Source organism: Mytilus galloprovincialis, chromosome 8, assembly GCF_965363235.1.
Source record: "Mytilus galloprovincialis chromosome 8, xbMytGall1.hap1.1, whole genome shotgun sequence".
NCBI lineage: Eukaryota > Metazoa > Mollusca > Bivalvia > Mytilida > Mytilidae > Mytilus > Mytilus galloprovincialis.
The window spans coordinates 61,346,296-61,490,474 of NC_134845.1; the positions used below are offsets into that span (position 1 = coordinate 61,346,296).

Here is a 144,179-nt window from a genome sequence, read left to right on the forward strand (position 1 = left end):
GACCTCCACCATTATGGTAAGGAGGAGCAATTTTCTCAATATCAATGCCCTCCCAAGACGATTTGAGGCCACCAGTGCACATACCCATGACACGTGAATCTATCGAAGAAAAGGGATCCGTATCAGCTGTGTAATACCTTCATGTGCAACTCATAAATTAGGGACCCCAAGGGTGACTGGGGTATAGAAATATGGTCACTTGGTCTTCTCCCGACCGGCAGTAAAACGCTTGCTGAAGTGGGGCGTCCGTTTGGCTGTGCGGGATGTATCAAGTTCGCAGTCACGTCCGTCAGAAGGGGACGTTAAATCCGATGCCTCGTGTAAAGAGAGTGCCACGCTCTTTGGACGTTAAGAACCCTTGTAACAACTCTTTGAGGGGTCCGTAGGTAGCCTGTTGCAACGCAAAATTTCTGTCCCTATCCAATATACCCTCATTTTCCAGTGGCAGTCCAAATTTCACCTACCCTCATCCTAGATGGCCTCTATTACAACAACCTACCTATTGTATTTATTGTGAAATTGTTCTCGTCCTGAATATGCATGAAATATTTGCCACTGGACGTTAAGCAACCAACAATCAATCAATCATAAATTAGGGCGTTCACACAAACGCTTAGGGGCGTGCAACAACATTCGATCTATTAGATAAATGACGTAAGTTGCAAGACACCAAACGGAAGATTCAAGCCAGTTATATGCAGAATCGTCTCGACAAGACTGAACTTAGCCGGGACCTTTAAAAGGTGTTGAAGCCTGTGGTTGAGGCTCAGGGAGAGGCAGCTTCACAGATCACCGAAAATATGGCAGACCTTCCTGCAACAGTGCTAGCCAGCCATCCCTTCATCACCGCCAGAGTTTGCCGACCCACTACTCATTGCACCACCTACAGACACCGTCCTCGGACCTCGAGCACAGCAGCATTTGCAGCTCAGTATGACTTTTTCCGCCGACCACGCCTTTGGATTGCGATCTTCAAACGTTGGTATCTTCATCGGAAGCTCACTAGTTACTTTTGACGGCGATAATGTTTTTATGGATAGAGTGAAGTACAAAGGAACCCTTGGCTTCTGGGAAGTCATGGTGAAAAAGAAACCATAATCGTTCGAGCTCGACGACCCTGACGACTATGCAGAGATGCTTAAAAGTTCCGGTACTATGTATAAAGGCAATTCCATCCTTTCAAGAACCCCGAAGGCGAATAAGAATTACAAGTGGAAGGGAATCGTGTCCCACATCTACCAAAAGTATAAGTTTGGCATTGAGCTGCAAACGCTGCTTTTTTTCAACCTCAAGCAGCTTCTCGATCGCTTGGAACTGTGTGCTGCAGCTTACCGAGCAGGAAATAATGGTGTGACCAACGAAATTGTATCGATTTTTCCATGCTATGAAAAAGGGTAGACATATCAGCATCGAAGAATATATGGCGCTTCATCATAGCATCCTATAAGTAAATGTTGCAAATCAAGAAAGGTTACGCCTGAAAGTACGCATACGGTGGTAGAGGACTGTTTGAAACAATCGCCAGTTTGGCTGGATACATGTTTACTTCATCTGCCACCAAAACCACAGAAAGTAAGGCCGTGAGTGCAAACACCAATGCAGCCATGAAAGGTGTTGCAAAAGGGGCACCAAAGCCGTCGACTACGTGGTTGATAAAGTTACCCGCCCCCTAAACCGCAGAATGTTCACTCAACAGTCCAGTGTTCAACGCAGAAAACCGCAGCAAACCAAGTTGAACAACCTGATGTCCGGTTCTGGCATTGGTACCATCCACGACTTCCTGCAGCGCTTTAAATAAATACATAATGTCCAACATCCTTATAACCACCGAAGGGTTGGCCTTCGACGAAAGTCTCCAAGAACATCAGGTTCACGAATACAAACCTCAAGCTGGTGTCAACCTGAATAATCCAGGTGAGATCCGAATCAACATCGAAACCCAAGACTTGCTCCTCCATTCGGCTTAAAATTATCTCTTGGTAGAGGGGTGACTGTACAATAACGACGGTAGTGCATCTGCTTATGCAGATCTAGTGTCTCTCATTCTTAATGGGATCATGTATCTCTTCAAGACCATCAGTTACAATTAATGCAAGCTCTCAAGCTAGCTGATCGAACATCCCAGTCGTTGCCGTCATCGTAATGGGAATGTTGATTTATCCCAACAATTTTTCCAAATTCCAAGGATTCAACTAGCTGTGGTACAAAGAACCAACTACCAAAGCCGAGGCCGAAAACAGAGGGTTTGCAGCAGGTCATGGGTATATTAATTATTATCACCAAGCCCGCCAACAAAGGATCGTTTTCATTCACCATACCTCCGAGACACATTTTCGGCTTTGCAGACGATTACAACAAGATTGTGTATGGATCAAGCACGAATTGTCACTCGTACGCGACTCAGACGACAATGCCATGCTGCTACTGCCGTCAACGACGTGGCAAAAATCAACCTGTGGACGTGGCGAATATCAACCTGAGTAAGATCTCTTGGTTTGTTCCTCACGTCCTTCCTTCCATCCGATGAAAAAAAAACTGCGGTTGCACAAGACCATCCAGAGCAAGAGTAAGATCGAGTGTGGTTTCCGAATACGACAGTGTGATTCTACAAGTGTTACCCCAAACGTACAGTTCCACTGGCGTTTGTCTGCCAAGAGCGGTCGGGAGAAACCGAGATACATCATCGTAGTACGATCAGACTCAAAATGCAATCGTGTTCGACCACTGCCAGTTGCGAACTATCTACGTCACTCTCATCGCAGAACGCTACCCGGCGGAAGACTTCAATGCGAGTTTCACACAAACAAAGATCGCCAGAGTGTACAAGATAGTCGCAGTTCTTAAAAAACTACTTCAACATTAACCTCTCCGATTTCGTCGAACTGTACCCACTTCTTGTCATTGATGTGAGTCACCAGTACGAGCGGTTGAAAGAGTCAAGCGTTGACATTCAGATCCTGATCGAGTTCGAGCGCAAAGTACCTGCAAACACCGAGGTATTTGCACTTGTGATTTCCGACAGAATCCTGCAGTTTGAATCCGATGGTCAGAAGATGAATGTCGTGTACAAAAGTTTAAAAAAATTGGATAAAATTAACCTTCAAATAACCCCTCTTTTCCAGCCGCCCTGTCGAAGTATATGCAATCGTGGTGAAGGTAATTAAACAACTTAGAAGTATGACGGTACCGAAGAGTGGAAGCAAATATATGTGACAATGGTGTACCATAAATAAATCGATAACACATGGTTTAAGCAAATTGATAAAAACACCAACCCCAAGCATGGGTTTTCTTTCATCGTTTCTAGAAACGATAGCCAAATCCTTACCCGATTCAACCCCACAGCAACTCAAGGAATCCAAGACCTACGAGATGGCATTGGTGAACCTGGAAATCAATAACTCCATCCCTAACATTCATATGCATACAGGTAACAATTCCTTCTGCTACTCTCCCGGCGATGGTACCAACTGTGTTTTCCATCGCACTGAGCACATGTTACTATGACATTAAAGACATCAACAATGAAATCCAGCGGAAGCTACGGCTCAACAAACACAAAATGAAGATCATCATCGATGCCAACTGGGCCACCCTAAGAGCAACGCTGACTCTCGCCAGACTCTATCAACGTTGTCAATAGCATCAACACTGTCTTGGGATTCAAGTGGCAGATTTACACGTTCGGTTTGATCACAAACGGCTATACAAGAAGGGGAGCACATCAGAATCAACAGTATTCTTGTGAATAGTGATATTAGTGCGGCGGCTACACGTATATTTCAGACGATTTGTACACATCCTGCTACAAGCATGACATTTGGCATAGACCTTCCACAACTATTACTCTTTCATTTCAGAAACGGAGACATCTGCAAAAAATGTCTCACTTCCGGTAAAATCCAAATGGCGGTTATCACACTTAAATCAGCCCTATATCGAAGGCTAATATGTGAAAAGGTGTTATTATCATGTAGTTATCTACTACCTTTGGCTATATGATAGAGATTAATTGTCTTCAAAAACCCTACTTCCGGTATAGTCCAACATGGCGCACATACTACTAGAATAAGTTTATTTTTAGGGAGGGTAAATGGAATGTGTTTTAATGTATTGCTACTATCATTACATTGTGCAGCAAACCTTTCTTTTGTGCTTCTCGTGGATACAATGTATAAAAAATATCTCTTTAAAAACATTACTTCCGGTAATATCCAATATGGCGGACATAGAAATATCTATTTTCTATTTCAATATTCACTTTTTTCAAAATAAAAAGAAAATGCTTTTGTTGTGGGTTTTGTTGCTTGTCATTAAACTTTGTTTTCTAGTTGTCCTCAAAACCACTTAATTATTCTGATCTAAATTTTTTAATAACACTTGCGGTAAAAAAACATATGGTGTAGATTTAGGAAATGAGTCCTCAATCCACATCTTTGATTTAGAGTTTTAGATAAATTGATTAAAACAAAATAAAATTACTAATAAACACTTAAAAAAATCAAATTACTACTATTTTGGCTAAAAAAAACCATATTCATTCATTGTCACCACCACATGAAAACAAAGCAGTGCAGGGGAGACCCGATTTCCCACATTAACAACGACCGCGACATCCTCTGTATTTGTATCTGTATATAAAATTGAGAATGGAAATGGGGAATGTGTCAAAGAGACCACAACCCGACCGAAAAAACAACAACAGAAGGTCACCAACAAGTCTCCAATGTAGCGAGAAATTCCCGCACCCGGAGGCGTCCTTCAGCTGGCCCCTAAACAAATATATACTAGTACTAGTTCAGTGATAATGAACGCCATACTAATTTCCAAATTGTACACAAGAAACTAAAATTAAAATAATACAAGCCTTACAAAGGCCAGAGGCTCCTGCCTTGGGACAGGCGCAAAAATGTGGCGGGGTTAAACATGTTTGTGAGATCCCAACCCTCCACCTATACCTCGAGCCAATGTAGAAAAGTAAACGCATAACAATACGCACATTTAAATTCAGTTCAAGAGAAATTCGAGTCTGATATCAGAAGATGTAACCAAAGAAAATGTACAAAATGACAATAATACATAAATAACAACAGACTACTAGCAGTTAACTGACATGCCAGCTCCAATCTTCAATTAAACTGACTGAAAGATTATGATTTCATAATATGAACATCAGGCAAAATCCTTCCCGTTAGGGGTTTATTATCATACCATCATAACATATATGAGAAGAACATAACCCGTGTCATGCCAACAACTGTTTTTTGATAAATGTGTTTAGTTCCGATGCAAAGACGTCCCTATAAGTGAATCAATATTAACGACAAAATATGCAATCTTTAATGACCTGACAACAGTATCGTAACTATATCCCTTCTTAATAAGTCTATTCAAGGGTTTTGTTAGTTTCTGAGGTGAAAACTGACACCTTTGTGCTTTATAAAGAATATTTCGAAAAAAATGAATACATTGTCGATACCAATTCTGGATTTAATATAACGGTTTGAGAGAGCGCGCAGATATATTGACGAGCATTAAGAGCAGATCTGACGCTCTCTACGCTTGATGCGCGCACTTAGTCTACAGTGTTGTGTAGCTTATTCGACGCGATCACTGTCTTTTCAAAGAGTGAGTTTGAGTATTGTGGTGTTTTTCTTAGTGGAATGTCAAAACACTTAGAGTGATTCTAACTTGTTTTCCACCATATTTGTTGCGTGGTATTCTTCGAACTTCTTGGCAGTTATGTTTCTCTAAGGACGTGCTTTTTTTTTTTAGAAATTCGTCTGGTTCAATAACGGGAATCAGCCCCTGAACCACTTTGTACATAAACTTCAACTTCTAGCTTGTTCGTCTTGCAATTTTAAAGAGGTCTTGTAGTTCCAGTTTGGCAATCATATTGGAGACACAACCGTCCTCTCTTGACTTCTAATAGATGGTGATGAATCTTGCCGCTTGACGTTGTATTCTTTCTAGCTTATTTGTGTTTGTTATCGTATATGGGTCCCATACTATGGCTCCATATTCCATCGTTGATCTGACGAGCGAAATGTTAGCTGTTTTTTTTTTTTTTTTTGCAATCTTGTTGGCAGTATTACAAGTTTTTTCTTTGAAAGCCTAACGTTGAATTGATTTTCCTTTCTTTGCCACGTTTAATATGTGGGTGGTCCATTTGAGGTCTTCCGAATTATTTAGGCCTAGGTACGGGTCATGCTTGACTTGTTGAAGTATGTGTCCACTTAAACTGTAGATTGTATGGCTTTTTTTTTCTGATGCTTAGGATGTAGAATCTTTTGCATTGAACCGCATTCCCCAGTACATCCACAATGTACAAGTTTCTGCCAAAATGATGAGGCCTTAGAAAGAGTTATTAATAAGTGATCCTCTTTGTCCCTTCGCCATCCATTAGCGCCTGAACTGAGTAGCATAAGAGCCAATTCCAAGCTCGTCCCCCTAAACACCTGCCTTAGTATATTGCACGTTTTACATGCTGGAAAAGTCTAGACTAAGTTGAGGGAATACCCTCCATTAGTCTTCCCTTTTGCGCAAATAGTTAGTTTCTTGAATCGTTAACCATGTTAATCTCATCTGAAATGTTTGTGTGATCTTACAGTTAAACATCGGTGATTTATGCTGATCAATCATCATTCTTTATGTTAAATTCACATCTTCAAATTGCCATCAATGTCGCCCACATTTTGTTCCTTTTCAAGCAATCAGAAAACTATATCACAACCGATAAAGACATGGATCACAATAAGTGTTTGTAATCACTCATTGCCAGGTGCATTTGAAAGGTCATTAATATATATTTATCAAAAACTTTTTGCCCTCCAAACCACAACCCATAGTTCGTCTACCCCTGTCACGGAATAGCGAAACAGTAATGACAGCATCATCAGCAACGACTATCCGAATCATGACTCGTGCAAGTTCGTGTTTCATCACATCAGACACATGCAACATGATTCAATCGCAGCCTCTTAATGTGAACATGGTGATAAACTTGAAATACATCACGAGGTAGATAAAATATAATATCAGGAGCATTTTTTATAAGAAGCAAGAGCTACATTTAGGGGAAGGGGAATACACAAACGAACCAAGAGTCCTAACAAAATCCTCAAAATTGGCAAAGTGTTCTGATAAATGACGACAATAAGAAAGAACTTTTAAGTTTTCATTCGCAACAGATTGCTCAAACGATTTTGAGGAAAAGGTAGTTGTAGCAACACTTACTCAGGATGTTTTGTGTTATCTACCACATGATGATGTTTCAAGCTTAGCACCATGTTCACACGAAGCGGCTGACACTTGAATCAAGATGCATGTGTCTGATGCAGTGAAACACAGACTTTAACTGAGTCATGGCCCAAAAAGTCAATACTGATGTTGCTGTCATTGCTGTTTCGCTATTCAGTGAAATAGGGGCAGACGAACTTTGGCTTGAATTTGAAAGTGAGAAAATCTTCAGATAAATATCTATCCATGACCTTTCAAATACACTAGGCATTGAGAGATTACAGTTTGCTGGAGAAGGAACTGCGTTTGGGACATGGATGATTTTTGAAGATGTGACCCTCTCATTTAAAATGATGATTTATACCCAACGTCTCCAGATATGGATTTAACAATGTCGTTGATAGAACGATCCGTGGTTTTGTTGTAAGATCGAACAAACTTATTAGATGGGGTTAACGAAGCAAGAAAACATGTGTTTTTGGAATAGGAAATACTTATGGAGGCTATGCCCACGACTTGGTCTAGTCTTTTTCACCAAGTATAAAACGTGCATTATACCATGGCGGGTGCGAATGAGTAACAAACTGTGTATTTGTTTCTATGCTAACTAGTCAAGACGCTTATGAATGGCGAAGGGAAAAATATGATCCATGGGAACCCTTTTGGACAACTCTTTGTGAGGTCTCTTCATCTGATCAGGAGCTTGTACATTATAGATGTAAAAAAAATACCACGATCTTTGTAAATTTGGAAAATAAGTTCTCCGATTGTGAATAAACATGTATTTGCGGCCATAAAATAGTCATTTTTAAGATGTTTAAGAACTTTAGTGATTTTATTCTGTTTTAATCAGTCTATCCAAAACTCTTCATCGAAGATATGGATTGAGTACTCATCTTTGTAATTTACGCCATATTGGGGTTTTTTCCCGGAAGTGTTAACTTTGTATTTAAACATATAATGCTGAATAAAATAAGTGGTTTTGAGGATTACTTAAAGCCAAAAATTTAGTGACCAGCTAAAAAAACATTTTCTTTACATTTGGAAAAAAAAGTTAAATATTAAAATGAAATACTATCAATATTTCTATGTCCGCCATATTGGATATATCCGGAAGTAGGGTTTCAAAGAAATATGTCTTATACATTGTATCCATGACAAGCAGCAAAGAAAAGTTCCTGCACAATATATTGATAGTAGCAATAGTTTAAAATACATTTCAATTACCATCCCTAAAAGTAAGCTTATTTTAGTACAATGTCCACCATGTTGGATTTTACGGGAAGTAGGGTTTTGAAGACGTCTAATCTATATCATATATCCAAAGGAGTAAATAACAAAGGTTTGTACCAAATTTCATGATAGTAGCATGTTCATAACGTCTTTTCACATACTAGCCTTCGGTATTGGGCTAATTAAAGTATGATGTCCGCCATTTTGTATTTTACCGGAAGTAAGACATTTTTTTCAAATACCTCACTATCTGAAAGAAAAGAAAAATAATGGAGCTGGTCTGATCTTATATTTGGATGCTAACAGCCTCTTCAAAAACATTCCCCTCCTCGGTATGCTCCTATAAAATAAATGAACGATTTAGATTCTGGGTACCGGCGATTAAGTCGAATGTGTGTAGAATCAACTCGATACAGAAATTTAAGGTATCAAACTACCTTTAACGCCTATGTACGTCTGGACAAAGCTGTATCTGTAACACTGGGCGCTTGTTCTGTGGGTAGTTTGGTGTTAACCAGCAGTACCCTGGGTTCAGCTTTGACCGGCACTGGTGTTATAGTCACCCTTCCTTTGGGATTTCTATCTTGCTTGAATGCTACCACCGTAATGGATCTCACACTAATTTCTAGGCATGTAACCAAAAAGAAAAAGAAGCACCACGATACTTTGCGATTGGCCCAGTCCAAAAAGTCCTTGGTTGAACAATGTGTCAGCTTTGCTTTAGCTGATGATGAACAGATCGATGATGCCGAGTTTGCCTCAAAAACTACTACGACCATAAAGATCCGATGCAGCAACCCATGTCCAGTTTCAGCGAGGATCTGTCAAAATGTTCCATTTAGGTTTTTCCCACCATCCCCAATTCAATGGTTTAAATAAACTCATCATAGATACCAGGACTTAATTTAGTATATACGCCAGACGCGCGTTTCGTCTACCAAAGACTCATCAGTGACGCTCGAATCCAAAACAGTTAAAAAAAGGCCAAATAAGTACGAAGTTGAAGAGCATTGAGGACCAAAATTCCTAAAAGTTTTGCCAAATACCCGATTTTCAGGCCTAAACAACATATTATCACACTTCTAATCATACCATTTTTATCAAAAATATAAAAGTCGTGGTAATCATAGTTTTTACACTGTGCGCCTGGTTTTTTTTTCATCTCATAGCTCACGATTTGCACAGCTCCATCGGTCTCGCTCTTTGTCCAGACGGTGGTCAGCTGCTTGATTAGTCTTTCACATCCCAAGTGCGGATATTTTTTTCTTTACAGCACAAGGTTAAAACTTTTGAGAACTAACACTTCATGTCAACATTTTAAACGTCTTTGACAGTCCAGGGTGAGTCCTGACCTACTTCTCGCCATTTGAGGGTTTCCTCATCAGTATTTTCCGAAATTTCTACCTCTTGCGCCATTATTTCTTTGATCAGACATATTTGTAATCTTACAATTCATTGTGTTTATTCTATCTGTGGATTTGTTTTGGTGTATTTTCTTTTTTTCACAAAGTTACATTTTCCCACGACCCCAACCCCGACTTTTTCCCTTCAAACCCAACCAACAACGTTTTGCCCTCTTAACCTCATCAACGAGCGTGTAAGATTTTCGGATTTTTAGGTGCGGTCCCAGCAGAAATTTTTTTTTTTTTTTTTTGTTTTTTTTGTTTTTGTTTTTAAATGTTATAATATTTTATTTGAATTTTACATTTGTTAGAGATACAAGAAGTACCGGTACCTTATCCCGGCCTCGTTAACATTAGTATATAGCATTTTATTGATAAGTTAGTACTTGTTAGTGCACAATATGTATATATAGTAATAATGACATGTATGTAACTGAATAGAAATATGATAACATGATGCATAATAAATTCTAATTTATGAAATTAATTTAATTTTTGCTGCAACCAGATTATGGAATTTTTCGTATTTGCCTTCTTTATTTATCAATATTTCATGATATTGAAGAAATTCTTTTTTGAAAATTTCAAACATATTAATTTGTTTTGTTTTTTGTTCGGATATATAGTATACTTTGTATACAGTAAAAAGAATAATTGTAATTAAATCATTAATACTGTAGTAACTTGTATCGTTTATTTTGTATCCGTACAAAAGTGATTTAATTGATATGATGTGATGTCCTATTTTAAGTTTATCAAGTAAAAGTTTTATTTGATTCCAAAATGATTTCAGAAATTTGCATGTTAAAAAGTAGTGCTCATAATCTTCGATGACATCACAAATATTACATAGCGGAGTTTTAGTTATTTTCCAAGAGAAAAGTAATTGTTTGGTTGGTAAAATGTAGTGCAGAAATTTCCATCTTAACATTTTGAATTTATTATCTTGTATATAGTAAAAGATATAATTTAGCATTTGTTGTCTTTTGTTTGTGTTGTTTTCCAAGATAAATATGTTGTCCCATTTTTGAAATCCTATTGGTTTTTCATAATATCTATTTAAGAGGGAGATGTAAATGTCTTTGGAGGAAATGTTTTTAAGTGATACCATTTTCCCTTTTTTATCTTTAAATTTATATTCGGAGTCAATGGTGACTTTTGTTTTTAATGATTCTTCTTTAGTTAGCTCTTGTAACCACTGTTTTGGTATTGCTTTCATTAATTTAGAATATTCTGAAAACCAGTTAGCATGACTGGAAAGTTTATCTAAGATCATGTTTTGATTAAATTTTCCTTTATTATCAATAATGTCATTTAAAAAAAGAATTTTGCTGTTTATCCAGTTTTTGAAGATGAGACATTTACCGTTTAATTTGATATTTTTATTGCCCCATATAAGCTGCTGTCTTATTTGTTTATATGATAGATGATCCAATTCCTTTTCAGATTTTGTATTTATCCATGATTTGATTATTCTTAAGTAAAATTGTGGAATTAGTTCTTTCAGTTTATAGACCAAATTAATATTGGTAAAATTCATTTTAAATATAAGGAATTCTTGTCCAAATTTATCAAAATAAAATCTTGGTAATACTTTCCAATTGGGTGATAGATCTTCGTTGTCGATGAGTTTTTTTACCCAACTAATATTTATCGCTTCTAGATATTTATCTATGTTTATCATTTTAAGCCCGCCAGCATGGTAATTTTTACTTATTATATTCCTTTTAACCTTTTCAGATTTATTATTCCATGTAAAACTGTATATTAATTTTTTAAATTTTGCTAGGTATTCGTTATCAATTTCGGTTACAGATGCAACATAAGTAATATTCGGTAAGATTAATGATTTAACAAGAGTTATCTTACCTAACATAGTTAAATTTCTTTTATTCCAATCTTTAATTATTTTTTCAGATTTTTCGTATTGTCGTTGCAAGTTTAATTTTTTACACTCATTTTTATTAAGTCCAAAGTATATTCCCAAAACTTTTATAGGTTTTTGTGTAAAATTAATGTTTTCAACTTTATCTTTGCAGGACTTTAAATTGCCGAGCCATATTCCTTCTGTTTTATTTCGGTTAAGCTTTAGGCCTGAAAGTGATCCAAAAATTTCTATAATATTCAGAGTTAATGACACTTCTTGTTTTGAATTTAAAAATAAAGTGTTGTCGTCTGCAAGCTGGCTTAATTTTAATGTATGGGTTTTATTATCTAGTTTAATTTGAAAACCTTTAAAATTTTTATTTTGTCTTAATCTACTAGCTAAAATTTCAACAGCAATTACGAAAATTATAGAACTCGCGGGACACCCTTGACGGATTCCGCGCTCAATGTTGAAGGGTCTTGAAATCCAACCATTATTTAATATGCAACCCTTTATATCTGTGTATAACGTATTTATCCACCTCAAAAGAGATTCCTGGAAGCCAAATTTCTTTAAAGAACAATACATAAATTCCCATTCTAGCGAGTCAAATGCCTTTGTGAAGTCTAAAAATAGGATAGCTCCATCTACATTGAATTTTTCCGAATAATCTATAATATCTTGGATTTGTCTAATATTAAATCCTATATATCTGTTTTTTACATAACCGTTTTGATCACTATGAATGATTTTATGCAATATTGGTTTCAGTCTTTGTGCAAGAGAGTATGCTATAATTTTGGTATCTACATTTAGTAAGGTAATTGGTCTATAATTATCTAAATTTAATGGGTCGTTTTTCTTGTATATAAGGGTAATCAATCCAAGTTTCTGAGAATTTGTTAATTCTTTTTTTTTCATAGCAATTATTAAAAACATCTACAGCAAAGTTTTGTAAGTTTGACCAGAAAGCTCTATAAAATTCAATTGAGAGACCATCGATACCTGGTGTTTTATTAAGTTTCATTTTAAAAACAGATTGTGTACATTCCTCTATTGTCAGGTTGCCGTCAATTTCATTGCTTTCTTTTGTACTTAATTTGTAATTTATTTTAGTTTTTTCAATATAATTTTCAATTTCTGTTAGATCAGGGTTAGTTGACTTATATAAATTGACATAATAATTTCTCCCCGTATCTAATATTTTGCCTTGATCTTCTGTTATTTCTCCTTTACTGTCCCTTATAGCAGTTATGTTTTTCCTTGTTTGTCTTGATTTTTCTAATCCCAAGAAATATTTTGTATTTTTTTCGCCCTCTTCTATCCATTTAACTCGTGATCTTATTTGTGCCCCTTTTATTTTATCTGAATATAGAGTTTGTAGCGTTTCTTCTGTTTTATTTATTGAATCTATTATATTTGGCAAATTTTTTTTTCCATCCAGGTTGTTATCATGAATTTCATTCAAAAGTTTAAGTTCTTGTTCTAGTTTTGTAATTTCATCTCTTTTATGTTTAGCTTTTAATTTACAATGTTCTATAGTTTTCTCTCTTACTTCTATTTTAAAAAGATCCCACACGATTGCTAGACTTTTTTTATTTCTTAATTTTTTATATTTATCTATCAAAGTATTTATTTTTATTTTGTATGATTCGTCGTTAAGAATATTGTTGTTTAATTTGAAGTATCCCTTTCCTTTGTTCCCTTGACAATGATTAATTTTAAGTGAAATCGCTAAGTGGTCTGTATATTGAATTGTTGCAGGTCGTATATCAGTGCTGAGTACTCTTGGTCTCACATCTTCACTTACTAGAAAATAATCAATTCTACTAGCTACTTCATTATTTTTCCTTTTCCAGGTATATTGCGTTTTATTTGGATTTATAGCTCTCCATATATCTATAACTTTTAGTTTTTTTATCAGAGTTTTTAGCCCATTTGTCTTATTTTTTATTTTTTGTTGATCTTTTTTATTACTTTTTCTATCTTTTATATTAAGCGTTTCATTCATATCACCGCCTATGATAATTATACCAAGACTATATTTTTCAATGACACTTAAAGCTTTTTTAAAGAATATATTTCTATCTTTACATGTGTTTGGGGCATAAAGGTTTACAAAGGTAAATATATTTTTATCGATTTCTATGTTGATTAAAACAATTCTTCCGTCTTGATCTACATATTTATCTATGATTTCATACTTAATTTTTTGGTTGATATAAGGGCCTTTTTCAAAAAATGTGGATTTTCTTGTACAATCAATATTTCTAAAAAAGTGTAAATATTTTTATCCAATTTTTAGATACACCATTTGGTCCAAGGACACAGTTATCGTCCTTTGGAATATAGTCCCTAGTGTAAACAGTGTATAACTTGCATGTCTTATTTGATACACTTTCCCAATTTATTTCTTGATATTAAATGCATGAAATATCAAGTAGGGGGATGTAATTACATGTAAAAAAAAATTGAGTGCTGAATCTTTATGTTAAGAAGTAAATTGGTCCAGTTCTAAAAGGTCAAATTTTAGCACGTCTGAAGCTGTCAAACTGAATTTTACACCCCCTTAACACAGAATTGTCAATATTTTGAGTTAGAGCTGGTAGAAGTTTCTATAATTTTGATATTATTTGTCTCACTGGTAGTACACTACACTGTAAAAATCTTTTTGAGAAAGAGCAGGTGCGATTTTTTTAATTTGTATTTATTGTCTAAAAGAAATGCACTACGAAATAACTGTGTTCTCGGGCCATTTAGTTTTTGGTGTGTGTAACCAGTTCCAGCAAATTCAATATGAAATTTAGCTACAGAAATTGCTTCCAGTGGGTTTCAAAGGGTCCAAAAACCCCAAAATTGCTTGTACGAAATTGAAAAACTAGTCTTTTTTAAATGCTGGTTTTAATACCCAGCGGAAATTATTATTTTTCTTTTGTTATTATAAATATATAGGTATCACTGCAGGTATGTATACACAAATACAGGGAATTATTAGATTTTATTAGCATTTTTTTTTACTTTTCATTTCGTACTTAAAAAAATGTCAACTACATAACACAAATGAAATAATGTTGCCAATAAACAACTGATTATATCCCTTGTAACTAAGGAAGTGTTATCTACTTACTCTTCATCCTCTGATGACGTGCTTAAAGTTACAGGATGACATCATTGATTCATTTCATTATAGATTAGTTTTGGTGAGTACAAATTACTCCGTAATTTTATTCTATGTCAACTTTGTAACGGCAAAAACATTGATAAATTTTGGCATAAATAATTTTTTTTACATAAATCATTCAAAGTCTATAATACTGACCCTAATTCAATAAAAACCATTTATCTGGTAGTATTAGGGTCAAGAAAAACACCCCAAAACCACAAATAGGTCAACTACATAACGGTCAACTACATAACGCAGTGAATCGTTATGTAGTTGACAAAAAGCGTTATGTAGTTGACAATGCTGAATTAAATTCACTTTAAAATATGTTTCTAAAAAGTGTTATTTTAACCATGTTAACTGTTTTGAAAAAAGTGTGATGATTTTTATGGAAATATATATCAAGCAAAATGTAAATATTATAAAAAAAAAAAAATAGGGACCGAAAATAAATTCGTTATGTAGTTGACATATGTCCCATACTTGTTTCTATGTTATTTTTTAAAATATTTTTGTAGTAGCATTTAAGATTGCATATTTTTATTTCAGGTTGTATTGTTGTTAAACTATTCAATTTCATATATTAAAGTTGAAAATTGAATATTTTTTTGTATTGTTATTTCACAACTGAAATATCCACATTTTTTGAAAATGACCCATAAATCGAAACACCTCTTGATTGCGTGCTTCCAAAACTATGATATAAATCGCCCGTAAATTCTTTATCTATTGAATTGTTCGAAAAATGTGTTTCTTGTAAAAATATTATGTTGCATTTTTGTTGTTTTATCCATTCTTTTAGTCTAATTCTTTTTTCATATTTTCCTAACCCCTGACAATTTAAAGAACATATATGCAATGGATTAGTTGACATCTTGATTTTGTTTTTAAAAAAGTATTTGATACATGTATTTCAAATATAAAAAGCAGAATATACATACAAATATATACAGAATTTAGAGATAAAAATACAATCATATGTGCTCCTCTAATGACAGTTTTAGCTTTGACTGTGTGAGTTGCTAGACTAAATATAATTACATGTACACACATACATTTAATTTCATATTGACCGACTTTAATAGGTTTCCACCTATTTCTATATTTAGAATTGTTAGCTGGTAAAATATATTGACCTTCACATGTAAAACGATTAATTCGCACGAGGATTAACTTTAATAGACTAATATACCGTACATAGAAATATATAAATGTGATGGATATAATATATATCTTTCTGAATTGGTGAGTATTGAATTTATTTTTCGTTAATTGTATATTTTTAAAACACTTTTCAGAAAGAAAGACATTAATAAACAAGTAGCAAAAATAACGGGAGATTATTATCAAATACTTTCGTGTGCTTATGATAACCGTACAGATATTACAACTATTTTGTTTACGGGGCTTGACTTTAATTATACAAATATTTAGCAGGACACGGAGATTCTGATGCAAATAATTAAAAAAAAGAAGACTTAATACATGAATGGAAACTTTTGAGGTAACAACTAAAAAAGGATAATTATCTGCATATAAAAACAGGTATAAATAGGTCAAACTGATTTGTTTACATTTTGTATACACAGATACAGGTGTGTGGAAATGGCGATGGAATTAATTTGCATATCTATATTAATATAGTAGAGTGCTATTGCTGTTCTGTTTACATGATTATATGACATAGCGCACATATTGATATTGTGGTACATTGAAACACAAATTATTACATATGTATATATAACTATACTTGTTATTTCATATGGAAAAAAAGGAGTACCCAGTAAACACACGACGTACTCCCGACGTCGGTTAATGGTCGTCTGAACGTCATGTCGTGAGTTTACGTCGTACCAACGTTGTGGGAACGTAAAAATCCAACGTTGGATGCAGACGTACAGACGACGTTATGAAATTACGTCGGATTCACGTAAATTTAGTACCTTGTCAGGACGTAACATTTTATTACGTTGTGACAACGTGCTTATAACTGTCATAATCCGACGTAACATTTTGTTACGTCGTAGTTAGGGAGCTACCATTTGATTTTTATGGGGGGGCTAGGATGAAAAATTTTGTCCTGCATTTTTTTTTAGCTGTAATCTCTGTCCTGCCTTTTTATTTTTCACTCTAATCGGTCCTGCCTTTTTTTTTTTTTAGTTTATCCTGACTTTTTTTTACCTAAATTGTCGTCCTGACTTTTTTTTTTTGCAAGTGTCCCATCCTGCCTTTTTTTTTAACTCAAAACTCCTGTCCTGCCTATTTTTTTCAAATTTCATCCTAGCCCCCCCATAAAAATCAAATGGTAGCTTCCTTACGTCGTATCGACATACACCTTATCGCTATTCCCGGCTGACCCGTCCGCTTGAACTTTTGACGTCAACAACAATCACTTTTCCATTGTGGCGTCAGACATTTTGTTTTATGACGTCAACATTTTACGGGAACCTGTGTGATTTCCAGCAATGGCGGACAAATAGCGATAAGGTGTATTATAAGAACGTAGTGAATACATTGTAAAAATCTGGTTTTATGGGACGAATTTTTGGGGTATGTCATCAATGAGTATTCCTGGATATATCAATCATTCACCTTCACTAGAATATATTTACGATTTTTTCGATTTAAAAAAAAAAATCCCCCTTTTTTCCCGCAGACATAATTTGCATCAAGATGTCAAAGAAAATATTACAAATCCAATTTTAATGTTCTAATATATGTATTTCATATGAATATTTATTGTTTATTATATCATTAATATTTTGTCATCATTTATCACTTGGATTTCATAATCGTTTTTCACGATTTGATTAGTGTAACGTTCAGCAGTACTCGGGTTTTACCGCTGCATCCTATGAAAAGTCTGAGCATGCGCACTTTTGCCGCTTGATTTTTGAAAACAGTGAGGAATTGGCAGTGGAAATTTAGCTTGATCCAGATTCCAGAACAAAGAAAAAGGTAAAATAATGATTGCACATTACACCAAATAGGTTCTACATGATAAAAACAAGTTTGATTGATGAAAATAAAACAGCTGTTACCGTGTTGGGAGCCTCTTTCAAGTCGGTTATACGTGATCGTGTTGAAATATGATACTTTTTCTTATACTGTCAATATATTGCACTGATACAAGATATTTTAGCCATGATGTGTGTTATTTGAATCCATTTATCAAATTTCTTGATTAACTTGTGTTGTTTCTGAAGATATATGCAATTAAAAATAAGTAAAAACTGTAGAAAGTAAAAAAAAGGGGGAGGGGTGCACAGCCACAAGTACTTGTTTTCTATCTGTGACAAGAGCTACTATCCCTATATATTAAGGCTACAAGTGTCTGCTCTGTTATTTTTTGATAATCATTGAAGCATAAAAGTCTTATCCATGTTATCAATATCAGAAAATATGAAGCTAAACATCTCAGCACTTTAGATATTTGGGTCCATTACAAACTCCGCACATTTCAAACTTGGCATATTACCAACCCGGCCTATTAATGATAATGCTGCATATATCACTGGGGGTCGTCGCTAACATGCATGAACTATTTGCCACTGGATGTTGAGCAACAAACGATCAATCATTGTATCACTGGGTCTGACATGGAAATAGACAATTGTGCCAATAAAGATGTTGTAAAATATAGGCGTCACAGAAAAAAATTTAAGATAGCCATCACGGTTGTCGTAATAGGATTAGGTCGTTGTAGGAAGGCGTCCCAGAAAAAAATAAAAAAACAGCCTTCCAAGTCTTGAAAGTGTCATAATGATTTAGACTAGGATCTAGCCTTGAAAGTTGGGTAAAATGTTCTTGTTTTCAGGGTAAAACCCAGTTTACAGGTGTTAAAACAGTACATAGGGACATCTTTTTTGCTGTACAATTTATAATATGAAATCTACATGTTTATCAATGACGAGCTACATTTGTACATGTACAATCACTAAATATGTGATCAGAAACCATGTTGTAATCAATCATAAAACATATGAATTTTGGAATGCATTTAAATTTGTCACTTTGTTCTCCTAAAGATTTGTTGGACTAACATTTTTTTTTAATATAAATAAGGCTGTGAATTTTCTCGTTTGAATTGTTTCACATTGTCATTTCGGGCCTTTCATAGCTGGCTATGCGGTATGGGCTTTGCTCATTGTTGAAGGCAGTACGGTTACCTATAAATGTTAATTTCTGTGTCATTTTGGTCTCTTGTAAAGAGTTATCTCATTGGCAATCATACCACATCTTCTTTTTTAAATGAAACAGACAGAAGAATATAAAAGATAATTGAACTTATTTTTAATTTTTTGTTCCAGAGTCTTGTATATAAATCCACAGATCCAATGTGTCTGAGGTTGAGGAAATCATTGCAGTAACCATGTAACAGTTAAGCATGCACCAGCTCAAGAATTTGGACCAAGATTTTAAAAAGGTAAACATCAGTTGATCAGCTCTTTTTCTGTCCTCCTTAACTGAGTGATATAGTTTAACTCTTGTACTGTACGTACATACATGTACATCGAACTCAAAATTGGATTTTGTTATCTAACGTTTGCCTAAACCACATGTTATGCAACCAATACACAACGCTTATTATCATAAAACGCAGAGTTTGAATTTGGAGAGCATCTGCTTTACTGTTCTCTAGATATGTCCTTTAAATTAAGTTTGATAAGATCATTTGTGGCTCATGGACACACTCTTCTTATATTAATTTTATTTATCAAATTATAATTTGTTGATTTTATAGATTGCGTTCATTGGCATATGCTATGAGGTCTTGTTGTATCGATGTACATGCTAAATTTATTAAGGTAGAATCCTTTGCATATCTTAAATTAATTGAAAAATGACAATATTGTGAAACCAAACTTCCTTTATTAATTATTTGGACTCATTATTATTTGTAGAATAACCACTGGTTGCTCCAGAAAATATTATGTCCCCTCTCCCCCAGGGAAAGCTCTTTTCTTAAATTTTATTTGGGGGTGGTTGTGTATGAAATACCAAAATGCAAAGGAAGTGTTGTTCTTATTAATTTTTAATTCTGTCAGTGCTGGGATTTTTTTTTTTTAAAAGGGCTTAGGGCTGTCCCTTAGGGGCGGACATAGTATTTTCTGGAACAGACATAATTTCATTAACACATGTTCAATTTAACAACAAATTTATTTTTTAAATAAGAACGAATGAATAATTATATACTGTTGAAATTGTGTTAAATTTCTAACATACATCATCAAAATGTGTATAATTGGCAAAGATACAAACATCTCAGTAACAACATAACATAATTATGAATCTGCAGTTTATTATAGGACCAGCAATAGAAAAAATATTGATTATGTGTAAACACAGGATAATTTTTAAGAACTGCTGTAATTCATAAGTTGGGATCAATTTATTTTTTTGTATTTTATAATTTATGATTTTTTTTTTCAGAGATCTGAAACCAACACAAGACCAGCTGGGTCAATATTCCTAATGCACCTCCAAATGAGGAACTAATGCGCCATCAAATGAGGAACACAAAAGTTGTGTGTAAACAAAAATTGTCTCTGTAGTGATATTGAACATGTTTCATTTTTAACAAGTGACTGAGCTTTACCATTTGTGTTGATCTGGAAAGTAGAGGATCATAGTATAAATATGTAAAAACTAAGGAGTTTTTTTAATGTATTCAAAGTTTTAAATTTTCTAAGAAATTGTTGTGTGAAAAAAAATCGCACTTCGTATTCCGAAAATTTAACCACATATATGTGAAAATGTCTTAACTTCGAAACAAGCCATCCTACATATCCAGTGTACTATATTGACTGAGCTAGAGTAGAAAACATTACCAATACCAACTACGTGTATGCAGAAACAATTGTGCAAATTGCCCAGCTGATTAGAGGGCAGAAAACCAACATTTGGAATGACATGTACAATGTATACAACCAACACAAGACTAAAATTTGGAATAAAAATTAAAAATTCAGAAACAAACTATTATTTTTTTTATTGGTTCATGTAGCTACATGTACATTGTAAGAAAAAAGAAGTCTAAACTGTTGGATAGGTTTTGGTCCCTTGTGGACAGTTGTCTCATTGGCAATCATACCACATCTTCTTTTTTATACTCTCTCTAGTTGGTCAAAGGAAAAAGCAATAGTTAGTTGAATTGAATTTCAGGTATTTTCTTCATTTGGGATATTTTTAGAAGTGTGTATGAATTGTGTAGAATATATATATTTATAAATTAGACAGTCAGATTTTGGGCCGATTTTCCTAGCTTGTAATCGTGTAGTGAATCCAGCTGAATGCATTTTCAGTAAATATTAAGGTAAATATGGTAGTTTGTTGTATTTCTGAATAATTCATTAAAAATGGTTTTCCGTCGTCAAAGTGAAACCTTCATTCTAGAATTTCCGCCATCATAGTGAAATCTGAGTTCTAGGCCACTGAAACACTAAACATTCAGAATTTGAAGCACTTAACAAGATGTCATGTTGAAGGCTGTACATGTACCTAAAATTGCTAACATCATCAATATTTGATTTTAGGATAGAGGGTTGTCTTATTGGCCATCATACAAAATTTTTTTTTTTGAAAAGTATTGTGTTAAAAGAAAGAAAAGTTGCAAATTTGTTAAATGGAAATGTGTAATTCTTGTACTTCAGTATTGCAAAAGTTAAAAACTTTTAGACTTTATAAACCTTAAACACCTATTTTTGGGAAAACTAGACATTTATACATTTCACACTGAAACCTGCCAAAGATTAATAAAAACCAACCTTTTTGACAATTTCATATACAGCTGGCAGTTTGGAAATAGAGTACATATAAACAATTGTCCATCTTTCCCACATAGAAATATTTACAACTTAAAACGGGCCAAAAGAAAAAATAAAGACCCTGTTTACATACTTCTTCAAAGGAATTGCATTGATTCTATCAATTAAATGAGGACAAGGGACATTTATAGTTGTGCTGTGACGTTGTTACAACGTTTTATGATGGTAATAAATTACGTCACAAATTACGTTGTGCCAACGTTGTGTGGATGGTTGTCAGCACGTGCCTTGGAGTTCACAAAATTACGTTGTACCAACGTAATTTTACTACGTTGTCACAACGATAGTATTACGTTGTCACAACGTAATGTCGACGTTGGATTGTTTACTGGGTAGTTTCATTGATCTATACATATTATATTGACAACAATCTATTTATAGAGTTTATTGTTCTATTTTGTTTTGTGCAGAGTATATACAATCTAATATTATTGTATCATACACTGCCACATATTTTTTTAATTGTTTTTTATAAATATATATAAAATAGGAGTATATACAGATATTTGTACAAGTACAAATTATTATGTCCATTGACTTAGGCATTGTTGTATGGATAATATATTTTGAAAGGAAATGATATATGGTAACTGTTCTTGTACCTATGTCTTTGATGATTTACTGGAATCAGTTTGTCTGTTGTGATATTCATCTGTAGGGGTTGTTGCTGGTCTTTTCCCCTGTTTTTGTACTGGTGTTGTTGATTCAGGGTTTACAATGAATTTGTCTATTGGTCCTTTTGATTCAACTTTTGGCTTGCTTTTTGTATTGTCTTTGTTTTTCTTTTTTCTTGTTTTTTTCTCCTGTAAATCAGGATCAATTTCTGTAATGACTTTACTGATAGCCGTTGTTGTTGCTGTTATTGCTTCTGTAGGTAGCAATATGGACTGTGAAGGTGGGGTTTCACTGTGATCAACCAGCAGAAATTACCCTCAAAATGTTCACGCGTATTTCGATTTTTAGTCCCTTGTTACTGCGCGGAATAAAATGACTATATACCATTTGTTCCTCTTTTTATAAGCTTCCGAATGAGGTAAAAGGTAGGTCTGTAATTAAGGGCTGAAGGGTCCCAGCAGTCCATTCAATTATTTAAAATATCCATTTCATTATTCAAAATTGACTGTTTCTTATTTTTCACGCGGATTTTGACATTTACGTCCCCTGTAACCCCTCTAATGGTCATTGCGGCACATATTGTTTATACTCAGTCTATTCCTCTATCAATAAGCTTAAATTTGTAATATATAATTTGCCTTTATTAGGGACTGAAGGGTTGTAGTAGTACATTCCATTATTCAAAATAAGCTATTTCTTAATGTTCAAGCGTATTTCGAAATTAAGGTCGTTCGTTACTTCTCTAATATGCGTTGCGCAACTTCTTGACTATATACATTTTGTTCCTTTCGTAATAAGCTTTCGAATGAGGTATAATGTTTATCTATAATTAAGGGCTAAAGGGTCGCAGCAGTCCATTCCATTATTCAAAATATCCATTTCATTATTCAAAATTGGCTATTTCTTAATTTTCACGCGCATTTTGGCATTTAGGTCTTCTAATATTCGTTGCGGAACATATTGACTATAAAAATTTTGTTCCTCTTGTAATCAGCTTTCGAATGAGGTATAAGGTTTATCTATAATTAGGGACTAAAGGGTCGCAGAAGTCCATTCCATTATTCAAAATATCCATTTCATTATTCAAAATTGGCTATTTCTCAATGTTCACGATTAATATTAATTCGATAACACTGGACACTTTTAATTTGCAAAACACTCATTTGCAAATCCGCCGCCGCCTCAAACAATAGCTACAATATCATGTATATAACCAAAATGTGCGGAATTACATGGGATTCAATAATTTCATTGGTTATATATAGTTTCTTTTATATAATTATTTTGCAATTTGAATTATAAAAACATGGGATTTTCAATATCCCATGGGACAAGGCAAAATCCCATGGGATTGACCATTATCCCATGGGATTTTGGTTAAATCCCATGGGATTTTTTTTGGTCCCATGGGATAATTGTAGTCCCATGGGATAATTGTAGTCCCATGGGATTTTTAATATCCCATGGGACAAATTAAAATCCTATGGGATTCTAATTGTAAATATATAGATATAAATATACAGTAATGTGTATGTTACAATGTATTCTATTTGGTAGTAAATTATTATAATATGAATCTTTTTAATTGAATATCTTTTTTTCTTGGGAAATGTTAATTTAGCATATTGTTCTATAACTGTTAATAACTAAACTTTTAAACAACAAAGCAGATAATGTAAGTATCAATGTATGTTTATTCATGAATTACAGAATACTTTTTTGAAACACAATTATTTACCATTTGAAATCAATAAAACCTCTATTGTTAGGCTTAACATACTAGTAGCTATTTAAGTAAATCTATTTTATTCACAATATCCCTCAACACAAAACATTAATAGTTTCTTATCATCCAGCATTGTTTGATGGTATAGTCCACTTTTTGGTCATTCAGCACAGAACTTTGACATTATTGTGGTTTCAATATTTTTTTGTATTTTAAAGAACTTCAAATCATTGACTGAGTGATGAAAATAATAACTGATCCAACTTTTGTCTTTGAATTTATTCTGGTCTTGTTTCTTTGTTTTCTCCATTTATTCTAGGTGGTGAATTTCGATCCTTCTGAAAAAGAACCAATAAAATCTAAAGCAATGTATTATACAAAATTGTTTGCATACATGTAGCAATAAAATGATTTTCAATAAAAATAGCTATGCGGTATGGATTTTACTGATTGTTAAAGGTTGTCCAGTGTCATCAGTTGCTAACAGCCTACATCCTTTGGTCTCTGATGGAGGGTTGTCAAATTAGCAATATACCACATCTTCCTATTCTAATACCATATAACAATCAATTAATTTGTTCTTCTTTATAACATTTGGGTATTTTCCCAAGTTATATACATAATATATATACTGTAAATTCAGAATTAAGGTGGTACCCAACACTTTCACTAAAATTAATTTGGCTCGTTTAATTTTTATAAAATTTTGTCAAAGTATTTACTTTTACCCTTTAACAAAAAAAATAAAAATTTCAAAAATTTTGAACCAACCGTTTTGTCAGAAAAATTACTGTTTATATAGCAGTTTGACAAACACCAATTTTGAGCATTGAGAAGCTTAATATTCCTTTTACAACACAACGTAATTAAAACGTTTAGCTGACTTTACAGAGTTATCTCCCTGTAGTGTTAGGTACCACCTTAATGCGATTTTTTTTTATTGCGAAAAATGCAACAGAGTTGTAAACGCAATAATTTAAACTCGCATTATGAAATATTTTATATATATTAAACAGGATTAATCTCAAAATCGTAAAATTTAAAATCGCATTTAAGTCTAAAATGACAGAATCGCAATAATAAATGCACGCAATAATTTATGAATTTACGGTATAAAGATCAATGTTAAAACTTTAGACAACTATAATAACATATTCCATTATTCACAAGAATTTGCAATATGTTATACAAAATGCAGACAACAGAAACAATATTTCTTTAAGCTTTTGAAGTTTTGACAGATTTCAATTTGTGTTTTATTTCAATGAAAAAATACCTTGAACTCTTTGAACATATTGGAAATTATAGCATTGATACAAAAAAATTATGTATGTTTCATCCTTATTTTTTGTGTCGTTGGCTTGCTGTCTCATTTTAATATACATTTATACATACATCAATAATCTTCTTCTTTATTAAAAGTAAAAATGGGATATTTTTGATTTTGATATCCCAAAACATTATAGTTCTATCAAATAACTTATTACCAAAAACACCAATGTGTTTGATATTAATTTTAAGACATGTACATGTATAAATGTTCCAGACCATATCAGTATTTGGATCTTACATTTACGGTCCAGAACTTACAGTCCCACCATATGTGTACAGTCAGACCATTTAAGTATACTTGTACTGTCTGGTACCAGCTCGACTAAACCTGTGTTTTTATTTTAATTGCAATTAAACTATTTGTATTAATCTATTAAAGATTTCAGTTATGTTGATCTGTACTGTACATTTGTTTCTAATAAACTTGACCAACTTCTTAAAATTGGGCAGACTGTATGCGTACAGTCCACATACTTGTGTATGTTCTGGAACATAAACATGATTAGCAAGCATTTGGCAGGATGTCATGCTAAAATCTCATTAATATTAGTCCTTCGTTTCTCCTGTAATATCCATTGCGGAACATATTGACTGTATACCTATTGTTCCTCTCTTAATAAGCTTTCGATCGAGGTAAAATATATATCTGAAATTAGGGGCTGAAAGGTCCTGCCAGTCTATTCCATTATTCAAAATATCCATTTCATTATTCAAAATTGGCTATTTCTCAATGTTCAGGCGTATTTCGATATTTAAGTCCTTCGCTATTACTCTAATATGCGTTGCGGAACATATTGACTATAAACCTTTTGTTCTTCTTGTAATCAGCTTTCGAATGAGGTATACGGTTTATCTATAAGTAGGGGCTAAAGGGTCGCCGCAGTCCATTCCATTATTCAAAATATCCATTTCATTATTCAAAATTGGCTATTTCTTTATTTTCACGCGTATTTTGGCATTAAGGTCTTCTAATATTCGTTGCGGAACATATTGACTATATACATTTTGTTCCTCTTGTAATCAGCTTTCGAATGAGGTTTAAGGTTTGTCTATAATTAGGGGCTAAAGGGTCGCCGCAGTCCATTTCATTATTCAAAATATCTATTTCATTATTCAAAATTGGCTATTTCTTAATTTTCACGCGTATTTTGGCCTTTAGGTCTTCTAATATTCGTTGCGGAACATATTGACTATATACATTTTGTTCCTCTTGTAAACAGCTTTCGAATGAGGTATAAGGTTTATCTATAATTAAGGGCTAAAGGGTCACTGCAGTCAATTTCATTTTTCAAAATATCCATTTCATTATTCAAAATTGGCTATTTCTTTATTTTCACGCGTATTTTGGCATTTAGGTCTTCTAATATTCGTTGCGGAACATATTGACTATATAAATTTTGTTCCTCTTGTAATCAGATTTCGAATGAGGTATAAGGTTTGTCTATTATTAGGGGCTAAAGGGTCGCCGCAGTCCATTCCATTATTCAAAATATCCATTTCATTATTCAAAATTTGCTATTTCTTAATTTTCACGCGTATTTTGGCAATTAGGTCTTCTAATATTCGTTGCGGAACATATTGACAATATACATTTTGTTCCTCTTGTAATCAGCTTTCCAATGAGGTTAAAGGTGTATCTATAATTAGGGGCTAAAGGGTCGCCGCAGTCCATTCCATTATTCAAAATATCCATTTCATTATTCAAAATTGGCTATTTTTTTATTTTCACGCGTATTTTGGCATTTAGGTCTTCTAATATTCGTTGCGGAACATATTGACTATATACATTTTGTTCCTCTTGTAATCAGCTTTCGAATGAGGTATAAGGTTTATAATTAGGGGCTAAAGGGTCGCAGCAGTCCATTTCATTATTCAAAATATCTATTTCATTATTCAAAATTGGCTATTTCTTAATTTTCACGGGTATTTTTGCATTTAGGTCTTCTAATATTCGTTGCGGAACATATTGACAATATACATTTTGTTCCTCTTGTAATCAGCTTTCGAATGAGGCTAAAGGTTTATCTATAATTAGGGGCTGAAGGGTGGCAACAGTCCATTTCATTATTCAAAATATCCATTTCATTATTCAAAATTGGCTATTTCTTAATTTTCACGCGTATTTTGGCATTAAGGTCTTCTAATATTCGTTGCGGAACATATTGACTATATACATGTTGTTCCTCTTGTAATCAGTTTTCGAATGAGGTATAAGGTTTATCTATAATTAGGGACTAAAGGGTCACAGCAGTCCATTCCATTATTCAAAATATCCATTTCATTATTCAAATTTGGCTATTTCTTAATTTTCACGCGTATTTTGGCATTTAGGTCTTCTAATATTCGTTGCGGAACATATTGACAATATACATTTTGTTCCTCTTGTAATCAGCTTTCGAATGAGGTTGAAGGTTTATCTATAATTAGGGGCTAAAGGGTTGCAGCAGTCCATTCCATTATTCAAAATATCTATTTCATTATTCAAAATTGGCTATTTCTTTATTTTCAAGCGTATTTTGGCATTTAGGTCTTCTAATATTCGTTGCGGAACATATTGACTATATACATTTTGTTCCTCTTGTAATCAGCTATCGAATGAAGTAGAAGGTTTATCTATAATTAGGGGCTAAAGGGTCGCCGCAGTCCATTCCATAATTCAAAATATCCATTTCATTATTTAAAATTGGCTATTTCTTTATTTTCACGCGTATTTTGGCATTTAGGTCTTCTAATATTCGTTGCGGAACATATTGACTGTATACATTTTGTTCCTCTTGTAATCAGCTTTCGAATGAGGTATAAGGTTTATCTATAATTAGGGGCTAAAGGGTTGCAGCAGTCCATTTCATTATTCAAAATATCCATTTCATTATTCAAAATTGGCTATTTCTGAATTTTCACGCGTATTTTGGCATTTAGGTCTTCTTATATTCGTTGCGGAACATATTGACTATAAAAATTTTGTTCCTCTTGTAATCAGCTTTCGAATGAGATATAAGGTTTATCTATAATTAGGGACTAAAGGGTCGCAGCAGTCCATTCCATTATTCAAAATATCCATTTCATTATTCAAAATTGGCTATTTCTCAATGTTCAAGCGTAATATTAATTCGATATTTAAGTCCTTCGTTTCTCCTGTAATATATGTTGCGGAACATATTGAGTGTATACCTATTGTTCCTCTCTTAATAAGCTTTCGATCGAGGTAAAATATATATCTGAAATTAGGGGCTGAAAGGTCCTGCCAGTCTATTCCATTATTCAAAATATCCATTTCATTATTCAAAATTGGCTATTTCTTAATGTTCAGGCGTATTTCGATATTTAAGTCCTTCTTTATTCCTCTAATATGCGTTGCGGAACATATTGACTATATACCTTTTGTTCTTCTCTTAATAAGCTTTCGATCGATGTACAATATATATCTGTAATTAGAGGCTGAAGGGTCCTGCCAGTCCATGCCATTATTCAAAATATCCATTTCATTATTCATAATTGGCTAACATGTTTAACCCCGCCACATTATTTATGTATGTGTCTGTCCCAAGTCAGGAGCCTGTAACTTAGTGGTTGTAGTTTGTTTATGTTGTTTATGTTTTACATATTTGTTTTTCGTTCATTTTTTTTACATAAATAAGGCCGTTAGGTTTCTTGTTTGAATTGTTTTACATTGTCTTATTGGGGCCTTTTATAGCTGACTATGTGGTATGGGCTTTGCTCATTGTTGAAGGCCGTACGGTGACCTATAGTTGGTCTGTGTCATTTAGGTCTTTTGTGGATAGTTGTTTCATTGGCAATCATACCACATCTTCTTTTTTATATTTCCTCATTGTTACGCATGTTGTGGCATTTAGTCCTCCGTAAACCCTCTTATGGTCATTGCGAATCAAAATATAGGTTAAGTGTCAACAGTCAATTTTTTTTATATTTATTTCACTATTCACCGCTTCAATTTGAATAATGAAACATAAACTATTTCATTATTCATCATTCATTTTTTAATATTGAATAGTGAATAGTGAACTATTTCATTATTCATTATTGAATAATGAATAATGAACCATGAATAATGGACGTACTTCAGCGCGTGTTATCGACAAACTTAATTGAGTAGTGACCGAACTATTGGTTCTTTAACGTTAAAAAGATTGACAATGCTTACAAACTTTCATGTGTCGATAATCAAGTTTACTACCGATAATATTGAAAATAATTCTAATAATATGAAACAAAATATGTCCATGCACCATTTCGATTGGGCGATAAGTAGTCATTTCTTCAAAGTCAGAACAGAAAAAAAAGATTTATGGAAGGACGTCTTGATAGTATTATTTCCTTTACAATTTTATCCAAAACTAAAAGAAATATACTGGTCAACAATTAAAAAGGTGTTTGATAGGAATGAAGTCCTTTATTTTTACAATGTGTACCGTATGTGTGATGGATTTGAATTCAATCAATAACTTTAAAATGTTTTTTCATATGTATACACAAAAGGGAGGACTGGTACAATGTATTTGTACTTCTGTTAGAATATGTCTTCGTCCGTTTCACATGCCAAACTTTTTTCTAGTACAGTTTAAACGGGAAAATTTTGTTGAGAAGTTTTTTTAATATGACAAAATAACGAGCAAAACTATTTGTTGCAAGGGCACACACAGAGAATATTTTTTTTAGTAAAAATCAGTAAAAAAAATATACCATGGCCAGGACCTGACAGTTTTTAGCAGTGTACAAATGAAAATCGTCCGGAAAACTGCGCCTGCTGTCATTTTGAGGGATCATGCAACATTTCACCTATTACCCATAAACAACATAGGTTCTCAATTACTAAAAAAAGTTCTAAAAGATAATTTCAAATCAGAGTAAACACATTAATTTCCTTATATCCAGTCTAATTTATCTATAGGTTACACAAAGCTGGTTCTTAAAACGTTTGTATCAGGGAAAACATTTTTCTTTGACTTTTAAAACATTCTTTTCTGAAAATAGACACTATTAGTTTTCTCGTTTGAATTGTTTGAATTGTTTGAATTGTCTGAAAATAGGCACTGTTAGTTTTCTCGTTTGAATTGTTTTACATTGTCTTATCGGGGCCTTTTATAGCTGACTATGCGGTATGGGCTTTGCTCATTGTTGAAGGCCGTACGGTGACCTATAGTTGTTAATGTCTGTGTCATTTTGGTCTTTTGTGGATAGTTGTCTCATTGGCAATCATACCACATCTTCTTTTTTAATACTATCCAAAGCCAAGTATGTTGTCAAAAATTTTTACTTTTGAAATCCAGAATGTACACGTATGTTTTTCTTAAAACCTGAGTTAATTCCGACTTCGTATCATTATTACCAGAGACCCTTTATCAAGAAATAAAGCTGGGATTATCTTTTTGTTGGTAAAGTGGAATTTTAATGTCCCGGATTGTCAGGTCTCGAAATTTAGGACGTGAAAAAGCCCGCAGGAACTTTTGTTTTTAAATCTTTTTTTTTCATGTAGAACGGTGTGAATTATTCAGCTTGAAGCAAGAAAACTCTTCGATCAAACGAAGGAATCTCTGGTGTTAATTTACCAATTTTTGTCGAAATACACATACATTTCTGCTTAACCGCGTTAATTGAACAACTGAGTGCTAACACACATGTGCTAAGGCACGAAACATTTGATTTTCAGGAGGGGAAAAGGGGGTGGGGGGATATATAGTTATATATCTCAGAATATTATAATAACCGCTTCGCTGGTCAGATTTTTATGCCCCCGCCTTTAGGCGACGGGGCATTAAGATTTACCCTTGTCTGTACGTCTGTACGTCCGATCTATAAAATTTTTGTCAAATAAATATCGGCTTGTGTATGTCGGATTGGTTTGATATTTGGTCTAGAGCTTTGTCAAGGTGAATTGTACTGTGTCTATACTTTTCAGATCTGTCATTCGTCTACTTCCTGTTTGGCGGGGGCATCTGTGTCTCATAGACACATTTTCTCTGTTTTCTATTACAGTTTATACAGGAAAATTTTGTTGACAATTTTGTTTTTCATATGACAAAATATTGAGGCAGCAGATTTTTTAAGTCAAAATCAGGGTCAGAATATTGTTTTCTAAAATCTACCAGGCCCCTTCCTCCATGAAAATTAAATGGTCCGTGGCAAAAATAAAAAATTCCCACATGTTCAACTTCAAAATTTGACCAGATTCTATTCTTAACTGTCGGATAATATACTAGGATAACATAGAAAAAGTCCTGTATGGGACGATTCTGTACTCATACTTTACGTGTAGTTGGGTACAAGTGTCCTCGTAGTGAACGCACCCGACTACGCGTGCAGTAAAACGGTGTACTCTTACGTCGGATACCGGGCAGTTTCTTTGTTATATCTGTACTTTATCAAATACATGTACATGTTAATATTTACTTAATATTAAATAGGTAAAAATTATTGCTGAAAGCCTGTTCAGGGTTTCTTTCTTGTGTATGATTATATAATGTTTCACATGCCTGAACTCATTGACGATAATGTAAGGTGCTCTATTAGAAAAAAAATAGATTTCCAGTTCGGGTTTGAAAAAGAAATTTCGCCTTTTCTTGAGCCTGTTTTGTACATTTAGTTTAACATATATGATCCAATGGAAATTTTCACATAGAACCTTCGGTAAATAGGAAAATGAAAAGATATGGGGGTAATTTACAGAGAGACCACACTCCATCCATGAGAAAAACGGAGGGAATTTAAAAATCTCGAGGTCTCCACAAGGCTTTCAACAAGGGTGGAATCTCACTCCTTCTGAAAAGCTCTAAATCGACCCAACGTGTACATTCGTTTGGTCATCAAGAGATTCTGGTTTCTCTTTTTGTGTGTCATAAACATTCAATTCGGATTTGAATTTAATTTACCGAAACATTTCCGTACATTAAATCTTAGGACGGTCAGAACATTTTAAGGACGCAACAGATCGAAGTACAATTTTAAGTAGTACATAGATGTGCAATAATTCAGCTTCCTGTACATGTTCATGAAGTTCTAAATTTTGAATGTTGATTTCTTTAAAAAAACACCATTTTTTTACAATAAAAAATCTCAAAATGTCCGTTAGCAATGTTAAAGTTTGACCATGAAAAATCACATATCTAAGAAAAGCAGTCGTTTAATTGATTATAAGAAAGTTTCAGTATATCATGTCAAATTTCTTTAATTTGAGAGTTTTCCTTTAGTTACAAATGTAGCTCCATCTGTCCATGTCTGATGGTGAAATAAAAATGAATGTCTCAGAAAGTGGTGAATTAGTTTCCATAAATGACAGATGAATCGGGCCAAGCTTAGTAACTTACAGTAAACAGACTACTGTAACATTGACGCACTCGTCGAACTGTTTAAAAGATTTGTGTTTATGACCAAAAATTTATATACAACTTCATTTATAAATTAATCTGAATTTCATAGCGCGTCGTCACAATAATGAAAGTTATAAAAAAAAATCTATAACCAGCAGATCTATACTTCTATAAAGAAAGTATTCTTGTACAAAAGAGTATTTATTATAAAATGGTCCTAACTATAGAATAGATAGTTTACCACAGAAATCTTAAACGGAAGTTTCGACAATTTTAAAGAGAAGAGATTTGAAAATAAATTAAACTTTAAATAAACACTGAAATAATTTTAATACCTCGAAGGTGTAAAGAATAAACCAACAATCTCAATCTTTAAAAGTGTCTTCATTGCACTAACCGACGAGTTCATGTTTACAGTAGAAACAGTGGATGTGACTCCAATAAATTCATTATCATTGTAGTCATGAATATTTATCGCTTATATTAAATTGATAAAGATTTTATCGAGGTCGCACCAACTGTTTCTACAGCTAAGATCAGTTACATGTAACATGATCTCGTCGATTCGCACGACGAAGCCATTGTTTATTACAGAACACATATTCTAGATTATGTATTTTTGTTTCCGTCAGTTCGAAAGTATTTGATTATATTAACTCCTTTGTATTTCATAATATGTGTCATGAACAAAGACATATGTTCGATTGAATAATGATTTCCTCGTAACAAATGATGGAAATTTCGGAGATCCCGTATTTGATACTTTACCGTTAAAATGAAAATGCCAATGACAGAGGTTGATTATAAAACATGTTTTACTGTGTTAAAAAAACTTCGACTTAAACAATGAAAACTTACACGTTGGACATGAAATATTTTGTCGATGAAGAAAATTAAATTATGTCACTTCTGAAATAAGTTTGTCGATAACGTAGCTAATTTTGACGGTAAAGAAACATCAATTCGATCACTTCTCTGTTATTGGTTGTATCTCGAATAAAGTTGCATTAATATCAGTAAATATCAATCTGATGATTGTTTTGAAGCTCGGCCCACTAAATGATGCTACAGAGGCTTCAAATAACATAGCAATTTTCAATGTGAAGTGTTCTGCTTACGTTAGTTTAATAGAATCTACTTGCTTAAGATCATTGCTATTTTTAATATCAAGTTGCATCAGTATTGGTACATATCACTTTAACGACTATTGTGAGGCGTTGTACCTAGGACACATTGCACTGGCTGTAAAATTATTAATAATTTTTGTATTAAGTTTTCTGCTTAAGTTAGATTGGCATGAAACACTTAACATAGATAATAATATTTTCTATCAGTTTACATAACTGTCATCTTGGTTTGTCGACCATTTGTAGGCACTGTCTACTAGATCCTGGTCCAGAGACTGAATTTATGAGCAACGTTCCTGTTCCTCAGAATGCATTTTTCTGTATGTACCGTCGAGCCTGCAACTTCGGTCGAAGAAATCTCAACAAAGCAGTGGCGTTTACTACTTCAAAGTTTTTTAGAAGGTTGAAATAATTTGTATATAAATGCCTTATGTTATGAAGTTTCCGTGTGTCATATTTCAATTGTTCTTGGCCTTCTTTTCATATATCAGAGACTTGAAAATTAAAATATATTGTAATGTTAATTTATCTCTTTTTAGGAGTAACATAATAACTATATTTAGTATGTGCGTACATTGCAAGGTCCTTATGCCGGTCATATAGTTTTCATTTGACGTCGACCTCAATTCATGGATCCGCGCATGGTTAAGTTTTCATGGTCAAGTCCATATCTTAGATAACATTAGCTATAAGTCTACTATGATAAGTATATGGGATGATTGTAAGGTGTCCAACTGGCAGGTATCATATGACCTTGACCTCATTCTCATGGTTCAGTGGTCAAAGTTAAGTTCTTGTGTTTTGGTCTTTTTTCTTCATGCTATATACACTAGCTAGGTCAACATTTTTCATGTATGGAACTATTTTATAATAAAGAAGAAAAAAAACCTGCATGACGAACATGTAAATTGATAATGTATATGTCAGTCTTGCAAGTTTTATTTGACCTTGACTTAATTTAAACGGTTCATTGATCAGAATTAAGTGTTTATGTTTTGGTCTTTTTTTCTTAACCTATTAGAAATAGATCAACTATATGTGATCTATGAAATGATAGTAAGGTGTATATATCAGTCTGACATAGTGACCTTATCTTGACTTCATTTTCATAGTTCATTAGTCAACTTTATGTTTTTCATGGTTAAGTTTGTTTCTACGAAACAATAAGCAATCGATCAATTGTATATGGTTATGAAATGATTGTAAGGTCTACATGACTTTGTATAAATCAGGTTTTGTTTAATTGATCTTGACCTCATTTTCTTGGATCATGCTAAGTTTCTATGATACGTTTAGTAAAGTTTTATATTCAGGACTAACAGTATGAAATCAATTGTATATAGAGCTGGCAGACATTTAAGTCTCCACTCTTGTACAGACAAGCAAGATATGTCTCTGTGTCAACAGTTTATTTAAAAGTGACAGTCCCATATATCCAAAAGGAACACGAAACGTCGATTACTTTTCAGTCTATAATTTTCATACTGCAGTTAAATAATGGCTGTACTTATTAACCGGAAAATAGACAATTTACTTTAAAAAATACAAATTATAGACCTAGCATCACCAAATGCAGGCCAAAGTGTTATCATGTGGGCCCATGTTATCCACCTCTCTAAGTCCATAAACATCTTCATATATCTCCAGAAATATCACTCGGCTTTCAAGCAACTTAGTGCCTCAAACACAGTCATTTGAATAGGCAAAGTCTGTAACATTTAAAAAAAAAAACACCAAAAAAAACCTATATATGTTTTTGGATTGCTCGGCTTACATACTTACTGCTTTGAAATTGTTCAACAAGTAAATAAATTAAAACAAATTTCTTATTTTTCTGAAAGGTTAGTTCTTAAATACATATAGATAGAATGTGGAGTTTCTTAAGGATGTATTCTTCTGACTTTTTAGTCTCGTTCAGTCTCGTTGAAATCTCGTTTTTGAATTATTTCCAAAACATGTGATACAAGTGAAAAATGTCAATGAATTTTAAAAATATTATAATCAAACATAACTTTGTGAAAAAATTGTGTATTTACAATGAATGGTTTTATGAATAATCAAGTTTTCAAATTTTACATTGTTTTACTACCAATCAAGTCAGTATTTTCAGCTAAAATTTTGAGCAAATTGGTCAAGGATACAAAAAATGATTTTACAAGAATCATGTACATCCCATATCATTTTGGTCTTTTCAAATTTCTTAGATATATTTTTTTTCAATCATTTATGACAAAAAAGTGGAAATAAAATACATTTTGTTCTTAAAACTGAGAAAAATCACAAAATGCAAAATTGACAGCATGGTAAATTTTACACAAAAAAGCGTCAAAATATGATATAACTTTCTTATATTAACACCTACCTATAGTTTTTAAAGCAAGATTTATTCAGATTGGTCCACTTCATATTTAAAGAAAGTATAAAAAAAGTTTAATTGTGGAAAAATTTTTGGAACAAAATAGGTAAAAATCGATGAAAAATGGGAAAATCATCAAAATTGGGCATTTTCAAAAGCCGTAGCAAAAAAAGAAGTGCACCACAATATATATTTCTTCACCAATTATTTTGTTACAGTGTTATGAACCCAAAAATCAGGTTAAGAAAAAAGTTTAATTATAGAAATTTTTGGCTCCTCAGAGGTGTACATCCTTAAGTGGTGCTTAATGTCACCAAAGCAAGTACAATAAAAAACACTAATCAATTTCCACGGTTTCTTTTCTGAAAAGGTCAGAATTAACTCCTTATTCTGGTTAATTTAACACACAAAAAATCTTCGACACTTAGATTTTTAATTGGAAATTAATGTCAAGAAAATAACAGTACGTTCAAAAAATGATTATTTCTTAAGAACATATTCACAACTTTATAGACCACAATATGATGTAAATTTCACAACTTTTTACACGTGTGACGATTAAGAGCTTGATACTGTTTATTTGTTGGTATTTTTTGTATCTAGGTTGTTGTGTCACTGACATATACTCCACATCTCCATTTTTGCATATTTAGTTTAAAATTACTAATGGATATGCTAGTCAGATATGATTTTATTTCTTATTTTTCATGTTTAATGCCTCTTTCAGCATCTTTGGTTTCTTCTAGGCGGCCAGCTTTCATTTGGAATGGAAGCTAGAGTGAATGGAGAGAACCAGCCAGATGTTGTTTTTTTTTCAAATCTTTTATTGTATTTCTTGTCTATTTGTTTTCATTATTTACGTATACTGGTGCCAACGATACAAACGTAAATAGTGTAAGACTAACAGACAGGGAATACGAAAAAAAGATTTAAATAACGTTGATGAACAATATTCTAATCTGCTAACCGAGTACATGTGGTGACGTCTACTAGTATCCTCCTTAGTCCTAATGACAAGGATGTAAGCAACTATTGGTCACCAATGAGCAACGTTAACACCCAAACCAAACAGTTAGCTCTAAAAAAAACATTGACATGACTGTAAAACGAATCATTCGAGGAAGCCTTAGACCTGATTTACGACAAAACGAAAAACAAATATGCCCGACAGCAACCAACGTAAAACACCGAACAAAAGGCACCTGACTTTGGACAGACATAAAGAAAGTGGAATAGCTGAACATGTATATGTCCGTTGTCTTACGTCAAACAACTCCTTAGTGGTTTATGTCATTAAATGTTTCTCTATGGAGAAACAAAATGGTATATAAGGATCTTTAGGACATTCAAATTTATATCCTTGGAGATTCATAGCTTGGCATATTGTAATGAGGGATGTCTATTATCAAAGACTGTATGCTAGGTCTCTAGGTGTCGTTTGGGTTTTCTTGCCTTTAAGTTGGCTAAGTTTGACCTTGGTAGCACTTCTATTGCAAGTTAATCAATGGATATAAGAGGAGTTGGATAGAATAGACAGAATGGAGAATAATTGGCAAAAAGTCATCGACAGAAAAAAGGTCGAAAAAAAAATAGAGGAAAAAAAAGGAAATGACAAAATAAAAAGAGAATACCATTAAGAATAAAGAATAATGGGCAAACTTTACAATGAATAGAGAAAATTGAAATTTAAACATTAACAAGTTGAAAAATAAAGAATGAAAGAGTCCAATCCGGGACCGTTCTATAATGTTTTTCTTCCTGGTTGTCCAGCTATCACTTGATTTTTTTTTCTCGATTCTAAGTTTCAGTCTGATATTTTCGTCGTATCAGTTTAAGCATTTTTTTTTTATTAGACACTCTTCGAGTTTGAATCGAGGTTTCTGTTCGTTAATTTTCGAATGAGTTTGATAACCTAAGAAAAATATCAATTTTTTGCTAAAGGGGGAGAAGGGGGGGGGGCTTGTAAAATTATCCTACTAGAATCCGGAATAGCTCATTAATCAATTTTTCAGATACTCTTGAATTTGATTGAAGGTGCCCACTTTGAATCAGCTGGGTGTACAAGTTATCATTTTGTACAAATTATAAATTGTATTTTGACTTTGTACAAATTGTAATTTGTATAAAAAGTGTTTGTAGGACGTTTCGTCCCCGAGGGTATCACAAGCCCAGTAGTCAACACTTCGGTGTTGACATGAATATCAATAATGTGGTCATTTTTATAAATTTCCTGTTTCCCAAACTTTAAATTTTTGAAAAAACTAAGGATTTTCTTATTCCAGGCATAGGTTACCTTAGCCGTATTTGGCACAACTTTTTGGAATTTTGGATCCTCAATGCTCTTCAACTTTGTACTTGTTTGGCTTTATAAATATTTTGATATGAGCGTCACTGATGAGTCTTATGTAGACGAAACGCGCGTCTGGCGTACAAAATTATAATCCTGGTACCTTTGATAACTATATATTTGTACAAATTACAAGTTGTACAATATTAGACGAAAATTCACTAATAACTTGTACAATAATTCTTAATATGGATTTTGGTGAAGAAGCATTGATACACATTATTGCTATTAAATGACAACACAGTTCATCTTATTTACATAATACAAAATTGTTCTTTAGCATTCTTTTGTGCAGATGGTTGAATTATGGCATCGGAAATTGCATCTTTTGACTTTCACATTTATCTCTTCTTAAACACTTTGCAACGGCTCAATAAAACAAAACAGTATTTTGATTTGCTAAACATTTATTATCATAAGACTTTCTATATTCTTCTTATCATCATGATCGATGTTTTGGCAGTATCGTTAGGTAAAGTTTCCCATCTTAGGTTGGAGCTGAACTTTTTGTTGAGTGCACTCCAGTTGCAACTTTTATGCCACCAAGGCCCATAACTGCCGGTACAGTCACTACTAGTCTTGTCATTGTCTTGGTCAGTGGCGGAAAACATCATTCCATTATGATACTTCATCGAATCACCTGGATAATACATTTAAAAAAGAAATAAAAACATCATGTAATCAATTTTATACGTATTTTCTCTATTTCCCTACAGCAAGAACACACATTCAAAGCCGAATATAAAAATATGTGTCCTCTAGTTGTAGAGAAAGACTTGAGTTGTTCTATAAATAACAATTATAGAAGAGGGTCTGTGGATGTCAGCATTTTTGTGTTCTTTATTCGTAAGACCGTGTTCTCAATTGTTTTTTTCTTAGTGTTTTTTTCTCTATTCTTCATATTCATATTTGATCCCCGGATTTGATCACTCCACTATCTCTACACTTTTTTTGTCGTGTTCTATTTTCTGTTTTCTGTATTTTCTGTATTTTTGTCTCGCTTGACGGAGTCAAAAAGCGAGACACAGGTATACTGTTTCCAGCTCGACGTCGGCGTAAACAATGATTTAGTTTATGATAAGGTCTTCTTTATGGTGAACTACTAGTTTTAAGTGAAAGATATTTTGTATGCAGTTGTATTAGTATTGGCACATCTCATTACCATGGAGATTATTTGGCCCCGCCCCCACTTTGAAACTTTTCTTAGTTTACATGTATTAGTTTGTGATTAGGTCAGTTTATGTGGAACCACTAGTGGTAAGTTAATGATGATTAGTATGCAGTTGTATATGCGTTTGCAAATCTCATTTCCATGGAGATGTTTCTGCCCCGCCCCCTCAGTCATGGTCTATTGACTTTGAAATGTTTGTTTAGTTATCATGTATTAGTTTGTGATGAGGAACCACTAGTGGTAAGTTAATGATAATTGGTATGCAGTTGTATAAACATTGACATATCTCATTTATATGGAGATTATTTGGTCACGCCACCTCAGTCATGGTCTTTTGACTTTTGAAACTTTTGCTTAGTTTTCATGTATAAGTTAGTGATAAGGTCGGTTTATGGAGAACCACTAGCGACAGGTCGATATTTAGTATGCAGTTGTATTAGCCACGTTACCATGAAAATTATTTGACCCCCTAAGTTATGGTTTATTAACTTTGACATTTTGCTTTTTCTTAATGTGTTAGCTTGTGTTTGGGTTTGTTTAAAAGGAAATACTTATTTCAAATCAATGGTATTTGATATGCAGTTGTATTAGCATTGGCACATCTCATTTCCATGGAGATTATTTGACCATGTACCTTCATTCATGGTTCATTGACTTTGAGTATTTGCAAAACTTAAATGTTTTAGTGTTGCTATTTTAACTTCAACATTTGCATTATGGATATTACAAGAAAAGCGAGACATATATCTGTGATAACAGTTTATTTGTTTTTATATTATATATCTAGAAACCCGACCAAGACTCTCCTCGAACAATGTGATCTGTAATCTTAAACAATGCTGAACCAAAAGCGACTTTACATTAAACTAAGTATCGAGTGAGATTGTTTGTTCTAAAAAATGTGTTCTATTTTATATGATGGTCTGACTCAAATATTACAGTTTAAAAAAATAAAATACCTGAAATGTTAAAAATATTAAAATAAAAAAAAAAACATTATATTTACCTGCATTTCCACTGTAACTTCCAACACTTAGTTTGTATTTTGACGCTGCATCTCCAATACTGAATTGTTTGTACGCAGCGTATTTCTTCTCATTCTTGTTGTCTGTCAAATCTATCCTCAGTTCATAATTGCCACTAGATGTCATATGATGAATATGCTTGTTTCCTTTGAAATAATAACAAAAAAATATTTTGAAATGTATTTCTATTTCCATAAAACAACAGAACAGAAAACAACCAAATACACATGAATCATTTAGTTTTATCTCCTAGGTTGCCTCGAATTACAAATGTAGTGTGCTCGCAAGGAGAGCGTGAGATCGCGTGTTTCGAACCTTTACAGGTAATACAAAAAAAAATATTTTTCTTCACGTCCGTACATGTAAAAATATTTATTATCCAATCTAATATATAAATAATGTGCAACCTAACGCCCGCCAATATGTTCTTGCTATTGAGACCATTAAGACCAGAACAAGAGTTGGTACCTATAACACCATAAGGTAAAGTGGTTGCAATATGTTCATAATTATAATTATATGAAATGTTTGATTGTTTTGCCACATTTATTTAATTGATATTACTCATAGGCATTGTTTTTCACAGTTTTAGAGTGATTGCCACTTGCAATTTATTTCGCTAAAACCAGTGCTAAGGGCCGCATCTTAAATTTAAGGAGATATGGGACTTTTTTTGCTTTATGTTGAATGCCTCACTGTGACTTTAAGATGAAGAAATACAATTTACAATTTATTTCGCTGTTCACTTGTTTGTTTTGTTTTTTCACTATGTATGTCCTGAATTTGTGTCATAGTTGGATACCATACATCTTTTCCTTACAATTAATTCAAATCAATCAATCCATTGGCAATTTTTAATAAATACATTGATCATTTTGTGTACATACATGTTCAACATATAATCGATGGACAGTTTTGATATCGGACATTTATATTTTGCGGTAGTACTTTCGGTTCTGTGTCTTATTTGTTATAAAAATAATGTCGATTAAATGACTAACCTAACCAATATTCCCCTTCAACATTCCCAAACCCATTTTCGTAATCTTTCCAAATTCGTTGGAAGTCCACAGTTCCATCATAGTGTCTCTGGATTATCTACGAATACGAAAATTAATGATATCTGATGACTCTTAACTTTTGTTTTCTTATATATATGTATTAAAGTATTGAATATCATTGTGATATATCAAAAATTGAAAATCGAGTCATTAAAATGAAGTTGTGATTGATTGATTGCTAATTGATTAACGTCCAGTGTAATATTAGTTATTGTCCACGACCTTGTTTTCATGCAAATTAATTATGTTGTAAGTGGTTCTCAATGTTGAGGTACGGTTGCCTATAACTGCTGACATCAACATCATCTGAACTCTGGTTGATGTTTTCATATTGGCAATCAAATCATATCTACCAATTTTAATATTAAACAAATTTCATTAAATAAGGACATCAATTAGCGTATAACGTTTCATGTATACTATATTCTACCATAAAATAATTTAAAATGAATAACATTTTCCCGTTTATATGTAAATCAATATTAATCTATAGATTCGAATGGAGACGGTAGCAATCGAACAAGACCACAAGTCGACGAAATACGGACAACAACTTGGCGACAAAAATGGAAACAAAAACACAAACAACATAAAGCACAGATACTCAAAATTCTACAATATGAACCCCAACAATCATGATTGCAAACTTTTGGGGGAACCATTTACTTTATTGTAAAAGTTACTATACGCAAAATATTATACTCACCGACCAACCTCCCCCGTCAGTTGTCATATCACAGTAAACCTGCAGGTCCTTCGAATTTCCTGGAGATATTTTGTATACGCCGGATTTTTTGTTGTACCTCTTAAGTTCAGTACAATCTTTTGCAGGTTTTGCACATGTTCCTAATAAATCGGAAAACATACAAAACAAGTTAAATGCATGTTACTTTTTTGTCTATTTGACACAAAAAAAAAAAAAAAAAAAAAAAAAAAAAAAAAAAACACGCATATTCGGTCTGTAGTGGACGAATAGAGAGTCTTAAAATATTGATAACTACATATGAACAAATAAATTACATAAGTTTTAAATGAGGATTCCAAATCTCCTTTTAACGCTTTAAACGTCAGTTTAGCTTCCATAAGAAATATCAAAACCCTATAATTACATGTACATATTTTAGGTGGAATGTTTCCAATTTTGTCATGCAGGATCATTGTATTCTGTCTTTGCTGTTATTGCAAGCCGTGCGTGACTTATATTTGTGAAAACTACGTCAAGTGGATTTTGATGGATAGTTGTTGTCAGAGGCAATCATATCATATCTCCTCATTTTATATCGTCCAGAACATGCCTGAAATATTTGCCCCTTGTATTCAAGCCATCATCAATCAATCTTCTTTTTTCGTCTGTACCAAATAACCAGCTTTGCCCTATACTTTCACATGTCTATGATCATCCGTTTGAAATAGCTAACTATCCGTAATTATTGAATTTGCATGCTGAGTGAGTTTACAGTTAAAACAAATACCTTTGAAATCATTCTTCAATAGACTTACTATCCTGGAAATTTCTTTTTCCCCTCGAGTTTCTGAAAAAAATGATAATTTCAAATTAGTCTATAACTTTGAAAACCTTATATAAATATAATATATACTTCTTTTTTTAGAGTTTAATTTTGATAATTTTGTAAAAAAGTGTTATCGAATTATTCAATTAGATTTTAAATTTTGATACGGAGTGACGTTGGTATAAAAATATGCATACCTTCTAAGATCCATTTGATATCAGTTTTCAATTGTTTATTTATCTTAACAACATCTTTGTATATTGCCATATCTACAACAGAGATAACAATTAGTATAAAAATAAGGAGATGTGGTATGATTGTCAATAAGACAATTCTCCCCAAGAGAACAAATATTAAATAGATTGTAGCAATCATATGTCACCGCACAGACTTAAACAATGAGAAAAATCCATATCGCACACAAAGCTAAAAAAGACCCAAACATGACAAACATTACACAATTCAAACGAGAAAACTAACGAATTGATTTCTGTACAAAACAATTATAAACGAAAAACAAATATGCAGCACCAAACAACAACCATATACTCAACTACAGGCTCTTGACACTTACGTATAACGCGGGGTAAAATATGTTTACGGACATCCAAAACTTTGGTGGATACATGTAGTTGTCTCATTGACGTTCTTATAATTATTTAATTAAATTAATTATAATTTGTACAAAATGATAACTTGTACACAAGTATATATATATATTCTTAAATTATTTTTTTCGGCCATAATAAGAATACTATAAATATAATAAACGAATTTTAATTATCAAATAATCAATCAATGTTGTTATTCTTTTATATTCTAGATATTTTATTGATATGACCTAACTGAAGTAACACAAAAGTCATTTAAACTAAATTGTTCAACGAAATTTAAGTGTAAATCAAAATGATCAATAACACATGTTACTATATAAAAAAATATCTACAATGGTATGTTGCCAAAAAAAGCAAACAAAAAAATATTGAACCTTACGTAAAATATTTTGGTAGTCATAGTAACTCTGAAATTTGTCAATTTCATTTAAATCGGATATACTGGCTATCATGTATCGGTAATGGTGAAATAGAAGTTTTTTCATGATGGAAAATCAATACGGAAGTAAAAATTCTATTATCTTAATTACACTGGAAAAAAGGGTATATAATATTTGTTATAACAAGATCATCTATCATATAAATATGTATAACAATATCCCCAGTACTCGGGAAAGTTCATATACATAAATGACATTGGTACTTATTTTAATTTTATAGTATCCGATTAAATATTATTTGTACAACATACTTTTAAGCAAAACTTGTGTATCCTTTTTCAGCTCTTGTACAGTTCCGCGTTGATTTCCATGCAGACATAATCCTTTTAAAAGAAAATATATAAAATATAAGGCTTCCTCGAATACCCTTTTAAACTGAAACTTAACTACTTGTGTGTATAATGATATTTATGTCATGATATTTATTTTGTATACATACTGACATTACAAGGCATCCCTCTTCTCTGCGATGTTTTGTATAGTCATATCAATCCCCCTTTTCCTTAGAATTGTAAATCTTATATTCAGTTCCCCTTATTGTATATTTAATCTCAATAATACTACCTTTTTATTACATTATTTAGTCATTTATACAAAAATAACTAAATCTTCATAAACTATGCTTAAAAGACCAGAATTATAGTCATTTCGTACCCTAACCATTTCATACCCCCCATTTCGTACCCTGGCAAAAACCATTTCGTACCCGTCCCAGAGTATACCCTTGCTAAATGGGTGCGTTCGTTTTGCCTATTGGTTATATAAATACGCAGATTTGTCCGATCAAAATATAATAGGAATGTATATCAGATGCCTGGTGCAGTGAGAATTCCACGCTATCTTTACCTTAAAAAACATTAGAGGGAAAGACGATCTACGCACGAGTTGAATGATTGAAATGTGTAAACAACAAGAAAGGTCAGCTTAATCTTTTTAAATAAGTCGCATGTCTGATTTTAACAACATTTTTTGTGAATTTTGCTAGAACAACAGTAGATGAAATTTTTTTTTATCACAAAACCGATCAGCAAGACAATATAAAAAAAATGAAACGCTCAAAATAAGTTGAATCTTTTTTATAAATTGTTGTCAACCTTTTTTTATCAATTTTTGTTGTTGCTTTTATAACAACTATTATACCAGTCTGAGATATAAATAAACTTGAAACAGCAAATGTTGTCACCTAGACGAGACAGCCGTCATTGTACGCTTCAATATATGAGTTATTGCCACTCAATGAAGATTGTTTTACTGTTCTAGTCCCTCCCCTATTAGTTTTGCTGGAAATTATACAATGTAACCCCTGATGTGAACTACGACAACGTTTTTTTTTTATATTAAAAAAAAAAGATTAAATGCAAAGAGAAAAATGATGGAAGAAATGCTAAGATTTACGCATAAAAATTCTAATGTAAATAAAAATGAAATATATAAAAATTTGAAAACTGTTTGAGACTATTATCAACTGAGGTCAAATGATTATAAATCACTAAATGAAGCTGATTAATGTATTGCTCCTTTGTGTCCAGTGGCAAATATGTCATGCATATTCACGACTAGATTCAAAGTGGATCAATTTGAAGCAAATATTTACAAATTTAGAGTGGCACATTTTACAATAAGGCAGAGCGTTCGCTAGAGGTAAAACGTATCCCGTAATAGAGGTTTCTCAACATCTTACGAACGGACGAAACTCTACGAACGTATCGTTAAGGAGCAGTGATTTTGTTATAATATAATCCACAATAAATTTCTACCGATATTGCAGTTTGTTTAAAGATAACAGTTAACAATTTCAAAGTCTTTTTGCAACCTTGCATTTCATTTTTGTGGCTAAGCATTTGTGTTCCAACTTATTTTCTGAATTTGAATGTTACAAAAGAATACGTTGAGTTTCGTGTGTTAACATGTTGATTATATGCGTTCGATTTATCTCCCTTATCCAATTAGAAATAACATGGTCAGTTTGTAATGTTGTTAAAAACAATCGGCGCGTCTGGTTTGCATTTCATTTGATTGATTGTTGGATGTTAACGTTCTGTGGCAAGTATTCCATGGTTTACACGTTGAGATCAGCGTTTGCAAAAGGATTGAAAAGTGATTGAGATGACACAAGTTTAGTATTTTTCAGTTATTATATCCACACATTCTATATAAATATGGAACGCATAAAGGAGGGTGATTTTAGGTAAAATATGTCTGCTAGAATAATATTTTGGGAAAAAGTTACAGAAATATAAAGGTGCACTCGATCAATCGTTAAGTTATAGATTTTGTGTATTCTTGTTGAAAGCACCAACGAAAGATAGTTAAAGGGTACATTTTATTTAAAATTCCATTTAAAAAAAAAAAAGAATAATGAGAAAGACAAAAACCGAAGAATAAATATACAGCATGCCATCAAAAATATACGATTTTTTTTAAAAAATTTATTATAATAAATTAAAATTTTCGATTATAAAACATACACAAAAAGAAAAATTAAACGAATTGGCATGAAAAAAAAACAAACAAAAAACAAAAACAAAAACTTTCAGAACATCTTTTTAACGTGTTAACTGTTAAATATTTATTTTAATGTTTCCCTTTAGTTACTTTCTTGAGTTTGTTTAACTGGAATATAAAGTACTTATGCTCATTTAAGGTCAAGAAGTGTTCATTTTGGATTTTAAAGTTGGGGCAACGAATGTACCCCGGATACGAGGATGTTTTTTTTTACAAATGAAAAACCAGAGGCGTTCACGTCTAGATTATTTTGACCTCATGTTTGCGAAAGACCTTCTTCCATTGAGCAGGTGATCCTTGATAAGTTTAAAAAATTCCTATCCCCTACCATTCCAAAGTTCTATATTAACCCTTTTTCGTACATGTACTTAGAAATTCGAAGGAATGGTGTCGTGTTTATTCAACCTCTTGTACGATTGCTGTCCTGGGTCTAAATATTCTATATTCTTCGTCATAATTTATTGATCAATTAGATTTTCAACTGTTTGGAATAAAGCGTAAATAGTATATCATATTATAATACATGTATATCAAAATGGTCTTACAAAATCCAAGATGTAGATATTGCTTATGTAAAAGACATTTCAAAGGGAAGAAGATCACAGCCGATAGTCCAAAATAATTGAATAAATGAATGATCCCTCTTTTCTCGTTACGGCAAGTTACGTCAAGTTAGGTCAATTTTCGTTCGTTCGTAAGATGTTGAGAAACCTCTAGTAGAATAGATTTGAACCATAATGATCGAACTCTTAAGTTAATCCCTCCTTCCCTCTTTTTTCTCCACGATAGACGAATGCCATAAACAAAACATCATGAATTTACAATCAATAACGGCCACTATAAGTAAATGAGATATGGACTTTTTTATAAATTAATTCCTTTTGCAGCCAACATCTCCCGGTTCGGGACAGGTTATTTATTTCCACAAAACACCGCCTGATTATTGATCGAAGATATTTAAGCAACCAAAAGCACTTTGAATCAAACAAATTCTTGAAATTGTAAATTAAGGTATTTTGCTGGGTGTTTTTTCCCAATCCTATTTCGGACCCCTTATTTTAGGAGGGCGTATCTAATTAGTCATGCCCGATTAACTTTAATTGAATTGAACCTCAACTTAAAGACCTACATCAGGTAAATACGTTCGAGGTACAATTAGTAGACAATAGAAATCCTTTGTGAAATAAGATCGTCCCAGGTATCTTAGAAAATAAATTTGCGTTGAATAACAATGAAAAATGCACGAGCAGGTTTGTAATGATATTTATGTCATGATATTTATTTTGTATACATACTGACATTACAAGGCATCCCTCTTGCGATGTTTTGTATAGTCATATCAATCACCCTTTTCCTTAGAATTGTAAATCTTATATTCAGTTCCCCTTATTGTATATTTAATCTCAATAATACTACCTTTTTATTACATTACTTAGTCATTTATACAAAAATAAATAAATCTTCATGCAAACTATGGTTAAAAGACCAGAATTATAGTCATTTCGTACCCTAACCATTTCATACCCCCCATTTCGTACCCTGGCAAAAGCCATTTCATACCCTGACCATTTCGTACCTCGTGGAATATTAACATGTATGCAATTTCGTACCTCATGGAAGATTTATATGTAATACCATTTCGTACCTCATGAAGATTTATATGCATGCCATTTCGTACCTCATGAAAGATTTTTATAGTATAAATAATCGCCGTATTTGAATATCAAAAATAAGACAACGCGTGACCGAACGGCGCATGGATTTAACGAGTGCGCAGCACGAGTTTAATCCATAGCGACGTTCGGTCACAAGTTGTCTTATTTTTGATATTCAAATACGGCGATCAGTTATACTTTTTATTACATTGGCTAATGGCTTTTTTTTATGAAATTAATGTAGAAAATGTTAGGAACTATGTGTTTTTCCTACGCATTCACAATTTGTTTTGATCCGACGTTATCGACGTCTTGACAACGCCTATTGTTGTATGACGTCAGAAAGTGAAAAAAAACACGTTTATTTCACATGTGAAATTATCAGTTTTTATTTAACTGGGAAATCAATGTAATTTATTGCAACCAATGTAATAAATATGTATTTCATTCGTACCTCATGGAAGATTTATTTGTTATACCATTTCGTACCTCATGGAAGATTTATATGTTATACCATTTCGTACCTCATGGAAGATTAATATGTATCCCATTTCACCATGCCAGTGCAGTGCATGCCTGTGTTTATCTTATTATTTTTATGTTTGTGTGACTATTCGATTGGTGCAATCTTATTATTAACTTATGCTATGTTTTAAGTGTACTTTTCTTTTAACTGATGTGTGTCATTTATGACATCATACTTTGCGTTATATGTTTAAAATTGTGTTGTTTTCATGACTTTTGTATGTGTGTATTGTATTCTGTTATTAAGTTGATAGAGCTTGTGTTAATGTAGTTTATTGAAAATCGAATCTAAATAAAACATTTAATCTAGAGTTTAACAATTAATAACGATCAGATCCTGCAAACAAACAAAGTATTGTTATATAACTATTGATGTTCCCTAGTGATGCTTATTCAATCCAATCATCGGTCTTTATAAAATTGTTACGTCTAGATGCATAATTTTATTTAATATGTTATCTTTAAAAAAATAATAAAATCATGAAAAACTTCACAAAAATATGATACGAAATAGTTAACATGTAATAAGTCCATGGGAGTACGAAATGGTTGATGCATTTGCCCCATAGGGTACGAAATGGATATTATTACCGACCACAACACAAATAATTAAATATGGGACACATTGCAAAGAACTGGAATTTTTTTTATATGTTTTAAATGACGAGACTTTTCTTGTCGTGTTTTCAAAGGTTTAAGATTCAAACATCAGGTCTGCATCAATTGAAAGTTAAACGTGTGAAAGTATTTAATATGGTCTACGGACATATCGTGCTGAGTAGACAATAATAGTGCATTGACTTGTCGTATCAACTATATACGGATGAGACTTAGAAACGGGGAAATACAAGGCTCTGTCGAGCCTTTTCCCTGTTTAGGGCCGAATCCTAATATCGTTGCTATATCAAGTCAATACACTATTTTTGTCTTTCTACTGCAATCTAGAAAAAAAAAAACATTTTCAATATTTTTTTATTGTATCATTGTTATTTATTTGATTTGAATAATGGGAAAAATCTCCCTTTAAAAAGATTTCATATCTGGCGGAGATATAAACAACACAATGGAATGATTCCTGTTAAAACCAATCGATGGTGAACTAATTGACTAAAAATATCCACAATACGCATAAAACATTATGATTTATAGGTTTGAAAAAATAACAATGGAAATATATTTTTCCAACAATTGTAAAACAAATAAGTTGTATACATTGGAAACGAGGACAGGTCAAAGAGGTCGCTATGAATAATTAGATATAGTTCAGGTAACTACTATTCATGAGGAAAAGCTATATCGGGTCAGTTACTATCTGACAAAGAAATATACAGTCAACGCATTTTAAATAAGTTAATAGAACGAGTGCAGTATAAATTGCAGTAACGTCTGCGAATCATTGTCTCCGTTTTACTTATCGTCTGTCTCATCATATAGTGTCTTCACATTTCAATTGATACATGCGTACATGTGCTCATTTCATGGACTTAGCGAAAGTTGGTACGGTCCTGAAGCTAAAACTGCTGCGTGTGTAATAAGGAGAATCGAAATAGTTTCCGACACACGACACATTTTACGGTCATCATAAAGAATTGGTTAACTGATAATCATTAAATGGGTTTTGTCTCAACCCACAATATACATGTTTTCGTGATCTTATATCATTAGATACTAAGAAGTTTGTTTAATCTCTTAATCTATCGAAAACACTGGACGCACACTATAATTCCTAATTTAAGACACAATATATAAAAAGTGAAAGTTAGGAAGGAAAGATGTACATACTCAGTTTGGGACAACAGAAGATTTGACTATCAAAAATACATTTAAACATAGCCTGTTAAGATAAGAATTATGAATGCACAACTACTGGATTTTTAATTTGTGTTTGACCGTCGAGTTTAGACAACCAAATCAAATTATATGAATGAAACGACCAAACATATCAATACACATGTGCATCCTATCAGAATTCATTGAATTGGATGTTGTGACTAAAATTTCCCTGATTATATACTTCACTTATAGTAACTTACAAATCGAAAGTTTGCTCAGCATTGATTGTACACAGTTTTTCTAATTCTATGTATGTGTCTCTGACGCATACATTATGTCTGCGTTTGATTAATAAGAGGTAGCGACACTATAAATCATCTGATAAGACACAAGTTTTCATTCTAGTCATATTAATTTCTCTCTGCAAACTAATATATAGACCATATGTATAGTTGACGATATCCTGATAGTAATCTATGAACTGATCAAAGACTAAAAAAATAATAATAAAATAAAAAGAAACTCACCTTGCAACTCGTTCCAGATAGTGTCAACTTTGTCATCTTCCTCTGAAGATTTTCGATACTGTCTTACCTCTGAAATGAATAATGAAAAGGTACAAAAATAGAAAATGATTCAAAACGATGTTCCTATAAAAACATTGATTTCATATTGCCGATACATGTTCGTGTCATGAGCGTAGCGTTGCAAGCGTGAAGAGTTTACTAAATTTGTTTAATTAACAAGCCTTTTATTGAAGATTTAAAAAACAAAAACGACGGTTATAACTATTTGACCTGTAATATCGTACACATGTATAATTTCATTTCATTATGTGGACATTTTGTTACTGTTTTATACAAATTACAAAACCTACGACAAAAAATGAGACAGAAACATACTTTTGAAAGTCATCTTAATTGCTGCAAAGAACCTATTCTGCAAATTTACGTAGTGTTGTTTTCAATATCAAGTTTCTTACATCAAACGAAGTAAACCTAGCTAAAAATGGACAACAAAACGCTGTAAATTATATGCTTCCTAAGCGATTTTCTAAATTTTCCATTATCAGGAGGAAACATTTGAAACTATAAGATGAATGAGAATCGAAAAAAATCTTAATAAATTATAAATTTAAAATGTTTTCAGAGTAATATGCATAAAATTTCTTACATAGAAGGCTGAATTGACAAAAATAAATTGGTGATTTTGTCCTTACCCCTAACATTTTTACTTCCCGCTATTAAGTTCATGGCTGTCAAATACACAATCAGTATTATTATGAACATGATCTTTAGTGTTGTTGTCGACTGAATAGTCTATGCAACACTGATGCTGAAAAATTGTACAAGTAATATTTTAGTATTTAATTTATATATTCTCAAATTTCTTTGTTGCGTGCAGAATAAGGGTAAATGTTTACAGATATCGTTTACAACCATATGGTGCTTTATGAAAATTGCGTAGTACAATTCCCGCAATCAATCATTGTAGAACAACAATAGTCAGTCTTTTTAAAAATAGCGATTAAAATGTGTTTTCATTTATTGTACAGGAAAAAGACGCATCTTTTGATCAATTTGTTTGGAGAATTATATTGCATGTTTCTTAAAGTCTATGTATTTGTATTATGGTCAATCTTTATATATTACAAGTTTGAAGACTGCTGGTTGTTTTAACATATATAGGTTGGTTCCTACTGAGGTATACTTGTTTCGTCTATGTAGCGAATTACGTCTTTCAACCGCATTTCTAAGAATGTTGGATGTGAGGATGAAGTTAAAGGTCAACGTACCATAATGCTGAGTGTCAACCTTTTCCCATCCAAACTAATATTTAGTTTAAACTAGTGCCATGACGTTTTTAAGGAATTGATAGGGTACGCTTTGGTGTTGTTTTTTGCCCATGTACTTTGCATAAAATTAACAAACTAAATGATAAAAGTATTGGCTGCATTCTAACTTTCTAAATATAGGGCTTAATAAAAATGATTATGTTCTAAGTATATACTTGCGTGACATATGAGTACATTAACAAAAGAAGATGGGATAAAATTGTGAATGAGATAACTCTCCACCAGAGATCAAAATGACACAGACATAAAGAACTATAGGTCATCGTACGGCCTTTAACAACGAGTAAAATAGGTATAAGAAAATCAGCAATAAAAGGCCTAAAAATTTAAAACAATTCAAACGAGAAAACTAACGACCAAATTATGTACAAAATAATGAACGAAAAACAAATATGAAATGCATGCAACAATAATCAATAGCCTCTGAATAAAAGGCTTCTTACTCTTGTGGAAAATTTTCTCATTGGCAATCATACCACATATTGTTTTATACATACATATTGTGGCGGGGTTAAACTAGTTGAAAGATCCAACATGGCACAGTGGTGTTGCTGTACAACATAAGAACAAACTATAAAAGTCAGTTAAAACGACAACAACAAAAAGACCCTCAGTACAAATCTGACAGTATTAGTCGTAATTATGCAATTTCATTGTGATGCAAGTGACGTGACGACATAGTGACGATTTACCATACAAATAATGTGATGTGGTATGAATACGATTTACCTTATTTTATCGTGAGTGTAAGCATCATCCTATCTATCAGATAATTCACCCTTTCACTCGTATCTATAAGTAAAAAAATAATAATATAGAAATCAAATGTCTTACAATTAGATAGGTAGGTATTATGCTATACAACCATCGGATTGTTGTTATGATATTTGATTTTAAAACCGAAACTGGTGGCTTTGAACAGCTCTCATATAATGGTACATAACTTATGACTTCCTAATATTTCATTAATCTTGTGACAGGTAATACAGGTCAAGCAAATCGTATTTTTATGAATTTCAAAATGACAAGCTCCTTACGTCTTTCGCGATTTTCCCGCGAATAAAGCCCAACCAATTGCAAAATGAAAGGAAAACTATATGGAAAAAAAACGATGTCCATGCCATAATTTTGTGCAGGAATATAAAGTAGGTTAATAAAAAACAATTTACATTTATTTTTCATACAAAAAAAAATTGATTCATTATAAAAAGATCGATATTCTGACCATTATGACTGTAGGTAAGTATTCATACATAATTTCATTAATGTCGAAAGGGATGGCAAAAGATGATGTTTCCTGTTGATTAATCCGCCAAATTATTGCAAACTATTTTAAAGCAATATCCGACATACAAATAATGAATTGCCGTATACTGAAAAATCACCTAATTGACAATAGAGCAATTTGATTGGGTAGAACGATTTTTCATCACGTGGTTTTGACGCCATTGGAATTGACTGTAAACAAAACGAGGTCAGTAGGTTCAGTATGGAAAAGCATCGAACATTGAGTTACTGAGAAACAATTATGAGTTACAAAGCTTGACTATGCATGGTAATAAAAAATCAAAGCTAAGTCTTCAGAAAAAATAAGAAAAAAATGTCCTTAGGTGAACAACTTATCATGATAGATTGATATCGAACTAACAGTGACAGGACCTTCTGAACACGTACTATATTATTTACATAACAAACACATGAAACACAAGCTGACGTTTGAAAATACATTTGTGTTCTAGAATTTCTCGAATATACAACAAAGGTAGAATCTTTTTGTAAAATATTGATGGCCCTGAAAAGGACCGTTTATAAGAAATATCATCGGCTGCTGGCACTCTTTTCATGTCCAAAGCCTTATTTCTTCGTCTCTCGATGAGCTGCCAGTGTAACGTGAACCCTGCCATTTTGTTTATTTACTTCTGTGACGTCATTTTCATGGGAGATAACTCGAGTGCAAATCTAGACACTTAAAGAGTTATTCGCCGGATAGCGTTTGACATTTTTAGCCGAACAGATTTATCAATTTTACATAACTTGAATTATTGTATGCTGGTTCATATTCTGGGCTCCAGTCTTTGCTCCTTTATTATATTATTCACTAACAAAAAACAATTATGAACCTAAGAAATGGAAAAATATTAAATACTAAACTTGTTCAAAGGGTATCTACACGTCTCAATCTTCAAAATCAGTTATCTAAAAATACTACCATCGCTAACATTTTTAACAATAAAAATCATGGTTAACCTTCCATCGATAAGTGTCATGCCACAAAATGACTTACATGTCCCCGTCTTTCCACCAACAATACGGTAAGGTCCACGTTTAATGGTCGCACATTTTCTTTGAATTTTGAAACTGATATAACTTGAAAAACAAACAGTATTATTTATTTACTCACATGAAACAAACCGGGATGTGGTATTCAGTACGTAGGAGAAACTGGACGATATTTATCTAAACGCACTCAAGAACATCTGTATCGTTTTAAAAGACCCAATAAATTCAAAAGTATCATTTACCAACACCTTAAGAAGCACAACCATCCTTTTAAATATTTAGCAGTTCAACCTTTAGAAGTAGTAAATAAGCAGCCTGGTGAATCTCATTCAAAGTTTGTACGATCACGGAAAATAATTGAATTAAATTGGATTAAAAAATTACAGACAGTCTACCCTCTCGGTCTTAATAATAATATCATAGGAATTGGTAATATATCTAGAACCGATTCCGTTAACATTTTGGATATAGTTTCTAAAACTGTTCGTAAAAACCGTGAGAACAAATCGCAATCAAAGAAAATTTCGGACCAATCATACCAATATTTCGGACCTAATTTCTATTTCAAAAAACAACGGCAGACATTATCTGTTAACAAGTTAAATAAAATTTTGGAGGATTGCAACACAATTTCATATAGCAGTCCTAAGTATGAAATTGTTCAAATTATTATGGCATATTGTTATTCTAAACTATTTCCCAAAATTGATCGCCCTGAAGATCATAAAAAACATTTTATTAAAATAAATTATGTCAATAAAGGTTTTGATTTTGTAAATATTGCCGGTATATTTAACGACCATTCTGTTAAAGAACAAATTCCTGGATATTTTGACAATACTGAGCTACCTCTTATTTGTTACATTTACAAGAAATCTACCCGGAAATTTGTGTTTAATTATAGTCAATTGTGTAAAGATGTTAATATCAGTGAAAATACACCTACTTCATGTAATTGTAGTACCTCCGAATATATTTATGGACCCATTTCCCATGTTATAACAGGAGATCTTAACATCGTTCAAGACCGAGAGTTAAAATCATTCCTCAGTAAAGGACCTAAATATCGTCCCCCGTCAACTATTAATTGGAATGAGTGTCGTAATATCATCCACGCCTCACTGCATATTTACTGTATGAAATGGATAAAACGGGAAAAAGCTAACAAAAAACCTTTGGACTCTTTTTCTAATTCAGTAATGAAGATAGTTGATATACGTATTCAACATTTTAAAGAACATTTTACTATTAACAATAACCACAATAAACCTATTTCTCGTATCAAACATAAACTAAAAGAACTAGCCAAGAAATTTGTTTTTGTCCCGGCCGATAAAGCTGCTAATAATATTATTATTGTTTGACGTAAATTTTACATTGAGGTTCTGAAAAAAGAAATCACCAATTCACCAACATTCCAACTGACACCATTTTCAGAAAACGACATCTGTAACTAACATAAACGTTTAGCTACCGCTTTACAAGCAGAGCCAAATACAATGAAAGTCCCAACTATGTATTGGCTTCCGAAGCTACACAAAACACCTTACAAATATAGATTTATTTCGTCTTCAAGTCATTGTTCCACTACTAAATTGTCTATTCTTCTTACCAGCACACTTGGTACCATTAAAAACCTGATAATAAATTTTTCAAATAAGGCCTTCGAAAATAGTGGAATTAATTACTTTTGACTTTAAATAAAGCTAATACTAACAATGACCACTGCCCTTTCCTCGATCTTGATATCTATATCACTAACGGAAAGCTGAATACTAAAATTTATGATAAAAGAGATGATTTTTCATTTCCTATCGTTAATTATCCATTTTTAGATGGTGACGTTCCATCCAATATACAACTGGTCTATACATCAACCCAACAATGTCAGATCTGTAAATTTGCTTTCGCAAATTTTTTGTTCTTCCCTCGCCAGGATTTGAACCACTGAGATATCGTGACACCAAATCGCCTGCACTGTAGCCGTCCCGCTAGACCACACGACCACCTGGGCTTCATGAAAATGAAGCTTTCGGTGGCCGTGTGTTACCTTTCCACGTCAGTTTTTAATCTAGCGTCGTACTACAGTACATGATATATAAGGCATGGAGATGTTATTTTTACAGATCAGCTAAATTATCTATAGTAAAAGAAGAGGGACGAAAGATACCAAAGGGACAGTCAAACTCATAAATCTAAAACAAACTGACAACGCCATGGCTAAAAATGAAAAAGACAAACAGAAAAACAATAGTACACATGACACAACATAGAAAACTAAAGAATAATCAACACGAACCCCACCAAAAACTAGGGGTGATTAGTAAAGGATCCTACAAATTAATGTAAGATACAGTCACAGAAAATAATTATATTTATAAGTACGTCTGAGCCAGTCACAACTCTCCAAAAGATTTATCCAACGGATCACCAGCAGTGATGGTGATACATGGCTGTGTAATATATGTATATACAACTCGTCTAAACATCAACCCAACAATTTTAGATCTGTAAATTTGCTTTATATATATATATATATATATATATATTTATATACAAGTCTAAATTGAAAACTACGTTCAAACCTATGATTGCGTTGGATAAAAACCGCAATTTTTATACGTGTGCATGTAAAACAAATTTCGTTGTAGAAGGGTCTAAATACAGCACAAACAACATTTTCCAAAAGACCAAAAAAGTGAAAAAGTATATTTAAACAAAACGCATTTGACTGACCAGTTGAACAACTGACTTTCTTTCACCCTGCTGACTGCCATTGGCGATTGCCAAATAAAATTGATCACAAGATGTAACAAAATGGATTTTAATATGACTTTAATACTAAACAGAAACAGTTCACTAGTGGCTAAGATGTTATGCCACAAACATAAGGTGTCAATATTTGTTTTGTACACCAGATCCGGATTTCGACAATATATGTCTCTTCAGTGATGTTAGGGATCGCAACGGTACTTGGAAGGCCATATATAATTTACCCTCATTTTTAGATAGACTCTTGAATTTTAAGAGTCAATAGGATGAACGGATCATATAAACCGGAGGGAAAATATGATACATGCCCAAACGAAAAAATATAAACAAGTCTAAATTGAAAATTACGTTCAAATCTATTATTGCGTTGGATAAAAACCGCAATTTTTATACGTGTGCATGTAAAACAAATTTCGTTGTAGAAGGGTCTAAATACAGCACAAACAACATTTTCCAAAAGACCAAAAAAGTGAAAAAGTATATTTAAACAAAACGCATTTGACTAACAGGTCAAACAACTGATGTTCTTTAACTCTGCTCACTGCCATTGGCGATTGCCAAATAAAATTGATCACTAGATGTAACAAAATGGATCCTAATATGACTTTAATACTAAACAGAAAACAATTAACTAATGGCTAAGATGTTATGCCACAAACATAAGGTGTCAATATTTGTTTTGTACACCAAATCCGGATTTCGACAATAAATGTCTCTTGGAAGGCCATATATAATTTACCCTCATTTTTAGATAGACTCTTGAATTTTAATGCTAACATTGCCTAAATTGCATAGGTAAAAAATAAGAGGCTGAGTTTTCAAGGTTTAAAAAATCAAGGTGTTGCAATACTTTTTTCCATGTGTATATATATATTCTCAAAACGACTTATAGTGGAATGGTGATGACCAACCATACGTGTAATTGTCATACCTGCTTCTCTCATGCTGATCATCTGCCATCTTGCTGTAGTTGTTGAGTTGTTGAGGACCCATTACAAGATGTCAATCACATAACTTTATAAACAGCTGTTTTATTGTTGACGAGTACAGTAGATGCATGTGCAGATTAGAACTTATCGAGTCAATTTTTATTAATTAAACTCTGGTGAGTTTTAAATTATGTTTAAATAGTTCTATTTTAACAAATTATATCACAAAAGAATAAAGAGTGTTTTTTTTCATTTGTATTTCAATTCAGTGTTGCAATACTTATTTACATGTATATATAAATATGAATAAACTGACAATGACATGGCTAAAAAAGAAATAGACAACAGATGATCAATAGTACACAAAACTAAACATAGACATGAAGACAAAGCAACACAAGCACCACCAAAAAACTGTTGGTAATTGCATGTGCTCCTGAAGAATAAGAAGATCCTGCTCCACACGTGGAACCTGTCGTTATTCTCATGTCAGTACAAACTATGTAATAAGTCTTATTCGGCAGTTCACATTCGTGAAAAGGGAACGGAATTGTAGTAACGACTTAAAAACATATCCACTATCATCTGTGAAACGGTTATTACATAACGGTCAACCAACTCGTGACGGCGTCTATGAAATTTTCGAAGTAATGGTTTTAACTACACTATTTGGAACTCTTTGTTCACTAGCTTGTTTGTGAGCAGCAACCCTCTATAAATAAACTCATGATAGAAAATACAAGCCCGGAAAGATTGTCTTAATTGGGAGATATATATGATGATACGATATTCAGAATGAGCATTTAATTCATTTTATGATTTCCTTGATAGAGGGTAGCTGCACATAAGAAAGCAAATAATCTAAAATTCTGATGGTAAAACGGAAATTCTTTGAATTTTTTAGGGACGCCGTCACGAGTTGTTTGACTCCTATGGAATATATGTTTCACAGGTGACGACGGATATGTTACAGTTGGCGTAATGACAAACCTGATCTCTCTTTTGTTACCAAATCAGTTTAGTTTGTAAACCGATTTTTTTTTTGGTGCTATTTTATTTTTTATTTTTATTTTGGACAATGCAATTGTAATATTTTCTACATTCGAAAAACGTATTTAACGTACACAATTTGGTCTTCAACGTTTCTGAAAAAAGTTCATTCAGAAAACAAGTATTGTGCGACAAATGTTGCAATTATACGTGTTTTAGTCTTTTTGACAAATTAAGTCAAGAAAATGAAAAACGTACCTTTTTATTAAAGTAAGGAATCATTTTTAATATTTTAAAACTACGAACTCCTCCCATGGAATTAAGAACAATAACGGTGAATGATACAATTATCAAATACTATACATGATACCTGCTATCTGCCCTTGCGTAACATCGGTAGAAGTTGTAGATTTTGGAGAATCCTGAAACGTTATTGTAACACTTTCTTGAATACAAACAGAATTACAATCGGTCCCGTAATATGTTTGTGGTTTAATATCACGAACTATAATTGTGTATTGTTTGTCAGCATTAAGAAGAATCGGGTTGTCAATGGATAAGGCAACCGTGTTATTGACAGACGTTCCCGATGTTATGTTTAGCACCTCCCAACATACCACGTTATCAAAATCGTCTGTTAACTCAAATGTGAACCTATTGTATTCTTCATTATCATAATCGTCGTTTGACTCAACTATGGACTGATTATCCTCTTGATCCATGCTATAACTGCAATGTGTTTCTGCTGGTCCGAAAATGATAATTCCTTTGAGCCAAATGGATCTGTTTACATGAAACATCAAGGCATGTGGTGAACAGCTTTGAACTGTACAATGGCACCATGATGAATGTCGATACATATTATGAGTTTGTCCATTCTTGGTTGGGATCCTCCGACTTCTAGGTTTATCTGAAAACAATGAACATTTTTCTCCATGATGGTAACGATACACACTTATTATTTCATCTTTTGTAAGAAACTTTGAATGTGAAACTTTGTTTGAAAAATATGTTTTCTCTACAAGCGGAAATCTTATGAAACGCATCAATCCTTCTGCTATGTCTCTCATGTTCTCTGCATTTTCATTTTTACCCTGTAAATGGCATTGGTTTTCTATCCACTTTAGGAAAAATTTGCAAACCTCAGTCTCGGAACAAGAAAGATGCTCAGACATTAAAATCATTTGAAGACAATCGTTGTTAAGTTCAACTGCATACTTTGATGACAGACATCTTTCTGTATTTTCTTCAATAAAATGTAAACTTTTTTTCTGAAGATCGTGAAGGTGGAATTGGTTTGCTGTTGACAGGGTTACAACCGCATCAACAGATGTTGCAGTTGATCTCAGTAGTTCAGAACATTTTTTCTTGACTGTTGTCAGCATATATTTTTCAGCTGCGTATAACATACTCGTAACATTCTTTTCGGATATTTTAACCACATCAGTGTATGCATATCTGATATAAAATAGTTAAACTTATTAATTGGAAACGTAGTATATTATAAATCATGTAAAACTTACTTTTTTCATTTCAGATTGATGATTTTTTTTTAATGTTGAATACTAATAATTTACTTATAAGTATGCTGTTGTAAAACTATATCAATGTATTTGTTTTAATTACTTTAAAAAGCCAGAGCAAAAAAATCACCAACGTTTAAAACGAGGCACACTATTTATTTACGCTATCCTATTACAACTATGTATTTGCATTTCTTTAAACATATTTGTTTAAACAAGAATGATCTGGATTGCAGAAATATTGAAAGTGTGAAAATGTTCAAAATATTTTAACATTCTAATTCGTACTTTCAGCATCTTTTGCAATAGACTTGCACTGAATAATTATTGTGGTTTTCAATGGTTATATCACTCTATAAAGAGTCATATATTATTATCTGTATATTGAGTTGTTAGCGTAAAGCTATTGCCTGTGGTTCTACCAGAACACACAAACAACATACATCTTTGGCAGCCTATTTTTTTATGCCAATTAGCTATAGATTTTCACCATTCTTTAGAAAACCCCTTTAATGTTAATTTGTTTAGTTTTTTCAACTTATTAATCATGTTAATATGTTTCAAATTTTCGCGTTTCTTTCGCAACATAATGAGGAGACATTTGGTATATATCTTCAAACAGATAGCGTGCTTTTGTAAATTATCATACTTAAACGGAGCACAATCCATATTGGAGTTATTTCTCTGTAAACTGTTTTTTTCCTTCTTTTTATTGCTTCTCCTCAGCAGGCATCAACGTCAATGCTTAAATATTTGATCTAAAATGTTCGCTTCTTCCTGAAGATGATTTATTTTTGAACCAAAGCGTTCTTGAATATGTTCTATAAGTTATTTCCCTTTTTGTGTTAGACAAAAGTGGTATGTTTGCGCATCTTATAAACTGAACGTCATAGAGTCTTAGGGGTTTTTGATGTGAGGCCCTTGTCTTAAAGCAGTAAATTATTGACAATGTCTAATACCATCTAATTTATTTTTAAATATGCTTGATATCGCAACTCTTCAAAAACTTTCAAAGTTATTGACATAAATTGCTGATACATCGAAAACATGACACAAGACATACTAACCAAAGTATTTTTTTAAATGTATCTTCGTCAATATCAGGAATATTGATTTCATTTTTTTCAGGAAGTGAACCTTCAAACATCGTATGGAATACTTCACTGCGACTCGCAAGGATATTCTTGTGTGCTTTTATTGTTTTACGTCCTTCTCCTACACGGAAAGTGACGTCGCACATCGTTTCTTTTTCTAACATGTACATCATACAATCTTGTGAAGTTTTATCATCTCTCCAATCAACCGCTTCAATATTTCCAATATTCTTCAAATCCATGCTGTTCTACTACCTATCAAAATCGTAAATTGAAAATCAAATATACCTCATTTGAATAACCCTTACGAATATTTTGTAAATCACTGTAATAAAATAATCGTTCAGAACGTACATACTATTTCTCATTCATAAAAAGTTCAAAACTCACATAAGAATAGTTTTAACAAGTTTTATCATTTAAAATCTGCAAATTATGAAACCAAATGGTGTAATCGATATCTCAAAAATGCCAAAACGCTTATGAGTTTGCCCTTATGAATGTAACGCAATGCCAGTATTTCATTGCCGTAAATATCTTGTATGCCTAAATAAATCTTGCTTCTACAAAAACCCACTGGTTTGTCCAAATGCGTATCCGCTGTAGTAAATTGGAACCGTTTATGTTGTTGTTTGCTGAATTTTTCGTATTTGATTTGATGATAAGCCTATTGATTTTTGTTGAAATTGTTTTGCATTTCATTTTATAAACGGACCTTTTATAGCTAAGTAAATGTTGTGGGCTTTCTACATTGTTGCGGACCATTTACATTAACCTTGTGCCTTAATAATTATTCTACGTTCGACATTTGTTGATAGTTGTCCCATTGGCAATCGTATCATTTCTAATATTCTGTATTTGTTTCTTGGATGATCAATGAAAACCACTGGAATGGCGCTGCTTCTGCTAATACAGGTTTCTTCCTCCAAAGATATCGCCAATCCAAAAGATCTTTGATTCTGTTTTACTGTTTATTCAACATAGAATTATTAAAAACTCTAAGGATTTTCTACCCTTATGGAACAGAGCATCTTCGCAGATATTTAACGGCTTATTTGTTTATGTTTGTTTTCAATGATATTTTATCTGTGCTTCACGTCGCTTCAAAATAATAACCGTTGCTAGAAACCACGAATGTGACAGCTCTGGGGTTTGCAGGACTATGCAATATTCCTAGATATGGGTAATACATGCACTATGCTATTTTAAGGTTTTGTCAGAAATGTTGTAGTTTTACAATGTTTTAGATCAACTTTTACCTTTTATCTATTTCATACAAATAAACAGTAAAATTCATTTTCAGATAAGAAAAAAGCAATTATCTTCTTCCAAAAAAAATTTCCTGATATACAAAACACAAATAATCTTTTCACATTCCAGGATACCTATTTTAAAGATTTGCTTAAATAGTATAAAAAAAAAATTGAGTGTAAATCTAATGTTATGCAATAATATTCAGTCAGGATTCTACTTCGTCAAATTATCTCCCCATTACGCCAGTTAATTTTCACAATCGTAAAAATGGAAGCCATTGTAGGGATGACGCGCTGCAAATTTTGCTCTTGAAAACCCTTAAATGTATCTGCATAGCACCACTACGATCCTTATATGTCAGTTGTATTTTAAAAGACAAATGTATTTACTAGCTAATGCGCATCAGTTGATGATCTTGTCTGCATTGATTCAACTTAAAACTATTGTCTTATCGGTTGTCAGGTGGAATTTTTGAAAATTCATAAACATTTAGAAAAAATCTAATTGAATATTTCGTGGAAGGGCAGACTAGATTATTTTAGTGGTTGAAAACTATAAACCTTTAGTTATCACACACAAAAAATATTTTATTTCGAAGATATGCATTTTCATCATCCAACTTGAAAGACTGTCGTCAAGTACTTTTAGTAAAAAAATAGCTATTCGAACACACATACTCTGTTTTTATGATTCATTAGATAGGTACTTCACTTGACCCATATATTTCATCTTTAAGTTCTGTGATTTTTTTATGATAAAAAGTCAACCTGTAGGTTTGATATATAAAAATGATAGAATCTGAAGCGAGATGATGTATCAAATATTCTTGCTTTTTACGTTTTCAAGACAAAATATTCCACTCAAACACGTCCTAACATAAAAAGGTGCACTCGATTTTCTCTTTTCGATACAATTGTTACCCATTTTTGGAATTTTTTCTTGAGTCACATAATGGAAGGGCAGACACGAAAATTACTGAACTAATAGATTGATATGTTCTTCGGCCGTGGTAATTTTTTCAAAAAAATCGGAGGTTATGCATTTTCTACATCCAACTTGATAGATACCCATGTCGTCGACTTGATATCTAATTGTTCTGATTAATTATGTTATAGATAAATTGAAACCTTATGCAAATGGTCTTTTTATAATAGAACACTTTGTAATTGAGAAGAAAATTGTCATTGTATTTGTTTCTATTAACTTTTAAATTTTTTGTTACTAAAGTAAACATTACAGTAAGCATGTATCGCCTTCTCTAACAAAGAGCTTCAATTCTTTTGTTCTATTCAAACCGGGTTTCCGCCTGTTTGGCTAAAAAAAACCACACCCAGTGTCATCAACATTTGTAAAAAAGAAAAGGTGTAATATAAACCAATCTATAATATAATCTGGATAATTACTTATAATTTATTGATTCACAGGTCAGTATGCTAAAACGTTGTTTACATTTTTAGCAAATGAATTAAAAAACTTGAAAAAATCATTGCCTTGATTATTTGTTTATCCCAAATGTTACCATTATAGTATATATCTTTATATAACCAAAAAAAAAAAAAACCAAAAAAACACAAATTGCATAATTATTTAAAACATTCTGACCAATTCATACAGAATTTTAATTTAATATTTCTTTTAGGTGGATTATCTCTTCATCTTTTATTTTTTTAGAAATTCTTTGTCGATTTATTTCTTATAGTTGCTTGACCAGTACACTCTCGAATCTACACTAGATAGTAGGAATCTCAAACAAATGAACGTATAAATCAAATTATTAAGTGTTATTTTATATATTGGATGTGTAATTAATCAAGAATTCTCTTTATGATCTGGGCCAGCATTTCCGATTAATCAGTCTTGTCCTGCATTACTTTGGAAATACTGTTAACCCGGTTGTACGAAGTTATTCTCACAGGGCTTAGGCACACAAATATACACAAGACAAAACATGCGTACGGGAAACCAAGTTTTTTGCCTTGTTGAACTTGTTATGAGCATGAGGTCGATATGTGAGGTTTCCTTTTCGATGATTTAAAAAGCCAAGTACACGAAATTGCTAGAATTTTTGTGTTGTCATAAAGCACACATTAATCATTTGTTTTAAAAATGGACTATTTATAATATGCAGCTTGATCAAAACCCTTAGAATTCCACACCCTTACACATAGATTATTTAATTCGACATTATCACAACATTTTGAATTATTTTGTTTTAAATGGTCTTTTAATTAGTTCCTGGTTTAGCTGTCTAACTTGATTGATTCGAATACAAAAGACGAATCTTATGTGAATCAACCCAAGCTTGGCGTACTAAATAACCAGTCTGGAATCTTTTATTGTATCAAGTTTAAAAATTAAAATTATTAACATATCAACTAACGGAATAATCCTGTATGAATAAATGCTAACTAGATTTTGCTTTTATGTGAAAATTTTTAAAACAAATATATATAAGACAACACCTTATCATTTCTTTAAAAAAATATTTATAATTTGTAGATGGTGATCTTGGCGATATCTAAGCCTCAATTCCAAAGTTTTATCGACGGTATTAAAATATTCAGTCAGTATAAAAAAAGGGTAAGAAATAGAAGTTTTGGTTGTCTTTCTTTTGTTTGTAACTGTTTACGAAAATTAAGAAATCTCCGGGGATCAATCTGATTGTTTGTGTTGTGGATTAATTTCTTGTTACATAAACCTGTTTTGTCTGTTTGAGTCGGTCGTCTGATTTTGTCATATGTAACGGAACTATAAACTACTGTCATACACGTGTGAGGTTAAAATAGCTATTAAAAAGACATACATCACTATATTTTGAAAGCTATTTAAATAGGTTTTCAAAATTAGGCAGTTAGTTTTATCGTTTGATTTGTTTTAAATTTGTCATTTCGGGGCACTTTTTTAGCTAACATATATATTTATATGAGGTATGGGCTTTGCTCATTGTTGAAGGCCGTACGGTGACCTGTATTTTGTTTATTTCTTTGTCATTTGATCTTTTGTTGAGAGCTATCTCATTGGGAATCATACCACGTCTTCTTTTTTATATTGTCTTCGGAAAATGAAAGAACATGAATATGACATTTCTTTGGTTGATTTTGTCAGTTTTAGTGGACTTCTCTTTTTTGCTATAGTTTATTAATTAGGAAATTGAAAAAAAAAAATAATGGCTAACTGTGCAATAAATAAACCATTTTGAAGGTGTTTGAGACCAAACAAATACCAGATGTAAAAACGTTTCTGTCCTTTTGAGTATTTAACTTTGATTTGGAGTACAAATTGAAAGTGTTCAGTTCATTCTTATCAGTTATTACTTAAAAAAAAATCCATTACATCCATACTTACACTTAAATGCGGCCAAGCTTAGCGAAAGGAAGTTTGACGTAATCAGTCAAACAAACTTTATTAAATTAACTCATAAAGGAACGATCGTTTTCATTGGTCAATTCAAATATTCGACCTCACACTTGCGAAAATAGAACACGCGTACTATAAAGTTGAATGGACTGATCAGTATTCACGTAGCCGGCCAAGGTTGTTATAACCTTCCATCGTCGTATCTACTTATTGTGTACATGATTATCCCACAGCAATTCTAGCTTTTATACATGTGCATGTAAAATTCATTGATTTTATAATTTTGTGCAATAGTAAAATTTTAAACTTTTAGCAGTTTTCACGTCGAAATATTAAATCCAACTGTCTCCTCTCAGTTGGTTTTGGATTATGAGATCTACCATTTTATTTTGATGGGGGATTAGATTAAACAGTTTGTTCTTTATATGTTTTAGTTGTAATCTCTGTCCTGTCTTTTTATTGTTCAGTCTATTCGGACATGCCTTCTATTATTAGTTTTTTCCGGATTTTTCTTTACATAAATCGTCATCCTGCCTCTTTTTTCCAAGTTGCTCATCCTGCCTTTTCGTATTTTTTTAGTTTTTGGTATTCGACTAAGGATAGTGTGATTTTTTTTTCTGATTCAGTTGACTTGATTTTGAAGGGGAAAAATACCGAAATTCTGAGTAAATTGATAACATGCAACCAACCATGCTTTGTTTAGAAAAAATAGAGATGGCAAATCATGGCACAGTGGAAGGAAACGTACGGTTTTAAACTCAGCGATATACTTCGTGAATTTTATAATTAATTGTGTTGCTGTCCTCGAATTAATTTCTTAATATTTCGTTTATTAGTTTATCAGACATGTATGATTTTTAAATTTGTATTTAATTTTGAATACGCATGCAAACTACATGTCACGTTGGCGGATAGTTCAATAATGTTATGCAAATCACTATTCTTACGGTATGAAATTAAAAGATAAGTTTGCATCCAATTAAAATCGAAAACTTTACATTTATATTGTTCCCTATATATTACTCACGAGTATTGATTTATTTTTTTAGTTCCACACATGCAAAAGGAAAATCTTCGCCTGTGTAACATTTCAATCCTTTTTACACCAACATGCCTTCATTGAATTCATTTGAATTTCGTGGTGACCATGATAGAACATTGCATACTACGTCTTCATTCACGTACACGATTATTGTTGTATTGTTTCTACATTTAGGGGACAATTCGCTCCATTTATGATATCTAATTTCTGAATGACCAAACGCTTAGCAACTTTGTAATGACATTTAGCACAACATTTTGGAATTTTGGACCCTCAATGCTCTTCAACTTCGTACTTATTTGGCTTTATAAATATTTTTATATGAGCGTCATTGATGAGTCTTATGTACACGAAACGCGCGTCTGGCGTACTAAATTATAATCCTGGTAACTTTGATAACTATTGTAGCTATCTGGGTGTTCGTTTTCATGATAGCATAAAACACTAAAAAGAGGAATGAGCAACCAATGGATCAGTATTATGAGATCCTTATTATAAGTAACTACGACATTGAAAGAAATTTTAAAAGTGGTTCCTTAATAATCCGTATAAAAGCGGCTCATGTATTTTATTTTATCCTTATATTTTTCATAATGATGTACAAGATGATTGTGTTGTTGCAGTAATAAATGTTTACATAATATTTCGACACCACTATTTGAAATTCACAAAAAATTTATCTAATTACTTTGACTAAAGATTTGTAAACTATACAAATCTTTGTTTTTTTGCGTTAGTAGTAACGTAGTACATTCCATTATCAGTCGTCACCTGTGTCAATTCAATTGTACACTAACACTGTTGTTGAATGAGACGTAACAAGTTGTTTGTTTGTGATACGCAAGAATGTTATCAATGAACTATTAAACGCTAAACTTCACTGCATTTCACTGTACATATACGTATGCATAATAATCTTCAGTGAGTTGTTTTCATCTTGAGGTCAATGACGTGAATTTTTTTTGTCATATGAGAACAACCAATTTTGCACTTATCTTATGAATTCCTACGTAATAATTTTTCAGAACCTGTCTCTACCTATCACCTTTAATTATTGTTGATTCATCGGGCTTACACATCAATGAACAAGTGTGTTTAAATCTTTTATATTAACCGAACAAAGCATGGTTTTTACGAGTTTGTGTTATATTTAAGGTTCGATCGTAGACAATTAGTCAGTTTATTGCTAAACTAAATATGGAAATAAACCATAGAGACAAGTTGGTTTTGATATAGTAGTATGAAATGCCAAAAAGAACCAACTGTTTTATTTGATACTAATTTAGGGGTATGAAAAGCTCAAAGGAAAGCAACATACATGATGATAATTATAGAAATTGCCATGGTAACAGATACTTCAGATTCACAAAAGGAAAACATATGCAGTTGACAATTTTAGAGTGAACATATGAATGAATCTACTAGGGTTGCAGCGCTAATAAATCATAATGACGTACTAACAAGATATAAAAAGTATCATATTTAGAAACAATATCCACCAGTTCCTAAATGTGAGAAAATTGTCAATCATGTTTGAGAAATTGCGTGAGCTGTATTTTTTGTATAATTAGAATTATGACCTCATATCATCATTCATCAAATGGATTCATTCTGACTGTATAGTTCGTTAAATTCTTCAAATTTCTTTACCATTTATAATTAACGAGACAAGGAGTATTATGCAACTTGTAGATATTCTAGTAAGCCGCATATATAATAAAGTTATAATCCTAGTACCTTTGATAATTATTTATACAAAATCAAAAACTATCTAGAAGATTTTCTAAGCGGTTTCTCCCAGTTTCAAATGAAGATGCAAGTTAATTCATGCAAGAAATGAAAAAGTTAGTCTGTTACTGTTATAAGACATCGAAATGTCGAGCGAGAGTGATTATCTGGTCTAGCGGAAAATATCGATAAGGTGTATATTCTTCCTCGGCATTAATTAGAAATCAGCGTAGCACTTAACATGTATAACTCGCAGAAATGATATGTTTATTAAACTTTTTACAAAGGTTCGTTTACTCACTGTGATACGAATTTTGTCAACTCACTGTGATACATTTACTATACTCTTTGAAACGAAGGTTAAAACAGCAACGTTAAGTTTCTTCTATTGTCATGCTAAATCAAAGTACAAAATAATAAAAAAAGAGGATAAAAACTGTACTCACAATATCAAATGAATTGTTCCTCCTCTTTTTCTACGATATATTTCTTTTAATATTTCTTTCCTTTATTATACACTTCTGATTATTGTAACGTAAATAGGGCGAATTGATATATTATTTAACATAGTCAATAAAACCGAAATCAGGTAACTTTTAAACGTACAAAACAGGTAATTCTTAAACGTACAAGACTAGTTTTTAGAAAATCACCAAGTGCAAATAGCGTAACTTTGTAGAAATTGATATGTATTTCATTTTGAAGAACATACTATTGTTAACAGACAGTTGATAACAAAGATAATCATGTAACGATCGCAAAATTGTAAAAAATCTCATGATTTAAAAAAAATAGAAATTTAATTTAATTTACTTCTCTTTATACACTGTTATGTGTATGTGCATTAGTTAAATTTTCTTATGAAAAATTGAGGTTTTTGTTTGTTTTTTATTACTTACATATATATACACAATATAGTTAAGTTTGTTTGAAATGTTTTTTCAAGAGCATATCATATATTTTTTAAAAATATTAGGATCGTAAATAACTTAATTATAGTGTATATATGTATTAAGATGCGAGTTTCTTTCTTCTAGGTAAACTAGTTTAGGAAAAAATCTTTTACTTTCTTTTTTGATTTTACTCATGTTGTCATATGATTTTTTGAAGGTATGTTTTGTAACGTTACATATGGAATATAAAATGGATGGTATTGTAACGTTAATCGATAAAATTGTTGACTGGGGGTTTTACAAAACAATAAAATGGTGTCATCATTGTTGGGGTTAAAGTATCCCAAATAAACAATTTGATTCATTTGAACAACAAATATTTTCCCGGTTTTCATTTGAGAACAAACTCTGTGTCTCACCTAGTCGACCTTTTCTTATTTTCATACGAGTAGAAGTTCCTTCAGACACTTGTCATAAACAAGAAGATTAAAGAAGGCAGATCATGTAATATTTTATTCAAAAATATTGATGATGCTCTTTCCATTAACAATCCAAGCTTTATTGATTAGGATCCATTAATATATCCACCAGATCTAGAAATAAAAAAACCCACAGAGACGGATTCCTCTGCATAGTTGCTAGACTGATACCTCGTATTTGATATACACAGTCATCTCAGCACCAGAATCTATGACAAACGAGACGATTTTGATTTCGAAATTATCAATTCCCCCCCCCCCGCCCCCCTTAGAAGCAAAATACCAACTTCACCTGAGCCATGGATATACATTTCGCAACTTATTCGGTATTCAAAATATTGCAGCTTCGTCTCAGACTTTGTAAAACGTTACCAGTCTCTAAACAGAATGTTGATGAACCACGGGTATGTCAAAAATCGACTCGTCTTTTTTTTTACAAGTTCATCATAAGATACCAACACCTTTTTGATAAAATGTTTCCTATCAACTTCGCAAATAATACACGATAGTATTGATGAACAGATTTTTAGTACTGGCGTTGTTAATCATCTTAATAACGTGATATAGTATTTTTTGTTTGTCTTTTTAAATATAACTTTTACTATTTAGTCTATTTTTGTAATAACCATTTGACGTGACTCGATACTTATATATCCCTTCATTTTGTAATTGTGCTATGGTAAATTTTTGTATGGTTGTTTTTCATATTTTTTTATGAACTTTGTCTATGTGCCTCTGTGTTGTTTTTATACAAATGTATTTGTTTTATAGAGCTATTTATTTTGCCATTTGATTATGGACAATCCGTTTGCAATTTTCCTTTGAGTTTTTTTGTGTGATTTACCTTGTTTTCTCAGGTTATTTTTGTTCTTTCATCGAGTTCGATATGATTCAATTTGCCACGTATTTGATTTAATTACACGGGTATGATATGCTTATGTAAATTTACATATAAGGAACCCTTAAAGAATGTTAACTCATGTTTCTGCTGGTGCTAATAATAATAATAATTTTATAAGATATTATCAAAAGGTGTCTCCTTTATTCCTCCCCAAAAATGTCTCAATAGCATTGTTCAGCTGCTTCTTAAAAATTATGGCATGAAAATATGCGGTTTGACTCAATAGAGATGATATCAATATATTACATGTAGCTGCTCTGATCATGTCTGATGTTTTGTACTATTAATAGTAGGTCTTGTTAAACCTTTCCGGCGAGAGTGAAATCAAAGCCCTATGATATGATTTCAATATCAAAATACGGAATATTCTCCAGAGTGACGTGGATGTGTAAGCAACTATATGTCCCCATACAGCCTTCAACTTTAGGCAAAACCCATATTATATGGTTAGTTTTAGTAGATCTGACATGACAAAACATGAAAGAATTTAAACGAGAAAAACAAGTCCCTGACATTTGAAAAACAATAAACGACACACAAATATAACATATAGGAATCAACCATAACCATTCAAATAAAGGCGACCGACTTGGTACAGACACGTAACTCATTTTAAATCATTATTGTGTGCATGTTCATTTAAAAAATCATTGAATACAATACAACAAAAAAACTATCCAATTTTAACTTGTGTGTTGTTAGGTTAAAGTCAGGGATGATTGGGTCGCATTTGTCATGATTTTTTTTTATGTTAGTGTTTATAATCTCCGATTGTTAAAGTAGTAAAAGGATTTTATATAACAGGATTGAAAAAAGATTCATGGCTTGCATAATTGCAAAGGTCTTATTGAAGATGTCTGCAAAATTTCTAAATTATTCAAAATTAAAAAAGAAAATTACCAATTCATACAGATGTTTTTAGCCCATCTTACCCTAAGAAAGAACATATAAGCTCTTGCCATTAATTTGCATCCTTGTGAAACCTACTAGACGATCAGGAGCGGTTTCTACTAGTACTTTTAATTGGAAATCAGTGTGACACTTAATATTTATAACTCTATTTAGAAATGATATGTTTATTAAACTTTTTACAAAGGTTGACGTTTACTCAATGTGATACGAAAATTTCAGCTCACTGTGATACTTTTTTCAAATTTTTTCTTCAATTTTTTTTTGAATTTTCTGTTGAAAATATTACACATAATGGGATAAATGCTTTTTTTTCTCCAGCTTGAAATTATGTGATAAATAAATTATAACATGTCATTTGCCAAATTGGCCGTGGTAGCAACTAATGGCTCATATCAAGCCCTCGGAATAAAGCCCTCTGGTTTGAGATGGGAGTCCATGGCTAATGCCAGGTACAATAGGGAAAATGCCATGACATAATCTATAATTAGTTATTTCAAATCTTTGTATACATTTGTCAAATTATCTTAAAATATATTAACAAAAAATTAAATAGATAAATTTACTCTTTGAAACGAAGGTTAAAACAGCAACGTTAAGTGTCTTCTATTTTCATGCTAGATCAAAGTATGAAATAATTAAAAAAAAGATAAAAACTTTACTCACTTTCTCATATGAAATGTTCCTTCTCGTATGTCTACGATATATGTGTGATTTATTCAAAATCGTTAATATTTTTGCCTTTGAAATACACTACTGAGTATTTAAACACAAATAGCGCGAATTGATATATTATCTAACATAGTCAATAAAACAGAAAACAGGTAAATTTTAAACGTACAAAACAGGTAATTCTTAAACGTACAACACTAGTTTTTAGAAAATCGCAAAGTGCAAAAAGCGTAACTTTGTAGAAAATGATGTGTATTTCATTTTGAAGAAGATATTAAAGCATGCTATTGTTTACAAACAGTTTATAACAAAGATAATCAAGTAACGATTGAAAATTAAAAAAATCTCATTAATTAAATAAATTGAAATTTGCGTCTTATTTTACCTCTCTTTATATAAAATGTTATGTATGTATGCATTAGTTAAATTTTCATATAAAAATTGAGGTTGTAGTTTTATTTTTTATTTCTTATATATACACAATATAGTTAAATTTGATTTGAAATATTTTTCATGAGCATATCATGATTTGAAAAATTCATTAGGATTGTAATTAACTTAACTATAGGTATTGATATTAAATGTTCCCTACTTAAGTATATATATGTGTATTAAGATGCTAGTTTCTTTCTTCTAGGTAAACAAATTAAGGAAAAAATCTTTTACTTTCTCTTTTGTGTTTACTCATGTTATCATATAATTTTTTGAAGGTATGTTTTGTAACGTTACATACGGAATATGAAATGGATGGTATTGTATGTAAATCGATTAAATTGTCGACTTAATGATTTTACAAAACAAGTGTTTCTAATAAACAATTTCATTCATTTGCATACACAATCTTTTTTGGTTTTCGTTTGAGAACGAATTGTGTGCCTCTCCTTGTCGACAATTTGTTATTTCATTAAGATTAGAAGTTCTTTCAGACACTAGTCAAAAACAAGAAGATCAAAGAAGCCAGATCATTTAATTTACTATTCAGATATATTGATGATGCTCTTTCCATTAACAACCCAAGCTTTATTGATGGTGATCCATTAATATATCCACCAGAACTAAAGGAAACCACAGATACGGATTCCTCTGCCTAGTTGTTAGACTGATACATCGTTTTTTTACATACACGGTCTTCCCAGTACCAGGTCTATGACAAACGAGACGATTTTGATTTCAAATTATAAATTTCCTCACCTTAGAAGCAATATACAAACTTTACCTGCACCTTGGATAAACATTTCGTAATTTATTCGGTATTCAAGACATTACAGCTTCGTTTCAGACTTTGCAAAACGTCACCAGTCTCTAAACAGAATGTTGATGAACCAAGGGTTAGTCAAAAACCGTCTCGTCCTTTTTTTACCAACACCTTTTTGATAAATATTCCGTATCAACTTCGCAAATAATACACGATAGTCTTGATGAACAGATTTTTGGTACTAGTGTTGTTTATCATCTTAATAATGTGATAAAGTATTTTTTGTTTGTCTTTTTAAATATTACTTTTACTATTTAGTCTATTTTTGTAATATCCATTTGGCATGACTCGATGCTTATATATCCCTTCAATTTGTAATTGTGCTATCGTAAATTTTTGTATTATTGTTTTTCATATTTTCTTATTAACTTTGTCTATGTGTCTCTGTGGGTTTTTTTTTTTTTTAGACAAATGTGTTTGTTTTATAGAGCTATTTATTTTACCAGTTGATTATGGACAATCCGTTTTCAATTTTCCTTAGAGTTTTTTTTGTGATTTACCTTGTTTTCTCAGGTTATTTTTGTTCTTTCATCGAGTTCGATATGGTTCAATTTGCCACGTATTTGATTTAATTACACGGGTATGATATGCTTAGGTAGATTTACATATAAGGAACCCTTAAAGAATGTTAATTCATTTTTCTGCTGGTACTAGTAATAATTTTATATGATATTTTCAAAAGGTGTCTCCTTTATTCCTCCCCAAAAATATCTCAATAGCATTGTTCAGCTGCTTCTTATCCATTATAGCATGAACATATGCGAATTTGACTCAATAGAGATATGATATCAATATATTACATGTAGCTCTGATCATGTCTGAGGTTTTGTACTATTAATAAAGTAGGTCCTGTCAAACCTTTTCGGCGAGAGTGAAATCAAAGCCCTCTGATATGATTTCAGTATCAAAATACGGAATATTCACCAGAGTGACGTGGATGTGTAAGCAACTTATGTCACCATACAGCCTTCAACTTAAGGCAAAACCCATATTATATGGTTAGGTTTAGTAGACCTGACATGACAAAACATGAAAGAATTTAGACGAGAAAAACAGGACCCTGAATTTTAACAAACAATAAACGACACACAAATATGACATATAGCAATCAACCACAACCATTCAAATAAAGGCGGCCGACTTGGTACAGACACGTTACTCATTTTAAATCATTATTATGTGCAAGTTCATTTAAAAAATCATTGAATACAATACAACAAAAAAACTATCCATTTTTAACTTGTGTGTTGCTAGGTTAAAGGCAGGGATGATTGGGTCGCATTTGTCATGATTTTTGTTATGTTAGTGTTTATAATCTCCGATTGTTAAAGTAGTAAAGGGATTTTATATAACAGGATTGAAAAAAGATTCATGGCTTGCATAATTGCAAAGGTCTTATTGAAGATGTCTGCAAAATTTCTAAATTATTCAAAATTTAAAAAGAAAATTACCAATTCATACAGATGTGATGAATATTTTAGCCCATCTTACCCTAAGAAAGAACATATAAGCTCTTGCCATTAATTTGCATCCTTGTGAAACCTACTAGAAGATCAGGAGCGGTTTCTCCCAGTACTTTTAATTGGAAATCAGTGTAACACTAAATATTTATAACTCTTAGAAATAATATGTTTATTAAACTTTTTACAAAGGTTGACGTTTACTCAATGTGATACGAAAATGTGAACTCACTGTGATACTTTTTTCAATTTTTTTCTTCAAATCTTTTTTTGAATTTTCTGTTGAAAATATTAAACATACTGGGAATTTTTTTTTTCTGCAGCTTGAAATTATGTGATAAATTAATTATAACATGTCATTTGCCAAATTGGCCGTGGTAGCGGCTAATGGCCCATGTCAAGCCCTCGGAATAAAGCACTCTGGTTTGAGATGGGAGTCCATGGCTAATGCCAGGTACAATAGGGAAAATGCCATGACATAATCTATAATTAGTTATTTCAAATCTTTGTATACATTTGCCAAATTATCTTAAAATATATTAATAAAAATTTAAATAGATAAATTTACTCTTTGAAACGAAGGTTAAAACAGCAACGTTAAGTTTCTTCTATATTTATGCTAGATCAAAGTATGAAATAATAAAAAAAAGATAAAAACTTAACTCACTTTATCATATGAAATGTTCCTCCTCGTATGTCTACGAGATATGTGTGATTTATTCAAAATCGTTAATATTTTCCCCTTTGAAATACACTACTGAGTATTGACACACAAATAGCGCGAATTGATATATTATCTAACATATTCAATAAAACCGAAAACAGGTAACTTTTAAACGTATAAACAGGTAATTCTCAAACGTACAACACTAGGTTTTAGAAAATCGCAAAGTGCAAAAATCCGTAAGGGTTCCGCGGAACCCAGTGTCTCGCCTACTTTTGCTGTTAATCGCAGATTCAACAAAATGAGGAAAAACATCAATAAAAATTTTCCTCTCGATACTGTCTTTTGATTGAAAGAAGCTTCCAAGTTTGGTAAAAATCCAGGATAGTTGATGAATCTAATAAATGTTGTATAAACTTTGACTGCAGACTGTATGTAATGTTAACTGGAAGAAAAACTAAGTCCATTGATAAAGTAAATTACGGAGAAAGTGAATTTTTTTTTACAAAATTTACTTCTGAATAATATCTTATGATCAGAAACAAGCTTCTGTCTAAGTTTGATAGAAATCCAGGATAGTTTAAGAACATTATAAAAATTTTAAAAACTTTAACCACAGAGTGAATGTAATGTTTCCTCGCAGAAAAACTAAGTCCATTTATAAGTAAAATACGGAAAAGTGGAAATTTATTTTTACAAAATATTCTTCTTGATACTATCTTATGATCATAAACAAGCTTCTGTCCAAGTTTGGTACAAATCAAGGATAGTTTATGAAAGTTATTAAAATTTTTAAAACTTTAACCACAGAGTGAATGTCATGTTTCCTCGCAGAAAAACAAAGTCCATTTATAAGTAAAATACGGAAAAAATGGAATTTTATTTTTACAAAATTTACTTCTGGATACTTTCTTATGATCATAAACAAGCTTCTGTCCAAGTTTGGTAGAAATTCAGTATAGTTTAAGAAAGTTATTAAAATTTCAAAAACTTTAACCATAGAGTGAATATTTGTGGACGCCGCCGACGACGACGACGACGCCGACGACGACGGAATGTAGGATCGCTTAGTCTCGCTTTTTCGACTAAAGTCGAAGGCTCGACAAAAAGCGTAACTTTGTAGAAAATGATGTGTATTTCATTTTGAAGAAGATGTTAAAACATGCTATTGTTAAAGCCTCGGTCACACCTTACCGGATAGCTCGAACGGACGCCTAACGGATAAAAAAAAAGTTATCCGTTGACAAAATTTGTATCCGTTGGGAGTCCGTTGGTGTACTAACGGACATGTAACGAATGCCTAACGGACACACAACGGACATTGAACGTACGTGAAACGGATACGTACCGGACAGAACGGACGTCGAACGTACATCCAACGGACGAGTACCGGATAAAACGGACACCTAACGGAAGCGTAACGGATAAAACGGGTGAACAAAATAATCTGAAAATTAAAGGCAATAAACCATCTAAAAATTAAAGGCAATAAACCATCTAAAAATTAAAGGCAATAAACCATCTGAAAATTAAAAGCAATAAACCATCTGAAAATTAAAGGCGCGTCAGATGGACATGGTATATATGTTATAATATTTGCTTCTGAGAAAGTGTGGTCAGTAGGACAGGTATCAAGGTCACATGTACCAAACAAATTGAACAATTTATCCGATTTTTTTTACGTGTTTACACACGAGGGTCACTTTAGTTAACTGGTTTAGTTGATTTTATTTTGTATTGCGTGATGTATAGCATGATATATGTGCAAATATAGAGCTCCTCTGATTAAAAAAGTCAAGGTAGAAGCAGTGTGGTAATTCATTTTTATAGAGTTTAAGTTGATTTTCTGAATTTGTTTATATTATGTAACTCTGGTATGAAAACGGATATGGTGTGATGCGGAACTCTCCATCCGTTCTGCATGCTACGATATTTTGCTCCAGAAGCAAGATGTCTAAGTGTAATTGCTAACTTGAGTCCTGGTTCCAGCGGATTTCTGTAAAAGGTATACTGCTTGGCTATGCGAGGTCCAACCCGCTGCAATACCTCGTCGAACATCTCTGTGGGCATTCGAAGGAAGTGTACGCCGATCCTCCCGCCTAAGTTCGGTCATGAGTTGGTCATATAGACCAAAACTGCGTCGTCTTTCAGGACTAAGCCATGGTCGTGTCCACCATCTCCTTTGTCTTCTCCTTCTTCTCCTTTCGACAGCTATAAGGTTTATATTTGCTACATTTAAGTTAAGTATGGCCTGAATAAGGGCTGCTTGGAAGCGAAGACGTGCTGTTACTCCAAGATCCATCACGAATAATAAATATGCATGACACTTACGAAAATCTAGCATACCAATTATTGGCATTTCTGACGCGAAATTTCAATAGGCATTTGTCCGTTTTACATCTGGTAGGCATCCGTTTTATCCGTTATCCTTCCGTTAATGTCCGTTTCACATCCGTTTTATCCGTTAGGCGTTCGTTAGGCGTCCGGTAGACGTCCGTTGGTGAATTGGTCTACCGGATCTCCAACGGATGCATAACGGACACGTAACGGATACAAAACGGACGAGTACCGTACAAAACGGACGCCTAACGGACGCCTAACGGACTTTCAACGGACATTTTATCCGTTGGACGTCCGTTCAAAGTTTTGAACATGCTCAAAATTTTCCACCGGACAGAACGGACGTCAACGGATAAAACGGACGCTTAACGGACATGCAACGGATATGGACGGACGCCTAACGGATAAAAACGGACGTCTAACGGACATCAACGGATTGAAAATAAGTTATCCGTTAGGCGTCCGTTCGAGCTATCCGGTAAGGTGTGACCGAGGCTTTACAAACAGTTTATAACAAAGATAATCTAGTAACGATTGCAAAGTTAAAAAAATCTCATGAATTAAATAAATAGAAATTTGCGTCTTATTTTACCTCTCTTTATATATACTGTTATGAATATGTGCATAAGTTGAATTTCATATGAAATTTGAGGTTTTATTTTGATTTTTATTGCTTATATATACACAATATAGTTAAATTTGATTTGAAACATTTTTCAAGAGTATATCATAATTTTAAAAAATCATTAGGATTGTAATTAACTTATAGTTATTGATATTAAATGTTCCCTTCTTTTACATATATATGTATTAAGAAGCGAGTTTCTTTCTTCTAGGTAAACACATTAGGAAATAATCTTTTAACTTCTTTTTTCTGTTTACACATGTTATCATATGATTTTTTGAATGTATGTTTTGTAACGTTACATACGAAATATGAATGAATGGTATGTAGTTCGATTAAATTGTCGACATGATTGTTTTACAAAACAATAAAACGGTGTCATCATCGTTAGGGTTAAATTGTCCCAAATAAACAATTTGATTCATTTGTACACACAATTGTTTCCCGGTTTTCATTTGAGAACGAACTGTTTTCCTCTCCTTGCCGGCCTTTTCTTATTTTAATACCAGTAGAAGTTCTTCAAACACTTGTCAAAAACAAGAAGATCAAAGAAGCCAGATCATTTAATTTTATATTCAGATTTATTGATGATGTTCTTTCCATTAACAATCCAAACTTTATTGATTGGGATCAATTAATATATCCACCAGCACTAGAAGTAAAAGAAACCACAGACACGGATTCCTCTGCCTAGTTGCTAGACTGATACCTCGTATCTAAAATACACAATCATCTCAGTACCAAAATCGATGACAAACGAGACGATTATAATTTCGAATTTATCACCCCCCCTCCCCCACCTTAGAAGCAATATACCAACTTCACCTGCACCTTGGATATACATTTCGCAACTTAGTCGGTATTCAAGATATTGCAGCTTCGTCTCAGACTTTATAAAACGTCACCAGTCTCTAAACAGAATGTTAATGAACCACGGGTATGTTAAAATCCGTCTCGTCATAAAATACCAACACCCTTTTGATAAATATTCCGTATCAACTTCGCAAATAATACACGATAGTCTTGATGAACAGATTTTTGGCACTGGCGTTGTTTATCATCTTAATAACGTGATATAGTATTTTTGTTTGTCTTTTTAAATATTACTTTTACTAATTAGCCTATTTTTGTAATATCCATTTGACGTGACTCGATACTTCATTTTGTAATTGTGCTATGGTAGATTTTTGTATTGTTGTTTTTCATATTTTCTTATGAACTTTGTCTATGTGCCTCTGTGTTGTTTTTTTAGACAAATGTGTTTGTTTTATGGAGCTATTTATTTTTGCAATTTGATTATGGACACTCCGTTTTTAATTTTTCTTTGATTTTTTTTGCGATTTACCTTGTTTTGTCAAATTATTTTTGTTCTTTGATCGATTTCGATATGGTTCAATTTGACACGTATTGATTTAATTACACGGGTATGACATGTAAATTTACATATAAGGAACCCTTGAAGAATGTTAATTCATTTTTCTGCTGGTGCTAATAATAATAATAATTTTATAAGATAGTATTCCTCCCCAAAAATGTCTCAATAGCATTGTTCAGCTGCTTCCTATCCATTATAGCATGAAACTATGCGGGTTTGACTCAATAGAAAAATGATATCAATATATAACATGTAGCAAGATCAATTGAACACATCACTCTAAAGCTTCGTAACATATGACGGAGCTCTTAACTTTTAGAAATCAATTTAAAACCGTACCATCCTTTCTGATATAACATATATACAGATATAACCGATGCTTATGGAGTACTCGGCTAACATACAAACTGCTATTTTGAGCTCCGACGGCATCAATTGGTCATTTGGTTGTTTCAAAAATACCCGTTTACTGGCTCCTCTTATGCGTCGCCAGTAAACTTAATTTGCGATCAAATAAGCAATTGATGCCGTTGTAGCTTAAAAAACAATACAATTATTTCCTGATAAATTTCTTCAACATGTTCAAAATTTCTCTAAAAAGTCAGTATTAAGGATATAAGGAAACATTGATTAATCAATCTTTAATTTAAAACTGATACCTGAAGTCAGAATATCATAAGCTTAGGAACAAAATAAGCTTAACATATTGATAGGTTATGGAACTACTTTTTGAGATATTTGTGTTTTTTTTTGTATGGTAGGAAAAGGCTGAATAGGACTTTTTCGTTTTTTTTTTGTACATACGTTTGGCCGTTAGTTTTCCCGTTTGAATTGTTTAATATTTGTATTTTCGGGGTCATTAATTGTTGAATCTGCGGTATGAGATTTGGTTTTTGTTGAAGGACGTACGGTGATTTAAGCAGGTAATTTCTGCGTCCTACTATTATTTACCTGATACTAAAGCATTGGAATTATTTGGGTCTTAAAAATGTTTGGGTATGACATTTGTATGATCTTTAGAAGTCTTCTGTGAAGAAAAAAGTGGGTGACATGGGTTCAAAATATCTTACCCTGTATCATAGGAATAAACCCAAGGAGTTCTGGTTAATTCAAGCCCACAAATAATCTTCGATACTAACATATTGAATTTGAATGTCAAGAAAAACACTTTATGTTCAAATTTTTATTATTTCTTTAAATCGTTAAAACAAATTTTATAAATTGGAGACAATTTATGGTTTGACACTGATGTTTGGTTATAATAAATTCTAGGGTTCTGTTTCATTGACTTATACCCTATATCTCCGTTTGTGCACAGACATATCTTATTGGAAAATTAATTACGTAAAAAAGTGTACTTTTTTTCAATTTTTTTTTATTGCTGTATACAATTTTTGAAGACATGTCGCATCTAAAAAAATCTGACTGATCTGTAGCTTAAACACCCAAGCTGTTTTTCTATCTATAAAAGCGCGTTAACATTTGATGGGATACTCATAAAATTTGTTTGAAGGATTTCGCTTTGACTCTGCTAGGTATTGGAGTTAATTTTTCTTTGGTGGAGAAAGCCAGAGAACCACCGACATTTGATGGAAAAACTGAAAATCTTAGTCAACAAAGATTGGAGTCGAACTCGAACTCAAAACCTCAAGTGATGACAGGCTAGTGATACGATAAAACCACAATCTACAATACACCGCACAAATTGAAAGTAAACATTGAACACTTCAATAACTTTCGATAAACTTTAAAATTTTGAGTGACAAAAACGTTGTCGTTTTATTGATCTGAACTCTTTAAGATGAACCATCTTTACTTCACCCGAAATGCTAGAATAAATATGATGGGTTTTGTTCAAACCATCTGAAACTTAAAACTAAGATGAATCTTTGACTAACATACTAATTTCATGGCCGACGAAATTTACATTCACCTCTCAATATAACAAAACAGCATATTTATTTGATAAAAATTTATTAATATAAAATTGTCTATATTCTTCTTATCATCATAATAGATGATTTGGCAGCATAGTTAGGAAAAGTGACCCAATAAAGGTTGGAACTCAACTGTTTGTTGAGTGCACTCGAGCAGCATTTTTTATGCCACCAAGGTCCATATTGCTTGGCACAGTCACCACCGTACTGATCATTGTCTTTATCAGTGGAGGAAAACATCATTCCATCATGTACCGTCATTGAATCACCTGGAAAATGAATGTTTTAAACATATAAAAGATGCGTCTTCTTAACATGGTTATTGCAGAGAAAAACTGTGTTATTCTAGGAGTAATTATGATAGGGTATGAGTTGGTTAAAAAAGTTGTCACGTTTTCTGTTTTCTAATCTTTTAATATTATTGTTCTATTTTGAGTATTTTTACGTATCATCGCATCAATTGGTATTTACCATTGTTTCCAAAAGGGATAGTTCAGTTCTCGGTTTTTCAGAAATTTAAAATAAAAATAGAAATTTTTCGAAAAATATCTTTAACGAAATTTTTTTTTTCTTTCAGCTACTTATATTTTGGGTCGATAAAAAACAGAAACATAGGTTTATCAATGTATTTGATTTTGGCGATAGAAATTGGTGTATTACTGAAAAATTATTACATTAGGGTTTTTGATATCACAAACTAGTCAAAACATTTACAAAATGTTGTCATCGGTACAAGGACATCATTCGTTAATATAATTTAATGTGCAGACAATGTATACGTTCCGGTATTTCACATCATAGTTTTACGGTGATATTATTTACAAAATGCAAAAAAGTCAAAAGTTAACAAAACCTTCAAACAGACTTATTAAGAAGGGATATAGTTACTATACTGTTGACAGGTCATTAAAGATTTCATATTTTGGCTTTAATATTGATTCACTTATTGGGTCTTTGTATCGAAAATAAACACATTATTCTAAAACCAGTTGTTGGCATGATACGGGTTATGTTCTTCTCATATATTGTATGATGATATGATGGTATGATGCTTACGGGAGGGATTGTACTTGATTGTCATATGATAAAGACATAGTTTTGCAATCAGTTCAATTGAGGTCTGGAGCTGGCATGTCAGTAACTGCTAATAATCTTTTGTTGATTAATTTATTTGCTTCCTTTTCTGACATCGGACTCTGACTTTTTAATTGAGTTTTACTGTGCGTTTTGTCATGCGTTAGTTTTTCTACATTAGCTAGAGGTATAGGGGAAGGGCAGATATCTGAAAAAAAACATGTTAAAACACAATTGCATTGATTCGCCTGTCCCAAGTCAGGAGCCTCTGGTCTATGGTAGTCATGTATGATTTTAAAAGTTAGTTTCTTGTGTATATTTCGGAGTTTAGTATGACTTCCATTATAACTGTGCTAATATATATATATATTGTTTATAGTGCAGCTGAAGCATGCCTCCGGTAGCGGGAGCTATATAGAAGACCTATTGGTCGCCTTCGGCCGTTGTTTGATCATTGGTCGGATTTTTGTCTCTTTAACACATTCCCTGTTTCAATGCTCTATTTTATTATATCAATATCGGCAGGTTGGCTGTTAGGGTGCTACTTAACAAAATCAAAACTCAGAACCAGAAAGGAAGATTATCTATTCAGTTTTTAATAGATACATATAATTTTCTTGAAGGCTATGATACAAGAGGATCCGTAATTAATCATTTAATTTGATATTCTAGATCATGTAGATAGATCGTTTAAAATCTCCATACGACAAGGATGAACTTAATATAAATATTGCTCAATTTCTTAAAAAAATAAATGGCAAACACATTATAGTTACCTGCATTTCCGCTATAACTCCCAATACGTAGTTTGTATTTTGATGCTGCATCTCCAATACTGAATTGTTTGTACACAGCGTATTTCTTCTCATTTTTGTTGTTTGTCAAATCTATCCTCAGTTCATATTTCCCACTAGATGTCATACGATGGATATGTTTGTTTCCTTAATGATAAGATATAAAAAAAAAATAGAGTGTCTAAAGACCCTGTGTTGCTCACCTTGGTCAATATGCATATTCAACAAACATAATAAAAGATACTATCAACATTGTATACGAGAATCTTTGGGTTTTTCATCTTATATCGATGATCATTGATGTCTGTTTAGTTTCTCTCTATCTTATTTAGCTTTCACCCCAAAAACAGAACAGAACTAAATACACATCTATTGGTATAAAATAATCTTCATGGTAATGAGATGTGCTAATGCTAACATAACTGCATACCCAATATCATTCCACTAGTTGTTTCAAATAAACTTACCTCAACACCAATAAATACATGAAAACTAAGCAAACATTTCAAAGTGAATAGACCATAACTGAGGGGGGAATTATCTTAATGGTAATGCAAATGAGCCAATACTAATACAACTGCACACATTATTTATGTATGTGTCTGTCCCAAGTCAGTAGCCTGTAATTCAGTGGTTGTCGTTTGTTTATGTGTTACATATTTGTTTTTCGTTCATTTTTTTACATAAATAAGGCCGTTAGTTTTCTCGTTTGAATTGTTTTACATTGTCTTATCGCTGCCTATTATAGCTGACTAATCGGTTGGGCTTTGCTTATTGTTGAAGGCCGTACGGTGACCTATAGTTGTTAATGTCTGTGTCATTTTGGTCTTTTGTGGATAGTTGTCTCATTGGCAATCATACCACATCTTCTTTTTTATATACCAAATATCTTTGATTTAGCACTAGTAGTTCACCATAAACTAGACATAATCACAAACTATTACTTTGTTGACGTCGCCGCCGACGCAGGAAACAGCATACCTATGTCTCGCCTTTTGACTCCGTTCAAGCGAGCCAATAATAATAAAAAAAACTGTAGAATTAATATATGAATGAAAAAACAGAGAGTAACTGTTTGATCCCTTTGTCAAATCAATTTATTGATATTACTCATAGGTCTGGACATTAAATCACAGTTGTCAAATGTTATTCCGTTGCAAAAACATTCCGCTCTAACCGGAGCAATTGGTCGCGTCTTTAAGTTTGCAGTGAGGTGAATATTTTTACTGCGAGTTGAAAGCCTCACTGTGACTATAAGATGGAGAACAGTACAAAATATCTGTTGTTTTTTTTGTATTTGTATTATTTGGTGTTCGGGATGGATACCAAATATGTTATCATATCTAGTTAATCAATCAATCATTGCGTGTTAATATATACTTACTGATTTTGTCCTAAAAGTTATCACAAACAAAATCGAAAAAAATGACTTACCTAACCAGTAGTCACCTTCAACATTCCCAAACCCATTTTCGTATTCTGCCCATGTTCGTTTGAAATCCACGTTTCCATCTTGGTGTCTCTGGATGATCTAAGGAATAGGAAATTTTACCTCAATTTAATATATTCTAACGAAGGGTATATCATCATGATCGGTATGTCGAAAATTTAAATCGAGCCCTCAAAAGTTGTGATTAACTGAGTTTTAATTGATCATCGTCCAGTGTAAAATTGGTGTGTGTCCGCGATCTTGTTTCCATGCATCAATTTGTAAGGGAATTCTCATGTTTGACCTACGATTGTCTATAATTTTAACTCTGGTTTATGGTTGCCTCTTTGGCAAGCAAACCATATCTCCTTATTTTTATGTTTATCACATTTAAAACAATTTTAAACGTAGCATGTGAAAAATAGATATAGGCGTGTAATGAACATATTTTTTTACACCCCATACCCTGTAAAGTTGTAACTGTAAATAAAATGTAATAAATTAAGGCATCAGTTCAGCCTTTTTTTTAAATTTTTAAATACTACATACTTTAATAAAATCAATAAAATCAATTTGAATAACAATTCTTTTTGATTATATGTTAATCAAAACATTGATAATTGTGAAAGGAGAGTGGTAAAGTTAAGGAAGTAGCAAAGACAATAGTTCGACAATTGCAACAAAGGAGGAACAGAAAATCCACAAAACACAAGACGGATACTTGAAATTAAGCAAATTGGATACAAACACCGACAATGGTGAACGCATTTGGGAACCATTTACTTAATTGTAATAGTGAACATAAGATATTATACTAACCGACCAACCACCTCCGTCAGTTGCCATATCACAGTAAACCTTAAGAGCCTTCGAATTTCCTGCACTTATTTTGTATACGCCGGATTGTTTGTTGTACTTCTTAAGCTCTGTACAATCTCTTGCAGGTTTTGCACATGTTCCTTATAATTTGAAAATATACAAAATAAATTAAATGATTGTTACTTAATTATCTAGTTGATGTCTTTCAAAAAACATATATTCAGTAGAAGACGAATTGAGAGTCTTAAAACATTGATTTACAACATATGAACAAATAAATTTTATATTTTCTAACAACGATTCATCTACATCAATTTTATTTTCACGTGATATTTAGCCTTCAAATTAAAGGCAACATATATCGCGAAGAGTGCGCTGGGATATTCTGAATGCAATGCAAAATATGTAGGAATATCAAAATATTTTATCTTTGTAGGAATATTTTTTTAAAAATCAAAATTAAAGGAAAGCTTTAACAAAATCAACTAGCAATTTTCTGCGTATAACGTACACATGTAACCATAAATCCGTTTTACTCAACAACTTACATCCTAAAAAAAACGTGAAAAGATATATCAAATCTTTCAAATACATGTACGTATTTTTGTTTGTCATTTAAGAACGTTTATCGTGACGTCATTTGCCGGGGGTTCATCTGGTTGAAAGCTGTTGTACGATAGATGCGATAATCTACGTCACATGGTTTTGATGGATTGTTGTTTTTATGTTAAACAGTCATGAACATGCATGGAATGTTTGCGATTTGACTTTAATGCAAACAACAGTCATTCTGTACGAAAAGACCAGAGGTAGGTCAAATGTGTCAACAACTATGGCTATACTTGTTTTTATATCTATCATCATCAGTTGGTAGAAGCTTCCTTTCCTAATGATCACATATGCATCAAGAGTGCGTTAACAGATCAAACAAATACCTTTGAAATCATTCTTCAATAGACTAACTATCCTTAAAATTTCTTTTTCCCCTCGAATTTCTGAAAATATGTAATTTCAAATTAGTCAATAAGTACCCAAAAAATATATAGATATATAATTAAACTCATCCTAGATACCAGGACTAAATTTTGTATATACGCCAGACGCGTTTTTTTTTTTCATAGAGTTTTAAATTTTGTAAACAAATATTACCGAAACTATTAAATTACACGTTTACATTTTGTATTTACTATTCTTGATGTTTTACATAATAATTCTTACATGACATATGTTTTCACTTATTGTTAATTTATGGAAAGTATCTTATCAACCTCATGAAACTTGTGACTCAACAATTTTTACACGGAGTAACGTTGAATAAAAGTATGCATACCTTCTAAGATCCACTTGATATTATTTTTCAATTGTTTATTCATTTTAACAACATCTTTGTATATTGCCATATCTACAAAAGAGATAATGATTGATATCTAAATGGATATGTGGTAATATTGTAAATTAGACTACTTTCAATAAGATAACTTATCAAGTATATTTTTCAATCATACGTCACTTTAACAATAAGCCAAACCAATATCGCATAAAAGACCCAAAAATGTCAAAATAACACAATTAAAACGAGAAAAAATGGCCTGATGTATGTACAAAACAACAAAAAAACGAAAAACAAATATATTACGAAACATCAAACAATAACTACTAAATTACAGGCTCATGACTTTGGACAGACACTTACAGAATGTGACGGGGTTAATCATGTCTACGGGTACCCAACCCTATCCATAAATTTGGATAGTGTTGTAACAGAAAAGCATAAAGATTTGACACATAGCAGGAAACCACCAATAGAAACACTGGCAGAAAGTGGCAGGTAATTTACCAATCATTGGTCCAAGTCAATCAAACTCGTATTTGAATTTCCTATATTGTTTTGTTATAGTTGTACATTTGTCCATCAGTTTTCTCATTTGATGTGTGTCACATTTTTCTTGCCAGGACTGTAGCCGACTATATGCTCTTAAGATATCATTAAAGAATGCTGTGAGGTTGAAAAAAAGGTTTGCTTACATCTACTTCATTTGATCTTTGGTGGATACATGTAGTTGTCTCATTGGCAAAGTTATACAATTATTTATTTATATTATTTATAATTTGTACAAAATTATATCTTGTTCATAACATATTTATATATACATATGTGTTTAAATACATTTCTATTCTACATGTACCATGATAAGTATTCTAAAAATATAACCAACGAAGTTTAATTGACAAATAATCGATCAATTTTTGTGACTCCTATCTAATCTTTTAATTTTGTTTTATATGACCCAACTGCATAAACAAAAAAACTTGTTTAACTAGTACATAGTTCTTAGAAAAATAAGTGATAATCAATAACATATGTTACTAAATAAAAAAATCAACTCTAGCATGAAATGTTGCCAAAAAAAGAGAAATAAAAGAATGGTTAAACGTTACGTAAAATAATTTGGTTGTCACGGTCACTTTGAATTTTACGATATTATTCAAAAGGCAAATATCACTAGCAAAAGTATTTTGGATATGGTATTAAGGAAAGAAGCATTTACCGCAAGGAAACACTCGATGTAAAATGTTTGAATGATTCATGGCTGTGAAAATTAAAAACAATTTAACAGTATTAATTTTGAATATAATGTTTGGAGAGATCCGTTCATTATATCATTATCATTAGAAAAATCTTTATTCTATGTAAATATCTACATCAGTTCTGGAAATTCAATACACGTAAATGAGATTGTTTTTTTTTTAATAGTATCCCATTTAATATCATTTATATTACTTACTTTTGAGAAGAACTTTTGTATCCCTCTTCAGCTCTTGAACAGTTCCGCGTTGATTTCCATGCAGACATATTCCTATGAAAGACAAAATATTAAATATAAGGTCTTAGTTCTCGAAAACTAAAACTTAACCACTTAAAAGTATATAATATTTATGTCATGATCTTTCTTTTCATATATATATATTAAAGAACATCAGTTGTTCGACCTGTTAGTCAAATGCGTTTTGTTTAAATATACTTTTTCACTTTTTTGGTCTTTTGGAAAATGTTGTTTGTGCTGTTTTTAGACCCTTCTACAACGAAATTTGTTTTACATGCACACGTATAATAATTGCGGTTTTCATCCAACGCAATCATAGGTTTGAACGTAGTTTTCAATTTAGACTCGTTTATAGTTTTTCGTTTGGGCTTGTATCATTTTTTCCCTCCGGTTTATATGATCCGTTCATCCTATATTGACTCTTAAAATTCAAGAGTCTATCTAAAAATGAGGGTACTTTTTCTAAAAATGAGGGTACTTTTTATATGGCCTTCCAAATACCGTTTCGATCCCTATCATCACTGAAGGGACATTTATTGTCGAAATCCGGATCTGGTGTACTGAAAAATATTGACACCGTATGTTTGTCGCATAACATCGTGGCCACAAGTTAAAAATTTGTTTTCTGTTTAGTATTAAATATATATTAAGATCCATTTTGTTACATCTTGTGATCAATTTTATTTGGCAATCGCCAATGGCAGATAGCAGGGTTAAAGAACATCAGTTGTTCGACCCGTTAGTCAAATGCGTTTTGTTTAAACATACTTTTTCACTTTTTTGGTCTTTTGGAAAATGTTGTTTGTGCTGTTTTTAGACCCTTCTACAACGAAATTTGTTTTACATGCACACGTATAAAAATTGCGGTTTTTATCCAACGCAATCATAGGTTTGAACGTAGTTTTCAATTTAGACTCCTTTGTACATTTGTACTAACATTTCAAAGCATATCCCCCTTTTCATTAATTTATTTCCCTATATTACATATCTAATATGTATTATCCTTAATACCAACATTTTTTTGTATGTAGTAAGTTACACCAATAATGCAAATTATGATATAGAAAAAATGGCCAGAACTCATATAAGCTATTCATACAAGAGTCAAACAACGAGAAACAATATCAGGAAACCTTTTAACTGGTTGAATCGACCTATTAAATAAAAGAAACAAACAGATATATCACTACACATGTACAGTATATCAGATGCCATTGAACAAACCGAAAGTATGCATTTTCCATTTTCCCCATTTCCCCCTCTCCTACTTTCACCGGCGCTTACAGCAAGTCTGCATTTGAGTGATAAGGCCATCAGAGGTAATGGCAGCAAAACTGCTCTGATAAGTGCAATTCAGAATTTTCATTACGGGCATACTAATCTCTCTGTACAAACGTATCTATAGACCATACGTAGTTTATCATATCCTGCCAGTAACTTATGAACAGATCAAAGACTAAAAAATAAACAATAACCTAAATAAAACTCACCTTGCAATTCATTCCAAATAGTGTCAACTCTATCATCTTCCTCTGAAGATTTCCGATTCTGTCTTACTTCTGAAATCAACAACGAAAAGGTATAAAACTTTAAAATACTGCAAGACGGTATTTTGACCATACTAACAGAAATTTCTTAATATTAACGCCAACATGCAAGTGTCACTGTCTTCGATAATTGTAAAAAAGAAATGTTTTCAATTGCTAGCGCGAACTGTTTATTTTTTACATATTCAAGCCTTATATAAATCAACGGTTGAAATTATTTTAACAATATATGTTATTTCTTATTTGATAATTTGCTAATGCTTTATACAACTGACGTAATTTACGACTGACAATAAGAGAGAAACACATATTCGAAAATCATTTTAATTGTCACAAAGCGCTCATAATGCACAATTACATAAAGTATTGTTTTCAATATTAAGTTACTTACATCAAACATAGTTTTAACTACAATGTGTAAACCTAGCTAAAATTGAAAACAACACGAATGATTTTCGTGGGTCTTAAGCAATTTTCTGGATTTACCTTCATGTTAAAACGCTCAAAGCATTTGGAATTCAAAAATGAATCAAATCCTAATTAGTTCTTAACAAGAGGCTGTCAGAGCGACAACAAAACAGATTTATTAACATTTATTTGTGTCCTGGCATTTTTCAATATTACAAGGACCATAACTGATGAACGGTGAAAGAGAAAATGGTCAATATCAAATTTGACCTCTATTTAGTCATCAGTAACAACATATTAAAATTTGAGATTTTTTCCATCTTTCAAGAACCATAACTCCTGAACAGAAAAAGTAAAAATCGCCATTATTGAACTTGACCTCAATTTTGTCATCGGTAACAACATATTTAAATTTGAAAAACGGTAAAAGTCGAAATCGTCATTATTCAACCTGAATTCTATTTTGTCACCAGTAACAACATCTTAAAATCTTAAAAATTTTGATTGAATAGTTCATGAGTTAATGCCAGACACGACTGGAAACGCCATTTTTCAATCTTTCAAGAACCATTACTCCAGAACGGTCAAAGTATAAATCGTCATTTTTAAAATTTGATCTCAAATTTTTCATCAATAACAACATCTTAAAATTTTAAAAGCTTTGGTTGAACAGTTGATGAGTAAATGCACGGACAGGACTATAAACACCTTTTTTCAATCTTTTAAGAAACATAACTCCTGAATGGTAAAAGTCATTATTGAACTTGACCTCCATATTGTTGTAAGTAACAACATATTGAAATTTTAAAACCTTTGTTTAACAGTTCATGAGTTAATTCACGGACAACATTTGACAGCAGCCCGCCCGCCCGCCCGCCGTACATCCCCAAATCAATTACCGTCCAAAACATCCGGTTAATAATGTAAAACAAAATATTTTCACAGATGAGATAATTTTATGCATAAGATTTATCTATATGGAAATCTAACATTAAATGTTAATTTTGTCCTTACCACTTATATTTTTACTTCCTGATGTCAAGTTGACTGTTGACAAACACACAATCAGTATGATTTTGTACATGTTCTTTACTGATGTTGTCTAGCGAATAACCCACAACACTAATGATGAGAAATTGTGAAGTAGTTTTTTTAGTATATATATATTATCAAATTTCTTCATTGCGTGTATATTTGAGGTAAACAGATATCGTTCAAAACCATATGTTACTCTCTGTAATGTTTTCTACCTGTCATTGTAGAACCACAACATTTTGTGTGTCTAATAACGACAAAAAAAATTTAAATGTAATGGAAATAGACTTTACAGTTATACATCCAGGTCATAAAGCAAAACCAAGAGAAACACACCAACTATAAGAGGAAGACAATGGAATAACAGACAGTGAAATGCCACAAAACCAGACGCCAACATACATAGAAACAGACTATTTTGGCAGTTCCCCTTCATTGTGTTGTGCTTTGTTTATCTATTGTATTCTTGTCTGCCGTTTTTGTTTTGTGCTTTCTCTATATGCCATTTTGTTTGTCTTTGTTGACACATTTGCTTGTTTTACTAGTGATTTACATGATAAGATAATGTTGCCCTGTTATGTCTGTTTGTTTGGTTTACACATCGTTGTCAATATGATGAATTTGAATGCGACTGTCATACAATTGAGAGGTTTAGCTAGCTATAAAGCCAGGTTTACTGCACCATTTATACATAAGAAAATGCCTGTACATAGTCAGAAATATTACAAATGTTATCCACACATTTGAAGTGTTTGAGCTTTAGAACTTGCGTTGGGACATTCCATTCATGATTTTCCTCGGAGTTTTGTTTTATTGTTATTTTACTCTTTGGTAACAACTATAATATTCCTAACTTGTAACAGGACATTTTAAGAAAAATGGTGGGTTGAACCTGGTCTTATGGTAAAAGTAATGTATGAGAAAGAGAAGATTTGCTACGTAAATGTTCATTTTTGTGTCTGTTCTTTATTCATGTGTGTGTCAGCTATAATACCACTAAAACTGATACTTCTGTATTGAGTCTCATTGTAAGCAATGTTATGTACCGTTCGTTAGTCCACTGATCGAGTTAAAACTTGAAAAGTTGAGACTTGTCTAAACAAAGTAATAAAAAGGAATACGTATTAAACCTTGTCAGATATTAATGTACCTATCCACAGTAACTCAATTTTTGTCTTTTATCAAATTTATAATTGAAGGCTTATAGCAAATCCTATAAAGAAAAGTGTAATGAAACAAGAACTTGTTTAGATTACGGGCAAAAAAGCTAAATATATATTTTGTATAAACCACTGTAACGTAAAACAAACAACGCATTGTAATTCTGCTTAGGTTCTTCTGTTACCTATACTAACAAGATACCCGGACTGGTGGTCTTAATTTTGGCTGTATTCTGCTCTTTGGTTAGGTTTTTTTCTCTATGACACATTCCCTGTTTCCATTTTCAATGTAATTATGACTTTTATATGGTTTTTTCTTTAAAGTGTCTTTTTGTTGCTGCCTTGTTCGTGTATGGCCTACATCTCCATTCATACTTGCACTGCTTGTTGGTTTTATTCAAATTTGCCATACGATACATATAATTCAAAAAGAAACTATGGGTATGATTAGAGGCAAATCTAAACCTCCAGTATACATTATTCATAATACTGTTTCATGCCCCTATTTTGGTGATAAAAAATGTAATTTAAATGTTATTCCAAACGGGAGAAATTTTAAATCATTAGTTACTGAATTATAGTGTTTATTGGTATTTATATCGTAATAAATCTTTTACATATTCATAAAAGGTAAGGAGCTTTCTTGTGAAAGAAAATCCTTTATACCATCGAAATGACAGGTATTGAATTGTCTTCCTGTACACTAATTCGCCTATATTTTCCCGTATGCAATGACCTTAACTACGAGACATCTCGTTAGAACTTCGGCTACCACACAACGCATGTTTGAAAGGAAAACCGTGTTAATGAATGTAAAAACACGTGAATTGGACGGTTACTAGTAACGAATGATTCTAAAAGAACTACTTTAGTGCAATAATCATTTAACAACTGTTAAAAAATAGTTTAATTAACAAAGGGTAACGCTTGGTGGGAAGTATAAGGAAAATGTGCCATGACTCTATTGATCCAATTATTTGCCTAGCGGTCATGTGATCTGTGTTGATTATGTTTCAATGTCACAATCCGGTAAACCTCGGCATCAAACTCGAATGTTAATTATCTTGTAATCAACAATCACTGAATGAAATAGTATGTGTCTGTAATAAGTTATATGTTTGTAATAAATAAAAAAAATCTTACATACAGGACTTAGTTTAGTATATTATTAATTAAGAATGGAAATGGTGAGTGTGTCAAAGAGACAACAACCCGACCAAACAGAAGAAAACATCCGACGGCCACCAATAGGTCTTCAACACAATGAGAAAACGCCGCACCCAGAGGCGGCTTCAGCTGGTCCTCTTAACAAAATGTGTACTGAAAGTTCAATGAAAATCCAAGGCATATAAATGGACTAAAATTTAAAAAACCCACATAAGACTAATAAAGACCAGAGGCGGGGTTAAATATGTTTTGTGAGATCTCGACCCCTTAACCCCTTATACATCTAGCCAATGTAGAATAAAGAAACACACAGTAATATGCACAGTAAAATTCAGTTAAAACGAAGTCCTAGTCCGATGTCAGCAAAGGTAATTTTAGAAACTAAGCAAAATGACAATATACATAAATTAACAAGAACACATTCGAATATAATAAAACGTATCATATATTGAATTTTGCACCTTTACCATTCCTGTCTGAACTATGTTCTTAAAATCACATGGTTTGTTCAACCGGCATTAAAGAGAAATTAAAGGAAGTTGTAAAATATTTCCCACAAAAATATATAATAATGAAAAGGTAGCATTTAAAAAATACATCTCTTAATTATTTAAAAACTTTGATGCGATTGAAAATTGGTAATGACCGATCTTTCGTTTTCAAAGCCTCATAATAAACCCTAAGGTAGATTGTTTAACTTATAACTTTTTTGATCTGAGCGTCACTGATGAGTCTTATGTAGACGAAACGCACGTCTGACGTATCAAATTATAATCCTGGTACCTTTGATAACTATTTACTGTACATGTACTGATTTGCTGTCGTTAATGAATAACACCACTGGGTCGACGACACTGTTGGTGGATGGTTCGTCCCCGAGGGTATCACCAGCCCAGTAGTCAATAATATGGTCATTTTTACAAGTATCCTGTTACAAAACTTTGAATTTTTCGAAAAAACTAAGGATTTTCTTATCCCAGGAATAGATTTCCTTAGCCGTATTTGGCACAACTTTTTGGAATTTTGGGTCCTCAATGCTCTTAAGCTGTGTACTTGTTTTGGCTTTATAACTTGTTTGATTTGGTCGTTATTGATTAGTCTTATGTAGAGGAAACGAGCGTCTGGCGTATTTAAAACTTATAATCCTGGTACCTTTTGTAACTATTAACTACGCGTAACTGATAAAATTCTTAGTGTAATTATGCATGATAATCCGATTGATCGATTAAAATGTCATTACATGCATTGGTATGCAAATAGACTTATCATCGATACCAGAATTAAGATTTCGTATGCTAGACGAATCTTATATGATGTTTATCTTATCTGCATCCAGCTTTTAAACATTTTGAATGCCAAATGGTTATATATTTTATTCAAAGCCTATTTCTAGATTCGAGATGTCAAGTGTCCGATTCTACAGTCCTGTATCAGTCGAACAACCGGAAGTCCCTTTTAGGGCAAAATGTGATCCGTCTCTAATCAGTGACCTTCTGCCGTTTGAGATCTATTTCGTGTATTTTGTAAGGAAAAGAAGGTAGCCCCGAAAAGTAACCTTTCATCTCTTTGTTACGACTGAAGACTACTCATCCCGTTATTTGCAGAGAAAATTAAAAGGACGAATATTTATATCCTCAATAATCTCATCATTGCACAAAAGCACAAACAAAATGAAATAAAATATTTTCCAGAGCATTTTTTGCCGAGGACATGAAATAAAAATATGACTATAGCCAGTGCCATATTCAATGCGCGAAATAGGTACAAAAAAAATGTTATCTCATGAAACTCAATGACAAAACCCATGTAGAAGTTACAGAATCTGGGCGATAATTTAAGATATGTTTCTATGTGTCTCTCGCATGAACAAAAAAGTGTACCTATTTTTTATTGGGGGTAACATATTTGTTGACATTTTACACAGTTCACTCGCATCTTTTCCGATTTTATTTCCTTCGTTATTTTCTAATTTGAAAACTTTTTGCTGTGAATTTTTAATACCTATTAAATCATGATTTACAGATTTGTATTTTATTAAATTTTATGAAAATATTTTGAAAAATATACCAAAAAACATATTTTCTGAAGACGATAACCATCAGCCATTGCGGTCTTTTTCTGCCGGTTCGGGCTAGGCGTAGACGTAAGTTCCGTTTTCTGCAGTGAAATCAAGAAAATTTGAAGGAAATATAAGTTTAAGTAGTACAGAATTGTATAAAAATTGAAAATTTGTCACATTTTCCAATTATCTAACTTTTTAGGGCTATTTTGATTATTTTCCCGGGTATTACATTTTTATAGAAGAAGATTCCAGAAAAAAATAACTGCTTCTTTATAAATCTTTCATAATGTCATTGTTCTAGTATGAAGAAGAATTTCCACTGCTATCAAGCGCAAGGGGGAACCTTGAAATAAAAAAGTTGTTGAGTAGGCCTTTGCTTCAACAACAATTCAGTTTTGAAAAAGTCAGCTGACATGTCTGTACAAGTGAGGAGTAGTGAGGCCTCTCAAGTGTCTGTTCATGGCATACCCTTGGGTAAAACATACAAGGACAAAATTTATAAACACAAAACGGATTCTACACCTCTTACAAGCCCCTTGGTACATAATGGTAGCATCTCCTGCAAGAAATCAGTGTATACAGGCAAACAAGTCTCAAATAAAATGGCACACCTCAGTACAAATATGTTTTCGGTATTGGCTAACTTGGACAAGACATCTAGTAGAAAAAAAAACACAATAAAAAGTAAGACAAAGCTATGCAATAAAAAAAAAAAGGATTAAAAGAAGAATTCATAAGTAAACAGTGTAAAAATTGTGAGATTTTACCACTCCTAAAAGTTCATATACATATTTTTGGTAAGTCATTTACTTTTATTTCTAAAACTCTACAGGTTAAAGTAAAATAACTAAAACAGTTTATTAAAGTAAAAGAAGTAAAAACTATGTCAATTGGACATGCTTTGATACTATATATGCCCTTGAATTTTTACTAGATAATATTTTTTTCGCTTTGGAGATTCCGTATATCGGCAGGTTATCGGAATTCCAATGGGGACTAACTGTGCACCACTTATTGCGGACCTGTTTTTGTATTGCTATGAGCTACAATTTATGACAAGAATCAACAAAGACCCATCGAAACAACATCTGATAAACAAATTTAATAATACTTTTAGATATTTGGATGACATTTTGGCTCTCAATAATGACGACTTCAGTATGTATACTAAAGAAATTTATCCTGTTGAACTTACTTTAAATAAAGCTAATATTAACAAAGACCACTGCCCTTTCCTCGATCTTGATATCGTTCCCTTGTCACCATTTTACATTTTATATATTTCAACTTGTACGATTCGTTTGTGTTTGTAACATAATTTTAGATTTTAACGAGAGAAATTTATGTATTACTGAAAAATTATTACACCAGGGTTTTCGATATCACAAACTAGTCTAAACATTTACTAAATTTTATCATCGGTATAAGGACATAATTCGTAAGTATAGCTCAACATGCAGACTTCTTATACGTTTAGGTATTTCACATCCAATTTTTTATGGAAATATTCTTTATAAAGCACAAAAATGTCAGTATTCACCGCAGAAACTAACAAAACCTTCAAATATACTTATTAAGAAGGGATATAGTTACGATACTGTTGTCAGGGCATTAAAGATTGCATATTTTGGCGTTGATATTGATTCACTTATAGGGTCTTTGCATCGGAACTAAACACATTTATTCTAAAAACAGTTGTTGGCATGACACGGGTTATGTTCTTCTCATATTGTTATGATGGTATGATACTAAAACCCTAATGGGAAGGATTGTGCCTGATATTCATATGATGAAATCATAATTTTTAATCAGTTTAATTGAAGTCTGGAGCTGGCATGTCAGTTAACTGCTAGTAGTCTGTTGTTATTTATGTATAATTGTCATTTTGTTTATTTTCTTTGGTTACATCTTCTGACATCAGGCTCGGACTTCTCTTGAATTGAATTTTAAATGTACGTATTGTTATGCGTTTACTTTTCTACATTGGTTAGAGGTATAGGGGAGGGTTGAGATCTCATAAACATGTTTAACCCAGCCGCATTTTTGCGCCTGTCCCAAGTTAGGAGCCTCTGGTCTTTGTTAGTCTTGTATTATTTTAATTTTAGTACAATTTGGAAATTAGTATGGCGTTCATTATCACTGAACTAGTATATATTTGTTTAGGGGCCAACTGAAGGACACCTCCAGGTGCGGGAATTTCTCGTTACATTGAACACCTGTTGGTGACCTTCCGCTGTTGTTTTTTCTATGGTCGGGTTGTTGTCTCTTTGATACATTCCCCATTTCCATTCTCAATTTTATTGAAAAGGTTTCAGGTATTAAACAGAATATGCAGTATTTACAGACCAGAGCTGGAACATGTTTGTCAATCAATGATGTGATATAATGTACAGACAATGATATCCTGAAATTGTACCAACCAGGCCTAGGAGGTGTAAGAGAAAGCCCAGTGCATCCATGTGAATATTGTGGACCATGTTCTCTCTGCAAAAAAGGACAGTAATTATGGTTACTTACACCTAGGTTCTTAATCATATCAATTAGATTTTGTTGACTTTGTTAAATCTAAACACAAAATAAGTGAAAAAGACTGCATATACAAGTCATGAATGTTGAAACTAAATAGAATTTTTTCACATAAAGATCTTGCAGAACAAAGTTTACAGACTGCCAAAAAACAAAACTGGAATGTGCACTTGCTCTGTGTAAATCCTGTACAAATACATCTGTAACAAGACATTCACCATTAGATACTGATGAATTAAAGACTTGTTTTTCAGTCAGTCTTCAGGAAGCTCAAATTGAATCTATATTTCTTTGTGATGGCCATTACTTAAAAGCATACAATTATTATAAAATTTGTAAAGCTAAATGAAAATGTGCAATTTATCATTATTCAAGAAATAGTATGCTAATTTTGACCAAATTTATTTGCAACAATATATGTATGAACAAGGCACATCTGAAAAAATATTGACAACAGGTGATGTAATATGCAAAAAATGTCATTCAATTCTTTACAGACATACAGGTCAACAGCAACATGCTAAAAAGGTAGAATGTTTTAGTCTTAGAGAGTACATGGAGTATGTATCATTAATTTTGAAGAAAGCAGTAAGTGTTACTTTAGATTTTGATATACCAGATATACCAATAAACTTGCTTTAACTGAACTTAACAAATTTGTTTGTACTGAATTGATGAAGAACAAAGCTATGCTTCTTTCAGAAATGGTATACAAGTTTTAAGAGTTTGGAGGTTGTTTTTCATCAAATCTGAGACAAAACCAGACCAGATTTATACTTGACAAACTACAGTTTATTTTCAGTTCAAACATTGACACAGACAAAATAAATAAAATTGGTACTATGGTGAAACTGCATGGAGTTGAAGACCGCAGATGCTTAGTCTTGGCACTTCAAGGACACCAATCTAATACAAAGTCAGAAGTTGTCAGTTGTCAGTCTAAACATGGAAATAAGAATACTCTTGAAAAAGCCTGTGTAATTCTTAAACAAATGATTAAAGACTGCATAAACAATTTTAATTTTGACTTTAAAACTGTAGATGAATCTAAATTGGTTGACATTGTGAAAAATAGTTGTTCGCCTGATCTTTGGGAATTTATTACATCTCTAACATCATCTAATAAATTTAAATCTGCTACAGAAGTAGATAAAACTTTTGAAAATATTGATTTTAAACTAATTAACATATTGTTTTCATTACTGTTCAAGTTTGATACAAAATGCAATACTTTCCAGTTAATCATTTCAGATATAATTGATAAGTTTACCACATCTTCCAGTGATTGCATTAATATTCTTAACAAATTTGATATCTGTGTTCCAAACAAACTTTAGAACGCAATCGAACAATGGTAGTTGAAAATAAGGTAAATAAGCCTATTGACAAAATACCATCAACACTTACAATTTCTTCAACTAAAAAGCCGAAATAAACTCATACTACAACAACCTGTTGATGGATAAGTTGATCCAAATCTATGGACCAACCCTTACCTCTCTCACTCAAGCTTTTGATTTAGAAAATTGATTACAAAACTTAGAATCAGGTGACCATTCATTTTTAATTGAAAAAGGAAGGCATTTTAAAATTCCTCGCGAAGAGAGACTTGCAAAGTACTAGATGATGAGGAGCATTTCTTAATAAATTGTTCTCACAATTCAAATATTAGATTAACATATTTTAATTGCATTAACAGAGAAAATAATTCATTTGCTAATCTCACAGACAATGACAAAGTTATATATATATACTTAACCCATCAACACCAACACAAGTGAATAAACTAGGATCCTTTATAAAAAAAAGTCAATGGAACTGAGAACAGGGGACCCTTTAATATTTACCTGAATTTGTATATATATATATATATATAACTGAGAACAGGGGACCCTTTAATATTTACCTGAATTTGTATATATATATGGTAAATATTAAAGGGTCCCTTGTTCTCAGTTCCATTGACTTTTTTTTATAAAGGATCCGAGTTTATTCACTTGTGTTGGTGTTGATGGGTTAAGTATATATATTGAGTTACTTAGTTATTGTCTTTATTTGTTTTTGTTGTTGTTATATGTCACAAACTGTAAAGTTTATATGGCAATAATACTTTGTATTGAATTGAATTGAACTGAATTAATAATAATAATAAAAGTTAGTTATGCTGCATTAAAGTCTACTGATGTGCACCGTGGATTTGATGAGACATCAGTTCAGCTAGTAGAGCCGAAACCACAAAGTATTTCTTTAAATCCAGATGAAAGATAAAGGCAACAGTAGTATACCGCTGTAAAAAATTCATAAATCGATAGAGAAAAAACAAATCCGGGTTACAAACTAAAGCTGAGGGAAACGTATCAAATATAAGAGAACTACGACACAACAGAGACACAACAGCGAAATGTAACACACACAGAAACGAACTATAATGTAACAATGGTCATTTTCCTGACTTGGTCACAGGGCATGTTTTGAAAAAAATAGTGGGTTGAACCTGGTTTTGTGGCATGACAAACCTCCCGCTTTAATGGCAGTGTTAATTATAACATTAAAATGACATCATTACACGACAGGGTTACAATAAATAAACAGATAAATGAGAGAAAATATAGACCAGAGAAACAAACGAATAATAGCCATTAAAGGGTCACAGATTAAAAATACTTTTATACGCGCAGCGTCCACACAAAACTATGCTAAGATGTAAAAAGTTTGAAAGCCATAACAACTACAAAGTTGAAGATCGCCGGGGACCAAAAGTTCCAAAAAGTTGTGAGGTCAGGTTTATCCGCCTGGGACAGAAACATCATTATTTTCAAGAATAATACATAGTTTTGCAAACAGTAAATTTTATAAAATGACTATATAATAGATATAATAGACATACATGATTAAACTGAAGTGGGGACTAGCTATGAAATAAAAACGAATATATTACAAAATCACAGCCATAGTCAATGCAACGCCCAAAGTGACGTCATATTTAAATTTCTAAAACGTGTTTCGAAAATTAAGAAAGAATTTGAATGAAATTCAAGATTTGATTTGTATGACTTACCTAACTATTGTTAATAACAGTGATTATTATATTGGTTGCAATGAATTACATTGATTTCCCAGTTAGATAAAAACCGATAATTTCACATGTGAAATAAACGTGGTTATTTCACTCTCTGACGTCATACAACAATAGGCGTTGTCAAGACGTCGATAACGTCGGATCAAAACAAATTGTCAATGCGTAGGAAAAAGATATAGTTCCTTACATTTTCTACATTAATTTCATAAAAAAAAAGCCATTTGCCAATGTAATAAAAAGAATAACTAATCGCCGTATTTGAATATCAAAAATAAGACAACGCGTGACCGAACGCCGCTATGGATTAAACTCGTGCTGCGCTACGTCTTTTTTCAGTCGTTTGCAATTTTTCTAACTTAAACTTAAGAGATAACTGTATTGTATTTGAAGCTTTAAGGACGTCCATCGGTAGTTTTACTGTCGCAAATTTAGTTTACCTGGCGACGCGGAGCGGAGACAGGTAAACGGGTATTTGCGACAGTAAAACTACCGATGGACGTCCGAAAAGCTTCAAATACAATACAGTTATCTCTATTCTAATGCAAAACAAGTTCATAATTAAATTTCAATCATCATTTTAGTGTAAAATCTTTATTAAAGAAAATTCCGCGAAAAGATGTTATTTTGTTTGGTCCCAACACTAGATGACGTCATAGGTATGCTTCCGGCGTCAAACATAAACACCGGGCGTTTTCTGGCTTCTGTGCCGCTTCAGAATGTAATACAATTTGATAAAAAGAGGATTTTTAGGTGCAACATGTGAGTTTTATGGCTTATTATTGTAGAAATTACATGAAAATACATTCAGCAATTCAAAATGTCGGCTTCCTTAGTTACAGACAAGGAGATAGAGAATTTTACGCTAACTGTCATCCAATCAGAACCATTGATACAAACGAATTGCATTATAATTACTAACACTTGTAACTCGAATTTAGCTGGAACGGACAAAAACGTGTTAACGCTATTTAAATGAGATTAATTGTCATATGAGAAAAATTGACAAAAATTAAAAATTATTTTTAATTCATTTCAATTCATTTTAAGGGACGACATCAAAAGTTCAATGAAGGATAAAAAAACTTAATTCACATAGCTTTTTCACTGACCCCCACACACCTCCTCTTAACTTAATTTGGGAAAAATTGATTGACCAATAGATATATATGTAAAATCGATTTTAGATTAACAAAACTTGCAGCAATGTTGACCCCCCCCCCCCACCCCAAACTATTTGATTTAAGTTTTTTATCCTACGTCGAACTTTTGATGTCGTCCCTAACGCCAGTCAAATAGATTTCTTTGCGGTCAATCAATTGAAATCAAGTTGGTGGTAATGTACGTCAAACTAATAGGCCACGCCCCGTTAAACTATTTCAAACTGGCATCAATTCGTTTTAAACATCGTTGAGACCCGAGCTTTGTACAGGTAAATCACTCAAGCAAAACAACCTTGATTTATGTTTCGTTTATTTTTTTTTCAAATTTTATCGAATTTAGTTAAATGCGTGTATTCTTAGTAAAGTCGCATGCTTCACAATTTTTATCAAATAAATGAACAATACACGTGACATTTAAGAAATTTAAATAAAAACATTAAAATATTGTTGACGGTTTAAAAATGTGAATCTGTTAAAAATAAAATAGTAAGATGTATAACATAATTTGAATTTGCCAAAATGCAGTAGATCTTTATCTCACATGTTCGTTTTAAAAATTGCTAAGTGCTATGAAAACTCGTGGTATGCTTACAAAACTTTACAGGTTTTTCCTGTATATTTACCGTTTCTGTTTTTCTGTTTTACTATGTTTTTCTGTTTTACTATATAAGTAGTTGTACTTGTAAATTAAATATGTCACGGAAATAAAAGTAACTTCACAGAAATTATTCATTGCGTATATGATTCAAATCTTATAATTTTGGTAAACAACAAATATTCATGATCACTAGCTGTATATTAATATTATGAAATTGCTTTAATGAAAATAAATGTTTTGTTAAATTTATAATAAAATTGATGAAGATAATGTTGAGAGTTGTTGAATTTAATAAACAGTTAAGTCTTGCTCAAAATTGTAAATGAAGTAACAGATCAATGAACTTTTAAAACTGTGTTAAATTGTAATACCGGTCGCTGGAGCAAAACAGGCGTAAATTGTGGAAGAGCAGCAAAAGCAAACTAGCATATTGAAGCGTTGTTACGATTCTGGAAAGGTATATTATCGTGCTATCATGCACCGTGACGTACAAAAATTCTTGAAACAAATGAACATGTATGTATATATGAGATAAATTTTAGCTTGCGATAACAACGGGTAGGTTTAAGTTAAACGATCTTGACTGGCTATTAGTCGGCATTCTCTTGCGCCTTTTAATACATTTCAAAAAAATTATATTGACGTTTGGGGCATCTAATTCTACCTTATAAATTAAAATGACCATACACATTGTAAAAAACAAGAATAGAAAAGAAACAATTCATATATATGGAAGTGTTTAACGACCTTGACTGGCTTTTAACAATTCTGCAATGTTGCTCTCATATTATTTTGTTGCTCTCATAATATTTTAGCGGTAATTTCTTAATAAAAACTAATGTTTCATCTAGGTTCTCTCGTTGAAGTTCGCTTACATATTAAAATGAATTTCGTTGGTCGGAAAGTTTGCAAACTTTCAATCCAGGTGTTCTCATTGAGGTCCGCGTTCATGTTTCAATTCGATACGTAATATGTTAGTCCATGCCCATATGGTACAAATGTTTAGACTCTACGATGTCCGAGTTAACAAATATAATTTAAAAAAATAACACTTCATTCCTCGAGAAAGTAAATTCTATTTATTCACTTAAATCAATAATTGATTAACTTGAACTTTGAAACAGTTACAGTAAGTAAGTAAGTAAGTAATTAGTTTATTACAGTGTCACAATCTAACATTATACATAATATATTATACATCAGATAAAAACAGCATAAAAATATATTAGATTCCTGCCTTAAAAGACATATGAGACACTTTTACCTCATGTACATTAAATGCATACACAATTTAATACATTTTTCAAAAGTAAAATTTAAAAATACGAAACAATTACTTCGTAGATCAACAATTTTAAACTTAAAAGAACAAAAAGGGTAGAATTGATTTGAATAATATGCTAATAAATAATAATTAAAAATTTTAGTTCTTTAAAAGTTATAAATTTATCTTTCTCCTCTTAAACATCAAATGCAATGTTTTAGCTAACAAAAATTGAATTTCATCACAGCTCATAATATAATTAAATTTCTCTTCTACACTCAAGATAATAAAAACATAGTTTGATAAAAATGGTGAATTTAAAAGTTCCTCTCTCAAGTCCGAATAAAAATTACAGTTCATTAAAAAATGTTGTTCAGTTTCAATCGTATTTTCATCACAAAACTGACAAATTCTTTCATTTAAAGGTGTAACTGGCTTGGTGTAACGTCCTGTTTCAATGGCGAGTGGTAAGGAGCCACAACGAAAGTTGGATAAAGTTCGACGGTAGTCTCTAAACTTGACGGATTTCACATAACTGCTTGCCTGAAGATAACTTTTAAACTGTCTGAACGTCCTAAGTTTATTTCCATTTTCACAGTTTCGATCGTTATGCACATCGCGTAGCCAATTTTCAGCATCCATAGTGTTTAACTTGTCCTTTGCAATATTAACTTTTTGTCGGATTGTCATATTTTGAGCGTTTATCAAAGAACTTAATTCAATTTGTTCAATAAATTTCAGTACACGGGAAATCCACGAGCGCTGTTTTGATTTACTCGATTCATGTATCTTTTTAACGAGCCTATTTCCATCTAAGTTTGTAACTTTAAAATACAGTCTCAAAACTTCGATATTTTGTTTAGTTTTTACCGTAGACCATCCCATGTCTCCACGTATAGCTAGGTTTGAAGAGTTCTTAAAAGCACCTAGGTAGTATCGGCATGCTTTGTTTTGAACAGTTTCTAATTGTTTGTGTTCTGATATGCCCCAAATACTCGCTCCATATAATAAAACAGGCTGTACAAGGCTTTCATATAGTTTTGTAAATATGTCATAGTCCATTCCGCCACACGAAATGAACTTTGTATAAAGTGCGGAGAGAGCTCTACTTGCCGACTTTCTTATTTCCCTCACTGTAAATTTCCAATTTAGATGTTCATCAAGCCACAATCCTAAATATCGATATTTACTGCAATACTCAATAGTTGTGTCTCCAAAAAGAAAGTTAAAGTTCGATCGAGGGGATGCGGGACAACGAAAATGTATTATTTTTGTCTTTTCAAAATTTAAACTTAATCTCCACTTTGAACACCAGTTGCTGACTACATTTAACATCATTTGAAGGGATTCTTAGTAAAACAATGTCGTCAGCGTATAACAGGATAGACAAAATGCACGACTCATTGATCGGGATGCCAAGATTCAGATTGTTTATTTCATAGACTAGATCGTTTACATACACAGAGAATAATGATGGTGATATTTTGCAGCCTTGTTTTACGCCCATATTAATGCCAAACATATCGGTCATATGGCCGTTTACTTTAACAGCATAGCGAACATCTACATATAACGACTGTAGTCCTTTTAGAAACTTTCCATTTATTCCTATTGACATCAGTTTAAACCACATCACCTCCCTATTTACAGAATCAAAGGCTTTTTTGGCATCGATGAAACAAGCAAACGTTGATAGTCTTTCGATTTTTCTATTAGTTATAATACTTGTTAGAGAGTATAAATGTTCAATGCAACCACGATCTTTTCTAAAGCCGTTTTGTTCATCGGCTAAGATGTTATTTTCTTCTAACCAGGATGATAAACGTGTGTTAAGAATATCTGCATATATCTTACAGAGAATTGACATCAGAGCTATCCCTCGATAGCCTAAAGGATCACGATAATCTTTGTCTGGTTTTAATATTGGATTTATGAGTATGTTGTTCCATGTCGCAGGCACAACTCCATTGTCAAATGCAAACTTTATGATCTTGAATAGAATATTCACACACGAGTTGTTACGAAGAAATTCGGCACATATTTGGTCAAGCCCGCCGGCTTTATTAAGTTTTGCTCGATAAACAGCCTTCTCAACGTCATCATACGAAATACATTAACATATCTTTTCGCACCCTTTAATCTAAGGTCATTAAATCTAAATAACTTAATAAAATTAATTGTTCAATATTTTTCGATCAATCAAGAAATTGCAGGACTAAATGGAATAAAACATAAATAAAAAACATTTTTTTAACACCAGGAGACTGTCCAGTGGTTGTTCCATAGATAAGAACTCCGATTTGTTTGACGGGACATGCTTTTTAATTGGGACATATGGTTTGAACCCCCTTTTTTGCTGTAATCTGTCGTTATTGTATATTATCTTTTTTTTAAGTATTGTAATAATAATAGTAAATAATACATTATAAAAGTTCTATTATATTTTAAATAGAAATGCACGTTATTTCGCTAAACAAATAAGCTTCACCAGGCGTGTGCTTCTCTCATGGCGAAATCATATATATATGCACTTATTTATAACTCATCTGTTATAAGACAGCCAAGATTTTACGACTTAATGTAAATAAAGTCCGCGTTCATGCCATAGATGTAATGGTATTATGTCTATGCACATTTTAATGTCTCTCAAACGACAAACGATTATCGTTGATTATGTAGTATACGTATAAAAGTGATTGTTTAAAAAAAAAAAAGCTTTTTAAGGGGTGTTTGTTTTATTATTATTATATTGATATTTTTGGAGGCGACTTTCCTGATATGGAACTTGCGCCCTAATTATACTTATCGTTACTGTTTTTGAAGAGAAAAAAAATCTTACAAGTGTTTCGTGTTTTGTTTACTACACGTGATGAGTTCTTAAGTTGTGAGTTTGTTTTTTTTTCTGTTTTTTTCAAAGTCTTTATTGTATTGTGGTTTTACTTTTGTAAAATTCTGTTAATTTTTAAAATATTTATTTTGTCGTTCTTACTTTTGTTTCGTTGCATGGCTAATTACATAGATGATTGCTTTGATTTGTAAGGTAGTAGTAGCTAATAAATATACACAAGTGTATAAAATGAATCTTAATGTCCATCGCTGAAGATAGAGATTATATACTGCTTCCCGATAGCCCGGTGTCAATTATTTAAGGAAAAATTGCCAAAAATATGCATGCGCCAGATAAAAAAAGACTGTCGCATACTTCTGTCACCTACATTAGGATTAATAAAAGAAAAAAATATATATTATATATGAAATTCCCTAGATACCAAGAGACCAGTTTGAGTCATGGTCCCTTTGTTCAGTGAGGATTGTTGTGGTCTGTGTATTGACTCCGACTGCCCTCACTGACCATGAGACCACCGAATAATCAATCTGGTAATTAAATTTTGAACTGTACCCCACTATTGACACCGTGACTTCGGGAACTACTATTACCATATGGTTTGGACCCAGAGATTGGCGTCCTGATGCCAATGAGGCATATTGTGTTTGTTCATGTATATTTCTTAATAAAAAACTAATATTTCATCTAGGTGCTCTCGTTGAAGTTTGTGTTACATATTCATTGGTTGGAAAGTTTGCAAACTTTCAATCCACGTGTTCTCATCGAGGTCCGCGTTCATGTTTCAATTCGATACGTAATATGAAAGTCCAATATGGTACAAATGTATAGACTCTACGATGTCCGAGTTCTGGCCGAAAAAAAAATTGATAGCACTCATAAGACATAAAGCTGGAATATTTGTCTTTTGTTGAAGTCGACACGTCTCCCTCTAGAATCATATTCAAAACAGTGTAGCTGTGGCCATTGATTGACAACCTTAAATTATCCCATTGACTGGGGCAGATTATGTGAACGTTTGTCTGTAACAACCGCTGCTCACTATGTACTTGTTAAAGGCACTTAAACTGTGGGGTCACAAAAGGTTCTCAACACCTAAATAAAGAAATTAGAAAAACTTATCAGGAATAATACGACGATGTTTTGATTTATATCAATAATATAAATCAAAACATAAAATTATTCCTGATTAATTGTTCGAACTATTTTAATATTAAAGGCGTTAAGAACCTTTGGTGACCCCACAGTTTAAATTCTATAATAAGTAAGTAGTGAGCAGTTGTCGTTACAGACACACGTTCACCTAATCTGCCCCAGTCAATGGGGTAATATTTAAGGTTGTCAATCAATGGCCACAGCAACACTGTTTTGAATATGATTCTATATGTCTTTCGGTTATTTCTGTAGTTCGGTTGCTGTCTCATTGGCGTATACCTTACATCTCCTTTTTTTCGTGCATCACTTATCATTTGCACTGATCTGATGGCTGAAAAAAATCTGATCATATACATCTGAGAGCGCTGCCTGTCACGTTTCTTTTGCATCAAATAGAGCGGTTTGATTTGGATTTGAATGTTTTCTACTCAACGTCTAGGGGCAAATATTTCACGCATAATACAGCCATTATGTCAGTAAACCCAATGTCAAAGCTAAGGCACATCTGACGAAAATTCAAACCACAGATTACAAATTGCGTTTTTTTACTTAAGTTTATTAAAGAATGCCGGATATGCTGCCTTATACTCTAATATCAATTACTGTACTTCTGAGAAAATACCTAGAAAAACAACGTCATAAACAGCACCGTGAGAAGGCCATATACATGTACGAGGATCTTCAAAGGGGGAGGGGTCTTTCAATTTTATATTATTTATTATGTTCATGTAGCTATTTTTCTTTATTCTTTATAAATTTAGCCCATTATTCTTTCTTCCTTTATTCTTTACACCTGTACTCAATTGTGTATCCTATTTTTCTCTATTCTTTTATTTTGAGTCCTATATGTATCTTCTCTGTTTTATTATGCACGTTTCTTCCACAATTCCCTATTCAGTAAACCCCATCCAGATCCTCATATACATGTGCAATGCAGCGCCATTATTAAACTACATAGCCTTGTTCTACCGTCACAGAGTTTAAATAAACATTGGCGGAAGTTGTTTCATATACATAATAATAAGAAGATGTGGTCTGATTGCCAATGAGACAACTCTCCACCAGAGACATACTGACATAGAAGCTTACAACTATAGGTCGCCGTACAAGCTTCAACAATGAGCAAAGCCCATATACCGCGTCAGCTATAAAAGGCTCCGTAATGACATACAATGTATATATGCAAAACAATTCAAACTAGAAATCTAACGGCCGGATTTATGTACAAAGAATGAAAAACAAAGATGATATACTACAACAAACGACAACCACTCAGTACGAGTAACAGGCTCTTGGCTTGGGATGTGCACTTCACCTTTGCTTGGCCCTCACTCCTATTTAGGTTATTATTTTTATTTCCAAACATTTAATTGGGGCGCGATCAATAAAATGTTATTTAAACATTAAACCATACTGGTTACCTGAACAACTCCAAAACACCAAACCAGGTACTGCATCTCTGAGAAACAGGCAAAATATGCACTCAGTGTTATAATTTATTCATTTATTTATGCAAGGATGTGTATACAAATCCTTGATTTATGTATTATTCTGAATCGTCAGTCAATATGTGTTCTAGAATCTTTATTCTCATAAACCAAATACATAGTAACACAGAAGATATTACAATAGTATATATAACATATATAAGAAATAGCATGTGTGAAATACAAATTAATATGATAAATATTTACACAAATGATAAATAAACATATAGTTGTATTAACCAGGAGGATAGACTTTCACAGAAATAGATTTAATAAATCTACAAAGTTTCTCACGCTCAACAATATTTTGGGTTGAACATACTTGTTTGAATTTGATAACATTTATATTTTTATTACATTATTCTGGTAAGTATTTGCATCTTTCATCTTTGAAATAATTACAAGATATGATATAATGGTATTCATCACGAATGTCAGCTGAGCCACAAAGGTGACACAATCTTTCAGATCTTGGGATGTTGTGCCACCTTCCTGTCTCGATGGGCAAACGGTTATTCCCACATCTAAATTTACATAAGTTTATTAATAAATTAAATGGTAGTACTGATAAATAGTGTTCAAATTTAAAAACATTTTTGTACAATCTATAACACAGCCCCTTGGGCAAATTGTTCATTTCTGTTGACCATTCTTGAATGAACTGATCTTTTAATCTTTGCTGAACACTCAATACAACCCAACGTTTCTCAAATAAGTTGTGACTTTGCCATATATTTGACATTCCACAGTCATCAAAAATTTTCTTTAAATATAATATCCATTTACTATCATAACCATAGTTATTGAGATTTACATATAACAGCTTATATAACAAATATGATATTTTGCTCTCTTTCCTTCTTGTAAACGACACCAAAAATTAATCATACGTGACTTGACGGTCACAGAAATCGGACAACTTCCCAATTCCCATAGACCATAGAATTGCATGGGGGTTGAATTTTTTAACCTCAATATATGTTTGTAAAAACGCAAATGAACTCTCTCAAGAGTATCTAAATTTTCGAATCCCCATATCTCACACCCATAAGTTAGTATAGGAACAATAGCCTTATCAAACATATCGAGTTGGCACTCGATCGACAAGTTATTCAGTCTGGATTTTTTTTTATTACAGCATACATTGCTTTAATCGACTGGTCACGAAGATATTTTCTGGTGGAAATAAAGAAGCCACATCTAGAAAATATAATACCAAGATATTTATAACTACTGACTATCTCAATTTCATTTCCATCTATATCATGTATATTAAATAACAAGTTTCTAGGTATTCCACCTTTTGAGAATATCATAATTGTCGTTTTATATACATTAATTTTCAATTTCCATTGTTTACAATATTCTGAAAATTTGCCCAACATACATTGTAAATCATGGCTAGATTCAGAAAGAAGTATTGTATCATCAGCATACAATGACAGAAAAAAATTAAAATATACAAAAAGTTCATTTTCAATATCTTTTGTTACAGACTGAATTCCTTAAATATTAGAATTTTCTAAAAATTCTTGTAACTCATTTAGATATAAAGAGAAAAGCAAAGGAGAATTTTCTCCTTGTCTAACTCCTGTTACACAAGCAAAAATATCAGAAACTTCGGAATTATGAACAATTTTAGATTTGACGTCATCATACATATTTTTGATAATTCTTAGAAATTTTCCGTTCACAATGAGTTTCGATGAATACAATCAAAAGCTTTTTCGAAGTCGACAAATACACAAAATAATTTCTTCTTTTTCACCCGCAATAATTCAAATAAAGCATATAATGAAAAAACATGATCCGTTGTGGAATAACCTTGCCGGAAACCTGCTTGGTTTTCGTTTAAGATGTTATAATTTTCAATAAAATCCCAAAGTCTGTCGTTAAGACTTTTGGCGTCTAATTTACTCCCCTTGTTTTTGAAAATAGGTATTACATTTCCAATAAGCCAAGCCTCAGGCAAGATTCCCGTATCAAATACAATATTAAATAAATGTACATAAATATCAACCATACAATCAAGAGAAGAAGCAATATATTCATTAATAACTTGGTCTTCATCCGGTGATTTATTATTTTTAGCTTTTTTTACAGCTTTCAAAATTTCATCCCGGGTTATTGGACAATTCAAATTTTCATTTACTGAATTAGAATTTACATCGTTTTCTATCAAAAACTCATTTTCGAACTTATTTTTGTTTAAGTCCTTGAAAAAATCAAATAAGTTTTGCAGTGAAATATTGCTTTTCTCTCTTTTTCTACCTCTATTAAACAATTTCCAAATTTTCTTTTGGATTTTTTGTCTTCAACCCCTTCATCTTTTTCCTCATTTCAGTATTATGATTTTCAATATTAACATCCATAACTTTTTTATAATGTAATTCACTTTGTCTAAGTCGTTCTTTAAAAATATTCGACCCATAATGTTTTGTATAAACTCTGAGATTTTCTAAATTCTCGTTGCGCTTTTTTACAATCTTTATTGTACCAGTCTTTACTAAACTGGTTCTTTGAGCACTTAAACATAGTTTTATTAAATGTCGAAGTTCCGAATGTTGCCTTGGCAGATTCGGTTTAAGTATCACAAATATCAGTAACAATATTATTCATATCATATTTAGTAACATTATTTACATCATGTGCATATGCAGACAATCTATTACATATATCATCAACTTTATTTCTATCTATATTCACGGCCGACACTCGGCTAACCGAGAGATTGGTCGGTTAATCTATATTGAGTATGCGGCTATATGGGCGATTGGTCTGTTAATCGGGTTGGTTATACGTCTGTTAAGGGCATACGATACAATTTTGAACCTGTATTTACAAGTTGATGAAAATTTGCATATAGGCTATTTTTTACCTGATTAAATCAAATATGTAATAAAAAATATACCTTCATTTGCTACTTTTTGAGTAAAATGAAGTAGAAATTTTGTATATTTGCTCAAAATTCAGATTTGTGTCCGTATTTTCTTTTTCAAAAGAAAGACATAACTTTTTTGTTTTAAACGATAAACACAAATTGTTTTTTGTTAAATAATCGGTAATTTCTGTATTTTATAAGTATCATTAAAAATTATGCAATTTTTATTCAGAAATAACTCATATTTATCAAATGTTCATGAATAGAGGAAAAATCGTCATTTTTTGCTGCATGTTTATCAAAATTAAAAAAATTGCGCTATTTACAGTTTTATAAAATTTGGGTCACATAATCTCCTTGCAAAATGAAACAAATTGCTGTTTTCAAAAATAGGGGTCCATGCACTCGTTTTCAAATTAAATTAGTTTGAATGATAAAAATCAGTCGAAAAATGCATCTTTTCCCGATATGTCATAGTTTGACGTCGCGAAAATATAATTTTACGTTAGCAACGTCATTACCTTCCCTGTAACTGTATCGTATGCCCTTTAAAAGAGTAAAACGCTTAATTTAATGTTAAATTCTATTAAATATACAGACTTTTGGCATGTTATAAGAACCAAATCAAAAAAAGAAAAGTGTCTGACAAAATGATATCTATCATAGAACATTTTGCACTTGTAAAAACATTTCTTAATCTGCGCAGTTTTCAGTAAAACTAAAAGGTGTCGCGCAAGTATGTAGTATTAATGCTTATATGCATAGCAATTTATTTAATAAAAGGCGAAACAAACAAATTTAGATATCATTTAAAGGACAAAAATAGTACTGTGGTTCTAAAAAATAAATTGACATTAGTAAATATTTCATAATTGTAAAATAACGTGAATAATACCACGTTTTAGTGAAATTATGGGAATAAAGTCTGTTAATGGGTTGGAAAATTGAAATTGTGTCAGTTAAGAGTTATTTAGCCACGACAATAATTTTGCTACCTTTATATTTTCCCCCTTGAAAAATTTAAGAATGAGATGTTCCTGAGTAAAAAAAAATGGCACTACGGTGCCACAGTATCCTAGAAAGAGCATTTTTATTTTAACTTTTTTTGCATTTTATTGGAGGGTGTGTCACTTCAATATAACGTGATATGGATTGGTCTCTGGAATATGCATGAATTTTTTATTGACGTTTTCAATCAGCGTTAATGTTTGTGTCTGTTCGAAGTAGCACGTTCTCAATTCCGACTGACAGTGTCTTTCTAATACAACACAGGGTACATATAACGTGTTCTCGTTCACATATGAACATGATATTTGTCACTGGACGTTAAACCCTAATTCGTCAGCATCATCCAATTTGTTCTTTTCTTCTATTACTTAATCATATGTTGTTTACAAATCACTCTAAAGAAGTAAACGGAAAGGAGCGAAAGCAGCTACATTTGGTTATTTTAAGTTTCAATTCATTTTATTCCGTTTAGTTCCTTTCTACATAAGTGCAGAGGAGAACTACAGTTGTCTATGGTGGCCGGTGAAGTCCATTTCGCGTTTTCGCGATTTCGCCTTTCATATTCTATAGAGCGAAAACGCGAAATCGCGAAAAGGCGAAATCGCAAAGTTGAAAACGCTGAAGCGCTAAAACGGAAAATGGCATTAACCTGCCACCATAGTTGTCCGCATGTAAACTTCTAGAATTTGTCACCAATATAAGTACATCGCAACCCGTTACTGTTTCAACAGCCATCGGTGTTTCATGTGTGTATTCTTAAACAAGTATTATTTTTCTCTCGTTTTTAGCAATGTATCACTCTCTACTGTCCTTATATATTATTCTAGTATATTCTGCGTTTCCATCCAGTTTCTCGTGTATACCATGAGGGTCCTGATTGGGGGTATTGTTTATTTCTGTATTCTTTAAATTGTTATGCCATTTTTTTCTACATTTTATTTGTCTTACTCATTATTCTTTCTTTATTTTTCATATGTTGTCATCCCAATATATTTTACTTACTGATGTTTAGTTACATTACGACGGTTATCTCTGATTTATATACTGGTTACCAATGTAGATGACAAATTTGTGTCATTCATGACAATTAAACAGAATCAACATGATATATGCGATCATTCTTGGATGACATTAATATTACTTCAATATTACACTTTTTGAAACCATTTTTATCAATTTTCAATTTCATGTGTTGTTTCCGTATATGTTATGTTTCATTGCTCATGTGTTGTTTTCGTATATTTTAGCCGCTCGTCGTGAGCCTACTCATTTGATCCGATAACACCCCATATAGCAATAAAATTTTACTTTTATTGCCATTCATAACTCTTAACAGACCAATTAATAGACCGGGTTTTATACATCCGACCCATAAACAGACCAGGTTTTAAATAAAGATTGATTTATGTCACCAAAATACAGATTTTCGTGTAGATTTTTCACACAATGATATCAATATGGTGATCAAACATAATGCCTTTCTTTTTTCGATGTTCAAAATATTGAATGCAAGTAAATTTAACCAATGTGTCATTTTGTGTACATTTCATGTGTGTAAAATGTGTATAAATTTATTGATGAGTAACCCGCCTTTTCATTTTATAGATCGTACGTCGAAGCTAGAAAAATAATAATAACACCACTGAATTCAGTACATTAAAATGTTTTGTTAGACATGAATACTTTTTATGATGAAAATATATTTAAAAGTTATACAATGAAACATGCTGAACTTTCAATGATTTTCTCGATAACACCTGTTTAACAGACTTTAGCCAACCCGATTCACGGCCGACACTCGGCTAACCGAGAGATTGGTCGGTTAATCTATATTGAGTATGCGGCTATATGGGAGATTGGTCTGTTAATCGGGTTGGTTATACGTCTGTTAAGAGTAAAACGCACAATTTAATGTTAAACTCTATTAAATATAAAGATTTTTGGCATATTATAAGAACCAAATCAAAAAAAAGAAAACTGTCTGACAAAATGATATCTATCATAGAACATTTTCCACTTGTAAAAACATTTCATAGTCTACGCAGTTTTCAGTAAAATCAAAAGGCGTCGCGCAAGTATGTAGTATTTATGCTTATACGCATAGCATTTTTTAAATAAAAGTCGGTACAAACAATTTAAGATATCATTTAAAGGACACAAAATAGTACTTTGGTTCTAAAACATAAATTTACATTGGTAAATATTTCATAATTGTAATAAAAAGTGAATATTACCACGTTTTAGTGAAAATTATGGGAATAAAGTCTGTTAATGGGTTGGACAATTGAAATTGTGTCAGTTAAGAGTAATTTAGCCACAGTTATTTTTGCTACCTTTATATTTTCCTATAGAAAAAGTTAAGAATGAGATGTTCCTGAGATAAAAAAATAAATAAATGATAATACGGTGCAACAGTATCCTACGGAAGCGAATTAGCGCAACACATTTTTTTTTAATTTTTCGTCCTATATTTGCATTACAACGCAAACCATTTGCGTTATAATGCAAACCTTTGCGATAAAACGCAGACCTTTGCGTTGTAACGCAAACCGTTGCGTTGTAACGCAAACCTTTGCGTTACAACGCAAACCTTTGCGAAATAACGCAAACCTCAAATATCTTGATTTCAATTGTTCATTAAGTTTTGTAAAAAAAATCCGTCTGTCATTCATTTCGATTGTGATTTACTAGTAAGAGCATTTTTATTTTGACTTTCTTTGCATTTTATTGAAGGGTGTGTCACTTCAATACAGTGTGATATGGATTGGCCGCTGGAATACGCATGAATTTATTATTAACGTTTTCAATCAGCCTCAATTTTTGTGTCTGTTCAAAGTAGCACGTTCTCAAATCCGACTGAAAGTGTCTTTCTAATACAACACAGGGTACATATAACGTGTTGTCATTCTCATATGCATATGATATTTGTCACTGGACGTTTGACCCTAATTCGTAAGCATCGTCCAATTGGTTCTTTATTTCTATTACTTAATCGTATGTTGTTTACAAATCATTCTCAAGTAGTAAATGGAAATGAGCGAATGCAGTTACATTTGGTCATCTTGAGTTTTAATACATTTTATTCCGTTTAGTTCCTTTCTTCACAAGTGTAGAGGAGAACGGCAGTTGTCCGCATGTAAACTTCTAGCATTTGTCACCAATTAGAGTACATCGAAATCTGTTACTGTTTCAACACCTAGGGATGTTTCTTAAACAATTATTGTTTTTTCTCTCTTTTTTAGCAATGCATCACTCTCTACTGTCCTTATCTATTATTCTATATTCTGCTACTCCATCCAGATTATCGTGTATATCATGAGGGTTCGGATTGGGGGGTGTTTATTTCTGTATTCTTTAAATTGTTATGTCACGTTTCCTCCGTGACTTTTTTGCCTTTTACCTTTTATTTATCTTACTCATTATTCTTTCTCTATTCTTTATATTTTAGCATCCCAATATATTTTACTTACTGATGTTTAGTTACATTACGATGTTTTCTGTATCTCTGATCTATATACTGGTTATCAATGTAGATGACAAATTGGTGTCATTCATGACAATTAAACAGAATCCACATGACATATGCGACCATTCTTGGATGAAATTAACACTGATTACTTTAATATTACACTTTTTGAAACCGTTTTTATCAATTTTCAATTTCCATTGTTTAAATTGTTCATTGTTCATGTGTTGTTTCCGTATATTTTATGTTTCATTGCTCATGTGTTGTTTCCGTATATTTTAGCCGCTCGTCTTGAGCCTACCCATTTGATCCGATAACACCCCATATAGCAATAAAATTATACTTTTATTGCCATTCATAACTTTTAACAGACCAATTAACAGACTGGGTTTTATACATCCGACCCATTAACAGACCAGGTTTTAAATAAAGATTGATTTATGTCACCAAAATACAGATTTTCGTGAAGATTTTTCACACAATGATTTCATTATGGTTGACAAACATAATGCCTGTCTTTTCTCGATGTTTAAAATATTGCATGCACGTAAATTCAACCAACGTGTCATTTTGTGTACAGTTTGTGTGTGTAAAATGTGTATAAATTTATTGATGAGTAACCCGCCTTTTCATTTTATAGATCGTACATTGAAGCTAGAAAAATAATAATTACACCACTGGATTCAGTACATTGAATTGTTTTGTTAGACATGAATATTTTTTATGATAAAAATATATTTAAAAAGTTATACAATGAAACATGCTGAACTTTCAATGATTTTCTCGATAACACCTGATTAACAGACTTTAGCCAACCCGATTAACAGACCAACCGCCGATATAGCCGCATACTCAATATAGATTAACCGACCAATCTCTCGGTTAGCCGAGTGTCGGCCGTGCGATTAACAGACCAACCGCCGATATAGCCGCATACTCAATATAGATTAACCGACCAATCTCTCGGTTAGCCGAGTGTCGGCCGTGATATATATTGTTCTTATACTCATTACATTTTTCATTTTCCCATTTATTAAATCTTTCAGCACCACAACACAACGTTTCTGTTAACAATTTGTTTTTTTATTTCATCATTTGTATACAATTGTAGAGACAAAAGAGAATGTACATCTGAAAAAATTTACAAAAATTTAACACTTCAAGTTTACAAATGTTGTATAGAAAGTGAGTAGAACTCAACACATAGTCAATAACGCTGGAATTTCTACTTGTTGGACTACCTGTTTTGTTTTCTACCAGTCTACCGTTAAGAATAAACATTCTGTTATTTTTACAAAATTCAATTAATTTTCTTCCATATCCATATTTACCGTGCGACTATTATAATCGCCAAGCATAATAGTATAGTTTGTTTTACTACAAAAATTTTGTAATTCAAATTCAATTTCAGTAAATGCATCTTCTGATGTATATGAAGTATTTACCGGTGGGATATATATATAATTCCAAAAATAGCATCATTTGGTAAATCTAAACCTTTTTGACTATACTAAACCAAAGTACAAATTGGCAGTCTGACTGAATATATTTAATATACTTGTCTAAATATGTTTTAAAACCTAAAGCAATACCACCAGATTTGTGATTTGCTAGCTTCTTTCTATTTTTATAGTGAAAAATAAAATTATCACAATCTATTTCGTCTATATCATCTAGTTTTGTTTCTGTTAAACATACAATGTCAGGTTTAACTCATAATGACTTAAATTCTGGGTACAGCAGTTTTGTTTTTATACCACAAACATTTAATGAAAGGATTTCAATTGTTTTATTGTGAACATCAATATCTTTATTTACAGGTAACAATCAGGATTCTACTTCGTCAAAATTATCTCCCCATTACGCCAGTTCATTTTCACAATCGTAGAAACGGCAGCCATTGTAGGGATGACGCGCTACCAATTTTGCTCTTGGAAACCGATAAATTTATCCACATTGCACCATGACGATCCTTATATATCAGTTATATTTTAAGAGACAAATGTATCAACTAGCTAATTTTAACGAAGTAGAATCTTGACTGTATAGATAAAAATTGAAGGTCTTTCCACATTATTTTCTGATCTACTCAAAGTTATTATTGACGTCCAAATGTTTTTCCAGAGGTAAAAAGGGGAGAGAATGTGCTTCTTTCGGTTTCCTCTTATATTTTGGAATACACGCATTGTAAATTAAACTTTTAGAACATAAATGATCAGAGCAGAAAATAAACATCATGTCCTTGTCTTAGTGAACACAATAATTTGGCCGCCTTTATGTTTGAAATAAATATTCGGACCTCATCAAGTGTCTCACCCCCCCCCCCCTCCTTTACAACTAGATGATTGCTCCCTAACAGACTGTTGCTAAGCCCTATTTTTAGAGCTTCATATTTAATGAGTTTACATTTCTTATCATGTCTGAAAATACAGCAACTAGACTTGATTCAGACTTCACATGTATAACTTTGACGTCATTCGATATATGACGTCTCGTCATAATTGGTGGACATACCATTGAAAACCTATTGAAGCCTCGGAAAAGGATTGTTATAAACTATATATTAACTTTGGTCTTTTATTTGAAAGAGATGCTGTAGAGAATCTGTGATTGTAACTAAAACATGTATGGACACATGTGTCACTCCGGCAGCATGAAGAGGATTAACATCATTATCGTTTTCCGAAACTTCAAGCGATAACAACCGAGGAGATCCGGATGTTCCAAAAGGGGGTTGATACGTGGAATGCGAAATGGGTTTAGCTATGCGATACAGGGCAGACAGGAGAAAGGAAACCTGATCAGATATACAAAATACTGTTTATAGTAATTAATAGATGATAGATTAGAATAATACATTGTAACATCCGTATTGCATGCTGTATCACTTCAAGCACTTGAATCAGAATCTTTCATAGATTTTATATCCATTAGTTTAAATGGTAAAATATCATTTCTTTGTGGTGTATCCATGGCAACAATAAGCATTTATTTGTTATAAAATATAGCAAAAAGGGGAGATGATGTCACATATTTCCCCAGAATTTTGTCAGAAGTAGTACTTCAAGCACTTGAAGTAATACCGTTTCTGAAACTGTTTCCCTTATCAAATGGCAAAATCAAAGGCTCAAATACATCAATCAAATGGAAAATAACTATTTGGTGAAAAACATCTGGTTTTCTAGTTAGCTAAACCTCTCACTTCTATAAAATTCATTTATATAAACAACATTGTTCGCAAAATTGTAAAAAAAAGGGTGCAGTAGTCAACATTGTGTTATGATCTTAATCACTATAAGACATAGACATCCTTATCCAGGTATTCCATATAAGTTTATCACTCGATAACATAGCCTTGACTGTTATGGGTATTGACATGGGCTATTCTTCAGTAATTCAAATTACGCATTTTCATTATGCTGCTGTATTGTTAATGTGACAAACGCTTCAAAAATATTTCTTTCTTTTTTCAGCAAAGAATGTGTGCAAAGGTGTTCTAGCCTTTTTATTTTTAATATGGATGATATGGACGTTAGGATATATAAAAGATTTTGAAAGAATAGATTTAAATAATATCAAGACACAACCTCGAGTTTCAAGACCTCGTGATTCGGAAAAAAATGTCACTATATTATTTTATGCAATACCTTCTTGGTTTAATCCAAAAACAGTCATCTTTGATAGATGTTACTACAAAAATTGTGAATTAACAGTAGACAAAATGCTTTTTTTCAAAAGTGAAGCTGTCATCTTTCATCATAATTCTTTTGCAACATTGCCTGACAAGCCAAGTGGTCAAGTATGGATATTTGCTACTCTCGAGAGTCCATATCATACTAGTAACAATTTTAAAACTGACAAATTGAAGATGAAATTTAATTGGACACAATCGTATCGAAAAGATTTAGATGGATTTTCACCGTATGCAGTTCTGAGGAAACAGCTTAAAAATCCAGTAACAAATTACACTGCTATATTCACGAATATAACAAACACTATTGCTTGGGTCGTTAGCCATTGTCGAACTCAATCAAAGAGAGAAGCTTATGTAAAAGAAGTGTCGAAATATATTGATAGAAACTTGTAAATCCATTTTGAGTAAAACTTACAAATTTTACCTTTCTTTTGAAAATTCATTATGCAAGGGCTATTTGACTGAAAAAATACTAACACTGTACAAGAATAGTATGAACTTTATTCCAATTGTTCGCGGTGCACCTAATGCAGGAGATTATTTGCCATCAAACACATATATCTCAACATCTGAGTTTAAGTCACTTCAGCAGCTAGCGGCTTTTCTAAAGGAGATCGGAAACGATAAAACACGTTATATTTCATATTTGAAGGAAAAAGACAAATATTTTGATGATGGATCTGGAGGGTTAAGAGCGGGATTGTGTGACATATGTTATCGTTTGAATGTTAGACACCAAAAGCCTAAAACTATTGATATCAACAAGTGGTTATGAGAAAATCAGTGTCATAAGCCAAATGACCTGCAGACTTAAAATGAAGATTTCTATTAGGAACATAAATTTGTACTGAACATTATAAGATTTTTTTAGGCAACTGAGAGGTCAAAAGAATGTTTAAATAGATTCATTCTATCATATTGTCATTTTGCTTAGTTTCTTTTGTGACCTATTCTGACATCAGAGTTTCTTTATTCTATGTAGGTCATAGGAAAGTAATGCATGTGCTGGGTACAATAATTCTCTGAAGATGGAAAATTTTATAAACTGTAAACGGACAGGGGTCTGTCTTGATATTGAAGCAAAACACCATGGCCCACAGCTATCATACTGATTTTTAATTGTAAATTGCATCAAAGTGGTTGAAGATATGAAAAAAACCTCTATACACAAATCCAGTATGTCATAGGAAAGTAATCAATGTGCTGGGTACAACAATTCTCTGAAGATGGAAAAGTTTATAAACTGTAAACGGACAGGGGTCTGTCTTGATATTGAAGCAAAACACCATGGCCGACAGCTATAATACTGATTTTTAATTGTAAATTGCATCAAAGTGGGTGAAAATATGAAAAAAAACAACTTATTACACAAAAAACAATATGTCTGGGGGAAAATCATTCATCTCACAAATTGTTTTATTCCTTTTCGAATGAAAATGTTTTGATAAAAATTACGACCTTGTTAAATATTTTCATAACGTGCATATCGGTCAAGCTTTTCCCTTATTATATACTGCAATAAAACGTTAATCGTGTCAACATTTTAACTGATAACTACTACAAACTGAATAAAACAAGGTAATTCAAATTGAAATATATACTTACATTATGCTGTGTTGAAATGCTTGATGTAGAATAAAAATCGAAGCGGGGTGGTGTACTGACTTGTCGTGATAGAATCAAAATTGCGATCTCGTGAGCTGCGCGATTTGGATTAGATTTCGCTTACCACTGTTACAGTTGCAAATCTCTGTGTATATGTTCCAGACCATATAAGTATTTGGACCGTACGCGTACGGTCCGGACCGTATACGTATATATACTCATAAGGTCCGACCATACGCGTACGGTCCAGTACGAGCTGACCATACATGTTATTTGATCATATGGGTTAAATTGAAACAATCTTTATTTTTAGTTTTACAAATTGTTATTGATAGTTTATTACAATTAGATAGAAAAAATGAACAAACGAACAATTGAAATTAGGTATTTGTTCAATTGTATATCTGAATCCTATTTTCCTGCCTATTTTGGTACTCTCGCCCAAGGTGACACAATTCAAGTAACGTAATATTTTTAGCATTTTCATGTATGCAGTTCATGCATGTTCTTTTGCATTTGCATTTTTTGATAAAGTTGCAAAATATTCCCAAAACAATTGAACTCCCACATTATGTTTACTTCCGATATCTTCAATTTCAGTGTTTATAATACAAGTAATGTATTATTGATCGACATGCTTAACACAAGAGATTAACATATTTAATTAGCGTGAATTAAAAAAAAGTTAAAATATGAAGTTTTTGTTTCAATTACAATTGAACTGTTTTTATATTAATTTGATAGTTAAGTTATGTTGATCTGATATATGCATTTGTATCTAATAAAGTTGACCAACTTTTTAATATTAGTCAGACCGTACGCGTACGGTCCGACCGTATGAGTATTTTGAAAAAGTACGCATACGGTCCAGACCGTACGCGTACGGTCCAAATACTTCTTCTGTAGGGTTTTAAAGGATGTCTTTCCTACTGGAAATTGCGCCCTATATGTTCCTTATGTTGTTAAAAAAAAAAAAAAAATCGACTTAATGTTTGTGTTTTTTTTTTCCTTTTGTTGTGAGTTTTACAAGAACCTATAGTGTGTCGCTCATTTGTTGTTTTTTAACAGATGTTACTTATTTGCTTTTGAAATATACGACTTAAGTTTTGATCAGTTGCCCCAGCCAGTGGTCCCGTGAGAATCGTGTATACGCACTATCCCTCGGAGGTACTAACCATGGTAGTGTAGGTTAGTTGCAAACTGGAACCAGACATTGACCTGTTCTCTGTCTGATGATCAGTCAGGCAGAGGACATGCCACTGTCTAGATCCCGAAATGCAAAAAACTGTTTCATGATATACCCCCCAAAAAAGCCAAATTGTATATATATATATATACATATAACTCGTCTAAACATCAACCCAACAATGTTAGATCTGTAAATTTGCTTTCGCAAATTTTTGGTTCTTCCCTCGCCGGGATTCGAACCTAAAGAAAAATATATTAACTTATTTCTATAATAAAATACTGGACTTTATACTTCTATATTAATTTACTAGGATGCTCAAGGATTCCAGTTTGAATTGTACTTGCTTGTTTTTCCCGTAAGTACATGCGATGTACTTGTGCTGACGCCATTGTTAAACAAGCTACATACACGACAATCTGGTGTAAATATTTAACATAATTTCATACCCTGTATATCACGACTACCATGTCAGGGGGTGACCACTGGTTGGCACCGCTAATCTACTTGTATATATGTTGTGTCGATGACTTAGCATGAATTAATACTTGAATATTAAAAAAGGTGTAATAAATTTAGCAGCTTATATATGCAAATGAATGTAATGAAAATTAATTCTGTAGTGCTACGTAAGTAGTGAATTCTTAATCGAGGTCGAGTTGAAAATTTAAAGATATCGATATATTTATTCTACGTCTCTTGGTGAGTATTGTTCTTATCTTAGGCAAATAGTTTCTTTTGTGTATTTCTTTTTATATAGTGAAGGTAGCTATCCTGGTGTTTTGATGTAGAAGAATATAGCATGATAAAAGTCTTTAACTATTAAAAGTATTCATTATCAAGTTTAACAATTCGATATGCCATGGTGGACATGGACATTCTGAATATCTATAAATACATTCTGTAGAAAATTTATTTTGAGCTAGGAAATCCCTTGCTGTTTTTGAAAAAGGTTTTCGTTTAACGTTTTTTGAATAATAATCAAAAATGAAAGTGTCATTTACAGCGGCTTTAGCCGGGTGTGAGTTATCTAAACTAGTCATATTTAAAACAGCTATTGCTATTAGACTTTGTCTTCTTATTTCTAAAGGCGGATCTCCCATTTCAACTTGCAAAGCTTTCAAGGAAGCTGATCTCATTGAACCAGTACATATACGTAGTGCCTGATTTTGAATTTTATCTAGACATTTTTTAGTGCTAAAAGAAGCTGAATTATAAATTTCACATCCATAATCAAGTTTTGATCTAATCAAGGAAATACAAATAGTTCTAAGGGTATTACTGGTTGCGCCCCATCTTGTTCCTGTAAGTTCTCTCATACAGTTAAAAACTTTTAGACATTTTGTTTGTAAACTTTGGATATGTTTATGCCAAGTTAAATCTCTGTCAAAAATTAATCCTAAAAATTTAATTTCTTTAACTATTTCCACTGTGTGATTACCAATTTTTAAAGATATACTTATATTGTTTCTTCTGGTAAAAATCATAGCAACAGTTTTACTTGGGGCACCATTTACAAATATTATCCAAGTCTAATTGGATTTTTTTTCTGTAAGAACTTAATACATGAACCTGATTTCCATATAGCACCGTCATCTGCAAATTGTGAAATCTCACAGTTTTGTAAACATGTTGATAAATCATTAACCATAATATTAAAATAAAGTGGTACTTATACAACTCCCTTGTGGGGTGCCATTTTCAACAAAATAAGTTTCTGAAAAAGTATTATTTATTTTAACTTGTAGAGTTCTTGATGTTAAATAATTATTTACATAATCTAGTAAATTTCCTTTAATACCAAAATTTGCCATTTTCTTTAATAATCCGTGTTTCCATAGCATATCAAAAGCCTTCTGAAAATCTATGAAAACACCAACAGTAATATATTTCTTAGCAAAAGTTTTATGTATTTCATTGTCAAGTCTAATACATTGCTGTAACGTATTTTTTTTTTTAGAAATCCACTTTGGTTTGAATTATATAAATTTTTTTTTTTCTAAAAACCATCTTAATCGGTTATTTACCATCTTTTCCATAATTTTATTAAAATTAGAGGTCAAAGCTATAGGCCTATAAAACAAAGGATCACTTGAATCTTTTCCTTGTTTTAAACATGGGATGACCACAGAATGTTTCCAGTCTTTCGGAATCTCCTGTAAAAACCATATTTTATTTTAAAATAGCAAAAAAATGTTTAAAGTTTTGTCGCTCAGATGTCTGAACATACTATAACTTGTTTTATCTTTACCAGGTGAACTATCGTATGTATCTGAAATAACATCTTTAAATTCCTGTAAAGTGAATTTTTCGTTAAAACAATCTTGATTTTCTTTATAATATTTAAGAAACGTGTTAATTTCCTGCACTTCAACAGTAGATTTATGTTTTTTAAATTCATTATCATAGTTGTTAGAACTGCTAACTTCTACAAGTTTTTTAGCAAAATAGTTTGCTTTATCAATAGTATTAGTTAAAAAGTGACCACATGCTCTAAGAGCTGGTATCTCTTTTTTGCTGCTTATTTTGCCAAGCATTTTTTTAATATTATACCATAAATCTGAAATGTTGGAATTGTCATTCAATGTGTTACAATAATTTTTCCAATATATATCTTGTGTATCCTGTAAAACTGTTTGACTAATTTTGTTTTTTTCCTTATAAATAATAAAGTCATGCCCCTTTCCTGTATGTCTAGCTTTGTTTCTAGCCTTATTTCTTTCCTTTATCGCTTTGGTGCATTGGTCAGACCACCATGGCACACAAGGTTTCGTTTTATTTCTTAATTTTTTAATGGGAATAAACTGAGTTTCAATATCATTAAGCTCAGTAGTTAACCTAGTATTAGAATTTTCAATATTATCAGAAATATAATTATCTGAAATTCTCTCATCACAAGCTTTGGAAAAATTCTTCCAATCAGCTTTCTTAATATTCCATTTAAAGTTATTATTTTCTTCACTATTGTTAACTTTGATATCTATTTTAAGTGATATAGAAAAGTGATCACTATTAAAAGTAGTATTTTGGTCAACTGACCACTGAATCCTGTGAGCTATATTCAAACTACAAAAGGCTAAATTAATACATGAAGTTTTAAGGTTAGTAGGATTCAGGCGCGTGCCTAATCCTTCATTTAATAAACAAATATTATTATATAAAATGGAATTTGCTAATTCTCTACCTTTCGTGTCTATTCTTTCACTACCCCATAAATTGTGGTGAGCATTAAAATCTCCACATAAAATAAATTCGGTATCAAATTGATTTATTAAAGTATCATAATCTGTCTGAACTGTATCAGATTGAGGATCGTATATATTGACAATCAATAAACGTTTCTTATTATAAATAATGTTAATAGCTGAAATCTCTAATTTACTGTTTAACGATACCTTAGTAAAGTTAATACCATTTTTACAATAAATAGCCGTCCCACCTCTTTTTGTGCCTCTCGTGGAGAAGGCAGCCAACATATATCCTTGTATATCTATAAAATCTGACTCATTTGAACAAAAAGTTTCTTGTAAACAAATAATGTCAGGCCTATGTTTAACAGAACCAAAGTGCCATACAAATTCTGGTGCATGGGCTTTAAGACCCTGGCAATTCCAGTGCAGTACTGTAAAATGTGCTGCCATGACTAATATTAGGTTTAAATACAAATATAATATATACATTATAAAAAGAGATATTCTGTACATTTACTCTGTAAAACAAATATTTACTTACATAAGCTCAGTAAATCTTTTTGTAAGATTTTGTGGTTGTATTTCAAACCCAAAAACTTTTTAAACTAAATCAGAAATATAAATAAATTGGGCATTTTCGTCCTTAATAACAGGTAGTTTCTTAAGTAATAAGGCTATAAATACTAATATATCTTCTATCTCTTTGTGTTCTTTGGGAAGGGGAGATTTTGTTTTAGGACGGTGAACTATATCTTGTTTTTTTAATTTCATGCTTTACTTCCTATCTGTCCGTGCTTCCTTATAACTGCACTTCTCTTTAGCGACTTTTGTTATAACTTTGATATTTTCTATCCTCTTGGGACAGTCTTTATTTGAGGCGGGGTGTTCCCCATTACAATTAATACATTTGGGGGGGGGGGGGGGGTTATCACAATTTGGTGTTGTATGTTCACCACCACAACGGACACATATTTGTTTACTAGAACATTCGTTCTGCATGTGACCGTATCCTTGGCATTTAAAACATTGTATAGGTTTTTTAACAAAAATTTTGACCTTATACGATTTAAAGCCCAGATTAACTCTTTCCGGTAAATCCGGAGTATAAAATACAATTTTAAAGTGGCAGAACGTACCTTCTGTTTCTTTACTTTATCGTAGAAGAACATTTCTTCTACCTTGATAACATTATATGCCTCTAGGGCTTCTGTAGCCTGATCAATACTTATATCTAATGGGGTTCTATAAATACACCCCACAGATGTGGACATAATTTTGGGAATGTTAACTCTGATTTCCCACTCACCCAATTTGTTGAGCTTTTTTAACTCATTAAATTGGTTTACATCAAAACACTCTATAAATAAATTGCCTGTTTTAGTTTTATTTAAATTTTTAATTATACCAACTGTTTTATTGAACAGTTTTTGTATTAGAATAGGGGTTTTAAGACCAAGTTTGGTTTCTGTATCAACACATGTAACAACAGCGAAAAACTTCTTCGCTTTGCTAACATTTTTTTCACTTCTAGTCTCCTTCTAGTAGGAGCTTTCTTAATAGTGCTTTGTACACTTTCACTATAGGTTTTTATACCAGGAGAGATATTAATCTTCCTTTTCTTATGACGCTGGGTATGCCAATCATGGGCTGCTTCGTATTCAGACGTACTGACTTCACTGTCAGTACCTGACCTAACACTAATAGAATCAATATGAGTATCATGTAAATTATCCATGTACTCTTCAAGGGGATCTACCTCATATCCAGTTCCTGAAAAATGTTGTCTGTCATCCATTGCAAAAGCAATGGTGACTTTCAAAATATCTACTTAATTAATTAAACTAATCTAAATGTACTAGACTCCTGTTAAAGTAAATCCTAAGTAAATGTATATTAAAATACGAATATCAAATACAATATAAACAACAATACAAACAAAAAATTGTGCTCAAACATAGACAAAGTGTGACGTGTGCGACGTGTGTGACACCATTGGACTCACTACCAAATACTTCTTCTTCTTCTGTGGGTTTTTAAAGACGGCTTTCCTACTGGAAATTGCGCCCTATATGTTCCTAATGTTGTTGGTTTTTTTTAATAATAAAAAAAAAAAGAATCTACGTAATGTTTGTATTTTTGTTTGTTTGACTTTTGTTGTGAGTTTTACAAGAACCTAGTGTGTCGCTCATTTGTTGTTTTTTTTATCAGATTTTACTTATTTGCTTTTGAAATATACGACTTAAGTTTTGATCAGTTGCCCCAGCCAGTGGTCCCGTGAGAATCGTGTATACGCACTATCCCACGGAGGTACTAACCATGGTAGTGTAGGTTAATTGCAAACTGGAACCAGACATTGACCTGTTCTCTGTCTGGTGATCAGTCAGGCAGAGGACATGCCACTGTCTAGATCCCGAAATGCAAAAAACTGTTTCATGATATATCCCCCCAAAAAAGCCAAATTGTATATACATGTATAAAGAAAAATATATGAACTTATTTCTATAATAAAATACGTGACTTTATACTTCTATAATAATTTACTAGGATGCTCAAGGATTCCAGTTTGAATTGTACTTGCTTGTTTTTCCTGTAAGTACATTCGATGTACTTGTGCTGGCGCCATTGTTAAACAAGCTACATACACATGATACACGACAATCTGGTTAAATATTTAACATAATTTCATACCCTGTATATCACGACTACCATGTCAGGGGGTGACCACTGGTTGGCACCGCTAATCTACTTGTCTATATGTTGTGTCGATGACTTAGCATGAATTAATACTTGAATATTAAAAAAAAGGTGTAATAAATTTAGCAGCTTAAATATGAAATACTCATACGGTCTGGAACATATATGTCTCTGATTTCATCTAGGTGCTCTCGTTGAAGTTCGCGTCACAAATTAAAATGAATTTCATTGGTCGGAACGTTTGCAAACTTTCAATCCAGGTGTTCTCATCGAGGTCTGCGTTCATGTTTCATTTCAATACACAATATGAAGTCCAGTTCGGCAAAAAAATCAAACTTTGAGGTAGGGACAATTTGTCGGCAATTTGTTTCATTCGATAAGATAGGTAAATCATGTTTTAAATAGCCCGATAGATGCTATTTATAGTACATAAAAATACGTCACATCATTTATTTTCATACCTTGAACAGGTACAACATGTATTCCTACAAAAACAAGGCCATGACTATTGATTTTTTAATATTGATTTTATTTTATTATTAACATCCTTTATGCAAGGTGTCATACCATGTAACTTCTCAAGGAGCCAAGTAATATCGAACTAATTCAAATCGTGATTTTCTCATTCTGAATATGTATATCTGTTACACAGTATTTGTCCTGGTCTTTTAAGGCTTTATCGTCTATAAGATTAGACAAGAAAATACATGTACATGTATATATTTTAACCGGAGAACATCTTACATCAGTTGGTCATAGATCACCTTGTGTTACTACTTCATGTTGTATTGCCTTTTCTGTAATTTTAACACATCGGCCCTTCGTTGTGATACAGATGCAACAGCTTCTTGATGTTTTACCTACAATCACGATTTGTAGTGTAATTGATTTGTTCTGTTATGTTGTTTTATTTTTCTGATGAGTTATGTACCCGTGTATAGACGATGGTAAAAATTTCAGTACTAGTATCTTTACAGTTTGTGATTTGGCGACAAAATTGTTGTTGACTGCATTTGTTACATATAATACCATGTTCAAAAAAGGTTTCGACGAAATGTGTTTTGTTGTTATGAAAATTGTATACAATGGCCTTATTTTAAGTTATGTGTATATTACACCCGCAACATGTAGGCTTAATTTCTATAGAATTAATTCTCGTGTTATTGGTTATGTACAGGCACCTACATCAGTTTGACGGCAGTTGTCCCTTGGATATATGTAATAACGTAAACACATGAATAGAAAGTAATTCAAGAGTATGGACAGTCATAGGATTGCACACAATAAGCGATACATTGTTTTTTCTTTGATACACGTAAAATTATTTACTAGTACACTAACTGAATAGTCAAAATGAACCAAAATGACTCTATGAATCAAGCAAACAACCGAAAACATATGATAGAAACTTTAAAATTTAATATAACAACACAAAAAAATGCAAAAGTTCGGAGCGAGGTTCGAACCCTTTCTTCAAAACCGTCATTTATTAGTAGTTCTGTGCTCTACTGGTGGAGCAAGGCGATTCTTATCATTATTACTCTTATTTAGAAGCTATATTGGTACAATTTATCGATGTTACAATTTTTTCTTTAAAAAGTTGTTTTTTATGTAATAAGGACACACTAAACCAATTTCATTTTTGAAGTAAAAAGTAGTATGAATAACAACAGTCATAAAAAGCATAACTTTTCTTTGGTTTGAAATGTCCTTCTTGGGGGGATTCCCTGTTTTTTCCACATAAAAACACCCGAAAATCCGGATATTGGACTTTCATCCTTTTTTAGGGTTAAATTAACTATTGATCACACATATCATACTATATGTAAATCGAGATATTGATCAAAAAGCATTTTTATTTTTGGTTTTTATAGGAAATTTTACTCTGTTGGCACTTTTTGAAATTGGCCCTTCTGTGAAAAAAATCCTCGGCATATTGGCCCTACCTCAAATTTAGACTCTACGATGTCCGATGAAACAAATAGGATTAAGAAAAATAACACTGATTGACTTTTACGATTCTTCCAACTACAACAAAAATATCTATCTTTTTCTCCGATGGAAATTATTACTATTTATATTAAAACAAGTCAAAAGTTGCCGGAGCTTGATTTATGATGCATACGAAACTTGAATGAATAATTATCCTTTGTATTTTTCAAAATAACTATTAAATCCGGTAAAAATCGAAAAATAAATCTATCGGTAAAAACTACCGATTGTTCTATGAGACAAAATTTATCCTTATTGGAGTCAAATTTGTAATATGGATTCATAAAGGACAAAACATATCCTCAGTAATGGAAGGAAAAATACACCATGGTCAAAATAAAATCCGTTATTCTTTGAGAATAGTCCTATAAGATTAACATATAATGTAGCGACTCTGTGGGATTGCGACGTCAAAGACGTTATATCTGCCTCTGTACAAAATATGAAAAAATAACTTTCTTAAAACTGCAGAGTAAATGTTTTGGAGGCAGACAAGTCAAATAAAAGAAGATATCTATGAAGCAAAGATTGCATTTTGTTTCAAACTGTAATATATGTGCACTAAAAAATAATTTTACGATTACGAAAGCGTGTTGATCGCGACGTTCGGGAAAGACGGCCGTTTTTTAAGCAGCACTAGTTAGAATATTTCGTCTGTTCTCGCTTCAAACCAGCCCATCATAAATACACCATAGATTACTAAAATGAAAGTCTTTTAGTTCATTAAGATTTTTTGGTAGGTATTAAGCTTCAATTCGACCGTTAACTACCGTAAATTTTCGATTTTTTTAGAATTACGAAAAAGATGTTATAATCCCTGACCTTCCCGAAGCTTATACTTCGTTCATTCGATTGTATGAAAGTTTTTTTAAGAAACCGGTCTTGTACAGCCAAAAAAAAAAAGATAAAAGCGATTTTTGTTTGAAGTAACGAAGGTCATTCTTAAAAAAAAAGAAAGTTTCGCTTTTTAGGTCGTCCTGATGCAAACGTAAAAGTTGAAATAAAAATTACACTCTGAGATTACAATAAAGACATTTCGCTAGCACACACAGGACTAGATTTTACAAATCGTTCATTTGCAAGCCCAAAAAAATAATTAAAATAATTATGCAAAACAAATGATTAAACTTCCCAATTTAAAATTGATAAAAATCCGACAGGAGACCAAGGTACACAGGTACGGTATTTATTTAAAAACAATCTCCATACAACTTCAAAGTATGAGGTAAATCTGAGAACAGTATATCTAAGTTAATATATATGTTACTGGGTAAATCGATTAGTTCACGCTAGCCAAGCAACCAACAGACAAAATATTTCTTGCGTCCCCGTCAAGACTATCTGTAGAAACGGAATAAAAAATAAGGAAACAATAGCATGTTAGATTGGTTACACACACATTTATGCAAACATGAAGCAGCTGTTTCTTTACTGAACTGGTCAGTGGTAATACAAAACCAGGGTTTCAAAAAGATGAAGAAAAAGAAAAGGACATTTAAAATTTAAAAAAGCAAATCAGAAATAGTGTTAAACTGAAATTGGAAAAAAAAGAAATTATAAAAAAATATAGTCAATAATATGTAAATATTTATTTCAGAAAACTAACAATAAAATGAAAGAAAAATATGTGATGCTTAAGAATATTGACCAGGGCAGTAACAGCCTCATGTTGGAAATTTTAAACAAAGTTGAAACATAGGCTTGTATTCATATCAAATCAGGGGCGGATCCAGCCATTTTAAAAAGGGGGGTTCCCAACCCAGAGTTAAAGGGGGGTTCCAACTATACGCTCCGATTCAAATGCATTAATCGTCCAAAAAAAGGGGGGTTCCAACCATCTGGTGTCTTACATTTAAGGGTTTAACTTGTATTAAGTCGTGTCAACTTACTGTCAAGACAGACGCTTTTATAAAAAATAAGGGAATATGGAGTAAACGGACACGGGACTTAATCGCACACAAAGTCAATGCTTAACAAAAATACAAATTATCAATAGTCAGCGCTTTTATTCCTGTTCATCTTAATAGTCGCTAGAGGGTCTTCAACAATGAAAGAATCACTTGTTTACCAGATTAACAAAAAGACACTAGCAAGAAAAGATCTGAGAGTACTGTACTAATTATAAGTTACTGACAGCTAGTTCACACTCTTACGTTTGAAGTCTTCCTGTCCGTCATCCCGCAATCGTTATTTTTGAAGACCATAAGTGAATGGATAATTTGATTTTCTGTCTCAGGACCTGTGCATTTATGAAATACTTGCCACTGAACATTGAACCAAGTAAAATCTATACACATCGTTTCATATATAAAAATTAATCTACAGATGATTAAGCATTTCTTAGTTGGTAAGATTCCCTTGTGTGATAGTTGAACACTGTGCGGGACAAATTTGCCATTCCAGAATTGGCAAATCTGACTTTGTCGGTTTACAAGATATCATCAATATTTTTTTTGCACAAGTGATAGATAATCATAGTTTCTTCCCATGGGAAATTCTAAGAAATTTTTTTCCCCATGGGAACACCTTTTTCCCTTGGGAACATTTATTTTTCCCATGGGAAGATTATTTTTTTCTTTTAATTTTTTTTTCAGAATTTCTAAAAAAGCTATGAAATATCGAAATGGACTGACAGTCACTAGTAACCATTACTGGGACAATTTAACAGGCATTTCAATAAATCAAAAGTTTTTCTATCATACTTTTACACTCAAAAGTCTTTTTATATCGTTGAATGATTGATAGAAATTCTACCGACGGTCCAGCGGCTGATTTTACAATTTAAATTTTTCACATTTGTTTTCGGTCAACAGCATCTTGCATTTCATGTAATAGTGTTCGCTGAACTGTCAAGTATCAGAAACATGTCTTTTGAATTTCAGAATTTAATTTAAGAATAAAAATTATAATTCTGTTTTACTATATACATGGGGAATCACGTATAGTGTTTAAGATTGTTTTCTAATTATAACCCTATAATTTTGTGAAATTTACATCATAATTATCATTAATGTACTTATTCTTTTTCGTCGACGTAACTCGATATGCGTGTTTTTCGCCACTAGAAAGATGTGCACTTACTTTTTTAAAGTTTATTTACTTCATTTGGTCAAATTTCCTAATCATGCTAATGCAATGTTGTAACTCGTCTACACAAAAATCTTTTATTTCAATTCATTTTTGGTAAACACCTTTGAAGGTCTTAATAGACTTTTCTAGATCTTTTATGATCTCTCAGGTAATTATCAAAGAAAATCAAGAGTTTTGCATTTACAAGGACGCGTACGGATGAGGACTAAAAATAATCTTTATAATATATATACTTGTACTTTGCCCGTAGGCTGTCTTCGTGACCTGAAATTTATGGTTTAAAGGAATACGAATACTTTATTTCTCATAAAACTTCAATTACTAGTTATCAAGAACATACATAAACATAAGGTAAAATTATTACAATCATGTATAAAAGGTACAATTAAATTAACTTGGAGGACTGACTTTCACATTTATAATTTTTACATAGTTTTTCTAATATTACAATATTTAATCAGTTTAAATGTTGATGAACTTTAAAGATATAAGAGTTTGACTAACAGTTGTTCCGTAAACATTTCCTTCTTTCTATAGTTTAAATGTTCTACAATTCATGATGTAATGATACTCGTCATCAATGTTGTTTGTGTTACAAAGACGATATATTCTGTTGGAATTTTGTTTATGAGAATAAAGATATATAGGTTTCTTCCAGTGGCGTAGCTTGCATGTATGCTCAGATGCTCAAGCATCCACATCATTTTGACCAAAAAAAATAAAATAGCAGCAGTTTAACTCGGAAGTATCCAAATTTCACAAGGTTGAGGATATGAGGATAACGTCCAGTCATTTACGAAGCAGTATGCCTGGTCTTTCATTTGATAATTTAGTTTATGTAAAAAAAATAGACGCAGAATAGTGTTTCAAGTTAACTTTTGTTCGTAAAAAAAGTCTACGTCATCGGCTAAGGCAAGCGGAGTGGACTGATACGCAGACCCGTGGACATGTTTCATCTGAAATTGAACCTAGTGGAGTGATGGCTTCTCATTTGACTATATCAACTAACAACTAAAACACCATATCCTGATATTGTTTCTTGCGACATGGTAAACGACGTGATAAAAAAAAATCAATGTGTAATAGATCCTGATAAGTCCTAGGCTTATGAATTCCCTTTTCTATCTAGGTTCAAATACTAATTATATTTTCAATCAGTAAAGAACAAAGATCCAATGTTCCCCGCCATGCACATTAGATGTCATATTTTATCTATCAAAGGGCAAGGAACAAGGGAATAACTAAAAAAACACTTTTTTGTTCTTTTTCTTTTTTATTTTCAATATCTTAAAGAAAATTGCTGTAAAGCCTATTAAAAGCTTTACAGCAAATGAAATGGGATTTCCATTACAATTTATATTTCAAAGGGTCATAACTGGTTAACAATATTTGATTACGGCTTATTTTCCAAATTTTCAAAAGATTGCTTATGATAGGAGTTTCACTTAATCTGACAAGAATTGTACACATGAGAGTGCTAACAAGACCGGACGATTGGACGCCCGGATTTTTTATGTCTCCTGCAACACGTTTAGCTCAGTAATCAAAAATGAACAACTCAAGGTTGTAGACTCAAATTCCTGGTAAGAGAAATCACTTCAGTTCCTATATTCCGAAGTTCCTAAATTATACAGAAGTGCCGCTGTAATGGGGTCCGTTTTTGATATGTCAAATATAAGATTGGGTGGGAAACTTTAAGCTGGGGTCACACATTCACGATTTATACTGCCGTCCTTGACAGGACCATTCCCGATTAAAATTTGTCAAAAGTCTGATCAAGATCCTGTGAATCGTAGATGGAAATTCAAACTTTAATTAAAGTTTGTAAAAAAAATTAATTTAATCACGACAACAATCAGATATTGTTCAGGAAGCGTCGATATTCAACCGTTTTCAAGCGAATTTGTCCCGATAATCCCGTTCTCACTCCGCTTCTAATCCGATGTGTATCTTTGCATGGTCAAATTCGACCGAGTCTGTCACGACTGCGTCCCGATTCTACCGAATGTTATCCGACAGAGATCAGACAGTGAACCGACGATGACGGAATTTATCCGTTTGAATCTGTCGACATACATGACATACTCTGGATGATCAGGTACTGTCGGAACGTAATCCTATCACGGTCCGCTCTATCAAATTGCAAACGGCTTTGTCTGGTCTCAGTCGTATTGTATTTTGTAATTGTCGGAACTCTGACGTGAGTATCATTGACGAATTTCGTATTAATAACGGGACAGTTCCGAAACAGTTTCGGCAAAGACGGTTCGCAATCGACAAGATCTGGATGCAATCTGGGCTCAATCGGCAGAAAAAAACAGCAATGCAAAATCTAGCTCTCCAGATCATTCCCGTTCCACAAGACACCATCCAGAAAACACAGAACATTGTTAGGATTTTGATCCGATACATCAGAATCTGTCACGACATAGTCACGCTTGTAATACGACTAGACAAAATCGGCTGAGTTTTCCCAAATGTTACGGGACACATCTAACTGTCGGGGTGCTTCGCCGAACTATCCGGACCATTCCCGACCCGTAGGAATCTGTTACGAACTTAAACGACTGCGTTCAGACAATGATAGGACATTCCAGATAATTGAGGATATTACTCCGACTTTTTAATTTTTCGTGTCCTATCGCTGTCTGTTCTCAAACGGGAGCAATAATCGGCAATGTGAGAACCCCGCATAAATACATCAAATATTTATGAATTGAATGATGGTAGTTTCGAGGAAACAATAAAATTTGGTTAAAAATATAAACATATGAATTGATGGGTATTTTGAATTTAAACAAAAATCTAACTAGTGTCGGATTCTGGGGGAGTACATGTGCTTAAATAAAAAATAATTTTCTGCATAAAAAGCTCCAGATGTTTTTTCGCCTCGCTCCGCTCGGCGAAACATCCACATCATTTCAACCCTGGCTACGCCACTGTCTTCTCTGCGTAAATCCTGCCACCTTCTAGACTCAATCGGCAAGCGGCGACTACCACATCTATATTTGCGTAATATATGAATTTAGTAAGGTAAAAATGAAAAATAGTTTTCAAATTATTAATTCTTTTTGAAAATAGTATACGACACATTACGTTTTGTGCGATTCAACATTCTTGTTAAAACTGATCTTTGGGTTTTTGTCTATTACATTTTGACACCCATTTATCACAAACTGTGCATTATAATTCGAAATAGTTGTAATTTGCAATTGTTTTAAATTTATATTTTTTCCTCACTAGGTAGGCGAAATTATGCATAAAATTTATTGTAAATTGCGAAAATGCATTACGAGCATATTCTATACTTTTAAGTTTGAATTAAGAGTCTAAACTTTTTTCAAACATTGAATACACAACAAAATCTCTGTAATCTTACCCTGTATTATTGATGTTTATGTCAGAGGCGTTTGATTGGGTATTAGTTAAAGATAGGCGTGGTTTTCGGTAACTTTCCTCCAATCAAATGGCCTATTCTACAAACCTGTGTGCGCTGATGCGTGTAAACTGGCTATTGTAACGGCACGTGTCTTGCATCAAAATCTATCGTGCGTGACCAATGTTTATTGTATAATTTCTTGTCATGTGGTCAAATTATCTGACATACAAGTTCTAAAGGTTACATCTTAGATTTGCTTTTTGAAAGATTATTTTCGGCAGTGCCCCTGATTTACGATGTAAACTAAAAGTGTGTAGAAAAACAAGACTTTAAATGAAGGATGCATATTAACAGACAATATAATCTGGGACTATGCCCAGATATAGTACATGTATTTTATGGCTCTGATATTAACAAAAACGTGTTCTGGAAAAAAATTAAGTGTCCTATAATTTAAATTACCTGATAAGGTTATCTCAATCACTTTCGACAAAGTATTATTGCATGAATGGTAAATCGCTGATTTTTATTTCTAGAAATGATTTATGACTGTTATAAGTAGAGACATCTATACGCATTCTGGTTTACGTTTACAATGAACACACTATACATTTTTCTGAAATATCAATCATTTTTGGGCAGACTTGCTTTTTCTTTGTATTCGTTAAAAATAGAATATGTTTCATTATATTTGAATGCTTGAAAAATGCTTCAAAATACTAAAAGCATGTATTGTTGTTATTTTTTAGGGTCAATGACTCCCTCCGTTCCCCCCAAAAAAGTAAAATAATTGTATATTTAATTTTAATAATTGTTTTAAAACGTAATAAAAATTAAGGTCAGCCAAACCCAAATTCAACAATAAGGAGTGTCATTCACCGGGTTTAATTTCTTTTTTTGATCTTCTTATTTTGTTCAATAAATAATAGTGATCTTCTTATTTTGTTCAATAAATAATAGTAAAATTTACTTTCCATATACATGTTTGACTTCCTAAATAACACTTGGAAATAAAATTTGTCACATTTCGCTTTTGTCGTCTGCCCAACTTAGTTTAATTTGATATTGCAATATGCACATGAGATACTTGTCACTGAAACGTTGAACAAACAGTAACTATTCACCAAACTATCAGTGATTGCGATACCTCTGTTGCCTACCCGTTATTTTGTCACATGCTTGGAACTATTATTTGAACAAATTTCGTGTTGTAAGCCGAACAAGTGAAATGAAACGCCGTTTCTTTTCAATAAAATATTGTTGATGTTTTTGGCAACTATTGCAGCAACATTGTCGTTATTCTATTGCAGCAACATTGACCACATAATGAAGTACCCGTATCAATAGTATTCACTAGTACCTTTATTACAATAATTTCCCACTATCACGGTGGGTATGGTTGTCCTGCGAGAGAACGTTCTGTGTTGGTGAGTCGGTCCTGACGGGTGCTGGTGATCAATGAAAAAATGTAAACAAAGACGAAAATGATGATTTTTGACGTTTTCACTCATAAAAAATGGAAGAAAACAGTTGAGATTTTTCAATTTTGTTTCTTATGGGTTCATATGTAAACCATTAAAAAATTGACTATCTAAACTGTTTCAGTAAGCGTAACACAAAAATGCTCATTTTCAGAAAATCTAGCACTGAAAAAATAAAACAAAAATGCCCATAGAGTCCGCTTTCTACACCGCAATCCACACGACAAAACTATTTTCTGAAAAAAACATTGCAATTTATTAAAATTTAGCATTTTCTCAATTTATTCATGTCCTGATACTGTGCTGGTGGGTCCTGTCATTGTGCTGGTGGGTCCTGATACGGTGCTGGTGATTTCGGATAAGAAGTTGGTCATATTTGAAACAAATGTTACAAAATCAATAAAATTGGGCAGATAATTGTTGTCAATAGGATCCATGACTCCTATTTTAGCTCTTGTGCATCCATTTGGCTGTTTAATGTGTGTTTTCAAATGATCGTAACGTGTATTACATAATTACATAAAAGGGCAACATCTGTCGTCCAATATCAGATAACAATATATAGTATCTAAAATAAGAATAGTTTTATTAAGATATTAAATGCCCCTTACATTGATGCTTCAACAATGATCAAAGCCCATGCCGCATAGACATGTTTGTTAGCGCTCCGCATACCCCTCCCCACTTCCACCCAACCAACCCTCCTCATTTCCTCCTTCGTTGTTACAGTGGTGTACCAACACAACAATTTATCACATAAAATAATAACACAAAGACACACATTATTGAACAACGAATGCTCGCAGATACTGAAAGCTAGTTCAAAGCCGCATTTTCAACTAATAGATAAACCATGTTCTCATATACAAAAATCCTAATCGTGTCGATTAAAAAAGTCTTAAAACTTAAGTTCACATTTTAATGCAGAACTTTAAAAGTGTGCAGTGAATCTTGTGCTCACAACAGTTATTGTCATTATTATGTTTACATAAGACTTATACCAAGAAATATTTTACAGTTCAATTTAATGATCATGAATGGAAGGAAATGGTACGGAAGTTTACATAGGACAAAAAGAAATTGATAGTATTTTTTGGCGAAAGACTTAAACGCTTCTTTGCATTATATAGTACAGCTCTTCTATAAAAGCATTGACTTGCTTGCTATGTTTGCTTGGATGTTTTCAAACAATAGGTAGGCGAAGTTTCAATACATACTGGGATTTGATTAGACAAATACAAACTGACAGGAATTGAACTTAATGTTTATTGTCCAAACAAATTCTAGTATATAGTAAACAGACTACTTACCTGTCGTTTACAAACATCCAAACAATCATAGCAAGCAATTTTATCAATGGTTTGCTTTGCATATATTAATAGAAGAGCTGTAAATTCTAAAAAAAAAATTCTTGTTGTCGTAGATGGTTAAATCCTCAACAAAATCTCAATAACTTTGTTGGAACGAATAAAGGTTTTAAATCAAATTTTCGTGGACTTTTTAGCTTCCACCCTGACGAGGCATGTAAGCTGTTCGTATGCTGTTGCACCTGACTTTCACATTTCCATCTTCTTTTCTGAAATATTTTACCAAGCTCATACTTTGCCTACATACTCATTGGAATCGGCTGTAACTAAAAACTCTAATACATTTTAACAGACAGTGGTCATGTTTGTTGATGAATATTGTTTTTCCTAGATTCACTCTTGAAAATCATTTGGTAACATTTGGTCAAGTAATTTCAGAAAAGATCTTTTTGTAATTGCGGACGCCAAGACAATACATGAACCTCACACGACCCCTCGACACAGGTGAGCTTAGATATGATCTTATAGCGATTCGGGTTGATAACTAGTTGAAACTAGGCCAGTTTTTTGTGTGTGTAGATTTGTATTGTTTTAAACTGTTGTATGACCTTTTAAAGTTAAATGTAGGTGTTTAAGCAAGTGATTCTTAATAGCTATAAGATACATTTTTCTTTTAAAATACAACTTTTAAATCTTACGGGAAACTATTCCAAGCTTAAAACTTTCACTGTAACCTCGCTCTAACTTATCCCCCATCCCCCACAAAAAAAACCAAACAAACAAACCCGCAATACTATTGTCATTCTTATAGTCAGCACTTAGTTGTTCACAAACAAATGTGTTTTAAGCTGCTAAAGACATATGATTCAAACGCTCAGAAAGTCCTTTGTTCTATATTTTTGCTCTCCATTTTTAAGCAAAACCTTTTACATTTTTATTTTATGGGTTATTGTTGAAGGTCGTACGATGACGTATGGTTGTTAACACATACTTCCTTTGGTTTCTTATGGAAATTTGTCCATTGACAACAAACATACCACATCATCTACTTTATATAAGTATTGTATAAATTACAACGTATTTTGGTGATCTTGCAAAATGATCGTAATCCCGAAAATCGTAAACATATTTTCTTATCTTAAAAGGGGGCAAGAAGGGTTCCATTAACAGGCCAATATATATATATATAAATAAGATTACAGTTAATTTTAAAAAAAATAAAAAATAGGGGTATTTTTTTCTCTCATAATAACAGTAAACAGATTCACAACAATGTCAATTTCAAGAAAGCTGACAACAGTTAATTAGTCAATAACAGTACAGCATCAATGATCTTGAATATATGCCACTTTTAACTAAAATATAAAGGCACAGAACCAGGACATAGGAGCACAGAACCAGGATCGTTTTTCTTATCACCAGCACAGCGTCAGGACAATTCCGATTAACGAACTTGCACGACTTTTGCAATATAATATTGTTGTAATATACTTTGCATGGTACTTATGACGCATCAGAGAAAAATTAAGCAACAAAACAGTCGTTTTATTGCCGTTCTGATACAATGTAAACAAACCCACCAGCGCAGAATCAGGAC

The 144,179-nt window shown here is 32.3% G+C and overlaps 2 protein-coding genes and 1 long non-coding RNA gene across 4 annotated transcripts; 1 reads left to right on the top strand and 2 right to left on the bottom strand.

Moving 5' to 3' along the window:
* The first annotated feature begins 17,744 nt into the window (after positions 1–17,744).
* LOC143042335 (uncharacterized) lies at positions 17,745–20,885 on the top strand. The gene is made up of 3 exons (XR_012967946.1): positions 17,745–17,863; positions 19,216–19,331; positions 20,339–20,885. It is a non-coding gene; the product is annotated as an uncharacterized LOC143042335 (long non-coding RNA).
* An 18,064-nt stretch (positions 20,886–38,949) lies between these two features.
* On the bottom strand, positions 38,950–93,184 carry LOC143042336 (fibrinogen-like protein A). Of its 2 annotated transcripts, none has more exons than XM_076214616.1 (9): positions 93,085–93,179; positions 91,606–91,674; positions 90,077–90,148; positions 88,621–88,692; positions 88,226–88,285; positions 87,291–87,430; positions 41,758–41,854; positions 40,738–40,902; positions 38,950–39,200 (listed from the first exon to the last, which is right to left on the bottom strand). In XM_076214616.1, the coding sequence occupies exons 1-9, from the start codon at positions 93,152–93,154 to the stop codon at positions 38,986–38,988; spliced, it is 960 nt and encodes a 319-aa protein (XP_076070731.1). In that variant the 5' UTR covers positions 93,155–93,179; the 3' UTR covers positions 38,950–38,985. The 2 variants fall into 2 exon arrangements, with proteins under 2 accessions (XP_076070731.1, XP_076070732.1); XM_076214617.1 differs by lacking the exons at positions 38,950–39,200; positions 40,738–40,902; positions 41,758–41,854 and adding exons at positions 83,204–83,443; positions 85,025–85,189; positions 86,477–86,573 and having other exon boundaries at positions 93,085–93,184.
* Positions 60,573–62,518, bottom strand: LOC143042921 (BTB/POZ domain-containing protein 6-like). The gene is made up of 4 exons (XM_076215428.1): positions 62,257–62,518; positions 61,633–61,644; positions 60,885–61,124; positions 60,573–60,576 (listed from the first exon to the last, which is right to left on the bottom strand). The coding sequence occupies exons 1-4, from the start codon at positions 62,454–62,456 to the stop codon at positions 60,573–60,575; spliced, it is 456 nt and encodes a 151-aa protein (XP_076071543.1). The 5' UTR covers positions 62,457–62,518.
* Positions 93,185–144,179: the final 50,995 nt, after the last annotated feature.

Coding starts and splice junctions, on each gene's coding strand:
- LOC143042921 (XM_076215428.1), bottom strand. CDS start 62,456: ATGATGTACATGTTAGAAAAAGAAACGATGTGCGACGTCACTTTCCGT.
- LOC143042336 (XM_076214616.1), bottom strand. CDS start 93,154: ATGTACAAAATCATACTGATTGTGTGTTTGTCAACAGTCAACTTGACA. Junction 91,675..93,084: donor AGGAAGTAAAAATATAAGTG/GTAAGGACAAAA, acceptor TGTTGATTTCAG/AAGTAAGACAGAATCGGAAA. Junction 39,201..40,737: donor AAGTTACAGTGGAAATGCAG/GTAAATATAATG, acceptor TGTATTATCCAG/GTGATTCGATGAAGTATCAT.